This window comes from Corvus moneduloides, chromosome 5, assembly GCF_009650955.1.
Source record: "Corvus moneduloides isolate bCorMon1 chromosome 5, bCorMon1.pri, whole genome shotgun sequence".
Taxonomy (NCBI): Eukaryota; Metazoa; Chordata; class Aves; order Passeriformes; family Corvidae; genus Corvus; species Corvus moneduloides.
This window is the reverse complement of record NC_045480.1, coordinates 41063035-41204786: the sequence shown is the minus strand read 5'-3', so window position 1 is coordinate 41204786 and position 141752 is coordinate 41063035. Positions and strand designations below refer to the sequence as shown.

Here is a 141752-nt window from a genome sequence, read left to right as displayed (position 1 = left end):
GACTGTGTTCTTCTGGTACCTCTGTTCTCATTTAGGGATGTGTACAGTTCACAGCCAGTGCTGTCCTGTTTCTTTTTATGTTCTGTAAAACTGATGACAAGGCTGAGTTTGAAAGTTACTGAGCAGGTCTGATAGCAGCTGCAATTCAGCAGGCTGAGCTGACGGACAGGGTATGTGCTCAGTGCCTATTTACAGCAGGAGGTAAAGATCCTGCTGGGATAAAGTGTCACAGCTCTCACTCCGCTCTGCAGAAGAGAAAAGGGAGTGTGACCTTCAACCTTCCTCCTTTCTCACAGCCCCTCTGCCCATGCCCCACCTGCCAAGCATTGCTCGGGCTGCAGAGGGGAAAGTGGGGTCTTGGCCTAATGCCACAAGCAACAGGAGGGTGAAGGACCAGGGAGAGGAGGCAGGAGCAGCCAGGGCTCGAGCCTCACTACTCCCTGACCAGAACAGCAGGCTGAGTACAAGGGGACATATAAGCAGCATTGCAGGAAAGAAGAGGGTGAGATGGATGTACTTGAATCCCCTTCTCAGAGAAACGGGGATGCTGAGAGCTACAAACAGACATGGGTGCTCCTGCGGTGGGACATTGCTTCGGTGCTCTCTCAGGGCAGTCTATAAAACCCAGGCATGTGTTGAGACACACCTGCTCTCTGACCCTTCTCTTCTGATTTTTGGAGACAATTTTCCAGTGGGGGAAAAACATGTAAGACTGTAGCTCTTTTGGCATCAAGCTCATTAACTTGGGACCATTGAAACTGCAGGGGATGTGGAAGTAAATAAGCAACCAAAGAACTGGGAAAAGCAGTCCTGGGAAAATACTTGATAAGGGTTTAAAGTGATTAACACTGCTCCTCACAGACTCGGTATAACATCCCTTATGACAAATTGTATCTCCTTTTCTGCCTTCAGATCTTCAGGACAAAATCCTGCCCTCACTGAAGTCAATAGCACAAATCCCACATAGCAATTGCGCACATATCCATACGTGTACTATAGATTTGTGGACAATCTGCTCTTTACTTCCCCACTGTGTGGTGTTCTCAACACACAATAGGCTTGGGCTAGAAGGGCCCCTTGTACGGGTAAATTACAGTCTGTTCTAAACTACTGTATTTCACACAGACTGATAGGACACAATGGCTTATTAAAAACCTGAGAGAATAGTGAAGTGGTAAATTCTTCAAGTTTGTTACAAAAGATTTGTGTCATGTTTCCTCCAGGACTGAATTTTAAAAGACAGGGTCTTACTTTTCCACGGACTAACTCAAGCACTATGGGCCTCTGTAAAGCTTCCAGATACTCTTTCCCGATGATCTTCTCTGTGCTTTTTCCTTTGAAGATGCTTTTAGCAGCTGGACGTTCATTCACATTTTCAACCTGAACATCTTTTATCTAGCAAAGTAAAAGCAGAGAAAATTAATGTAGAGAGCAGTGTAGAATTGGCCTGGAGTAGGCTAGATAGACTAAATCACATGATAAATGTTCTTTATTTCTTAATTTCTGGTTGTGATTATTAACCTTCTATGATTACTACGTCTACGTTTACAAAATAAGCCAGCACTCTCCACTGGGGAAATAAGTGTCAGAAAACCTCACCATAAAGCTAACTACCAAACCCATGGTACAAGCAAACGTCATGATTTGTACGTAGAACTGAAGGCTTCAGACAACATATATTGCCCCTTGGGTAAGGGCTTGCACATCAGTTGTTTGAAGCTACAGGTGCTGCATGATGCAATTTCAAAATATAGGAGATATTCTGAAGTTCTGGCTTATGATGTTAGATACATACTTGTGAAATCCCACTGAACAGGAATCAGATCATCAAAGCAGCTGGGTTTAGTTGATGATACTAGAGAATAAGAAGTTTAGCTCGTGTTCTGAAAGTGAGTTCTCTGAGATTAGATTAGCAGCTAGATAAGTGCAGAAAAGATTGTGTATGTTTTAAGTTGTGTGATGGCATTCATTACCGTAATTTTGATCAGCTGGTCATCATCATTGTCAGGATTTCTCCATAAGAGGTTGACATCCACACCAGAAGAAATCCGATATCCTGCACTTTTCTGCAGTGATGCTTTCACCCCATCAACATAGACTTCAGCTGAGTAAGCAAACTTATATAGCTTGTCATTATTTAGGCTTGGTCCAGTAGTGTGCCCTGTTTGGAGAGCAAAAACAAACAGCATTTTAGATTTACTAACTCACATATTCTACCATTTTTTAAGAAACACCTTTAGAAAAATTAAAAATTGAATTAAAAACAAGAGATCTATGGGACTGACCCTGATACTTTGATTTCAGAGGCTGTTCCACTGAAGCAGCTCGGGTTTTTTTGTGATTAAGTTGACACTGATCTTACATATCTTACATATTTAACATAAGAATGGTCACAAAATCCTTTCTTCTAGCTCTTCACTTAAAGACTGTCAGATTCTTTTCTTCAGCTATGTTAGCATATTTGTTGGCAATATGTTACAAATTAATCCAAAATTATTTGCAACTCAATTTTCTGTAATTAATCATGCAATTCCTGTGCTTAGCAATGTGAAATGCACTGATGTAATTTGTTGGAGCCAACAGAAATCGTTCTCTGCATCTCTTGCACGTTTATTGGGAATCTTTCCATTAAGAGTCTTGTCCAAGGGAGACATGAAGGTAATGAAAACATTAAGAATGTCTTTTTTAGATTAAATAATTAAGCTCTTGTTCTTTAAGCTCAGTAATTGTCCCTGTAGCTGTGTCTCTGCTGTTAATTGCTATATTTTAAGGAATGTAAAAGGGAAGGAAGGAAAAAGAAGTTGGCTGTGCACAAAGTGCTCTTAATGTTCTCAAAGCAAATCCACATACAGTGACCTTAGGTGCTATCTGTAAGCAGCACAGCACTAGCTTCACACACCCAAATGCTGCACCACTGAATCCACTGGGAATTTCTTCATGGAGATCAGGAGGTACAGCGCAGAAACAACAAGTTCACAACAGAGTTAATCTAAGAAACACAAAGTGCTGTCCTCAGGGACATCTCAGTCTTGTGACAAGTGCAGGGAAAGGTGGGGAAAAGAAGAAAAATCTATCACAACATCTTACACAAATTCTTAAACATGCTGTAATGCAATCAGTGTCTTCAAAGTCCCCTGCAGAGATTCATCAGGCTATCTCGATTTATGTTATATCCCCCTGTTTTATATGACTCACTCAAATAAATTTCAAATCACTGCATTGATAAAAAGGAAAACCAGTCTTATTTCACTTTCATATTTAAAACCCAGTTAGGTGGGTGCACAGGGTAGTTCCATCATGGGTGGGTGGATATATTTTGCATTCTCAAAGAGTCCAAAAGCCCTGTTTCATTAAGATTTTGCTCACTTCCTTCCCCTGTTCACTCAGATACCATGGCAGTGGATTAAGATTAGCTTCAAAGAACCTTTCCCTGAGCAAAACAGACACTCCACCAAGTCTGGTCTGCAAGATGTGTAAACTGACAAAGCTACAGAACTAAATGCATTTATACTTTATCCCAGCTGGGGATGTGGTGCAGCAAGTTTGGTGATCCCAGCAGGCACAGCCTGTTCACATGTGAGAGGCCAAAGCTGTAACTTGATTTTTCTTCCAGGGAGGCTGAAGGATTCATTCAATGGGGCTCCTCTGGTTTTGCATTTCTTGTGTGTCTGCTTCAAAACAAAGTCACCAAGGGACACACAACTCTTCCTGCAGGTTTACTGTGAATTTCCTAGCCACTTCCCCAATTCCCCCCACTCCTACCAGCTTTGAAGCTACTTTGCCCTTGAGAGTAGAGGATGCTCAGTGCCTGCTCAGAGGTGGCTACGCCTTTCAGGGACACCCCTGGTTCCTTGCAGTCCCTTGGAGCCAGTTGTTTCCTTTCCTGGTTCAAAATGCCCTTCATTTGCAGCAGAAACCGCAGTGCAAGGGACTTAGTATCATCTGAGATTTTAGGAATACCACCCACTAGGTGCATTCTAAACGCAGTCCCATCTAAAGAAAAAGAAGTGGGGGAAAGCACATCCAAGAGAAATTATCTGGATGCTCAGCGAAAAGTGTCTTATTAGTTAAGGTGGTGGACGTTGTGGTTTTGCTCCCTCCCTATTTTCAGTTAAAAGCACCTTTCACCTACCCTCTTCCTTTCCCCACAGCTGAACACACACATGGGTTTTTTTTTCTTTTGTAAGAGCTCCTTCCCTCTTCCTCCCTTTTAGCATTTGCTTGTCCCCACATACAAAAGACCTGTTCCATCCTAAAGGAAACAGATGAGCAAATGATGCAGCAGCTTCTTGCAAGTGTCATTGAAGAAACGATTAACTGCAAAGTATTCCTGGGAGCTAGAAGAACATTAGGTTTTGAAAGCTTTCACCATTTCACACATAGAAAACACTGCAGGAGCCAGGCAGAAGACACCTTTAGTTGCCAGACTGGGAAAGGGTACGCCAACAGTGTATCATGATAAGAGAAGCAGCAGGGATGAGGCAGTATTGAAAGCAGTCTCAAAGAGTTAGCATTTATCCTGGTGGAAATGAGGAAGCTGAGAGAGACAACTGAATAGTGCGGTCAGGCTGAGAGGCGAGGGGGATCTTGACAGATGAGAGAGAGATACAGGGTCACTGACCAGAACCAGTATTCAAAACAGCACAACTAAATTCTCATGCCAACTTCCATGAAGAAAACACCAGTACTATTTTAAAAGGAATATTCCAACACCTTTCTGACAGAAACTTTACTTAATAAAAAGCCTAAATTTTAGAAGCTCCTTCCTTTGTATTCAGCACAGCACTGGAATCCTTGCTGCCTGTGCAGCCATTGACATTTCAGCTGACATCAAGCGTCCCACCGCCTGAGAAGGGAGGAGAGACGGACACACAGACTGCCATCAGCCCAGCCATGCTCTCTTGGGGTCAGAAGTGCTGCTTCCAAGGTGGAGTGCATAACACATAGTTTGACTAGTAATGTTAACTGTCCGTCATTAAGGGTAACATGCCAAGTCTATAATTAAATCATGATACTGTATAATACAGAAGGTTACACTGCATGAGTAGAGACAGCTGTCAAGTCCTGTGCCTTTTATTAATATATATGGCATGCACAGCATGTGTGTCTCTAACTACTTGCTAGCTCTACCTTCATAAATCATATTTGCCAGTGTCTCTGATACCAGATAGCTTTAAAAAGCAAACCCCATCCGCTTATTTGAAAACATTTTTCAAGTCGAACTGCAGTAGGAGAGTTTCATGTGTGCTGACCTACCTGAACTGAATAGAATAATGTTTCAATATTTCCAAAAGGCAGCATAGCCTGATGAAAAGCTAAAACACTAATTCTAATCCCAGCTCTTACACTGAGACCCTAAGTGGCCTTTGGGCCAGTAATTTAGCTCTCAATCTCTGCACAAGAGAGAGATGAAATCTGGCAGAGCTGAAGGGACGACTAATTAAAGAGAAAATGCTTGCTCAGTATCCTGGGGATGTGACAAGCAAGTATTTCTTCACATTGAGAAGCTTTGCTTAATTAAGGGGAAGCTGGGAAGACCAGACATCAGAAATGTGGCACACTGGTACCTAGCCATAAACTGAACTTGGCAGTCTCACAAAATGAGCTCACAGGTAAAGGCACTGCCTACAAACTTCTCTCCTTTGTAACTCCTGTCATGAGGAGTACAGAGGCAGGGAGGAAGGAAGGTTGCTGCTCTGTGCATACACAGTGTTCTGGATTCCCTGCAAGAAACAGGAGGTGGCATCCATGAGAGCACCTCTACAGCCTTTTTAACAGCTTAACCCAGGACGGCGTGTCCCCCCTGCTTCTCATCATGATGAAGACATCCTCATTAAACTGAAAACTCAGCTCATGTTATAAGGTTGCTGTTCCTCTAAATTTAATGTGAGGTTGTACATGAAGAGGCACTACTAAAGACATGTTTCCTTGCTTCATACACTGGCACTGCTGAAGCAGACAGCCTCCTAGATTTCATACCCTTGACTTTGTCAGGACACCTGAGTAAAGCTCTACTCACAGGGCTTCTGCAGACACCCAGATTTTCAAGACTTACTACAGAGCAAGGTTCTCATGAAATTAATGGGATGCTTCTTACTGACTTGAGTGGTAGCTGAGTCAACTGCTCAGAAGCTGAAACCTGGAGAACCCTAAGCACTTCCTGGCTCTGCTCCACCAGAGCACTCTGTGTGTTTAACTTTTGAGGGTGTGAAAAGTCCCTTTCAAGTCGGTGCCCCCCACAGTATGTCCTGATTAAGCAAGGTCAAGATCCCTGATCTCCTGGTCACACCACTGGCACTGTGCACTTGAAAACTGTCTCCTCCATCACCTCTGCTGAGAAGAATGCCACAAGCACTTAAACCTAACTACTAAATGCATCTTGTATTACTCAAGCATGTCTGAGTAAAGCTGATAATTTTTGAGGCAAAACAGATCTGCATACACACACTGGTTATGCCTCTGGTTAGGCAGAAGCTGAACCAAGCCCAGTACAGACCTACCTTTAACAGAGGCTGAATAGGTGGAAATGATGCAAAGGAACAGCACGGTAAGAAGAATCATGCTGGACTCTGCTGAGCTCCTGACTGCAGCATGAAGTGTGAGAACCTCCAAGAAGTGAGCTGAGAGTGGAGCTTGCAGAGAGAGCCACAGGCTCGGCCTCACTGTTTATCTAGATGTAGTAAAGGTCAGATTCCAAATTCCACACTCAGGTACTAAGTTCATGAAAGGACTTCCAGTTAATTATTAAGAACTAAGGTAACTGGCAGTTTCTACCCCATTTTATCCATCACCTCGGCTTTCATCTTTGAATACTGAGCCCACACAGACCCATTTCTGAGCAGCAGAGCCCACCTCCAGTGCTGGGAGAATCAGGAGATCCTGCCACCACTCCTCACTCTGAACCAAAGGGTGATGGGGTCTGTTGCTGCCAGGAGCTGGATCCTGACCACTGTCTCCACTGTCTTGCATCATCTGTCATCATCGCTGTGAGTAACTGCAGAAGTAGATGTTTTTTAAGGGTCTTCCTGGAAGCAGAGGTACATGAGATTTATCAGTGACATCCCAAAATCTGATTCTACTTCATTACAGACTCATATGTGATGTCAGTACCTGCTACATTGTACCATACTAAATCAATGTTCTTTCTTTCAGCAGCTCCAGCCCCCATCTTACATCATTGCAGTGGCAGAGGTTAGAGACTGAAAGATGAGATAAAACAAGACATTTTGTCCCATCTCAGTGAAGGGTACCTGCTTGGCAGGGTCTGGGAGTAGGGCAAACCAAGCCCTTTCCCCTTTTCTTGTGCTTCACCACCTCCCTTGAAAAGGCCCTGTCTGACTAACCCACGTGCTTTCCTGTTTCCTCTGACTGCAAATGCCAGGCCCGCTCACACTAAGCTCAGGGCCACAGGGCTCGTTAAAGGATGTCCTTCGGCTGTCCCTCAGGTGTCAGTGGGGCAGCAGGCCAACCTCCTGTGTTTCTTGGCACACCCTGGCACACAGCCTGCAAGGCTGCATGGCTCTCCCCCAGCACACAAAGCCTTCCCAGCTCTGTGAGGAGGGAGGATCTGCTCCTGCTTGCAAAGGAAACACACAAGTGAGCCATCACCACGGCCTTCCACTCCACTTCCACAGGTTGCTTTCACATGACTGCACCCCAAACCAGCAAGTGCCACCCCAGGCTGCATTTAGATGCTCCAGACGGCCACTTCTGCCACCACATCCTCTGTAAGGGATGGTTAAGTGAGAACAGCCTTCACCTTGAGTGGTATAAATGCCTCCTCTGTTTTCTTGTGGTAAAAGAGAAGTCGAAAACTGTGGATGTCAATCATTGCCCAGCAGTGGGAAACAACAGGCCCATGCCACTGCTTTGCCCCCATGCTCATCTGCACCTTGCGGAAGTTCCCCCTGGCCCTCTTCCTGTATTTTGTTTGTGTGTGTGCACACGTGGGAGAGAGGAGATTAGGAAACCCCAGGGGTCTGCTATTGCTTCTTTCCCTTTTGTGGTTGGTTATGCCGCCTTCCCAGCACAGGTTGTGACATGCTCCCAACTTCAAGGGACTGAGGCAGAGGACTCCTCTTGCTGCATTTAGTAAACAAGGAGCTTGCCAGACTTTCTGTGCTGTTTTGCAAAAAAAATAATGACACTATCTTGGTGCAACACCAACTCTGTCTAGAGAAAGGCCAGAGATATGGATCCCACTTTGGAAAAGCAGCATTAACACTTTACTCAGAAAGGGGAGTTGATCTTCGTCTGAAACATGGATAAGAGCAATTGTCCTCTTTATACGCTCTTGGGACACAAGAAATTTATTTCTTCCTTCAAATAAAGTACGATTTTTAAAAGGCCTCTCTTAGAATATCCCTGGCCAGATCCCCTGCTGATGTAAATCCACATCTCTCTTTGGACACCACTGTAGCAGTGCCAATTACAGAACTAAGAATGTAATTCCCATGTAAAGAAATTTTGTACATACATTTCTGCATGCACACACATTGATACACCCATAGGCATACCTATAACACACACTTGCTGTGCTCTTCAGACATCCTAGAAACAGGAGGCCTGAGCCTCACCTCAGTTATGGCCAGAGTTAATCAACAGGGACTTCCTTTCAGTCAGATTACACCAGTGAAACCAGCACTGTGCCCACCAAAGTCCACACCACGCAGAGGCTGCAGGATCAGCCCCTCATGGGTGCTTCATGCCATGCTGGCATATGGACTAGGGTCAAAGTATTCCTGCTGCTGCACATTTTCCAGAGTCCAAACTATATGGCTCATATCTTTATACAGCCTAATAAAACTAATGAGATTTCCTCCCATGTTTTGAGGTCAACAAAATGTTTCTCTCTGCCTTCTCTCCTCAAGCAACAGCATGAAGATCTTGCTGTTCAACTCAAACCTTCAGGTGTGAGCACCAAAGTACTCAAGTACATCTTCGACCTTCAGCTGGTGCCTGTGCGCCCCCAGCTCTCAGTGCTTGGGTGAATAAGATGCCCCTGTTTCTGCCACAGGGGCAGAGGGGTTAGAGATACCCATCCAAGCCACTGGCCAAAGCAGTTTTCCACCCTAAGCCCTCCTCAAGAGTGCTGCAGCCAGACCCAGCCCACAAGGAGTAATGTCATTGTCCACACCTGAGCCTCCCCTGAATATCTTTTTTCTTCTCCATACTCTGCCTTTTGAGCCACAGCTTTAAGCTGTGGAGTATTTAGTTCTTTCTGTTGCTGGTGGGGGGTGACTTACCATTTGGATCAGCATCTTGAAAGAGTCATGTTACGGCTCTACCGAAATAATTGAGACAGCTCGTTCTCAATATTTGCAACTGCTCAGGTCTTCATTTCGCTTTGTCACTGCTTGGCACTTGGCAGATTTCAGAAAATATTGCATTACCCCGTGTCGGTATCTGAGGACACAGAGGCCTGGATGAACAATACTGACGCTTTGCAGAGTGCACTGTGAGAAAAACAAACTGCGTAAGCAGTTTATTCATTCTAGGAAAAAGCACATCTGAATATTATGTGACTTCGTCAGATGTCTTTTGCTTTTTTAAAAAAATGGGCTTCTATCAGTAACTTGCCTGCTGCCTTTCAAAGACCAAAAAACGCCAAAGGATTCTCCACAGAGAGACTGGAGCATTTGGACTTGTGTGATGCTGGCGTGTCAATCTAGATATGAATAGTAACGTGAGTGAGGTTTTAAATAGACCTCAGCAAATGCAAATCTAGCTATTTTTAAAGTAATGCACTGAATCGGAATCACAAATTAGATCAAATACTACAGCAAATATTAAATTCCAACAGCAGTTGAAAGGTCAGTGTCTCACTATAGTGACACCGTACAATTTTGTGAGTGCAACACAGCTGTAGTGAACCTGAAACCAGCACTAAAAGTGGACGAGTGTGTATATCTGGCACCAATGAAACCTGAGAGAAACACTGATGCACATGAAAAGAGGATTATGGCAGCGCACGCTCGTGTGTTTGCTAACTTTGTGTGCCTCGTTAACCAGGGGCAAACAGACATCTACATACTCAGGCTGCCCAAAATACATTGTTCCCATAGAATATAATCCCAGTCTCCAGAATCGACTCCTGTAATAGGGCAGCATTCTTTCATGAAGTTATCTGGCGGCGAAAGAACACGGCCCTTCGCTGGGTATTGACACTGGAGTTTAAAAAGCTAATTGTCGGTGGCCTTTAAAAATAGGAAGCACGAAGGCGCGTACCTCTCTTGAGGGGCGGAGGGAGCACAGCACTGCCGGGGGACCTCTGCAGCTACAAATCTGCCCTGAGGAATGCCACCAGTTAAAAATACTTCGCTGGCCCCTGCGTGAACTCAGCGGTGCCATCAGAACCATTAGATAAAAATAAGGTTTTCTTCCTTTTCGCTGTCCTTTATCCCCACGGAGCGCCCAAAGCCGCGGCTGGGGCGGGGCGGGGCGTGCCGTGCCCTGACACTAGCCGCCGCTGGGGGGCGCCCTGCCCGGCGGCTTCACGAGGCCGCCGCCCGGCTCCCCGCGCGCCTGCGCGTGGCGCGGCTCCGCCCCTCTCCCGCCGGCCGTGCGCGCGGGGCGGCTCGCGGGTACGTTGCGGCGCCGCGGGGGCGGGGGGAACATGGCGGCGCTCAGGGGCCCGCGCAGCCCGGCCCGCACCGCACCTGGCCGCCGCCTGCGGGGCGGGACCTGGCCCTCCGGGTGCCTGCGGCTGGTCCTGTGCAGTCATGAGGGGCTTATGGCGTGTCCCTGCATAGATACACGTGGGCGTGCGTCCGTGCGTATGTGTATGTGTCTGTGAGCCTGTATACACGCACGCAGGTGTGCGCGCAGGGCTCGGTGTGTGAACGCCATCAGACAGGGAAATCGGGATGTGCCAGCAAAACGTCCGCTGGTTTTCTGGTGTCCTGTGTGTTTCTTGTCTCTCCTGTCACTGCAGAAGGCCAAGGGGTTGCTGTTTCGTGCCTGTTGTAGATGCAGTGTTCTCCGGTGAAGTTGTCTTTGGGGAATTGTGTGGGTGTCGAGCACAGAGGAGCTGCTAGTGTGGAAAAATTGCGCTTGCCATTAGAAAGAAGAGGTTATAATTGTAATTGATTTGAATTGAGAGTGTTTTGCTGAGTAACAGTTTAATGTGTTCATTCTTTTACTTGCCCTGTTTGTCCACTGACAATGGCCGCTGTCACTGCCCAGTGTCTTCTGTTTTCAGAAGAAATAAAAACTAATTTTGAAGGAGTACAGCTCGTTCACACTTCTTTTATTTTTTCCCGAAATGGCTTTACTGACTTTAAAATTACATTTCTCTAACAGGCTGCCATAGTTATATGACAGGATATCTCTTTGATTTTTTATGTTTGTGTACATACACTGCTAATGCTTTTTTTTTCCCTGTTACATTTGATTCAGTGTGATTCCCTACTTTTATGCTGCTGTTCTTTCATGAAGTTTTTAATTAGAAACTATTCAATATCTGCAGATCTAGCAGGCAGGGTTTTAGACTATCAGAATATAGGTTATACTTTCTCTACTATTTTCTTTTTTACTGTTTGCAGAGGCTTTAAACAAAAAAGGCCTCTTAATTTTATTCTTTATTCAGGCTTATAGTAGGCGTTGAGTGTTGTTTTAGTTGAGTTTCTTCTTAATGACACTCATATCACTTTGTTTCCTAGAGAATTGGTGAGCAGAAAACTTGTTTTTAAGGAAATATCTGGCATGTGCTGAGAAACAAGTCAGAAAACCTGGCCAAAAGCTAATGTCGTCCGAAACGCCCACAGACAGGCCAGAGGTGCCAGTGGAAAGTACCCTGCTCCCTGAAGTTCCTGATGTGGAAGGAAAGGCGAAGGCAAGTGACGATCCAGTAGACAGACTGGAGGCAGGCTCGGGCAAGGAAGAATGCCTTGAGTCCTTGTCCAAGAGGCAAAGGAAGAAGCTGCTGAAGCAGAAGCAGTGGGAAGAACAGAAAGATCTACGGAGGTATGGTTTGCAAAGCAGCTTCCCATGGTTCACATGTAATGTTTAGTGTAAAAATAACGATGTGTCAGCAGAATTTGTTTGTGAATTGCTTCAGCAAATCAAGGCAGTTGAACCAGTTTTCTCCCACACCAGGTTTAAAGCAGTAGCCCCAGGCTACTTCATCAGCACTTGAAGAGGCTGTAAAGGTAAGCATCCCTTCCTCATACTAGAATTGTTCCTCAGCTTGAAGAGGATGTCAGGAGGGATTCAAACATGCATGTTTTTGATTTGTCGGAAGGGAGAGAAAACGCGTGGCCTTGTTCCTTTCTGAATGGGCTGCGCCCCTTTCCCTGGTGGCATCAGACTTGAGAATCTTAAAAAGACACTGAATAAAAGCAGCTACCTTTGACACATGAAGTGCTGTGCTACAGGTTACATTGATTTATAATCTGTTGGAATAGTTTGGAAAGACGATGAGCTTCTGTTTTGTTGTGTTAAGAGAAAGTGTATCTGCAAATGCGTTGATGGTGATTTATTCCTATCCTGCTGACTGCCAGGTGCTCCTTCCCGAGACAGTGGTTGTTGCTGTCTCTGAAATTTGGTCTCCCAACTGCCTGCTCCTGACAGGAGGATGGAACAATTTCTTCAGAAGCCTTTTGAAAAACTGTTCAGTGAAACAGGATGTAAATTGCCTTCCTCATTCTGATTCTGATACTGTTATTTTGTCAGTCTTTTTGCTTAGTTCCGTTACAAGACGTGACTCAGAGCACCCTTAAATCTGTGAGACTCCCAGTATTGATTTAATTGAATTTGTGTCAGATATCTGTCTTTGTAGGTATTTACAGAACTTCACAAAGATGGGGGTGTGTTTTGTGCTGGTCTCAGTGTAGCACAAATGCAGCCAACAGGCTGAGTTTAAACTACCACAGCCACAGGACAACCACTTCGGCCCTAGAAGTCTGCATTTGTGTGCATAACATGGTACCTCAGCAGACTTGGCAGCACTTTTGAGGATTGATTTGTTTGTTTACTTAGGCAGAAACGAAAAGAAAAACGCCAGAAGAGAAAACTAGAACGTCAGTCAAAATTGGATTCCAGTAGTGAGGGGAATGACAGAAAGTGCATGCGCAGGGAAGCTGTTCCCAGTACGCTTCGCCTCATTGTGGACTGCAGCTTTGATGACCTGATGGTGTTAAAGGTAAAAGGAACTTCAGATTAACTAGGCATATTTAATTTTCTTAAATATAAGCTATATTTTCAGGAATTTCCCATGGGTTAAGGACTGAGTACTTTCACAGTGATAAACCTGCTTGATTCCTCAGATTAATTCTGTATGTTAATTAAATCCCTGTGATTTTTTTTTTCCTAGAATAATACAAATCAAGCACATGCACAGAGGTGTCTAAGTAGACTTGTGTGGAAGATGTGTGTGTCTCCAGCATAATCCCTTCACAGTGGGTGTTTTTTCTCTCAGGATCTGATGCCCACACTCTCTGAGTAGTCACTTTTGCCAGTTAAAAGCTTCCTTTTTCTCTCTTTAGCTTCTGACTGGCTCATTAAAAAGTATTTCATGATGGTCTGTAATGAAGGACTAAGTAAAACCAAATTGTGTTGTGTACAGGATGTTAAGAAGCTCCACAAGCAGATTCAGAGATGTTATGCAGAAAACCGCAAGGCATTTCATCCTGTGCAGGTATGTTTGAACAAACTGAACGCTGACTGTTGCCAAGTACCAAACATGAGAACTCTAGTAGGAAAAAAAAATTTAAGCTGCCTCTTCCATAAGAAAATTACTTCTATTGTAACACCCACATTATAAATACACCCCTGTATATGGAACAATATGTGCATGCAGATGAAAAGTGCCCCATCCAGGTGTGCCACTAAGATACTGTTGATACTCTCAGTTTTATCTGTGGCAGATCTTAAAAAAAAGTCACTCTAAGTGCAAATTTGTCTTTTAAATGTATCACTAACCATATGAATATGGTCCTAGTACCGCTTCCATCTAAAAAATAATTAAGAGTTTTAGCTGACAGTTCAGGGTAGCAAGAGAGGAAACAGATTGTGGAAAGTTAACATTTCTGTATTTTGTACCTCTTGTTTGTTCTGTTTGAAGTTTTACTTGACTAGCCATGGGGGACAGTTGAAGACCAACATGAACGAAAATGACAAAGGATGGGTGAATTGGAAGGTGAATAATTGAGTATTTCTGTAAAAGCTTAAAGTTGGATTGTAGTTGTTAACTATATTGTTAGTTGTGAAGAACATAATTTTTTTACACCTGTGTTTTTCTAATACATGAGAGCAATAGCTATTTGACAAAGTGTGGCTTTTTGTCCTTTTAATTTATTTAACTTGAATAAACCAAAGACTGCTTCTCTTGAATCTAGATTTGATTTTTGTTTGAAAAACTACACACAGATCTATTTTCACTTGTCTTTATTGAACAAATTCCATGCTTGATAAACAAAGCAGGACTCCTTGATTTAGGCAGTTCCAGCAGTTGTCTGTCTTGACAGTGCTCTTTTTTTCTTGTCCAGAATAAGACTTTCAAGTCACGATGTGATTCTCTCATGTGCACCTTCACTTCCATCACGTTGCCTCAGCACTGAAATGTTCTTCAGAGAAGTAGCTTCTCTTATGGACAAACTCATGTTGGTTTTCCTTGTGACTCCCTGTTAAGCCACTATTCCAACAACTTCAAAGGAAGAGCATTTAGAATAAATAAAACCAGTCCAGTTTTCAGCAGTTCTCATGCAATAGTTGCTTCATGAGAGCATAGCATAAACCTCTCTTACTGAACAATTAATGTTAACTAAGCATTTGCTTCTGGGTTCACTTTTTTTAGTGGACTTGAAAATTATTTGGATCTGTAGGAGAAATATGGTAACGTTTGAAGGGAATCACAAGAACTTAAGGATTTTTAAAGTTCTTTCAGGGTTTCAGAAAATTTCCTGTTGATTTTTACAAGTCAGTGCTATAGGGATGGGATTGTTTATGCAGAAAATTAATCTGCACTGTGCTGTGTATTTGAACATGAAGGAGGAATGTGGAATGACCACATACTATTGGATTTATTTTTGCCAGTCCCATCTTGGGTCTGTAAAGCTTGGTCAGCAATTGAATGTAACTTCTTTTAACTACCTTTTTTTGAGGATATCCAAATTAGAACAGAGCACTATAGTGAGCTAATAAAGAAAGAAGACCTAGTATATCTTACCTCAGATTCCCCAGATGTTCTCAGAGAGCTTGATGAGAAGAAAGCCTATGTGATTGGAGGACTGGTGGATCACAATCACCACAAGGTAAACTGTGGGTCTGTTTCTTTGCAGCTCTTTTTTTTTTGGCACCTTATTTGATATTATTGCTGTTCATGTGTAAGCTAACATAAATAATAATGAGAAAACGTCTTCAAAAAAGAATTCCAAAAAATGTTGAAGAAATGTGAAAAAAGCTTTTGGTGGTAGCAGTGGCTAGTGTTCCAGAGTTTTTTTATCCTTTACTCTTCCTCTGAAAAAATACCATGTGACTACAACCTGAATAACTTTGTACTTTAACATAAGCTCACGTTTAAAAGCAGGCTATGGCTGGTGGTTCTAGAGCTGAGCTGTGTCAACAGGTTTCATTTACAGTCCTTTTGACCACAGGTCACAGTGTGACATATATAGAAAGTAGTGAGTTTGCCCGCGGTTGTAGCCGTTGAGGTACTGTCGAACCAGGGTAAGTTTCTTTTTGTAACCAACTTCTGAAGCAACATCATGGCAGCACAGGTGACCCTCCTGCCAGAAAATCATACTCATAGTAAATCTGTATGGGCTGATCTGAAACGGTGATTCTCAATCCACTTGTTTTGGTGTCTTTTCCCCAGGGAATTACTTACAAAAAAGCTGTAGAGCAGGGAATTGGTCATGCACAGCTCCCACTTGGAAACTTTGTCAAAATGAACAGTCGGAAAGTGTTAGCTGTCAATCATGGTGAGTTCTAAATCATAAAATAATTACATCATTTTAGAATATACCTGTGATAGTCACAGTTCAAACCCTCAGCACTGCAGATACCTAAACCTTGATCTATTATGTTGATATTTCTTGAATTTAGTTGCCTTCAGAATACACAAACTGCCCTGACCTTTAAATATTATAGATATGGTTAAATATAAATGATGGTGTCCTAGCCATTTAGAAGTGCACATTGTTTCCTGTTGGCTTGTCTGAGGATTACTTGTGGCTTTCTTACCATCCTGGTCTTGTTTCCAGGCTTACTATATAAGTGAGTGAAATGTGGTAAACTATCCAACATTGTATTTTATTGTACTTTATGCCAAGGGAGGATGGATGTTTGTGATGTTTTCACCTCTCTGGACAGCTTTGTTCAGCAGTAACTGCCTCAGTACATGTAGACTTTCCTCAGTTGGTATCAGCAGTGCTCCAAGTGCTGAGCTTTCATAACTGTATTTTTACCTGGTTTTCTGGTTGTGACTGAAGTATTCAACTGCTTAACCAAATGTTGAATCCACTCCTTTTAAACTTTCAGCTTTATCATTAGATTGTCTTTCAGTGTCATTAAACAAAAATATATGCAAAATGGAGCCTACTCAGACCTTCATGGAAATTTTTGACATGGTGTTGAAGTCTTTATTCCCTATAACGTGCCCCACTGCACATTCTTTAGTTTATCTTACCTTGCTTTATTTCAAGTTTATTTTTTTATGTAACACATTGCTTAATGATAACTTCATTTTCTTAAAGTGCTGTTGATTGATGAGGTTGGCATTTTCATTATAGTAATGATTATTTAAGCATGGAAGAGAATATAGTATGTCATAGGACTTAAAAATTATCAAACCCTATGTATTTGTAAGATTTACATGTTTCTAAAATTGGATCTTTAATTGTTGCTTTATACAGAAAGAAAGAGCTAATTATAGCTAATTATAGGAGGGGTAAAAATCTTTGTTAAAGTGAATCCACAGCAGGATTCTCCTGTCAAACGTGGAAGCATTGTTGCCTGTACAAAAGGCACTGGTGAGACTGCAGTATTGCAGGGACCTTTCTCCCTGAGAGAAATAGTGTCATGCAGCTGGAGACTCAGTGTGCTTGGCTTCAGGCTGCAGCAGTAGCAGAATTGCCTTGTCTGTTCCTGCCTGCACTTCATCAGCTCTGCTCTGAAGGTGCCACAAGAGAATGCACATAAACCTCTGTAAAGATGGGTTTGGGGGTGTGTTGCTATCGGCCATTCACTTACCTCCCTGTAACAGAGCTGATGGGCTTTTTTGATGTTGCAGTGTTTGAGATCATCCTTGCATATCTGGAGAAGAGAGACTGGAAGGAGGCCTTTTTCAGTGTCCTGCCACAGAGGAAAGGGGCTGTTCCTTTGGGAGTAGCCAGTGATTCGTCCAAACATGCACAGTCTGGAAAAGAAGATGAAGACAATGACTCGGACAGCAACTAGGCTTCAGAATCAGATGATGGGAAAGATGAGACTTGCAGTTCATGGGATAAAACTGGGACATGAAGTAGTTACACTTCAAAGACCATCTACTGCCCATATAATTCTGAACTGTCTCAGTGCTCAGTCGTCCCAGAGCTGTTTCTGTGCATGAAGGGTAAACTTAAATACAGCTTTTTACCTTGAAACTTCAATATAATAGCTGTAAAAAAAAAAAAAGAAATTAATGGCAAATGCAGCATTTATTTTTTTTCCCAGGGAAGCTGTTTAATTTAATTTTTTAGTATTATTTTTTTATACATACCAAGTTGGGTGTGAATGCCAAGAGCATCAGTAGTTACTATTTTAATGTATACATTGTCTCAATTTCTGCTCAAAGTTCTCTTAAAAGCAATGAATGACAAGTGTTCCTTTGACTCCAAAACCTGTACCACTAGTGCCTGCTGCAAAGTGTGCATGAACACTCTAAAGAAAAATTCTGATTTTCCTGAGCATCTCAACAGACAATCACAAGCAACTGAACTGCCTGATTTTATATGTCATGTTTAGTTAGCTGAGATCAGTAGGTGAAGTGTGAATGTGAGGTTAAGCCAGTTCTTTATACTTGAGCTTGAGTGGGATGGGTGTCAGCACAGGATCAAATCATGTGCCTTGGCTGGCATGTGGTGCATTATCGCTGTCTCTGGCTCTGTCGTTTCTGTGCCGGAGCACGAGGTGTAGCGATCTCTGAAAGGCGTCTCTAAAGCGAAGCCGCTCGGCAGGATCAGCCACACACACTCACACACGTGTGCACACACAAACGCACGGGTAGCTTCAGTAATATGGCTCAGCGGCAAAGAGGCAGGAAGGATCTTGCATAGATTTCCACAGGAGCAGTTTATTGCTTCTACACTGTGAAGGGTTCTAGAGGCAAAGACCCAGAACAACGGAGAACTCAGGCTTAAGTACAGGAGTGGGGCTAGCACCACGAACCAATGGTGTAAGGGCACAGGAGCAGTACAAAGGTGGGGAATGGGGACCAGTGGGGGAGCTCTGGGGGAGTGGCGAGGGGCAGAGGCCAATGGGGGGAACCTGGAGTGGAGAACTTTCTATGGCATGGAACATAAAAGGTAGCAAGGGGGCGGAGCGGCCAACAGCCAGCCAGGAATGCAGAACTGGGGTAGATTGCCGTAGCAGAACAAAGCAGTCTGGGAGAGGCTTCTTTTCTCACCGTGACCTCGACAGAACCCTCTGGACTAGGGACTAGGGACTGTCTTGCCCAGAACTCTCTCTGTCCCTTGTACCAGAGGCTAACCAGCCACCACAGTGCATCCTGAGATGACACAATCACTTTAGATTACTTCTTAATTTTCTTAGCAAAATTTCTCACACAGCCTCAGAACAACACCAGGAGACAGGAACTCTTCCTTAAAGGTCACTCACATTCAGTACTCCTGTGTAATCACATGATCCTATATGTGTTGTATTGTCTGTCAAATATTTTTCCTTTAAGAAAACAAGTCATAATCTTAGTCTTGGCTGGATGTTCTGATTCATCTTATTCCTAACTGACTTATGTGCTTTGGCAAAGTAGTGAAGTGGACACCCTGGAAGTGAGGCTTCACTGTGAACCTGCCCCATCCCTTTTTCTCCAGGGAGTAGCCAGGTAGCTGCAGTGCCTGAAGAAGTGCAGCTCTCCCACGGGTTGGCTGAAGAGCATGAGGACACAGCATCCACAGCATCATGAGGACACACATTCCTCTCTGCTGAGCTGCAATCAGAGGGCCGATTCAAGTATGGCTTGCCTTGTGCCCATTTTTCTTCCTCCCTTTGTTGTTACTGCTTTCAAGTGGAGACTACAAGTGGGATCCCTACGGGTCCCTATGGTCTGTAAAGGGTTGGCAACTGACTGGTTATGGTTACACGCTTAGTGCACTTCTCTCTACTCCTTTTAAATGGCCAATAGAAAAGTTTCTTCTCTTAAAAGGATGGATTGTGGTTTGTTGCTGAAGTTCCATGGGGGCATTTTTTAGGCTTTACAAAACTGTAACTGCTTTGTTGCAGAAACTAGATCAGCCTTTTCATAAAAGCATTGCTGGTTGTATTTCTGTAACAAAAAAGGCAGCATAAGTATATCCAGCATGTATTACACTGATTCTCTAACGGAAATGTGTAAAATTGCAAGGAATTACACCTTTACAGCTGAGGTTCTGCATGTTAATGCATGTAGCACCTATTAAACCTGATCTAAGACTCCTCAGTCTGTCCAAGGTTTCCTTAAGACCATACATATGCCTCATTTACTCAGGCTTGAGAGTGCAGGAGCAGGTGGCTTAGACAAACCGGGGACTTTTAAGAGACATGCTGAAAGGGTTCCCAAAGCATCTTATAGAATTGTTGTGCAACTTAAAACACAGCCTGTCTTACAACTTCACCAGTGAAATTAGATACACACATCCACACACATACAGGTGTTTTTAAATTCAGCTGTTTAAATCTGAAGCTTACCTGTCTATGGAGAAATAGAAGAAAAACATAGTCTGGTATGTTGCTCCTTGAAGGCTGCTCATGCCAACTGCACAGTGTCACAAGGTCTTGGTGGCTGCTGCCTATGCATATATGTTGCTTGTCTCACCCACCTGCTCTTGTCCCCCATCACAAGAAGCATGGCCAGCAGCTCGAGGGAGGTGATCCTCCCACTCTGCTCTGGTGAGATCCCATCTGCAGTGCTGCATCCAGAGCTGGGGCTCATGATATACGAAGCCCATGGACTTGCTTGAGCAAGTCCAGAGGAGGCCATGAAGATGCTCAGAGTGCTGGGGCACCTCTCCTGCAAACAGGCTGAGAGAGCTGGAGCTGTTCAGCCCAGGAGAAGAGAAAGCCCTGGGGAGACCTTAAAGCACCTTCCAGTACTTGAAGGGGGCCTACAGAAAAGCTGGAGAGGGACTTTTTACAAGGACAGGTAGTGATAAGACAAGGGGGAGTGGTTTTTAACTGACAGAGGGTGGGTTTAGATTAGATATTAGGAAGAAATTCTTCATTGTGAGGATGAGGACTTTTAGTCTTTTTTCATTTTGGATTTACATACTGTATACAAGTTATAGCATTGTTTGGCACTCTGGTGTTCTAGCTTGTGGCATGCTACTTAAGAAAGCACATTTATTCTTAATTTTCAATCTACAGACCTGGCTGTTCTCAGTATTTTCAAGATGGTCACTTGCATATTTCAGGCATGGCCCACTAATGCATTACACTTGAAGCAGAGATAAATCACTGTACTGTTTTATAATAAAAAAAGACAAGGAATTTGTTTCTGATAACAGAAATATGTACATGCAGTGCTCTAGGGCACTTCTTAAAGCAAGATCCTTCTTTGAACCAGCTTTAGCCATACAAAATTAATGAAACTGTAGAAAAACACATAGGGAGGTTCTCTGCTTCATGCTGCTGTACTCAGGGAAGATCAGGTCTGACATGCTTGTCTAGCCAGGACTTACATCCTGGGCCACCATGATGCTGAGAACAGAACATAAAAAGAGAAGCTGCGCAGAAGATCTAGAAGAACAGGATCACTGTGTTTCACCACCACCAAGCGTCATTGCTGTGCTTAGGAAAGCTGACTTTCATCACTAAGCTTTGTGAAGTTTCAGGTACTGCCCAAACTATTGCTCAGCAATGCTGGGCAGCAGAATACACCCAGAGATCTTTAAACATGTGTAGTGAAGCATTAAAAAGGCAATAAAGAAGGTATGGCTCAAGGAACCTGAAAAGAAAGAAACAGAAAATAGGAAGGGGATATGGCAGAAAGTAAAACCTTCTGGCTGAAATGGGCAAACTTTCTTTTAGTTGCATGCAGCGGGAAGGTCACAGCAAGATGCCATAAGTAATCCTGTTGGTTTTTTCCCTTCCCACTGAGCCTCAATCCGGTTTTTTCCCTTCCCACTGAGCCTCAATCCCCTTGGTTCAGATTTCTGAAGTCAGGGACCCCAGCAGTGTTCATCTGCATCCATGTTGTGACAACTTCCTAAACACTGTACTGCTGCAGGTTAGTGTACTTTCCCCCTTCTTGTCCATTTCCTGGATTCAGGTTAATTTGCCTTTGATTTGGTTTCCACATGTCCCATAATATATGCTCACTGACCCTATGTTTGCTTATGGAGCAGTAGTGTTTGATTCTAGGCATGACTGCAAGAAGGGCATCTGAATGATTTGAGTGGAAAAGAGCCTTTCTGAATAGCCCCATCTCAGAGGCTTTTGGTCATGAAGTTGACAATGGTGGTGAGTTTTGCAGTGCAAGCCGGCGTGCTGCACAGGGGTGTAACTGTCCAAGGGGATCCACACTGATGGTTATTCCAAAAACCTGTGCGCATGACAAGGCACATGAGCTCAGGGCAGTCTTGGGGCTATGTGGCTGCCAGCTGCAGGAGTGCAGGATGTGGCATTCTTAAAATCCTTAGAACTTGAGGATAAGGTCAGGGAAGTTTGAAGAGTTCCAGTGTTTTTTTGATTTAAACAGAACTTTTTATTGCTCAGGCTGTGCTGCAGATCACGTTGAAGATCACAGGTTTACTGCACCATTATTGGTGTTGGTTCATATTATTGTAAAGTATCCATTTATTCTGCAGGAGGGTTTTTAAATAAGCTATGAGTAAGCACACATTCTTCTTGTCATAAGTAATTCTGAAAAGCAGAGACGGACTTCAGAGTGACTTCCAAATCTAAAGCTGAATAAACTTTGGCCCATGTTTGAAATGTATCCCTTCACTGTCCCTTTTCCAAGAAGGTGTCTGTGTTAGCTGGAACAACAGCATCTACTACTGACAATACTAAAGCCAAAATAAAGTGTTTGATTCATATTCATTCCCTTTTGCTGCATTTTTACTTCAAGTAGTATAAGATGTGCTTTTTTTCTTCTTGTTTGCCTTGTTTGGCTGACAGGAGCCAGAGAGCGACGAAAGCTGATAGTTGTGCAGACCTTCTAGCCTTGGTGCCATGAAAGCCATGGGACAGATAAAAACTCAAGGCAAGAACAAGGAGCAGAGACGAAACAAAGCAAGGCAAGAACAAGAGGCAAACATGGAACAAACAGGATGCTATGACCTGAGCCTCTGGTGCAAAGGATGATTAGCCAGGACAACGCTATCACAAGAGGGAATCTGCAAGGATTTGATAGTGTTGCTATGGGAATGGGGCAGGGGGGTTTGAGCCTATGGATTTGCCCAGAAGTAGTAAACTATAAAACACTGGTAACTTGTACTGGCTTTGCTTGCTTTGCTCGTTACATCCAGCAGAGTCCGTGCCTCTTCAATCCCTGCATTTGGCTGTGATATTTTCAGAGGAAGAAAAGGCATTATTTATTATTATTTATTTTCTAAAAGGAAGAAAAGGCATTATTTTAAAAAGGGGTGTTCATACTTAATCAAGTACTCTCCTTGGATATTATTTTCCCCTTCAAATTCTTCTAATACTTCCTCTAAACCCACAAACTTTTAAAACTACTGTTTTGCTAATTTGCACCTTCCACCTTTGGCTTTTCTTCAGCTTACTAAAATGAGTAAGGCATTAACCCATGAGCAGTTGATTTATTTCCTGTGTGTTTTGGAAAGGTGTTTATTTCTGGATGTCTTTGTTCATGTTCATGTTCATGTTCATGTTCAAAGTGGATGTCATCCCATATGTGCTTAATTCAGCTCCATTGCCTTGTCACACACAGCTGTATAATCTTCAGATATGATCCCTAAGCTTTTTGAAGGGCATAACCTGTTCTGCCAGCTAGTTCTGAATCTTACCTGCTGCTCAATCTCTGTGCTTCAATACTAATGAGTACTTGCAGGGTTTTGTGTATTGTGTACCTAATCTTTTGGACATCCTTAAATGTGCAGGTGGAAAAATACAAAGGGTTTGGACAGTCACAGCTTCTATACTGTGCAGGGTGGGACTTCAGAAATGTTGCCTTTTTTTTCCTATCTTCTACTAACATGTGTGTCCCAGAACTTTTGGGTTATCAAGTTCTTCAGAAGTGAATCATAAAAGAGTAAGTTGGAAACTGCTATCACACAGTAGGAAGAAATGCTGGAATTTCAATTTAAACACCCTCCAGAAGGCTTATTTATCTTAACAGCTAAGTCACTGTCTGAAAGAAAGAAATGTACCTTGCTAAGCTTAAAATCAACACGGTAGATAAAGAAAAAGTAACCTATTTTAAAAAATGCTAAAGTTTTAGCTAAAACTAGTATGCATTTTATTATTTGTAGGGCAGAATGTGTAGTTGTCAGTAAAATCTGTGATGCATAACTGCCCTTAAAAGTTTTTTTTTTCTCTAAATTAGAGTTAGGTCACTCAAGCTGTGATTAAAATAGTCTCCTGTTAAATAGAGCCAGGTCCAGTGCAGAACTTATTTTCCATTAAAAGAAAGCTGGTTTAGAAAGCACTAGCTCTCTTCACCTGGAGCTAGTATCATGCATTGCTTCAGGAAAGCAAGCAATGCAAGGCTGCTCAGCCCTGGCAGGAGTAAGGAATGGGAAGCAGGCTATGCTGCCTGTGAAGTGGCAGTAAAGAACCACTTCCCACTACAAGTGCCCTGTAGTCAGAAACTGTAGCTGTAGCTACAATCTGCTGAGCATAGCCAACGATTCATAACATAATAAGTTACAGTCCCCAAGTGAAGATAACCTAGAGTTGCAAGAACAGGCCTTTGCCCACTGTTTCTAACTTGTCTTGTGTGCAACCTTGTAGGGTATGCCCAGCCACTGCCCTGGAGGGATGCCTGCTGAGATAAGGAGATGGAGCAATCTCCCAGCAGGACCCCCCCTGGGAAGGCAGCTACTCTTCAGTTACGGCGAGAAAAAGACACACCCAGAATCTTCTGGGAGACCCTGTGCAGATCCTTTGTAACCCATTGGCCTTTACCCTCTGAGACCCATCCCCTGTATCCCTATAAAAGCTAGCCCTCTGCCCCTGTGGGGGAGAGCCCTCATCCCTGGCCTCCCCTTCGCTGGAGTATGGACCAACAATAAAGCTACCTTTCGTGCAGAACCAGCCACGTGAGCCTCTCGTCTCTCTCTGGTCTGGCCTGGAGGCTGCTCTGCAGAGCTGAGCTGAAATCACGAGCTGATAATCACTAAAGAGCTGACAGCCTCTGCACGGGCCCTCCTAGCCAGCAGCTGAGGGAAGACACCGGGCCTCAGGAAGGTGATTCCTTTTGGGACCATCTCTCCGGTCCGGTCACAGCTTCCTCGGTCAGAGCTACTGACCCCTCACCAGCTGCCATACAAGCTCACCAGCCATGAACACCTCCAACATGTTCTTTGTCTTCAGCCTCTGACACACATTTCACTGGAATCTGCTGAGGTTAATAAGTCACTGGAGAGTGGATGTTAATGTATCATGTTCAGCTGGATAAAGTGAGATTAAAAAGATGGTAAAGGAATTATGTATCATATTTCCATAGAATTACAGGCTATCCTGAGTTGGAAGGGACCTGCATCAAAGTCCAACTCCTGGCCCTGTACAGGGCAGCCCCAAGAGTTACATCCTGCACCTGAGAGCATTGTCCAAACCCTTCTTGATCTCTCCCAGGCTGGTGCTGTGACCACTGCCCTGGGGAGTCTGTGCCAGTGCTCAACACCCTTTGGGTGAAAAACGTTCTCCTAATACCCAACCTAAACCTCCCCTGACACACCTTCATGCCATCCCTTTGGGTTATGTCACTGGTCACTAGAAAGAAGATATTTTAATTGTATAAAAAGGAGTAAAATATGTAGATAAACATAAAGAAAAATTCTTTTCATAGTGAACAGCCCTAAAAGTGGAGAGGTCTAGGGATCAGCGAAGTATTTTCTGGCAAAGGGTTGAGCCAGGAGGCCTGTGCAAGCAAGTTGTAAAGGGGCGGCACTGTGGTTTCCCTGCATGCCAGGGCCCGTGTATCCTCTGAGCTGGAGTCTCACCCTCACTTATCTTTAGGAATCTGGCAGAGCAAAGCAAATAAAGCAGCTTCTGCAACATGGTTATGCAAGTCCACTTGTGCCTCACTGAAACCATGTGCATTCTCTTTTGTTGTCACCTTCTGCCTAAAGACCATGATGCCTATCCCTGCACAGGCTGCAGACAGGATCCACTGTCTCATCCAGTGTTCTCAGTTGGAGGCACTTACTCAGGCCGAAGGACATGGTTTCCAGATAGCCTCAGCTCCATTTTCTGGAAAAAAAAAAAAAAAAAGGAAAAAATCATGGCCTTGATATGCATATAGCTAAAGATATGCAGAAAGTTTTGAGGGGAAAGGAAACATAAAGGGATATGAGAAATAAACCACTAAGGAAAGGGTTGGGAACTTCAGAAGAATCATAGAATCATTAAGGTTGAAAAAGACCTCTAAAATCACCAAGTACAAAAGAAGGGAAGAAAGGAAAAAATAAATATCAAGGAATAGAGTGGACTAGAAATACTTCATTCTGATACAAGTTATTCTAGGAAGTGCAAATCACTAGGTGATTTACCTCCTGAGAGGAATAGAGAGCTTTGGCTGGAACACAGGAGAAAAAGGAGAGTTTATGGCCTTTGGAAGAAAGGGCTGGGAGCTCAGGAGGATTACAAGGATATTTTGAGTTTTTGCAGGGAGAAAATTAGAAGGGCCAAAGCCCAGCTAGAACTTAATCTGGTTACTGCCATTAAAAAATAAAAAATGTTTCTATAAATACATTAACAGGAGCAGGGCCCCATCATGTGTAATGGTGACTTGGGAAGACAAATGCCATCATTCCAAATGTCCACGCCTTCCTCCTTCTTCCCCCACTTTATATGCTGAGCATGATATCACATGGTTTGGGATAGCACTTTGGTCAGTTTGGGTCACCTGTCCAGGCTGTGTCTTCTCCCAGCCTCCCAGGCACACCCAATTTCCTCACCAGTGTGGCCATATGAAATGCAGAAAAGGTGTTTGCTCTGTAAACCACGCTCAGCAATAACAAAAACATCCCTACATTATCAGTCCTGTGTTCAGCACAAATCTAAAACCCAGTCTCAAACCAGCAACTGTGAAGAAAGCTAACTCTGCCCCAGCCAAAACCAGCACAGAAGTTCAACAAGGCCAGGTGCCAAGTCCTGCCCTTGGTAAAAACAACCCCAGGCAGTACTACGGGAAAAGCTGCCTGGAGGAAAAGGACCTGGGGGTGCTGGTTGACAGTGGCTGGACATGAGCCAGCGCATGCTCAGGTTGCCAAGAGGGCAAATGGCATCCTGGCCTGGATCAGAAATAGTGCAGTCAGCATGACTAGGGAAGAGAAGAATTTTTTCTGGAATTAATTATAGTCATACAGGTAAACATGAAAAAGTGCTATACTTAGTAATTACTAGTCAGATTACATGCAGCATTTTATCTCTTTTTCACTTGTTTCTGAAGGAAAAATCTTGATTTCAGGTTGCTGGATGTAATATAAAAATAGATGAGGCTTGAAGTCCCCAGGAAAGGCAGTGCTGACCTATTGAAGAATGATTAGAGCATCAGGGGCATGGGTCATTGATAGAATTATGGGATCAATAAAAGAACTGTACAAGCAAAAGGCCTGCAAGCAAAGGCTAGTGTGAGAAACTGCCTGCATGAGAAAGCACCTGTGTGAGAAACAACCCTGGGAACAAGAAGGGAGTTTTTAGGATGTGCGGCTGTGCAGATAAGATGTACTGACCAGGAGAAGGGAGGGTGAACTCCGAATTCTTTAATCATAACGTAACTAGTAGAAGCTTGCCAATGTAGTCTAATTATGTAGAAGCAGAAATGTGCTTTGATAGGTTTATGCCACTTAAGAGTTAACAAGCTGAGATACTATTTAAGTGCCTCTGGATTGCTAATAAACGGAGCTTGCTTTTATCAACCATATTGGCTGTTCTGCAATTTCTCCCCCCGCCGCAGTCACCGGACTTTTCCAACATTTGGCGCCCGAACTTGGACTGGCACTTCGTTTCTTTTGACTCGGCGGGAAGCCAACTGAAGCGCCAGAGCAGCGCCGGCAGGCGTAAGGATCAGCAGCTGCGGGCTGGCGCCTGATTCCAGCCTGGACCGACCGAAAAGCGGGGTCCGCCGTTTGGCTGACAAGGGCTAAACCTGAAAGGCTGCACAACCCTGACAGCAGGGACTGCGCGGTAAGACGCGGAATTGCGGTTAGACACAGAGATTGCGGTTGGACACAGATTGCGGTTAGACACAGAGATTGCGGTTGGACACAGATTGCAGTTAGACACAGAGATTGCGGTTGGACGCAGATTGCGGTTAGACACAGAGATTGCGGTTGGACGCAGATTGCGGTTAGACACAGAGATTGCGGTTGGATGCAGATTGCGGTTAGACACAGAGATTGCGGTTGGACGCAGATTGCAGTTAGACGCAGAGATTGCGGTTGGACACAGATTGCAGTTAGACACAGAGATTGCGGTTGGACACAGATTGCGGTTAGACACAGAGATTGCGGTTGGACGCAGATTGCGGTTAGACGCAGAGATTGCGGTTAGACGCGGAATTGCGGTTAGACACAGAGATTGCGGTTGGACACAGATTGCAGTTAGACACAGAGATTGCGGTTGGACGCAGATTGCAGTTAGACACAGAGATTGCGGTTAGACGCGGAATTGCGGTTAGACACAGAGATTGCGGTTGGACGCGGAATTGCGGTTAGACACAGAGATTGCGGTTGGACACAGATTGCGGTTAGACACGGAGATTGCGGTTGGACGCAGATTGCGGTTAGACGCAGAGATTGCGGTTGGACACAGATTGCGGTTAGACGCAGAGATTGCGGTTGGACACAGATTGCAGTTAGACACAGAGATTGCGGTTGGACACAGATTGCGGTTAGACGCAGAGATTGCGGTTGGACACAGATTGCGGTTAGACACAGAGATTGCGGTTAGACGCGGAATTGCGGTTAGACACAGAGATTGCGGTTGGACACAGATTGCAGTTAGACACAGAGATTGCGGTTGGACGCGGAATTGCGGTTAGACACAGAGATTGCGGTTGGACACAGATTGCAGTTAGACACAGAGATTGCGGTTAGACGCGGAATTGCGGTTAGACACAGAGATTGCGGTTAGACGCGGAATTGCGGTTAGACACAGAGATTGCGGTTGGACACAGATTGCAGTTAGACACAGAGATTGCGGTTGGACGCAGATTGCAGTTAGACACAGAGATTGCGGTTAGACGCGGAATTGCGGTTAGACACAGAGATTGCGGTTAGACGCGGAATTGCGGTTAGACATAGAGATTGCGGTTGGACACAGATTGCAGTTAGACACAGAGATTGCGGTTAGACACGGAATTGCGGTTAGACACAGAGATTGCGGTTGGATGCAGATTGCAGTTAGACACAGAGATTGCGGTTAGACACGGAATTGCGGTTAGACACAGAGATTGCGGTTGGATGCAGATTGCAGTTAGACACAGAGATTGCGGTTGGACACAGATTGCAGTTAGACACAGAGATTGCGGTTGGACGCAGATTGCAGTTAGACACAGAGATTGCGGTTGGATGCAGATTGCAGTTAGACACAGAGATTGCGGTTGGATGCAGATTGCAGTTAGACACAGAGATTGCGGTTAGACACGGAATTGCGGTTAGACGCGGAATTGCGGTTAGACGCAGATTGCGGTGAGACGCAGATATTGCGGTGGGACGCAGATATTGTGGTGAGACGCAGACTTGCGGTAGGACGCAGATACGGAAACAGAGGTGGCCCTTGATTTATTTTTACGCTTTTTTGAAAAGCGGGGACTTAAGGAAGTAAACCTTTATAAGGAACTAGCTGATCCAAGATCGTTTAAAAAGAAAGCTAAAGAAGCAAAAGCTCTCAAAGTAGCCTGGAGAGCAGTAACTAGCACTCTCACAGAGATAAAAACAGAAAAGACAGTGGCCGCAGCCGCCATAGAGACTTTAGAGAGTGGCAACGCTGGCTGTAGCGGCTCCGGGAAAGGAACAGACGGGGTCTTACGGAGCGGCGGGCAGAGACCGGAGCGGAGCTGCTAAACTCGGCAGAGCAGGATGTTACCCCTCCGACATCTGAGGGAGAAATGGTCGCGAACGCGGAAGCAGAGCCACCAGACCCAGGGAGTGGGGCGCAGGCGGGCCAAGGAGACACAGGCAGTCCGGGTGCCCTGCTGAAAGCGGCAGAGCAACGGAGCGGTCCTAAAGCCCAGACAAAAGCGGCAGAGAGCAACGCCCCCCGCCGAACAGCAGAACATCCGGCAGCAGAGCGGCTTCTGCGGTTTCATCGCCTGCAAAGCCAAGGCCAGCCAGGGCTGCCGGAGCTCAGCCCCAAAAGAGGGAGAAACACCAAGAAATGATGCAAGAAGTAATCAGAAAGCTTGCTGACTTATCTACACGAAGCATTTTGCAGTCTATCTTTACAGCAGATGTCCTGTGTTCAAATTACTACATCAGCATCGTACAGTTGTTGTTAACCCCTTCACAGTTCCTGCTCTGGGAACGAACGTGGACTGCAATGCTGCAGAATGTCCTGCAACAACAGGGACAAGTCATCCCTGCATCACTAACCAGAGAGGTGCCCAGCAAGTGGTGCCGTGCTACAGGACCCCGAAGCAAGAAGGCAAAGTCAGCATCAGCTCCTGAGGAAAGTGACGCCACTACCATAACAGCTGGAACTCTGAGACCTCTGTCCCGAGGAGCCTTGGGAGAGGCTGCAGACGTGACTGAGTGAAGGAGCTGAGGACTTGCCAGATCCACCACTCTCCATAGCAGGAGAAATAGCGAGACTCTGGGGCGAATGTAACAGCTGCCCTAGGTGGTTGCTAGTGACTTGTGGTGGGTGTCGGAGAACTTTCTCCAAAGACAAAACTAAAAAGGAGAGTTGCATAAATTTTTGGGTATGACACCAAACACAGAAGTAAAGTGAAAAATTGTTTTTTGACTGTCTTGAAACAAGAGCATTAGCAGACATTTTCAATCAGCTGTCTGCCCATTTAGATCAAGTGAAAACAGTCAGTTTGGCTAGCATTTATGTTTTTACCTGGTACTTTAGCAGCCAGGGCTTATGCTATTTTGCATAAACTTGCTTGCTAGGAGAGGGGTAAGTTAAACATAACTTTGCAAATGCTTGATGAGTTAAGTGTAAATGTTACTAGTGTTAGACATACAATATTATAAAATTAAGTAGCAATTGATTTTCTACTATTAGCTCACAGCCACAGCTGTGAAAAGTTCTAAGGTATGTGCTATATAAATCTTTCTAACCACTCTGTCCTAATTCATAAGCAGATAAGTAAGTTACATCAATTAACCACCCAATTACAGAAAGAAGATGGTCTCGGCTTAAAAAGATGGTTAAAGTTACTAGGTTTAAAATCATGGCTAGTTTTATTTGTGTAGCATTTGATTACTGTAGGACTAGTAATATTGTTAATAATAGTGTGCTTACCTTGCCTATGCCAATGCTTGCAGAAGATGATATACAAAGTCACTACATCTATGACCAATCAAGTATTGCTTGTACAAAAAGAAAAAGGGGGAATTACTGAAGAATAGTTAGAGGATCAGGGGCATGAGTCATTGATAGAATTATGGGAACTGTACAAGCAAAAGGCCTGCAAGCAAAGGCTAGTGTGAGAAACTGCCTGCATGAGAAAGCACCTGTGTGAGAAACAAGCCTGGGAACAAGAAGGGAGTTTTTAGGATGTGCGGCTGTGCAGATAAGATGTACTGACCAGGAGAAGGGAGGGTGAACTCTGAATTCTTTAATCATAACGTAACTAGTAGAAGCTTGCCAATGTAGTCTAATTATGTAGAAGCAGAAACGCACTTTGATAGGTTTATGCCACTTAAGAGTTAACAAGCTGAGATACTATTTAAGTGCCTCTGGATTGCTAATAAACGGAGCTTGCTTTTATCAACCATATTGGCTGTTCTGCAATTTCTCCCCCTGCCGCAGCCGCCGGACTTTTCCAACGCTGACCTCCACTCAATCCCTTGCACCAGCACTTAGTGCCAGGAGAGGGCAAATGTGTGGGCATGTGAGCAGTGATGGGGGCTGTGCTCACAGGTATTGATGGGTCAGACACTCACAGATCAAGCAGGGTGTTGCACGTGGTAAGAAACACATTCTGTGGCAGCACTTCTGACTTACTGACTTTAGTTTTCCCATCAGCATGATTGGCACATTGTCCTTGGACACAGTGAAGTGACAGCCATTCCAACAGATTAATGAGTAGCTGGACGGTAAAACTAAGAACTCAGGAGCAGGCACCGCTGCAGCTGCACAGTCAGTGTATGTTTCTGAAGCAGCTTGCACAATCCCATGTTTTAATACATGAGCTGGGCTGTTGTGTGACCAGAGTTCATCAGCAAAGCTTTCATGTTCTCGCTGTGTCCCTGCTGCTGTGAGTTTAAGAACCACTCTCCCCTTTCCTCTTTGCACCTACAGTGCCCCTGAGAGCAGTGGGTTTGGCGAGCAGCTCTCAGGGAGGTGGAAGAAGGGAAATAGCTTCCAGCCAGGGCTGTTGCATTTGTCCCATGACATTGAGGGCAACCACAGGTGGGCTGCAAAAAAGGGTAGGAAAGACCATGACAGAGGAATCAAGAAGACAGAAGCACTGAAAGAGTGAGGTTTCATCAGATGAGTGGTTTACTCTGATCCTAGCACTTTTTCTGATTAAGGGGTGGGACTCGTGAGCTGGGAGGCTCGGCTAAAAGATCAGAGCAGTCCACTTGCAGGAGCGCTTCACACAACCAGCTTCCAGTGTGCTGGAGAGGACTTGCAGTACCAGCAACCCAGCTGCTCTGGGGCTGACTGAGCTCTTGGTGCAAGAAACCAGCAGTGGCAAGAGTCGAAACAGGCACACCAGTCAACATGAGCACAGCAGGCAAAGTAAGCAACAGCTTGTATTAGGAAAGTTTCTTTGCTGCAGCTGAGTAATGCATTTTTGAATGTGAATTCTTTGTGGGGACACCATAAATCCTGGTGGTATAGCACAGATTAGAGTTTAGGATGAAGCTGGTACAGAAGAGCTGCTTTTATTTGCAGGTTGCTGTACTTTCCTAGGAAATAGTTATTAACTCTTCAAGGCAATAGTTTATTTGAAGCAAGACAAGATAACAGCACCAGAATAAGAATAACATCCCCTCTGGGATAGCAAACTATTTTTAATCTCTGATTTGATAGTTTAAAATATGATAGAATGTACTAAGGGTTTAGATCCATGTATTTATCTGCTCTACCAGTTTCCCTTCTGAGATCCTACAGTAATTTAAACTATTTTTAGTTTATTTATAATTCATATCAGCTCATTTTTCCAGAAAAAAGACATAGTTAATATTGTGTTAAATTTTGGGATGAATTGTGCTGACGTTAGGACAGTCATTAAATTTGAATATGTGTATAACAAGTCCCAAACTTTAGTTAACAAAGACCAGAAGTCAATTCCGCGTGCAACGCGATACTGAGCTGGAATTGAAGTGAGTAGTTATATCTTTGCTAGAAATTAGATTACAAGAGAGATGGAGGTTAATACCAATACATGTTCTTTCTTGCACTACTGGCAAGATGCTAATGTACACCCAGGGACCTGCAAGAAGGGTTAAGAGACAAGAAACTAGAAATGGAAAACAACTGAAAACATGTATCTTGCCGGAATGTGCCTTAAGAAAGTACCGGGATCATTTGCTGTTACTGCCAGCTGTCTTCACTATTGCAAAACCAAACAGAACGACAGACAGGGAAAAAAATGCTCTCTTTAACTCTGAGTTACTGCAAGTGCAAAATTAATTGTAGCTCACTTGTAGGTAAATTCACCAAGTTCAGTCCTCTACTCAGCATTGAACGGAGTGGTGTGATGTAACTTAACTGCCTCGATTTCACTGTGTTTGTCTTGGAATAACACGGGTGTTACAGTGCAATTTATGTAACCAAGCAGCATAGTTCTTGTGTCCTGTACAAGGGTGTGTTTCTACACCTGCCCTCCTCTGCCACAGTAACTTATATGGCTGGTAGAACACGTGAGCAGGGTAAAAAACTGTTAAGCCTGTGCTTGTCTTAGCAGATGAAGTGGGTGATAGGGCGCTGTTGCTGCATATGGGGGATCCTGTTCCAATCTGTAAAAGCTCACAGGGACTAAACAATACAAAGTCAACTAATGTTGAATTTCAGGAGAGATTTGTTTGTTCTTGGCAATCCACCTCTGGCCACCTTTGTTCTTAGAAACTCTACATGTGCTTTGCATGTGCAAGTCATGAAATCACCACTGTGCTATGTGGAATACAATATAAATACATAAACTGCCTTTTTTTTTTTAAAAGTAAGTGTCCTGGAAAATGGTGCCCTTTGAAATGTGACCTTTGACCACACTTGTGATTTTTTCACAAATCACACTTGCATCTAAACATTAAATGTAAATTTAGTGCAAATATCTCTTGAGGCAGTTTTTTTCAAAGCTGTCCCAGTTTGAGACAAATTTGGAGGAAAATGTCCGAAATGAACGTATCCTCTAATAGAAGGCAGATTTCAGCAGCCCCTCCCTCACCAGGTTCGGGAAAAAAAAAATTCCTCAGAGGAAAGTGAAAAAAAACCCATTATTTAACAAGCAGGGTGCACGAAGGCACAGAAAAGAGTGAATAATGTTAAATAATAAAACCTCTCGCTGTGGAGAAGAAACCTGGGTAGATTTCAGAGTCCTTTCTGTGGATGTGGCTCTGCCCTCTCTGGAGCTGGGGTTCGGCATGGCCCCCTCTGGGCCACAGTGTGGGGCCTCCCGGTGATGTTGTTCCAGACCGGAGCAGAACAGTCCCAAGAAAAGTTCTTGACTCAGCTAGCAGGCTAGCTACAAAGCAAAGAGTTTTAACTCTCTGTCTCTCTCCTGAGAAAAGGAGCCCAGAGCTGGGAAAAAGCAGGAAGGTGCTTCCTCAGCTCTGTAGCAGCAGGAACGCAGGGGAGTGTGTGTGTCCTTGAGCACAAACTGCTCCAAAAAATTTGCCTGGCTTCTCTCCCCCCTCTCCTAAGAAACAGCTTAAAGACACAGGAAGGCACAGGACTCATGTCTGGCCCAGGGCAGACGATACAGAATGCAGTATCACACAGTCACCCCAGGACAAAAGCATTGTGCCCATCCTACTCCGTGTCTAGATGCTGAAAGTCCGCTATTTTATTTCATATGTTTAGCGTTTCCTAGTAATTATTTCCTTTGTTACCAGTTTTCAGTTTGTGGATAATCAGACATTATTTCTACTACTTCAAAAGCCTTTGATACTAAAAATTTGGTTTGTTTGTTGTTTTCCCCTGCGAATTTTGCAGCACACCGATGTTAAGTTGTCCCAGTCACACAGGATAAACGTGCATGTGCTAAATTTCTTGCATCATGGGCTTGATTCCTCTCCATTTCTTTCTCAAGATAATGCCACCTGAAAACTTGCAGTCAACAGACTTAACAGAGTGACTGAGGCCTTAATAATACGTCACCCAGGAAAATCATATTTCAGGGCCTGGAGCTGTTTAAAGAACTAGGATGAGATCTTTAAACACCTCCACAGAAGATCAGCAATTATGGGGACAGAGAAGTCCCACTGGTTTTGAATACACTAGGATTGAGCTTGCAGGGAGGAAACCTGTTTGAGAGCCTAGGATGAGGTGTGGACAATGCTCTTCTCTTTTCTGAGGGCATTTTTCTCTCAGTGGCAGATGGCCAGAGGAGCCCTAAAGCCTGTCAGTACCAGGACAAAGCCTGAAGAGTTAATGGACAGACTTCAGTCTAACAGAAGAAAAAAAAAGCTGTCTTGGATAGTTGGGTAGTAACCCCACCTGAGTTAAACATCCCTTCTGAGAAGGAGGGTACTGTAGCATGGATAATATACACTAAAGGGACTGTTTCAGATTACCTCTGTGGAGTGGTACGTCAGTTTGCAGAGGTGCCCTTTCAGCCATCACCTCGTGGCTGACCTCGGGCTCTACTAGAATGTTCATAAATCTGTACAAGGCTCTGAATTCCATTTTTAGCAATTTCAGTTCCCAACACAGGCAGTTCTAGGCAATACAGACTTTATCACAGCCTGAGAAGTGACATCATTTAGTGTGCCATCTTTAAGAAGATACAAATATAGACAAGTAATTCAACGCCGCAAAAGAAATCCACCAAGGAAGTTAGCAAAGGAGCAATGAGAATGGGTAAGGTATCCTGTTATCCTAGGAGACTATTACACATGCAGCTGAAAACTTGATGTGACAGAAATATGAGCAAAGTCAGACATGATCTTCAAGGGTGAAAAAAATAGGCTTACACTGACCTTTGGTGTTGACTTTTTGGTTGTTTTGTTTGGGATTTTTTCCCTGTACTTTTCCCTCTCTTCTCCACAAATATGAGCAGGAGCTTCACATGCAGAAACGGAAGAATCTGTCTGCGTGATGACTTGAAAATGCAAGTGCCATTCCCGTTTGCTTTGTTTGCAGGTTATTAAATGCAAGGCAGCAGTGCTGTGGGAAGCCAATAAACCGTTCAGTATTGAGGAAGTGGAAGTTGCCCCACCAAAAGAACATGAAGTTCGCATAAAGGTACTAAAACTAAAATTTAAAACAACTCCTATGACTTGCATTCTGTCCTGCTTTTAATCAGAATTAGTCCTATAAATTTTTAAGACCCAGTCAGAAAACATTCTACTAGTAAGTAGTTACTAGTCAGTGAGCTCCTATGTAACATGTTCAAAGTCCTAAATTTGATAACGAAGTTCTTTTTTTTTTTTTTTAAAGAGAAGGTTTTCAGTGTTGGATTTTATATTAACTGACATCTGTTTTTCTAACACGCTGAAAAAATTACAGTACAAGGCAAAAATCAGAATTTCCTATAGAGTGGAGCAAGAAAATTTTTTCACTTGATTGAACTTGTGCTAGGAAATAGCTCAATAGGGCAGGGAGCTTCGTCTTTTACCTGGATATTGGCCTCAGTGGAATTCAGCAGCTGCCTTCATTTACGAGTAGTTTCAAGTGTTACACACATGAGGAAAACCCTCTCATGGGGTTGACAAATCCATTTGTCAGAATAAAAGTTGTAAATACACACCTGAATGTTTCAAAAGAAATACTGCTGTTCTAGCTGCAAGAAAAGACAAAATATCATCTAAAATACTACGTGTAGCCTAATTCTTTTAATGAAACATATGCAAATATTTAAAATATATACACAATACAATAATAGAATTATGTAATTATTTAGAATAAAAAATCATTGTATAATACATAATTTATATACAATATCTATGATATATTGGCATATAATCTAAATATAATAAATATAAAATATACACAATATTTCTATGTTTATAAATACTATGTGAAGGTTAATTTGTATTTACATAATTTTACATTTACATAATATTACACACTTTTCTTTTTATCTATTTATCTATAAATAGTAGGAATAATTTATTCTGTTCCCCCTATACAATTGTATTGCTAGAACGTTCAACAGAAAATCCATCCGACTCCCTATAGAGCTCAGTACTGCATAGCAAACATTCACAAAGGAGCTTTGCCATGTAGATTAAAGACTAATACATACCACAAAAGTCTTAAATCACACAACCAAATCTGTTTTACCTGTAGATTTATTGTGTGCATGTTGAGTTTTAGAGGGGAGCAAGTGGCTTCTCCAAATGTAAAATACAATTTCGCTTCTGCATATGACATGACATAGTTAAACGCAGAAATATTCTTGTCTTTCCTGTAAATCAGATTATGGCCACTGGGATCTGTCGCTCTGATGACCATGTGATAACTGGTGTACTGGTTATGCCTTTTCCAATAATTCTTGGGCATGAAGCAGCTGGTGTTGTGGAGAGTGTTGGGCAAGGAGTGACTTTGATCAAACCAGGTATGAAACAGCACTGGAAACAAACCCTGTGCTGAGTTTCCAGACTCCTCCTGAAGTCAAAGATTATTACATTCATGAATATTTTTATTGCACAGGAAAATATTCCAATTTCAATTTCATAAAGGGTACCTCAAAGGATATAAACCTGCTGTTTACACCTTTCTGTGTTCCCAATATTGATTTACTTTCAGATTTTCTACTCAATTTCTTTTGGTTTTGGCAAAAACATCTGCAGCTTGCTTTCCACATACGTAGTGCTTTTTCGGTCATGTGACTAAGAATGAAGAGTCTTTGCTGTTGTTATGAAATCAGGCATTAGCTGCAGGTTCTTTGAACACCATTTATACAGCTCACCTTTCTCAAGAATAAGGCAAAGCGCTACGCAATAAAGCACCTTCTTTTAATTGTCCTAACACCTAAATAATCCACTGACTTCAGTAGATCAGAACTTAGGTCTTTTAAAAGCATCAGGGCAAAACAGGGGTGCCCACCCTGCTGCAGGCTTTGCAGGTGAGCAGCACCAGTGCAGGTGAGGCAGCACTGCTTCCTGAGGGCTGAGTTGCTCTGAGGATGCTCATCTGGACCAGCTGCTCCTCTCCCTACATTCTCTTTGAACTACAGCGCGTAGATAGTCAGTGAAAGATGACAATTTTCAGCCAACTGCTGCAAGATGAGCTGTGATTCCTGTACATTTTATAGGACTGAAAAAATTCTAACAAGGGCTAAATTTTAAGAGAAAATATGCAGTGAAAAAATCTACACAGAATCTCTCAATTTTCAGGCAGTTTGCTATGATACCTGAGTAGTTCACTTTTAACATCTCTGTACTTCCAGTGTCTTTGTCCATACTGACAAGTATAAAGTTTGTCCAAAGCAGATTGGTATGTATAAGAAAAATTCTTATTACAGATTTCTGCTTTAACTCCAAATAAAATGCATATTGCAAATTTTAGTGATAGCTCTAGCTGGTTTTTCTCTTATGTCTCGGTTCATAAATCTCTCTGTTGTCTAGTTCTAGCTGCCCCGTGTTTCCAGGTGAGCTGAAATAGCAGGCCTGAAGACATACATGCACAGAATCACATTTCTCAGATGTTGCTTAATTTACACCTCCATGTTCTGAAAAAAGGCTTCAACTTGTGCAATATTTCTTTAGCAAAGTGATTACTAAGCCCATGTCACAGTTCTAAGTTAACTCAGGGTTGAGGTAGTGGGGGCATTTAATGTTCTGTAGGCATTTTTCATTTTTTAGTGGAAATCAAAAATTTCCCTTGACTTTCAATGTGTCAAGGATTAGCTACATTTTAAAATTGGCAAATCATAAACTAATCTGTATTAGGAAATACCTGTTTAGAGATTATTAGATATTTACCATATATCATTGCTGTGGAAATTGCACAGGGGTAAAAAATTGCACTGGGAAGCTATGTGCTACTTTGTTAATCACATAATTGTGCTAGAGAATTAGAGATGTTGGTTTAGCTTGTGTGTGCCACTGCTTCTCAGACAAGTATTTTACCTGTTTTTACTCAGAGCAACAGTAAGAGGACTGCTATATAGCAAAGATGCTCAAAATAATGCAAATTAATGCTTAATTCCCCATTCTTTGTATGCACAGTTTACAGCCCTGTTATCCTGGCACTCCAATCTGCTGTTTTAGTGGATGTCAATTTTTAGCTCAATTTCCTTACTAAAAGAAGGTGTATGACTACCTTCTTTTTACACAGGAGATGCAATAAACTGCTGAGCAAGTACTTCAGAAGTGTCAGTAGATAACATGATTTTATGACATAGGTCTGACTCAGTTCTGTGGAAAGACACCGGGAATTTTGCATATCAAAATTACTTGTCATAAATTTGCCCTAATTATGTCCTCTATATAAAATACAGAGACGGTTCATTACAGAAGAAGGAAATAAAACCATCACTGCACTCCTAGTGCACATTTACCTGGGGATTAAATACACTCACTTCATGTTCTTACCTGCATGCTTCTTGTTTGGCTTTTTTTAATCCTCTGTCATTACTGTTTTATTCCTAGGAGACAAGGTTATTCCACTCTTTGTTCCACAGTGTGGGGAGTGCAAGAGTTGTTTAAACACCAAGGGTAACCTGTGCAGTAAAACTGAGTGAGTTTTCCTGGATTACTTACAACCCTAATTAGATTTTACTTTACACAAAACTGATTACACACAACAAATCTCACTTGCCGTTATTTCTGGTCATCTTTCAAACAGCCTTGGTACAAGTGCTGGATTAATGCCTGATGGTACCACTAGATTCACCTGTAAAGGAAAAGCAATTCACCATTTTCTTGGTACAAGTACCTTCACTGAATACACAGTAGTGCATGAATCTGCTGTGGCCAAAATCGATTCTGCTGCTCCTCTGGACAAAGTTTGTCTAATTGGCTGTGGATTTTCAACAGGTTATGGGGCTGCTCTGCAGACTGCCAAGGTAAATATGGTGGTGGGTGTTTCTGGTATTTTATGGGGTCTGTTCAAGATTGTGTGGCCTGCAAGTGGATCATCAGCATGGCAGCCAGGAAGTATTGACTCTGTTTAGTTCAGTGTGGAAAGAAGATACTACTTCTTTACCTACTTCAGATTCTGTCTCTAGGGTACTCAGAAGTCTTCAATTCAAAATCCAGTAAAATTACCTATTACCATCTATAAAGTTTTCCCTCATAGCTTTATCACCCCTAGAAAAATGTTACAACAGAGCTCATTGTAACTGAAGTCTAGGAATACATAGAAGCCTATATATGCAACACTCAATTTGTAGCAATTCATGAATGTGACTTTTAGAGCTGGCCCTGTCTACAGTGGAGTGACATTACAGATCTTAACACAACTGGAATATAAAGCATCATTAAAAAAAAGGTGTGTCTAAGCCGAAGATGAGACATATAATGAAAACAGAATTCTGGTCTCAGAAATGTATTTTAGGGACAATTTCTCTTAGTCATGTGTAGATTATAACAGTATAGTTGGCTACTGCACTAGCAGTTATGCATGTGCAAATTCCTTCTCAGCGGGTAATCTCTAAATTGCAAGAAGTGGCTTAAGTGAAATCATGTTGATAATGAGGAAATGCATGGTATTTTCCCTAGCCTGTAACAATGTGCCATGTTTACGTGGTTGTTATTATTATAGGTGGAATCAGGCTCCACCTGTGCCGTCTTCGGCCTCGGAGGAGTTGGCCTCTCTGTTGTCATGGGCTGCAAGGTGGCTGGAGCTTCCCGCATCATTGCTGTGGACATCAACAAGGACAAGTTTGCCAAGGCCAAGGAGCTGGGAGCCACCGACTGCATCAACCCTAAAGATTTCAATAAGCCCATCCACGAGGTGTTGATGGAAATGACAGGGCAGGGTGTGGACTATTCCTTTGAGGTCATCGGCCGTGAGGATACCATGGTATGCAACCAAAAGATGGGCTGACACAAGGCATTAGCTCATTAGCACTCTCTTCACCAAGCCACCAAACACCGAGGAGGAGGAGCTGGGAGCCACTGGCAAAGTACTGAGCTAACTTCAAACCTGTTAAGTCCAGCTATTGGCCACTGAGATGCAGGGATAGACGCATGCTCAGAAATTTAGGAAAGGGAACGCCATTGTAGTGCCCTGGCCTAACCAGGGTGGCTACATTTCACATAGCTCATTATCTGCTCTCCAACTGTGGCTTATCACTAATGGCTTAGACAAAATGGGGGAGGAGAGCAAAGCCAGGACATACCTAACCAATGAGAGCAGATACAATGGTGGGAGCAGATACAATGGACATTTTTTGATGGGGTTTCAAAAAATGAATTTTGTGGTTACAAAAAGTGAATTGCAAGCAGAGTCCTGAGAGGAGGAAATGGAGTTCAAACTTCTGCGCCCTAAAGACAAATCTTGCCTGATTCTGGGCGTCCCTCTGTTTCTAATGCAGACTGCAGCCTTGGCCTGTTGCCAGCGTAACTATGGAGTCAGTGTGATTGTAGGTGTGCCCCCTGCAAAACAAAAGGTCACTTTTGATCCCATGCTCCTCTTCACTGGTCGCAGCTGGAAAGGCTCTGTCTTTGGAGGTAAGGACTTGGAAAGATGTGATTTAACTGGCTTGGGAAATTTGTAAGTTGTCTTGAATGAAATAGGATATATCAAATTCATTGCTTACACTGTCTTATTGGAAGTAATATTGATGGCTATTTTGCTGACGAAGTTCAAAGGGAATTAATTATGGGAACTGTTAGTTAACGGCAAGAGAAGGAAGGAAAAAAACAGAAAGGGAGATGGGGGAAGAAAGGGAAGAGAAGAAGAGATAAAGAGAAAGGAAGACATAAAAAGACAGAAAATAGAGAAAAATAGGGAGGAAAGAAGAGGAGGAAATGAGAAAAAAGGGAGAGAGGAAAAAGAAGAGAAAAAGAAAAGGAGGGGGAGGGGAGGGGAAGGAGGAAAGATAAAAATAAAGAGGAGGAAAAAAGGTAAGGAGAAAGATAAGAGGGGATAAAGGATAGAAGATAAAGGAAGAAAAAAGAAAAAATCATGAAGAGGGAGAGAGGACAGAGGGAGGGGAGAAAAAGAGCAAGTGCAAAACGGAGAATGTAATGAATAGAAAGAGGGAGAGACAGCAGGAGAGATGGAGAGTCAGGACTGTAAAGGACATCAGGGGTTATACCCAGCTGATTTCCACATAGGTCACACCCCAGCTTAGCCCCTGGCCAGCTGACGACAGTCCATTCCCATTCCTTCTCTTTCTGGAGCTGCCCCAGCAGTCCCACACTCAACAAGTCCTAGCTCACTCAACACAAAGCTGATGGCCACAGAAAACTTGTTTCCAACAGCAGGTTTTCTCACTCGTAACCAGGTCCTCCCATGTATTCAAAAGACACCTGAATAAAATAGCAGAAACAAATCAGGTTTCTCTGGAAGGGTATGCTACTATTTATGACGCCTTTATCTAGTGGTGCTTGTAGGAAGAGAGCCATATCCACCACCCACTCTCCAATTTTGAGCAGACAATCAAGTTTCCACTTACCAACATGGATGTCAGCACTCTGGCTTTTCTATGAAACGTGATTAAGTTGAAACCATGTTTAATGTGGGGGAAAGTATGGATTCTGTAAAGACTGAGATTTGTACTGCTCTTCTGCTGCGTTTGTGATACGTGGAACAGCTGTGCTTTGTCCCATGTGTTTCCTGCTGGCACCCTGTGTTACAAAGGTAAAGCCAGGCTGCAACATTTCATCCCGTTACTCTGCTATAGAAAGTTTATCTAAAAACTTAAGCTGCCCTGGGTTTTATGCATTTTCAGAAGCATTTAATATCACTATGCATTGTCTGTGGGGTTTTTTTCAGGCTGGAAGAGTAAAGATGCAGTTCCTAAACTGGTTGCTGACTACATGAAGAAAAAGTTTGTTCTGGATCCATTAATAACTCACACACTTCCTTGGACAAAGATCAATGAAGGATTTGATCTTCTAAGGACAGGAAAGAGGTAAACATTGTTTCATTGTAAAGGTTCTGTACAAATAACCTAAAGGAGATGTATGGTAAGACAAAGTCTGCCTTCTGGTAGAGAATGGGTAAGGCAGGCCACCATGCCCCTTAATCCCTCCCAGTGTGTTCCCATGGGTTGCAGCTGGAGTAATAAAGACAGCAGACCTTCAGCTTTTGAAATGCAGTGGGCGCTTGCAGAGGAACTTTCAGACTCTAGTTGGAGCAAAGACACTGGCTGGCAAAGAGAGAAAAGACTACACAATTGAGGAAGTCTCTTCCCAATACCCATTGGAAAAAAAGCACACAACCAAGGCAGCATGGGGGTGCCAAGCTGTAGAGTGCCAGGGGTTAGCTACATCATAATCCAAGAAACATTTCAGGATGAGGAGCAGGAACACAGAAATAGCCTGTTCCTCTTGTGAGTTAGGGAACAGAGTCCCAGTCCAATTGGTCCTTAAGTCACTGGGTACTTTCTTGAACTTCAGAGCTTTTAAAAAGGGAAAGTGCTTGGTATACATATACATTGCAAACTCAGAATTTAGGTCTTGTGCTTTCCTCAAATATTGTGAAAGTTCAGGTCAGACTCTGCTTTCACAGGGTATTGAAACTGGGAATATTTTTTGATAGAGAAATTTGATGAGATTCCCCATGGTGATGCCTTTTCCTGGTCTTAAAATCAAGAGTCATACACAGTTAGAAGGGGAAAAGGGATTTTACCTTGGTATTTATTTTAAGGATCCTTAGGTGTACTACATCCAGGTCGAATACACTGAAATGCACACTGCAATGCACACCCCCAAAAGAATTGGTATAACATTATAGGTCTTACTAATTAGCATATCTATCAAAAATTCCCCAATGAGAGGCTTGAATGAGCCCCCCCTTCCCCTGGATGGTTCTATCTTAGTTTACAGAATGTGTTCTGGAGAGGACCTTGGGGTCTGGGGCACACTAACCCCTACCTACGAAGCTTCTAAAATGTTGTCTCCTAGCTGAACAAACAAGTCCAAGAATGTAGGCAAAAAGCACTAAGAATACAGAAGCTGTAAAAAGGTATAACAGGGGTATAAAAGAAAAGGCAAAAAATCTTCATGGCATCAATGGGAATTGAAAGTTGTCCTTGGCAGAAGTAGGAAATGCATTTGTATATCTCAGTATGTGTGGGGACCCTTTTTGAAAGTTCTAGATGTTTATAACTTACAGAGGCTGGAGAATTTTTCTTTTAATGTTTTCTTTTAATTGTCATTTGCTAGCAGTTATTTTAGGTGTTACTTGCTCTGAATATAAAAAGCAAGTAACAGAAGAATTTCAGGCCCTGAGGTTTGTTTTCAGGTTCTAACGACGCAGCACACACTTCACTTTTTGACTGTCCTTATTTTACATAGACTATAAATGTTAGTTTTAGTTCTTAGTATAACAAATGGGAAAGTGGTGAGGACAGAGATGCCATCAGCTTTGCTAGGTTGTCAGCCTGAAGATGGAGGCATGTTGCAGCTGATCATTTTTATGGAGTACAATACTTCAGTGTTGCAGTGCAGAATAAGCTATACCAGTTACCCTGTAATTGGAAAGATGAGTCTAAGCCCCTCTCTGAGCAACTTCTCAGGCTGTAGCTGGTAATTAATTACCAGGAGGCCTGGGCTTTATCAGTGAAAGCTTTGCAGTCTTCTGTGAATTTTGTTCTCTACATCTGCAGCAAAGTTTGCACATCTTCTCTGTCATTTGCTGCAAGCTGGGGTAGGGGGCAGGCAGGGAGGGAGTACCCTGTTTGGCAGCAATAGCCCAGATTATCAGAGAAAACAGAAGTGTTCTGCTGATGTTAGCCATGGGGATTTTCTAGTCACTAACTTGTCATTTTATATTGCAGTATCCGCACTGTCCTGATGTTTTAGGATTCCCAGATGTTAAGCAGCAGATGGCTCACCATCAGTATGAACTTCACCATCCTCCAATACAACTTATACGAAATGCAAACCAAGACTTTCCTGAAAGATCTACCACTACCCTTGAATAAAAGGATCAAGCTCAAACCCCACATTTCAAGCACAGCATTTATAAATGAAGCAATCTTTTTCCTTCTGTCTCCTCATTCTTGTTTTAAATCCTTCATATTGTGCTGCAATTTTTAAATAGCCAGTTATGAATCACAGGTGCTACAAAAAGTTTGGAATTTTTAAAATTACTTATAATATGCAATCTTTCAATAAAATAAAAATGAAGGAAACTCTTTCTCTGGGCTTCCATAAAAGTGCAAGCTTAAGAAATTTGTACATGCAGTTCAGCACAGTAAAACTCTAAGTTATAACTGTGTATCTGTCCTGAATGACTGTATCATTCCAGTGCCTAATAGGCAAGGAATGATACAGCAGAAATTAAAATTTATGGTAACCATGTGTTTGAATTAATAATTTCAGTAAATTATATTTAAGCAAATCACAGATTTAGGTACTGGAAAATGTCTCACCACTCGGTATTTTACTAGATTACACTCCCAAACATTTTATGTAAAACTGATATGTCATTGTTCTGTGTTGTGGTTTATATTTGGTGTTTTGGGGTTTTTTTACCTTTATGCATCTTTTTTCGGATTGTTTTAGTTGTTGATCAGTATGGTTTTAGGCCTTTGGCCAATTTATACAAGTGTCTCTGATGTTTGGGAAGCAATGTGAAGAAATATGAACATGCATCAAGTATTGGGTTTTGTTTCCATTATACAAAGGGGAAGCTTCTTAATTTCTTAAGTATGAATAATTGGGAAGAAACAGTTTAGTGCTAACAGCTTGCAACACCTCAAACATAAAGCACCTTACTGTTTTCTGAATTTGCAATGTGGAAACAGGAACAGAGGCTACTTCTATCTTGGGAAATATGGTCAACATTGACATATCTTCAGTATGGACTAATAAGAGCTCACAGGCACTCGCATGGCAGCTGGGTAGAAGAGCCTGTGAAACAAGGGGACTGTGTGCTGCTGCTGACTTACCTTTGTGTTAGCAGAAAGAGTCTGAGTGGCCCAGCTAGTTTAATGATTTGAGGACAAGAGATCACAGTTCAGTGATTTCACAGAATCACAGAATCACCATGTTGGAAGAGACCTCTAAGATCATTGAGTCCAATCCACGCCCTAACACCTCAACTAAACCATGGCACTGAGTGCCACATCCAATCTTCTTTGAAGCACATCCAGGGATGGTGATTCCACCACCTCACCAGGCAGACAATTCCAGTACTTCGCCACTCTTTCCGTGAAAAACTTTTTCCTAATATCCAACCTATATTTCCCTTGGTGCAGCCTGAGACTGTGCCCTCTCGTTCTATCAGTTGCTGCCTGGAGAAAGAGACCAACTCCCACCTGAGTACTACCACCCTTCAGGAAGTTGTAGAAAGTGATGAGGTCACCTCTGAGTCTCCTTTTCTCCAGGCTAAACAACCCCAGATCCCTCAGTCGTTCCTCACAGGGCTTGTGTTCCAAGCCCCTCACCAGCCTTGTTGCTCTCCTCTGGATGTGTTCAAGCACCTCAACGTCCTTCCTGAACTGAGGGGCCCAGAACTGGACACAGCACTAGAGGTGCGGCCTCACCAGTGCCGAGTACAAGGGAAGAATGCTGGCCACACTATTCCTGATACAGGCCAGGATGCCATTGGCCTTCTTGGCCACCTGGGCACACTGCTGGTTCATGTTCAGTCGGCTGTCGACCAGCACCCCCAGGTCCCTTTCTGCCTGGGCACTGTCCAGCCACACTGCCCCCAGCCTATAACATTGCAGGGGGTTATTGTGGCCAAAATGCAGGACTCTGAACTTGGACTTGTTAAACTTCATCTTGTTGGACTCTGCCCATCCATCCAACTGTTCCAGGTCTCTCTGCAGAGCCCTCCTACCTTCCAACAGATTGACACACGCTCCCAGCTTAGTGTCATCTGCAAATTTAGTAATGAAAGACTCAATACCCTCATCAATATCATCAATAAAAATATTGAACAGAACTGGCCCCAGCACAGATCCCTGAGGGACACCACTGGTGACTGCCCAGCAACTGGATGCAGCACCGTTCACCACCACTCTCTGGGCCCGGCCATCCAGCCAGTTCTTAACCCAGCAAAGAGTGCACCTGTCCAAGCTGTGGGCTGCCAGCTTTTCCAAGAGTATGCTATGGGAGACAGTGTCAAAGGCCTTGCTGAAGTCCAAGTAGACAGCATCCACAGCCCTTCCTGCATCCACCAGGTGGGTCACCTGGTCATAGGAGGAGATCAGATTGGTCAAACACGACCTACCCCTCCTAAACCCATGCTGGCTGGGTCTGATCCCCTGGCCATCCTGTAAGTGCTGAATGATGGCACTCAATATAAACTGCTCTATTACCTTGCCAGGTATCGAGGTCAGACTGACTGGCCTATAATTACTAAGATCCTCCTTCCTACCCTTCTTGTGAATGGGCATCACATTGGCCAGCTTCCAGTCACCTGAAACCTCACCAGTGAGCCAGGACTGTTGGTAAATGATGGAGAGTGGCTTCGCAAGCTCATCTGCCAGCTCCCTCATCACCCTGGGATGGACCCCATCTGATCCCATAGATTTTTAAACATCCAAGCAGTTCAGCAGTTCTCTGACTGCCTCCTCCTGGATAACAGGGGGACCATTCTGCTCCCTAACACCATCTGCCAACCCAGGAGTTGTCCTAAGGAGAAGCTGTCTTCCCACTAAAAACTGAGGCAAAGAAGGTGTTAAACACTTCCGCCTTCTCCCCATCTGTAGTTACTAAGTTCCCTCCCACATCCAGTGGAGAACAGAGGTTGTTCTTACCCCTCCTTTTACCATTAATATATTTGTAAAAACATTTTTTATTATCCTTCACAAGAGTTGCCAAGTTAAGCTTTAGCTGAGCTTTGGCCTCTCTAATTTTTTTCCCACTGCCCTAGCAACCCCCTTAAATACTTCCTGAGAGACCTGACCCTCCTTCCAAAGATGATACATCCTCTTTTTATTCCTAAGTTCCTTCAAAAGCTCCTTGCCCATCTAGGCTGGACACTTGCCTCATCGACTTATCTTTCGGCACACAGGGATAGTTCGTTCCTGTGCCCTCAAGAGCTCTCTTTTAAAGCGAGCCCACCTTTCCTGGACTCCCTTGTTTTAAGGGCTGCTTCCCAAGGAACTCTCTGAATAAGTCTCCTAAGTAGGCCAAAGTCTGCCCCCCAGAAGTCCAATGTAAAAGTTTTATTGATGTTCCTCCTCATTTCACCAAATATCGAGAACTCTGTAATTTCATGGTCACTATGCCCCAAGCGGCCTTCAACCACCGCATCTCCCACCAGCCCATCTCTATTTGCCAACAACAGGTCCAGCATAGTCCCTTCCCTGGTGGGCTCACTCACCAGCTGTGACAAAAAGTTGTCCTCCACACACTCTAAGAACTTCCTGGACTGCCTCCTTTCTGCTGCATTAAGTTCCCAGCAGATGTCTGGTAGGTTGAAGTTGCCTACAAGAACAAGGGCTGGTGATCCTGAAACATTCTCCAGCTGCTTGTAGAATAACTCACTCACCTCTTCTTCCTGGCTGGGTGGTCGATAACAGACTCCCAGCAGGACGTCAGCCTTGTTGGCCTTCCCCTTAATTCTCACCCATAGGCATTCAGCTTCATCATCATTGATTTCAATACCCATGGAATCAAAAGCCTCCCTAAAATAAAGGGCCACCCCTCCACCTCTTCTCCCTTTCCTGTCTCTTCTAAACAGCTTCTAGCCATCCAGTGCAGTGCTCCAGCTATGTGAGTTGTCCCACCATGTTTCCGTGATGGCAACTATGTCATAGCTTTGCTGTTGTACCATGGCTTCCAGCTCTTCTTACTTGTTACCCAAGCTGTGTGCATTGGTATACATGCACTTCAGCTGGGCTGCTGATTTCACCCCTAACTCTGGCTTGCCCCCCTTGGGCCTGCTTCGGGAGAGCCCAGCTGTATCCCCTTCCCCCATCAAACCTAGTTTAAAGCCCTCACATTGAATTCTGCCATTTCATGGGCCAAAAACCTTTTGCCTTTAACAGAGAGATGGAGCCCATTTGGTTCCAGCAGGCCAGGTGCCATAAAAGTTGCTCCGTGGTCAGAGAACCCAAAATTCTGCTGATGACACCAACCCTTGAGCCACTTGTTGATAACGTGGGCTCCCCTATTCCTTTTGTCATTCGTCCCTGCCACCAAGGGGACTGAGCAGAGCACTATCTGTGCTCCTCCCCTATCAACAACTTGACCCAGAGCCCTAAAGTCCCTTTTAATTTCCCTAACACCTCTCTTTTCAGTCTCATCACTGCCAACCTGGAGTATCAACAGTGGGTAATAATCAGTGGGCTGAATCAGCCCAGGGAGCCTCTCAGTAATATCCCGTACCTGAACCCCAGGGAGGCAGCAGACCTCTCAGTTGACATATGGAGCCCTCTGTTCCCCTCAGAAGGGAGTCACCTACAGCTACCCTTCTTTTTAATGTTAGAGGTGGTGATCTGTCTGACAGATGAAGCATAATTGGGAGGCCCACTGGTCAGATCATCTGGCTGATCCTCTAGATCCAGGGCCTCCTACCTATTCTGAAGTGGCACCTGGGTAGATGATGGGGGTTGGGAGGAATTTTTATTACCTCCCTGAGTAGGAACCCATTTCCAATCCCCTTCATCCACCAGGTGCCCTCCTATTGCCTGACAGTGGGAGGCATGGGAGTCCTCAGACTTCTGGCACACTTCCTTCAAGGATGGAAGGGCAGAACTCCACCAATCTATTGCCCTCTCACTTTCCCTAATTTTCCTAATTTGAGGATCAAGAGATTATAGTTTAATAGAAAAAGATCCTTAAACACGCATATAAACTAAACTTACACAACAATTGAGAGCTGAACTTCAGTCGTCAGTGTAAAAGGGGGAAAAATAGAGCTAAAGTACAGCAAACCTCCCTTCTATCCTCTTCAGGATGATGCAAAGCCCATTTTTGTGGTTTTAATCTGCCAAGCATGGCATGCTGTTAGTATCTTTATTAGGATAGTTGCTGGGATCCAAAATAATAAACCCATTAAATCAATTCTTATTAGGGATATTTTATAAGGCAGCCATCTAGATCTGTCTTCTCATGGAGGAATGAAGTGTATTCTGACTGGGAAACAGTGAAAAGTTCCTACTTCCCCAGATCATTTTGCCCCGCAGAACCTCATCAACATTCAGCTGAAGATGAATTTGTGTGATTGTAAAGCATGGACAGAAGGTTTCTGACAGACCTTCCTAATGGCTCTCTGGCTTTGAGGTACCCCAGGTAGGTGCAGGGCAACATGCACGGCTCTGTGTAAGCCTCCATTTAGCAGCTTTCCTGGGAGAGAGTAGAGACCACATTCCTCATCAGAGCACCAGCTGTCCACTAGCACATGATGACACTATGAAAAATCCACAAAAGGACATGAAAACCCCAGTAATTTCCCAAGAAACAAACTAACTACCAGACAAAGCACAAATGGTGTTTCATCAGACCTCAAACTATGCCAGTGTTTAACTGAACATCGCTTGGCTTTGCATACAACTGAGCACTCCCGTGTTTCTGCTCTCCCACCACATCCCACCCACCCAAACACTCCCCCAGGAAATGGCACATGCTCCAGTGTGCAGCTCTATTTTTACATGCTTTTAAGATCATGCTCCCTGACAGTGCATCACAGCCAAATTATCATTCCCACACAGCTTAATCCCCTCCAATGCTTCCAGGTTATCAGACAGAGAGCACAGATCCCAGTAATAAAAACGACTGTGCTACACAGATACCTGGGAGACAACAAGCCCATGTTTTGTTCAGGGGTTGTCACATCTTTGAACAAGTGAAAAAAATTGCTCTGGACAAGTAAAAAAAAATTTCTCTTACAAGATACATAAATCATACTAGAAGTGATGATAGATTTATTTCTTTTTTAATGCAACAGGTAGAACAGGCTGAATATTGAAAATCTTTAAAGCTTCATTCTAGAACTCCTTATTCCTGGGAAATTATATATCATCATCGCTCATGGTCTGATTGAGGCTACCAGAGGTGTGCAAAGAAACGTATGAAAAAGTAGGAATTTCTTGGGAAAAACTGCTAAACATCCCTGTTTAACTGAAATACAGACAAAAATGATCCACAAGTGGATGTCTGCTCTAGAGCCAGCTGCTCACCTCCAAGACAGGAGCATGTAATCACCTAGAGGTTGGGTTGACCAGCAGGGCTGGGGAACTGGATGCCAAGCAGCACTTCCATGTGGCTGGGACCACGGTCACACCACAGGGCTGCCATGCTCTGTGCAAGAGCTCAGACAGCTGCTGGGGCAGGGTAGTGCAGCTGGGCTGCATCCCTGGAGATGGAGATGGGTGCAGGGAACTTGAGAGCTGGAGGCTCAGCCTGCCAGCTTGTCATGGTTTAGCATAATTTGGGTTTTTAGTTAAAGAGGGCTCCATCAGCCACAGAAGTGATTCTTTTGCAAAGAGGTGCTTACAGCTTCCTCTAGAACCGACAGAACCAATTGGCTGGCTAGTTTGAATATTGGCAACTTTTTAAAGCCGCTTAAGAAGCTTGACATGCCTCTGTGATCCACAGTTCAGAACGAACAAACCCTGGAAAAGCTCTCTTGCTGCCGGCTTTCGGACAGGTAACTGGGGGCCTGTGGTGCGCCCCAGGGGGCTGGGCCAGGCCCTGCTCGGCGCGGCCCGGCCGGGTTGGCCGCGGCGCAGCTTGGCTGAGATCTCAGCCGCTTCTGCTCGCTGGACACCCGGCACAGCCCCTCAGTGCGGCCAGGAGACAGCCGCCCCAGAGTCTCGTGGCCCTGTTCCATCCGTGGCCCTGCTCTGTGCAGGCAGCCCCGCGGCTCGGCCAGCCCCTCCCAGTGCAGCTGCTGAAATAAAACGCTACACCGAAATGAGCTCCGGCCGCCACCCGGCAGAAATTACGTGACCAACAGCAATAAGAGAATTCCAGCTGCGGGGCCCGGGTGAGATTAACCCTTTTAGTGTTGTAAGTTTCCTCCAGAACAGATGAAGCCTGCAGACATCAATCCTCTCCCAAGTGAAAAGAAATGGACGGGTGAGGGCACGTGAAGAAAACACCATAAAGACACCAAATCAGTGAAGAAGCGTAGTGGTTTGGTCCAAAATACTCATTACTGTTTATCTTCTGCGAGATGAGAATTTGGAGAAATGCAAAGCAGGCACCAAACTTCAAAGAATATAAAGAAGTTTATTAACAGACCTAAAAGAAGAAGAAAAAAAAAAATTATACCACCTTCAGAACTCTCCTCCTCCGCCCACCTTCCTCCCTTCTTCCACTGGCAATGGAAAAAGACAACCCTTAAGATGTTCAGTCTGTTTACCACTTCCATAATAACCTTGTTCAGTCCATTTAGAAAGAGAAGTCTCTTCCTGCTCGTGCTATGAAAACATTATCACAACGAGACAGCCGCCCACTTCCAAATATTGTTCAGTCCATTTAGGAAGAGGAGTCTCTCTGCCTGCGTGTGAGTCCCTTCCCCCGACTTGCAGCTTTTCCCGCAACTGCTTTTGAGGGTCCACTCTTGAAGTTTTTTGGGGTACAATTTTAAGGTCGAGCCGTTCAGGAACAAAAACAGAGGCCCTTCTCCTTCCCTGGGAGCAAAGGGTCCTCCTCATCTTCATTGTTAGGACTATCTCTGGGAGCATCTCTAGGAACTGAGGTTTTCTCCTTTCCCATTTGGAGCAAAAGTCCTTATCTGGTCCATCTCTCTCTGTCCAAACTTCTCATGAAATTACAGCTGCGTCAGCATCTGCCTATCTCAGCACAGGTGCTTTTGCTTACAAGCTGAACACTCCACCCCCCATATCTTCATGAAATTACAACAGGATACTCGGACATATCATAGCTTCACAACAGAATTTCAGCTTTAAGCATCTCCTCTCTCTCTTCCCTCAGGTTTTCAGCTCTTCACAGCAATAAAAGGGTTAATCTCACCTCGGCCTTGCAGCTTTGCAGCTGGAATGTTGAATTTTTCTTATCGCAGTGGAGAGGGGGGAGAGCCGAGCCGCTCCGGCTGCCCACGGCAAAGCAGTGGGGGGGGGTTCCACGGATGGAACAGGTCCATCGACCCAGGATGGCCGTGGCCCGGCCTGGCCTGGTCAGAGCAGGGCCTGGCCGGGCCCGCTGGCCCCCACTCGGGCCCCGCAGCCACCTGTCCCAGCGCCGGAAACGAGAGAGAGCTTGGGGGGAAGTTTGTCTATTCTTAAATGTGGATCACAGAGGCGGTCACAAATTTAAGTGGCTTAAAGAATTGTCCATATTCAAACTGGCCAGCTGATAGGTTCTGTCAGGTCCCAGAGGAAACTGTAAGCACCCCTTAGCAAGGACATCCCTTCTGGGATGATGCTTGCTAACCTATGACAAGAAGGAAGAGCTGAAACCCCACAAGAGGAGAAAGAGGAGATGCTTCAAACCTAGAAGCTGAAACTCTATTGTCAAGCTATGGTGATGGACTACGATACACCAGAGTACCCATTGTAATTTCATAAAAGCATGGGGGGTGGAATGTTCAAACTGCAATTGTGAGCAAAAGTATCTGTGCTGAAACAAGCAAATGTTGAAGTAACTGTGATTTGATGAGAAGCTTGAACATGCAGAGATGAAAGTGATGAGGACCCTTGCTCCCAGGGAAGAAGATGACCTCTGTTCCTAGAGATGAAGATGCTCCCACAGATAAGTGAAGAGAACCTTTGTTTCTGAACAGCTCAACCTTAAAATGGTACCCCATTAGCTCAAGATTGGACTCTCGAAATCAGTTGTGGGAAAAGCTGTAAGTCGAGGGAAGGGACTCTCACATGCCAGCAGAGAACCAACCCGGGCGGCTGTCTCACTGTGACATTGAAGCCATGAGAGAACTGTTTCTTGTGGAGATGTCTCCATAGCATGAGCAAGAGAGACTCCTCTCCCTAAGTGAACTGAAAAAGATTATTATAGAGGTGGTAAACTGACTGAAAAAATCTCAAGGGTTGTCTTTTTACATTGTCAGTGGGAGAAGGGAGAAAGGTGGGGGGAAGAGAAGTGTTCTAAAGGTTTAGTCTGACTCTTACTTTTTTTCTTTCTTTTAGTTCTGTTAATAAACTTCTTTATATTCTTTTAAGTTTTGTGCCTGCTTTGCTTTCTCCTAATTCTTATCTCACAGAAGGAAAATAAGTAAGTAATGGATATTTTGAACCAAACCATTACACTTGGTGTTTCTGCCCAGTTAACGAACTGAACCCACTACACAACTCCAAGTCCTGCAGCTGCTACCGACCTTCCCCCTCAGCCCATGAAACAGGGTTGGGACACTCGGTAGTGAGCACCAACAGAAATCTCTGTGGGCAGTCCCTGAACACATAAACATGGAGCATCTTCCCAAACACAGAAGCAGTTCCCAAACACACAGTGCTCATCTTAGCCTGGTCCTCCAACAAGCTCTTGCTCATCCTGTCTCCCCTACACATCACCTTGTTCAATGCCTCAGCAGAACACAGCTCTGAGGGAACCTGAAGAGCCCAGAGAGAATGAAGCCACTCACAAATCTGGTTACACAGGAGTGAAGCAAATGTGTCCTTGGAAAAAAAATCTCCTTCTGACACATTCTGCCCTTGCTGCTCTGGTGAAAATAACTGCAATACCATAGACAGTAAAGCTGAAACCCAGGAGGACATGTGGGTTTGTCCACCACACCACGTCTTCACTGCCTTTGGTTCTGTTATTTTTTTTTTTAATTTTTAATCCCTTTGCAAATATTGTGGTGTGAATGGCCACCAGGTCAAGTGCTCCAATACGGCAAAAAGGGGACTCTGAGGAAACCCCAGTAGTGACGCAAGTCTCCTCCCTCCACATCTGCCAGAAGCAATTGGAGGGAAAAAAAGTCTTTCTGAGCTCTCTGAGCTTTTCAGGCAGGGAGGGCAGAGAACAGCCCAAGGGCAGGGTCACTGATAAAAGCCTCCCTGGAGGACTTCAGCCCCCATCCATCTCCCTGTCGATATCCAGCTCCTCCCCTCAGCACCCCCTGAGCTCCTGAGAATCCAGCATCCGACACACATTAACCAGTGCAACACAGGGCAGTGGCAGCTTCCCTCCAGCCTGCCACAGCGACGGACACAGCTCTGCTAAGACCACATGGCCACTGCGGGAAAAGTAAGGACATCGCATTTCCCATCTCCCTTTCCCTCCTGGGTGCCCTGCTCTTGGCAAAATCCTCTGCAAAAGGCTCAGCCTGCACGCCACTCTGTATGCCCTCTTTCCTCCAGCCTTACTCCCCCAGCTCTTCCAAATCCCCGTGAGTTTCACCAGCTTCTGCTTTCAGACAACTGCACGTGGCCATACCTGCAGTAGGTAGTGCGTTCCCCCTCTGTCCTGCCCAGCTGCTCAGGAGACAAAATATGGAATTGTGTTGCTCTGAAAAACACCCTCCTGCTCAATCCCACTCTCTGCTCCTGCTCTGGCAGCAAACATGGCTCTTCAGTGGTGCCCTCTTCAGCCACTCACCTCCTCCACTCAGCCTTGGCCACGGCAATACCCTTTTCAAGTTGCAAGCTACATTTTGCTGATGTCAAACTGCTTTCAGTTAAACAGGGAAGGGTTTGAGCGATGTCACACGCAAATCAAGCCTTGGTAAAGGGAAAAGAATTATCGAGTTGCCAATCAGATGGGGACAATTCCATAACCACTCTCACTCACCTTCAGACCAGTGTCTTACAAGGCTGACATCAAAGCTCTCCATAGACATTTCCACTAGGTAGGGTCCACAGTCCCGATGAGAGCACAATCTGGCCAGTAACATATGGCGATGTTATGAAAAATCCACAAAAGCTATCACAACCCAATAATTTTCCAAGGCTATACCTGATACTCTTTGGGTGATAAACCACAAATGGGGTTTCCTCAGACCTTAAACTAGGCCAGTGTTTATTCAACATCACTTGCTTTCAGGTGCAGCTGAGGATCACCAAGTTTGAACACCTGGGGTTCAGGTGATTGCAGGATGACTTCCCCCAATTGTGTGCTAAAGGCAAATGTTCCCATGCAATGTAATCCTCTCGGTTGCTTCCAGGTTATCAGGTGCAGAGCTGCTGTTGCCTGGGCTCCGGGAAAACCACTCTCTGTTGAGGAGGTGGAAGTTGCACCCCCAAAGGCAGGGGAAGTCCGGATCAAGGTAAAAACACATTTCAATAATTTTTTCTCCCTTGTGGGAGTTGCACTTCTTGCGGCTGTACCTTGAATACAACTCAGAGATCTGTGTCCACCCATGGGCCTTAACCGTCCAGAGTAGTTCTGTGGAAAATCCTTCCACAAACTGAGATAAACAGAGGCTGTACTATTTTTAAAAACCACCATTTACTCTTTCTTCTCCAAACAGATTGTGGCCACAGGCATCTGTCACACAGATGAACACATTTTGACAGGTTCCTTTCCTAATGTGGAATTCCCAGTTATCCCAGGCCACGAAGGAGCTGGGATTGTGGAAAGCATTGGAGAAGGAGTGACCTCTGTGAAACCAGGTAACCAACACACACTCAAACGCACACCCAGGATTCAGGACTCAAAGCTCTGCCAGGCGCTCAGAAACTTCTCCCTGCTCCTGAGTCAGTGGTTCAAAACCTGACTGCACACTCATTGCACTGGACTCTCATGTCCACTTTCCCAATCTGTTCCTCATGTACACGAGTGGGGCCTAGAGCATTTCATCCTCACGGGGAAAGCAGAGGGTTCATGGTAGGTGTTCCAGTTTGGACAAATTTAGAAATATATCCTCTGAGAGAAGGCACAACCACCCCTCCCCCACCAGGTTCGGGAAAAAAAAAAATTTTCCTCGAAGGAAAGTGAAGGAAATAAAACTATTTATTTAACAAACACACAGGAAAGGAAAATAATGCTAAATAAAAAAATCTGTCGCTGTGGAAAAAAAACCTGGGAAAGTGTTAGAGTCCTCCCTTTGGTCTACTCAGAGCTGGGGCTTGGCCCAGGGCCAGGCCCTCTGTGCCCAGTGGAAAGTCCTCCCAATGTGCTCTGATGTTAAAGCAATCAAGCAGTCCAGTAGAAAAGGGGAAAAATCCAAAATTCCAGGGAAGGAAAAATTCAACTCTCAGTCTCTCTCCGGAGAAAAAGCAGCTGAACCACTGGCCAAAAAGCTGTTCGGGGAGCAGCAAGCCGGGTGCTTCCTCCCTCCCCTGCCGAAGCTGGGAAAACCAATTGCTATCTGTGTGTGACCTTGAACAAGCTGCAAAATGCTTTGAAAAAGTTTTGCTCAGTTTTTTCCTTCCCCCTCTCAGGCTCAGTTTAGAGGCATAGAAAGGCACAAAAACTAATTTCGGGGCATAGGCAGCGATATGGGATACACACCATAAGGTCACCCCAAGACAGTAAGTTGCTGCCATCAGAAAGCTCAGGAGGGGTGGGTGATTCAACAGGCAATGCCCTTAGGGCCTGCTGAGCAAAAGGCACCTAAGAGAGATCCAATTTCTTGCAGGAGACAAAGTCATCCCACTCTGCGTGCCTCAGTGTGGGAAATGCAGCTTCTGCCTAAATCCCGAATCCAACTTCTGCCAGAAGTGCCAGTGAGTTTGCTTTCCCTTTCCCTACACCTACATGGGATTGACTTCATGAAAAGTCTGAAACCCCCATCAGTGCTTTACACAAAGAAATGTGAATACTTGCATCTCCCCGCAGTATCTCTGAACCACAAAACCTGCTGCCTGACAAGACCAGCCGCTTCTCTTGCAAAGGGAAGCAGATCCACCACTTCATGTGGGTCAGCACCTTTGCAGAATACACCGTGGTCCCAGAGTACTCCGTTGCCAAGATAGATGCTGCAGCACCTCTGGACAAAGTCTGCTTGTTTGGCTGTGGATTTTCCACAGGCTACGGGGCCGCCATCAACACAGCCAAGGTTGGTATTCAGGCGTGTTTAGCACCCCATGGCCACCCTTGCAACCCTATCAATCCTGTGCAAAAGAAACCTTCCCCTCCTCCTCTTGCTCCTCTTCCCACTGGAGACTCACAGGGCCCCATGCTGTGCAGGTAAAACCAGGCTCCACCTGTGCCGTCTTCGGCCTCGGAGGAGTTGGCCTCTCTGTTGTCATGGGCTGCAAGGAGGCTGGAGCTTCCCGCATCATTGCCGTGGACATCAACAAGGACAAGTTTGCCAAGGCCAAGGAGCTGGGAGCCACCGACTGCATCAACCCTCGAGACTTCAAGAAGCCCATCCAGGAGGTGCTCACTGAGATGACCGGGCATGGCGTGGACTATTCCTTTGAGGTCACCGGGCATGCGGACACCATGGTAGGTGACACTTTCAGCACCTGTCCTCCCTCCCACATCATCACAGGCTCCTCTTGGGACACCATGGGAAGTTCCTTGCCTGCTGCCAGCACTGCTGGGCACATCGTTGTGAGACAAAACAGTGTACAAGTCTTAAAAGAGGCGCCAGGCTCTCCAGGTCTGCTCCACAAGGGGGGATGTGTTTTCAGATTACCAGGGAGGGGCAGAAGACTGCACAAAAAGAACACTTTCCTAACCAACTCATCAGGGCTCTCTCTAATTCACCTCTCTGTCCCATCAGATTGCTGCCTTGGCTTCCTGCAATATGAGCACTGGTGTCTGTGTGATGGTTGGGGTACTGAATTCTGGTTCAGAGATTTCCATTGATCCCATGCTTCTGCTGACTGGGCGTACTTGGAAGGGGACTGTGCTGGGAGGTATAAGACTTATGAAAACATTTCAAATATTTCAGCTTTTCTTTTCATGGTGGTTGACAAATCATAGTAAAGAGGGTTTTCAAGTAAAAGACAACTTAAGAGGAGCACTGCATTTCCACCAGATTAAACATTAGCATTACACATGAAAATAAACCTCTGCTTCTTTCACACGGGACCTCACTCATCCAAAAGAGCAGAAGGTCTCTCACAAGGGACTGGCACCAGTCCTGACCCTCACTGTAACACTACCTTACCAAAACAGCCTTTCTCCCATTATTCATGCAGCCGTTTCTCCTGTTTCTAGGCTGGAAGATGAGAGAATGCCTCCCCAAATTAGTTTCCAGCTATTTGGAGAAGAAATTCAATTCAGACTTGCTGATCACACACACGCTGCCATTCGCTAGAGTGAACGAGGGATTTGAGTTGTTACGTGCAGGCAAAAGGTGAGACCCTGGCCAGCAGGAGCCAGGTTCAGCAAACCTGAACACCTCCTCCTAAAATTCCAACAGGCAGAGCATGCAACACTGGCTTCCCAAAGAGCACCTGAGCCTTTGAGGAAGCAGGGCCTCACAGCTGAGCGTTGGCAAGATCTGCCATAGCCCAGAGGGAAGAGGCCACATTCAGCACAGGGAACCCTCCTGCTCATGGTTCAGCTCGGCACAGATCCAGTGGCCTTATCCCCTGAGGGGTTCCCCTCAGCAAGGATCTGAAGGCTGCCCCGCTGCTGCACATCTCGTGCAGCTCCGTTAGGAAGAGGCTGGATGACAAAGAAGGTGGCCAGGGGGCCCCAGGCACACCTGCCTGCCCCACTGAGCCTGCTCCTGAGCTGCAGCAAACCCTCCCTTCCCTTCCACTTTTCAGCATCCGCAGTGTCCTGCTCTTCTGAAGGACACAGTTGTGGGAAGCTGAGCAGAGGGATTGGTGCAGCAGATGCTCTCCTGGCCCAGGCCCTTCTCAACCAGCACCTCACCTTGTGGGGCACAAGGAGACAAGAATGAGGAACTCACCTGTGCTGGTGCTGCTGCTGATCCTCCTGTGCCTGGACAAGACCCAGAAGGATGTCTCTCCCAAGAAAACACTTTCACTAATAAAGGTTTTCCATCAAACTCATCCCATGCAGTGCACTCAATCAACAGAGACTCCAGGGCCTTGGGACGATTGGTTGATGGATCAGGAACACAGGAAGTGATTTCCTTGATCCTATCAGTAACAAGCAATTATACTGGGAGGAATAGGCAGATCCATCAGGTCAATGCATGGCTCCGAGGCTGGTGTAAGCAAAAAAATGTTGGGTTTTTTGAATGTGGAATGATCTATTCAATACCTGGTCTACTGACACCTGACGGGATGAGCCTTTCTCAGAAGGGAAAAGGAGTTCTAGCACAGGAGCTAGCAGGGCTCTTTGACAGAACTTTAGTCTGGAAAGGGGAAAGGGAAAATACAAGGCTGGCCAGTGATGAACAGTGGGATTGTGCACCAAAACTTGAGGCAAGGAGCACTAATGGGATCACTCAATCTGCTGCACAAGTCTTGGCTACAAAGTACCACACGTGGAAACATTTCTGTAACAATGAAGGCAGCTTGAGGAACAAACAATGATGACCTGGAAGCTTTTGCCCAGTCCCAGAGACTTGATATCATTGGCATAAGTGAAACCTGGTGGGTGGGACAAGTCCTGTCACTGAAGTTGGATGGTTACAGGCTCTCCAGGAGGCAAAGGCAGGGCTGAAGAGGCAGGGGGGTGCCACTATATGTAATAGAATAGGTTGGAATGTATGGAGCTCTCAGTTGGCAAAGGCACAGTTAAAAGCCTCTGGGTGAGAGTCAAGGGGCAAACAAATATTATGTGGATGTCACTGTGGCTGTCACTGCAGACCTATGGACAGGACGATGATGCCAATCAATTATTCTTTGAGTAACTAAGGGACGCATCCAAGTCGACTGCCCTTGTCCTTATGGGGGACTTCAATTTGCCAGACACTAACTGGGAGCATCACACAGATGGTACAACCCAGGTCAAAAGACTCCTAAGAAACATGGATGACAGCTCTAGGGAACCAACTCAGAAAGATGCTGTCCTTCCTTGACCTGCTGCGTGTCAACAGAGAGGATCTCGTGCGCACAGTGGCTGGTGGCCGTCTTGGCCCCATCTCAGCTGGGTGAATGCTGCAGCCCCACCCAAAGCCCAGAAGGGAACCCACCCCTGCTGCTGCTCTCTGGTCTTGCTCTCAGGACCACAATGTGTTTTGCTACAATGAAATTATCCCAATGCAAAACCTGTCACTCCAACATCTTTCATTTAAGCAGGAGGATTTCTTATCACTTTGCTTTGCATCATTTTCTCCTAATTTTTCCTGCTTTGATTCACGTTTGTCCTCTTTAGATCCTGATCTTAGACTGGTGGCTTTTCTCATGGTCTAGTTTTGATCTTGGAACAACCTCAGAGAAATTTACAGACTGGAACTGGGAAGAGACATTACATGTGCATTTATGTCCCACCACACAAATGTGGGTGCTAGAGGTGCTATACCTAGGCTGTCAGAAACTACAAAGCAAAATTCCTCCTTACATTGCAGAGTGAAATTCTGTAGGAGATACTACGATCACAGCTGGTCTGGCAATGAAATTCGTTCTGAGCACAAGTTGAGATATTCCATCATTCTGTGATAGCAGGCACTGAAAATCAGCCTTTTTTTTTAGAGTCCTGTTCTCTATTTTAACATTTTTTTCCCTCAGCCATTCTCCTTCATTAGGGTGAACAGAATCAATTGTTCATTTTAACAGACCTTTATCAGTATTTTTGTTATATCTCTGCTATGTGCAATATATCAAGGTGGATCTAACTCTCACTTTCCTTACCTCATTTGCCTCATTCTGCTATCCTTTTCTAGGAGCTACACAATATTTCTGTCCTAATGGAAATCCAAGCAACAGGGCATCTTGTAGAATAGCAAATTATTAGTCCTGCTAACAAATGCAAAGCCACACCTGCTAGGATATGATCTAGTTTGTTCTTCACAGTGGAATGCCAAAATCTTCTCTGAAACAGGTGCCAGTTACACTCTGGACAACTATTTAATGCTGAGCCATTAATAAAGTCATTAAAGCCTGCCTTTGTCTTTTAATTAAAAATTATTGAAGCCTTGGAACTGCTGCAGGCAGGGGAAAAGATAAGATTTGTGCTTAGCCCTCATAAGTGAATTTCAGAGTCTATTCCACAGAGATTTCTGTCAAATATTCTTCCATTTTTCCACCTCTTTGATATAGACAGCAAACAACCCAAACATAAACAGAGGGACAGAAAACTGACTACCAAGATGCAGACAGACACCTTGAGGTCTGTGCCTGTCTGTACAAACATCTGAACATCTGACTTCACAGATCAGCTCTTGAAACTCGTAAAATACATGAATACATACAGCAAGTCAGGATAGAATACATGAATACGTACAGCAAGCCATATTCTAGAAAGTAGATAGACAGGATCTGCCATTAAAAAGTTAATCATTAAATCCATGCCTGCTGACATACAAGTTTGATCTTATTTTCTCTCTACTACATGGATAAGAAAAAAAAACAACCACCACCTCATGTCTGAAATATACACAAAGCTGCACAGTGACAGGATGTCACTATCAACTCCCTGCAACAGGTACATACATTTTGAATGTTTTGCAGAGGTGCCAGCCTTCCGTGGCACTTCACAACTGCAAGCAGGGCAGACAGCAATTCTGAAATCTATGTTGTCTTCACATCAACGGTGGCTGTGCAAGTTTGATGGACTAGAGCATCACATACATGTCTTGAGGAGAAATAGTAGTACACATTGGAAAGATGTTTCTACAACTGTTGTACGGGTTATACACTCAACAGCGGATACTAGACATGTCCTAAGCACCATGAGATACCAGTACATGTAGCACATTTATGTCCTTCTGTGTGAGATGAAATCATAAGCCATAGGAATGGAATGCTGTCTAGGAAGCAGGTTACAAGAATGAGGCACTCACCTGTGCTGTTGTCTCTGCTGGTCCGTCTGTGCCTGGACAAGGCATAGAAGGATGTCTCTCCCAAGAAAACACTTTTACTAACAAAGAGTTTCTGTCAACCTCATCCCATACAGGGCATTCAATCAGCAGAGGTCCCACAGGACAGGAGGTGCTCCCCCTCCCCCTACAGGCCCTGCCACCACACCCTTGGTCTCAGCGGTGACCAACAGCCTTTGCCCGTCCACTGCTGCTGCCTCCCACGTTCACCCTCCTCAGTGAGCTGGGCCCTCTCCTCTCTGGCCCCATCTCAGCTGGATGAGTGCTGCAGCCTCAAGCACAGCCCAGCAGGGAAACCACCCCTGCTGCTCTGAAGTCTGTTATATAAAGCAGTAGATAACTTTCTTATTATGATGTAACACTTTACAGCATACATGGATGTGGTTTCATTTTGGCAAACGCTCTTGTACTTTTAATATATTTTCAGCACCAAGTCCCACAGAGTATTACAGTACAACTCTGAAAAATCTTCCCCCAAAGAACAGGATTGTCACTCAAAGATGGTCATTCTGCTAAACAGATCCTTCTTTCAGTGCTGAACTATGATGCCTTTTGACCTCTTTTGAGTGACTTTTATCCCAGCCCACAGCCCTTTGAACCTCTGGATACCCCTCAGCACAATCAGCAATTACACAGAATATCATGAGCACACAAATGAGTTATCAAAGGTAAACAAATCCCATCCTGTCTGCCAATTTTTAGTAACTTCTGCACATATCACTCTGCCATGACATAAAAGTAGTTAGCTATAATTCTCTTAACTACTTTTTAAACATAAGACAATAAAAGTGCCGGTAATGAGTTAACACCAAAATAATTTAATAAATGTTAATTAATTGAGTTCCAGCACTTCCTTGCTAAGAAAACTCTGAGAAGTTCCTTCCAATAAACAATGTTTCCCTAATACTGCATATACATCTGCACAGTCTTAATTTTATACAAGTGACAAGTCTCAAAAAAAGTAATCAATTTGCCAAATATCTGTCTAATAAATATAAACACATAAATGAATCTGTGTGGGATTGGAACAAAAAATAATATTCCTTTTTGGAAAAAATCTAAACCTAGATGAAAAAAAAAATGATGACAATAAAAAAGCTCTGCCTACAGTAAATGATAATTTGCACTTTACCAATTATTTTGAACTGTTGCTACGTGGAAAACTGTGTAAGCCCTTCTGAGCACTGAGGAGCTCTCCACTATAACAGGGCCACCTGGTGGTCACCTGTCCCTGCTCTCCAGGCAGGCTGCCTGGGATCTCGGAGATCCTCCTGCCCCTTTGACAACATTTACTAACTGGGCAGGACTTCAAATTCAGCAGATAATTAGAGAGCTCCTCAAACTCTGCTTAATTCCTAAAATATCACTTGTTTCGCAGCTGGTCAAATAATTACATTTGAAAGCAAAGACATTTCTACAAACCAGAAGAAAATGCTGCCAAAGTGCAAAGAAGGAGGTGCCAGCATAAACCTTTCTCCACTTTCGTCTTTCAGATTTCCCTTGCATAGGTAGTTCAATACTAACATATTAAAATCAGCACATATTAGATCAGCTTTTTGTGTTTTATTTGGTTTTCAATGAATGCAGATACCTTAGAATTTAATCACAAAACTCCCCAAATTACTTATTTCCATATCTAAAATACTAAAAATCTTTCAGTATCCCAGCTTCATGTGTCTCTACTACAAAACTGTCATGGTCACTTTCACACTTATTTTGATTACATCAAATTTGTTTTGAAAAGTTATTTTACTCTAGTATACTTTAGAATTATACTAGGATTAATTAGTGAAATTATTCCTAAAGTTTTTCCTGTGGAACTAACCATTTCTTGAATTACTGGAAAATATTTAAATTTATATTTATGTTTACAAAACCAGAATATTTTAATTACCTAAGAATTATCCAAAGAAATACAAACAAGCTTTGAGCATTTTTGGACATAATCTCAAGCTGCTTCAGGTCAGGTTTTGGTTGGACATTAGGAGGAATTTCTTCACAGAAGGAGTGATTAAACATTGGAATGGATTGCCCAGGGAAGTGGTGGAGCTACCATCTCTGGAGGTGTTTATGGAAAGACTGGAAGTGGCACTCAGTGCCATGATCTGGTTACACATGGTGGTGTTCGGTCAAAGCTTGGACTCAATGATCTGGGAGGTCTTTTCCAACCTAATTGATTCTGTGATTCTGAATTAAAACAATTTTGATTTTTTAAATGTTTCCATTTTTAACCAGCTATATTTATACTTTATAAAAATTAATTGATGCTAACTTGAAGAATGACGAGATTTTCTAGCATTTTTTTATGCTAAGCAAGTATTATCCTCCAGTACTTCACAGGAAAATGTGGGAAACTTAAATCAGAATTCAAAAGGATGGTTTTGAGAGCAATGCCCCACAAAAAGAGGGTTATACTCAAGCATCCACTGCTGTAACTAGTGCATAGGTTATCCCAGCTTTAACAGGGTTGCTCTAATGAAATATTTCTATCAAAACTACTGCTTTTATTTGGAAAAGTTATAGTATTAATAGGAGGAAAATTACCTGTGAGTCAATCTAGGATCATATTTGCTTGGAGAAAACAAACCAGGAAACATTTGTATGAATGCATTTCAGTTTTGCCTCTGGGTAGACTCGTCAGTCTGCTCCAGCATCCCTGTGCCTTGCCAATCTGTTCACCAGCGTGTGAGGTTGCAGCCAGCAGTTCCAGTGCCAAACCACCAGCTCCTCATTCTGATGGAGGCATACAGCCAGCTTCTGTCACTGGCACTCAGGCTGCTTCAGGATGGGCACCCTGGCAGATCACTCGCATCTTCATTCAGCATACACTGCCTGCCAAGCTTGCAAGTGATTTCTTGCCCCACACTTGTGCTTCGAAGTTAAACTAAGGTACAGAAAAATGCTCACTAAAAAACTAATGCCTCCAGGGTAGGCACAATAGTACAATTAAAAAAAAAAAAAAAAAAAGGTAATACAGATCCCTAGTTGTTTTGGACTTTGTCTCCCCTCACATGCTCACAGTGCTTCCAAGCTCTCCTCTTTTCCCAACCTAAATTGATGTTCCCAATTAACACGTAACACCTGCTAGAACAACACCAAAACCAACCCAATGTAAAATCCAGAGCAGCAATGGAAGTCCTCACCTACAGAACTTATGTACATAAACCTGAAACATGTGACAAAGACTAGATAGTTCAGTCAAGAGCGCGGAGTGGTAACTTGATTTACTTGCATGGTGCTCAGAACAGAAAGAAAGTTGCAAAACCACTTACCATGTCCAGAGGCTTCCAGAAGTACACAGCAACACTGGAGGCAGCATCAGAAAACTTCAAGGGAAGGGAAGATGAAAAAATAAACAATCCCTTTAGTCTCTGAAATTGGAAAACGAGTGTTAAAGAGGTCTGGTTTATGTGTCTGTCCCTTTGTCTACCAGAATCAGTGCCTGCAATGGCCAGGATGTCAAATACTGAAGAAGTGGAGCATCTGTGGAGTTTAGCTAAACATAAACTGTTTGGAGACTTTTTGGAAGCACTGACAATCCAGGGGCGGCCAAGAGCATGAAATTCACAGGAGATGTTGGCAGAGCTGAATTTAACCAAGGAAATGGACAAGGCCTGCTTTGATTTCAGCAATAAGGTGTGAAACCTATATAGCACCCTCACTGGCCAAATTACCTTCCAGCTCTGTGTCAGCTTTCCTGACCCTACAGATTTAGTTTGTCATTTTAGTTTTGTTATTAAATGTTATGTTACTTTTATGTTATTTACTAAATGCCATAGTTGCTTATGTCATGTTATTAATTTTCCACGTGCTGGTGCTGTTGTCCATCTGTGGTATTTGCTAAGCTTTTGTTAGAGTATCACTGGAAAATAAAAGTTCCCTTTCTTACTGAGGGGGACTTAGTTATACCCTGCAGTTCCTCAGGCACCAGCACCTCTCATGGAAAATCTCAATGGCTCATGGCAGCACTGTTCCCCTCAACTTACACAATCATGTCTGCAGACCTCACAAGAAGCCCTTCCTACCCTGCCTGGAGAAAAAAGGTTTTTCAGAAAATGAAACATCACAAGCAGGTTAATGATCCCATCGAAAGGAATGAGATAGATTTGTCTTTACAAACAAACTGTGGGTTTGCTGATAGGTAAAGATAGACACTGAGAGATGAAAGAAGCAATAGGAAGAACCATAAATTTCATAGGAAAAGAAAAAGGGGGCTATACATTAGAAGGGTGTCTGTATTAGGCGATTTGGGGAGTCTGTACCTCTCAAGTACCTCAGCCAATGGGGAAAGACAGAGGGAAATGCAGCCGAGAAATTAGGATAAAAAGGAAGCTGCGTCCTCTAACAATTTGAGAGACCCCAGGGGAATACCCCATGGCCTCTCCCTTTATTCGAATAAAGTAACAGGACTCCTCTGTCTCCGTTTTGGATGCAAACCTCTAGTGTTTGTGCATTAATTTTCCTGACACCATCTTGTAGCAATGGCCCCTTTGCTTCAAAGGCCGCCAGATGGAATGTCAAGAGGGCCAGTCAAAACTTCCATCCTGCTGCAGATCCCTTCACCTACCCTGGCAGGGAGCTGACTTCACCCAGTCTGAAGCACTCTGTCGCCCAGTAAAACCTCCACCACTGCAGTTTAGCCAGCGAAGAACAGATTCAGGCACCAAGGACATGCTCTGAAGACACGGTCAGCTTTCCCCTGTGTCCAGGTGAGACACAGGCGGTACCAAGCACCTCCAGAACGGGAAGCAGGGCGGGATTCCCCCGCATGGGGAAGGCCGGCCCATGCAGGCGCTGCCGCAGCCCTCAGCGAGCGGCGCAGAGGAGGCCGTGGCATCCCGCTAGTTGGGAAGGAATCTGGGCAACCTGGTGCCGGTAGGAACAGGCCCATCAGCCTGGACAGCGGGCCTGCTCCCTCGGAGGTACAGTAAAGTCCATCTCCCTGCCGGACTAAAGGGGCCGGGATGGAAGACGCTGGTGCAGCCCTCAGCAGCCACTAACCCAGCCGCACCGCAAGGCAACACTGCGGGCGCCCTCAGGAAACACAGAGACCTTGGCCCGCACCGCAGTCTGCGGGAAGAAAAGCGCTATAAAACGCTCGTGACCGACCCAGCGCGCCCCCACCCTGCGAGGGCGAGAGGGAAGAAAGAGGCAGCGCCTTCACCCGCCCCTGAGAGAGAGGCGGTGGAGAAGGAGGCGGGCTCCCCGTCCGCTTCCGGAGGCAGCCGCGGCCGTGCGCGATGGCGAGCGGGGTGAGCGTTTGCGTCGCGCGGTGGGAATGTCGCCGGGCGCGCGCGGCGGGAAGATCGCTCGGGGGCGGGCGGAGCGTCCCGCACCGGGCAGATGAGGCGGGCGAGCCCTCCTTGCCCTGCTGTGCCCTCCCTGCCGGGTTCCGGGGGCTGCCTGGCGCCGGGGCCGCGGGCCGGGGCCGCCGTGGCCGCTCCCGTCCCAGCGCTGGCGAGAGCCGGGGTGCGAGGGTTGTCCGGGCGTCTCCGCGCTCGTGCCCCACGACTGTGAGGCGTGCGGCGGAGTCGGTGCCGCTTCTTAGGCGTGGGAGGCTCCCGCTGTGAGTATTTGCGGGACTGGGAAAGAAAACACACGCGTTTGCTCCCCGCCGTGTGTTGTACTCGACCCCCATGCGCGTTCTGTGGGCTGCGTTCCGGCCACTCCTGGGTCGCGGCCGTGGAGGAACAAGCAGAAGACCTGGAGCTTGCGTGGCTTCCTGTGGGCTTCGGCCAGGTGCGACCGAATCGGCGTGAAGGAAGGGGTGAAAAAGGGGCCTTCCTGCCTGCTCAGAAAGCCATTGCCTGGCACGTTTGCTGCATTACTTTAAGAACAGCGCTATAGTCCAGACCTTCTGCCAATATTGCTCTGAATTCTGCACAGGCGGTCAGTGCCCGGGGCCCCAGAGAGCTCGGTGGGCGCTTGGCCGGACGCTGAAGGCTGCTCCAGGCTGGCACTGGGTTTGGAACAGCTTCTCTCACTGCCCAGAGCTCGGTTTCATCCCGACTGAGATAGCTGATCATGTACATAGCCACAAGGAACCCAAGAGATGTGCTCCTGTGCTAGTATCGTAACAGAGGAAATGAAGAACTGCTGGAAGTTGGTGTTTTGGGTTTTTTTCCAGTTGTTGGCTTCAAGGTTTTCAGCAATGCAACAGCACAAAGCTTTGAATAATTAGAAGGCAGAAGAAGATGGGGCTTTCCTTATGCCCACTCTGAATAGTCCAGGAGCCTTTGTGGCTGTGTGAACTGAATCAGAAATTACTATTTCAAAATGTGCTTTCAGATGTGTACTGTTAGTTTTAGATAATCAGAATTTATCCTGTAAGGAGATATTTTTTCTCCTCTCTGTCTTTAAATTTGTGTTTAACTAAGCTTGTGGAAATCACATTTCAGGAATGCGCAATCTCCTGTGCAAGAACAAGTGATGACCTGATGAGGGGACAGATTGAAAACCAGTAAATTATTTACTGAGTGATGGCTCCTCTTGCACTTTGTGCTTTGAATTTAGATTTTCTGGCAAAATCTTTGGTAGATTTAGAGATTACGACCAATGGCTCACACGGTGATTCCACAGTTAGTTACTATGGCACATTCCATGCATTTTTGTAATATTTACCCTGGTATTAAAAAGCAGGGCAAGGAGATTTCATAGTTCTAGTTTGGGGCGTTTCTGTCTAATTTAGATCCCTGCTGGCTGTTGGAACAGGTACCTGTTTTCTGTTACAAAGCTTTTAGGGTCTGTAGTATTTATTTTCCCGAGTTTAAGCCAAGGTAAGCATCTGAAGATCTGCTATTACAGGTACCATGAAGATTTTAACTGGCTCTGGCAAAGTCTGATACTGTTTACAACAGAAATACTACAGAAAGGCATAAATTAGCCATTCTTTTCTCCTGATCACAGGTGATGAATCAGACTTGGCAAGCTCAACAGGTGGTCTTGGCACTGCTTTTTCTTCCAGAAAGTGAAATTTCTAAAAGGCTGGGTGACTGTACGTCTGGTCTTGGAAATTTGCATTAATCCTCTTTCAAGCATTCCATGGGAACACCACAGCTATTTTGAACACACAAAATGTCATTTTCTTCTATTGGTTTATATTTCTGATAGCAATGGCTTAGACCTTGTCATCTTCGTAAAGCCAACCTCTAAGGGTAATCCAGATGCTTATCCTTTCAGTAGCTGAAGCTGCTCTAGGTTGTATGGCTATAATGCCTGCTGATTTTTTAAGTCAGTTGTGCATATGTACCTGTTAATAGGGTTTACAGATCCAGAAATCCTCCTCTTTCATCCAGGCTCTGCACTGTTCAGATTGAAAAGCTTCCTGGGATGTTTAGGTGTGGATGCAGAGCAGGATGTGTCATGGTGTTGAGAGCAGTGAATGAAGACTTGTTAACAGTGATCCCTGAGGCCACTGCAGAGGTGTCAGTGCTTAGGAACTCGCTGCCAGGAGCCTTAAAGCAAAGTTCCTCTTGTCCCTCTGCAGCATTGGAGGGCTCTGCATGTGAGCTGCACACATGCATTTCCTTGCCAGAATCCTACTCGGAAACCATCCTGATAAGGAACAGGAAATTCACTCTTGATGTGGGTCTCCACAGTTTCCTTTCTGAACTTGCCAACTTGAAACACTATGCTTAATGAACATATCTGAAATGAATGGCAATCTCTGGTTTTAAACTCCCATTTTTATTATGCAACCTTTCCATTCATGTTGCTCACTTCACTGCATCGTGTCTCCTAAGCACTCCCAGGCTTATTATATTTTTTGCTCAGTAAGAGAATGACATCCAAATTTGAGATCTTGGCTTACTCATTATTGTTTAGCTTCCTGAAAGCAAATGTGGGGCAATTAAACCTTTGTGTTGAAATTATGAATTTTAGATCTGGGATTCTTTCCAAAAGCCAGTAGTGCTTCTTTTATTTTCTCACTTGGCTGAACAAGAATTATTGAGTGAACCATACAACAGATGTCCTCTTTTTGTTGTTGTTGGTTTTGTCTTTTAGGTTATTAAATGCAAGGCTGCTGTTGCCTGGGAGGCAGGTAAACCTCTCTCTATTGAGGAAGTGGAGGTTGCTCCACCAAAAGCTCATGAAGTTCGTATCAAGGTAATTACATAAATTCTTATCTATATGTTTTCTATTTTGGGAGACTGAATATTAAAGATGAACGGTTTGTTTGCCAACAGAAGAAATGTTGAATAGATATCATTAGTTCATTAGTATCTCAGCTGGCTTTACAGAAAATAAAATTACAGTATTTAGATCTTCTGTTTATGAAAAACACTTAGTTTCTACTAGTCTCACTTCATAGTCTGGTCTGAGGATAATGGCTAAACTTGGGGATTAATTCCAGTTGTTACAGACCAAGTTCCCACAAAATGTCTGAACTGAGAACATGTTTATCATGTTTGAAGGAAAGCAATTTGTCATTTGTGGCAGCTGTGTAACATGCTGGATTTTACATCAGTCAGGTCATAAGTTACTGCTTGCTGAGCTGGGATTGGTCTTGGATTCCCTATATCCAAGTTTCTGATTTCATCAGGACTTCAGTAGCCTGTATCTGCCAAAAAGCATACATTGATGTGAAACATTTTTCTGTAGAAAGGATTTCTGCATGGTGCTGAAGACCTAAATTGGATTTATGCAGTACTGACAGTTCTGCATGGTCTCTCTGGTAATTTTACCTCTGCGTCTTAACTTACTTCAAATCTGACATGCTAACCTACTTTGAGATGACTTGGAGCACCAATTTCTAGCTATAGGAAACAACATGTCATCTTTTACCCCTTTCAGTGTCACATTTTGGTTGACAGAAATTATAAAATGTACTATCATGACTTTGCTTTTTCAAAGTACAAGTGCCTTGCCAGGAGTTGAAAGTATATTGCCCATATCCCAAATGCTGCCAGAACTTTGACCTGGCAATTGTTCTGAATTTCTGACCAAAGGGAATTATTTACATCTGTGCTACTATTCTGTTCTTCAGGGTGTCTCAGATTATGTATTTCTTCACAGATAGTTGCCACTGCTGTCTGTCACACTGATGCCTATACTCTGAGTGGTGCTGATCCTGAAGGATGTTTCCCTGTGATCTTGGGACACGAAGGAGCAGGAATTGTAGAGAGTGTTGGGGAAGGAGTAACAAAAGTAAAGAAGGGTAAGAAAATACCTTACAAGTTTTCTGCCTTCCTTGACAGTGTTACTTTATTTGAAGACCCGCTGTCAAATTGGGCCACTCAAATGCAATATTGTACGAGTTAATACAATGTTTTATTTTGGGGTGTATGCCTGTGTAGATTTCTATGGCCTGTGAGACACAACACTGATCTATTCAATGAGCTCTTGATTTAAAACTTGAAAGAGCCCAGAATACCAATTTTTTTACTTTAAATTGGATCAATGTGTAGTTAGAAGAGGGTTGGGGGATTATATTTTTTTTCAAATTATAGTTTTTGTCTGTTAGTTTAATTAAAAGGCTTAAAGTGTTTAATCATGTTGTTCACTGTTGATTTGGGGTGGTTTTGTTCTATAGTAACATTGCTACTTGTTCTGGAACGATGAATTTTGGATGGGCTGTCTGCTCAGCCAGGATTAAAGTGGTTTATCTAGCACTCTATAATACCACTGTGTACCATACAGAGCTTTTACTACGCAAAGGTTTTAAGTGAACACAAGCTCACATAAAAACAATGACAATCAAGTAACTTCATTTTTTTTTTTCAGAATGCCTTGCTTGACTCAATGACTAGACACAGAATGTTTTTTTTTCTTAGGGGACACTGTTATCCCTCTATACATCCCCCAGTGTGGAGAGTGCAAGTTCTGTAAGAATCCTAAAACAAACCTGTGCCAGAAGATAAGGTCTGTTGGACTTTTTTTTTTTTTTTGACACACTACAGCATTTGTTCAATGTATACCTGCTGTAGTTATCAAAAGTAATTGACAGAAGTTTTATTTGAAGAATAAATCTGTTGATGCATCATTTAATGACTTGGAAAGTATGTGTTTCAGGAGTCAGTTATGCAATTTTTTTTCCATTCTTCCTTAAAATTTCTTTCCTTCCCTTAAATAAAACTGTTTCTCTCTTTTCATATATGTTAAGGTGCAGACTGCTACCTTGTGTCCACAGGTTTGAAAACATAAATGCTCTGACTCTGTATTTAATCCATACTTAAGAGAAGCACTTCAGAGAATTTAGCTCTTGGGAGCAAACACCAAAGCTTTCAAGTGGTACAGACGGCTCCTTTCTTCCTTAATACCTGCTTCCCACATAAATTTGCAGCTCTTATTCTGGAAAAAAGTCTCCCAAACTCAAAAAAAAAAAAAGCCCCAGTGATATAACTGACAGGTGCTATTCAAGGGGAAGGCACTGAAGGAGGCCAAGACAGTGGTGGTGTACTGTGGCACAAGCACTTAGCATTGGTAGCTAACAAAGTCAACATGTTAATATTAACTCCATTTCTTTCAGTGCTTCCATGAAGTAATTAACAGCATGAAGTTTTAGGAGTTTAGCATCTCATTTATGTGAACTCCTGCGTTTATTGAAATGGTCCAAATATAAAGGTGCAATTATGCAACTGCCTCTCTGTGCTGCTTAGTGAATTCTGTCTAGTGAGACTATTTGCTGCTTAAGACTCTGACTGCACTTTCCTGTCTTTGCCTCAAGAATTACTCAAGGGAAAGGAGTCATGCCTGATGGTACCAGCAGATTCACCTGCAAGGGAAAGCAGATTTACCACTTCATGGGGACCAGCACCTTCTCTGAGTACACTGTGGTGGCTGATATCTCCGTAGCCAAGATAGACGCTGCAGCGCCTCTGGACAAAGTGTGCCTGCTGGGCTGTGGCATCTCCACGGGCTATGGGGCTGCTGTCAACACTGCTAAGGTAAAGGCTGTGCTTGTGGTACACACAGCTTAGGGACCACAGCAGGACTGTAAACGTGATGTACCAAATCTGTATTTCTTCTTCCTCTGCAACTGATGAAGTTTAGCTAAGAATTTCTTAACTTCCCCATAAGAAGCAGATCAGGTCACAAGAACCTGTTTCCCTCTGGAAGAAATTCAGGTGGACTATTCTGCATCCCTTTTGATACCAGCTATATATAAATTACTTTCCCAGTTCATTTGCTGCAAGTCATTCTGATAATCTGAAGCTCAGGGTGACACAGGTGGTAGGTGAGTGGGCATGAGTCTTCAGGCAAAAGAAAAAGCTTAGTACCTAAAGAGCTTTTTGGATTAAATTTATATATAGTTTCCTTTATCTATAAAATCTTATAGCCATATATATTTGCTTCCATTTTTTCCTTTATTACAGACTCCTTAACCTACATTTCCTCCTCATGTGGAAAAGGATGAATTTTTGTCTGCTGCTCATGACTCCATTCTTACTCCTAGGTGGAGCCTGGCTCGACGTGTGCTGTGTTTGGTTTGGGAGGAGTTGGGCTGGCAGTTATCATGGGCTGCAAAATAGCAGGAGCATCCCGGATCATTGGCATTGACATTAACAAGGATAAGTATGCCAAAGCCAAAGAATTTGGAGCTACTGAGTGCATCAGCCCTCAAGACTCCAAGAAGTCCATCCAGGAGGTGCTGGTTGAGATGACTGATGGTGGTGTGGACTACTCTTTTGAGTGCATTGGGAATGTGGGAGTCATGGTGAGTGCTTGACCAACAGGAGCATATACAGGGAGGACCAGCTCAGCTAAATAGCAAGAGCAGCTGCTTTCTTAACACAGAACATGCTAGACTCATTAATTTTTTTTCATAGTAATGATAACTGCTATGACTAAAAAAGACAATTTACACTCAATCCTAATTATGTAATGAAAGCAGCTGCTACTTCTTGGGTTGAAAATGGCACTTTAAAATGTTTTTTCCTTAACTGGACTTTTTTGAGATCCTGAGTTTCTTTATGGTGACAGTTAAAAAATTAACAAAACTCACATAAAATATATTGTGCAGTGAACAGTAAACTCTCAGGGATCAGTCAGTATTTCCCTAATTTCTCACGGTGAATTTCACCTTTGGAAATGCAGACGTATTGCTGAATGTAAGGCTAGGTTTTCAGGAATTACAGTAGCATTCCTAACTGTCAGTAGTATGGTATGTGATTACAGTTTATCCCAACTCTCAGTGGGAGTTCAGAGTGACTTCTTTGAAAGCCAGATAGGATATAAAAAGTGCAGAGTGAACCTTTAACGCATAAAGAATCTGAACCAATGGAAAATATAATGTAATTTTCAGTGTATTTACTGTTCCTTAAATGCTGATGTGGTGACTCATTAATTGGGGAAAGGAAGTGCTACCTGTCCAGGCAGCATAAACCTTAGCAATAACCACTCTGCTTTGTCCTGTCTGTCCATGAAGAGGGCTGCCTTGGAAGCCTGCCACAAAGGCTGGGGAGTCAGTGTGATAGTTGGAGTAGCTGCTGCTGGCCAGGAGATCTCCACACGGCCATTCCAGCTGGTAACTGGGCGGACATGGAAAGGAACTGCGTTTGGAGGTAACTCTCTCTTGGTATGGGGATAAAAATAATTTACTGTGGGCTAAAGCTGGGAAGAACACACCACCTCAGTTTTGCTTGTGCAAGAGATGTACTATTGACAGACGATTCATAAATGCTGTGTTGACTTTTAAGATACAGACTTTTAAAATCTGTTATTCCTACGGACAGGGTACAGATTAACACATAGGTACGATATCTAACGTATTTTGAAGAGAGAATATATCTGTATGCTATTCAGTACTAAAGGGAGACTGCTTTATCACCAAGTGAAGGTTTGGTTCAGTTTGATCCAGTGAAAGGACCTATTCTTTGGGGAGATTCGAACTCACATCAGTGTGTTTGTGTTGCTTAACCACTCAAGCAAATTGTGGGGCCAACATGATAACGTGCTGTAAAGACCTTTAAAATAAAAAGGTAACAAGTGCTTGATACACGTTTTCTGCTGTCAACTCAAAAACACATTGAGTTCTTTTTCTGGGGAATTCAGTAATTGCTGAAGTTGATGGAAGTATTCAGACTTTCGAGTTATTACACTGCTCTTTGTCCAAGCAAGACAAAACTTATGGGGTTGGGTTATAAAGATACATAGGGGGCCTGATAGAGATGTCTTGTGTATACTTTCCTAGGTGAGGGCTGCTACTATGTTGAATGCTGGAACAGCTAGTGAAAGATTTGTGCTTTGGATAATGTGTGCTTTTGCCAGACCTCCGTGGGAGGGACAAACGTGTCACTTGCTTCTGTTCCTTTTCATATTGATCATACAAGTGCCTGTGTAAGGGTTCTATTTTTAATTTTCTGAGATGGGTGGAAAAGGGAAAAAACAAGGCATATTTTCTTTCTTTCAGGCTGGAAGAGTGTAGACAATGTACCCAAACTGGTGACTGAATACATGTCCAAAAAGATCAAGGTTGATGAATTTGTGACTCACACGCTGCCTTTTGACAAAATTAATGAGGCTTTTGAGCTGATGCATTCAGGAAAAAGGTAATGTTCACAATATTGAAAGGTAAAGAAGACATTTCTTGATCAGACACTGTCAAAGTACAGGTTCCCTGCCCACTGTCATGTTTTAAACAGGGAAGCTAAAGGGTGACGTATACCACATGCATTGATTCTGATACAAACACACTTCTCTGAGCTTCCAGGCATGTGCCAAAACACAGGCACACAGTAAAAAGCAAGCAACAGTGTACAAGACAAATACACACAGATGTAAAGCTGATAAAGGGGACAGGACAGTCTCAGGCATTCACCATTGCTAGAACATTCTTCCTTATAAAAAGGAATGTAAAGAGACTGAAGATTACATATTCGGTAATATTTAGGTTCCTCTGCAGATATACAATTAGTTATGAGCATTATCTCCAGAAACCACCATGGGCTTTGTATTTGATCTCAGTCTACATCTATCTCTTGTATATAACTTTGGAGGAAGTACTAACTTTATCTGCTTTAGCTCATATGTATTCTGTTTTGGATTAATCAGTTGGCTGTCACTGCATTTGTTACAATTGGAAACACTGCATTTATGCAAATTTCATCCAGCAGTTATCCCCTGTCCCAATTAGAAACTTGGGTATCGTTTCAGTGCTTTATTCATACATGAGCATGTCCTAGGAAACTAATACTGAAAGCTACCTAACATTTTCCAAACAGACAAAAGGGGAAATGCCTGTTAATATTACTGCTCCTGATCAATCTTGGCTAGCTACTGAAAACTGACACCTAATTCAAAAAAGTGTCCATTTGGAGTTTATTTTACTGGAGGAGAGATGAAAAAACCCCAAAGATAACAAGCATTCTCCTGGACTTTTAGTAAATATTATAGGCATAAGCATGATGTCACTCTTACAAAAGAAAGAAGTTAAAATATGTCTCAGCAATGAAAGGGAGGGGAGAGAGAGTGAGAAAATTGACTTCTTGGTAATTTTTATTTTCTTCTCTATTTTAAGCATTCGAACTGTCCTAAAATTTTAGAGCCAAGTGTGGACCTTCTAACTGGCCAGCAACATGGTAACTGCCTTTTTGTAATGGAATTTTTGATAGAAGATAGAATCAAGCAACTGAAAACTCACTGGGACTAGGAAGACCGTGTATTTTAGGGTGAGCATTCTGGGTATTAAATAATAAAAAACTGTTTACCACTAAATAGCATAACAGAATTAGTCCTGATTATGGAACTTGTTTCTATAATCATTCTTCAAATTCAATAGTGGCAAACTCAATCTGGTTAATAAAAGCTTATTTCTAAACCCATTCTTGGAATTACTGAGCATTAAGAGTGATTGCTATCTTACTTGTTCTGCTCTAGTGATTTTACAGTGTGTATGTGACAGAGTGTTCAGCAGAGTCTACAGCAAATGATGTGGGATTCACTGCAGAAGGCACAGCTAAGCACAGGGCTGAGAAGCAGCATCCATTTGCTGCAACTGTGCTGAGAAAGTAGCCAGAACTTGTCAAGTTTCTGAGGCTATTCTAGGACTACAGTGGATTGCAGCATCCAGCTCAACACTGAAGCCAACTATAGAGCAGATACTTCAGTGTTCAGATGGATCCATGTTCGGGGTGGTCCGTGTTCTGCCTTATTTCCCATTTGTCTCATTGACAAGGCCTCTTGTAAAGATCATGGCATAGACTCCTCTTGTCACTTGCTCTAGTAGAGTCTTCCAAGGCTTCAGTAGGACAGCTTTCCCATTTCCTTAAACTTACTGGCAAATGAAGCAAGACTTTGCCGCCAACACTGCAAAAACAAACAGCGTGGGATTGTTACCTCTACATGATCATGCCATTGAAGCAGGCACTATTACTGTTACAGCAAGTCTGCTCTTGAGGGGTGTAGGGGAACAGGAAAGAGCATTGTCTGATGATGGCTTCAGGATTTTCTGAGATTTTTTTTGTTGGAGGGGGAGGGGTTGTGTCTCAATTTTGGAGTTGCAGGTTTTCTTAACTCTAGGTGAAGTGATCTGACTGGAAAAAATTCTTTTTGTATTGAAACCTGTAACCAGTGCCTCACATCCAGAAAAACACAGAGAAAGAGCAGAAATCAGACTGCAACGCAGAGGCAGAAAGACTAGCCAGTTAAAAGAAAAGTTAGATACATAAAAACTCAGTGTTTTTCAGTCAACCAAGGACACTGATGAAGTGAGAAGTTTCATGTTTTAAAGAATCCTGGTCAAAACAACTGTTACGGAGAACACAGAATGCAAACAGTAATCTTATTAGAAGAAATTCCCTCTCACCACTAAAAATTACCCCAAGCCACTGCTATACAACTGGGACAATTGCATCTTTTCCATCTGTCATTAAAAAGATGCCTAGGGCATTCTGAAAATAGTTGGGGTACTGCATTTTTAACTTTGTTTCAGACAGTAAAGAACAAATATGAATGTTATAAGAATTCAATTTTGAGCATCAGGAGGAACTAAAAACTGAATTTGTACAAAGAAAGTGAGCCCTTTAGCCCAGCAGTGAAGTGATTCTCAGTAGCTTGTAGCTCGAGGAAGGCTGGCTGAACATCAGAAAATTCAGTAGAAAACTTGCTGCTAAGCTGTTCCACTGAGAGTACGCCATAATTACAAAATGGTATCAATACAATACTAACTAACCTGGCAAACCACCCCCCAGCTGGATGTAACAGATTTAAAATACACTGGAACAGCTGCTCCTCTATGCTGCACAGACTGGCTGAAGACCACACAATCATGTCTGCATTACATGATTAATTCAGAGAATCTGAATCTCAGAGTGTGTGTGGGAAGCCAGTCTGTAATGCCAACAAGAAAGACACGTACTGATACCGGAGCACTTGGGTCAAAGACTTGCAGCTTCTTCCTAGCCTGAAGAGCTGATGTCCCAGCCACTACTTTGTCCTGCAAAGCATTTGATTGAATGGAGCATGTTTGAAATAGGGTTTTTTGGAAGTTGTTCAGCAAACAAAGGGACTCAAGAACAAGAGCTTCTACCTCATTTTTGGTGGTCAAGGTAGTGTACTGAACTGCACCATCCTGACAATGGTAACTTCAACAGACAAAAACTTCCCACCAAATGACTGTGCATGAAATGTGCATGTACTCTGCTGGCTGTCATGTAAAACATGCAGGTTGGCCTCTCTCCTCCTGCTGTTACTCCTACTCAACACCATCTACCAAATTTTCTCTCCTTAAGTATTCAAGTCAAGTTGCAGAAACAGCATGAAAAATTTCCACACTGCCTTACACGACAGTACAGGGAAAATACATTAAGAGATTGTTTCTGAACTAATTGCAGGATTGTGTTTTTGGTAAAAGTGTATACAATTGCTAAAAATGTTATTAAAAAGTAGATTTAAGTTGAGATTTTTTATTTAAGTGGATAGCAACTTATGTAAGAATAAAAAATAGTTAATTTCCACAATCTAGTCAGCACAAATCTAGTACGTCATGTTCAAGCAAAGACACAGCTAGGTAGGTGAAAAAATAGCTTTTCTCATTATTTTTATCTAATAAGTTTTGTTCTCAAGCCTGATGTGCCCTCTCATGTTGGAAGAACTGGTGTAGATGCTGACTAAGCTTTCCACTCATTTAAAACTACTGCAGTAGTACGAACTCACTATAAGCAGTTTTCCTGCTGTGATTTCCATTTATAGTCAGAAATGCATAGCATCATAGACTACCTGTATTAAAAATGTGCTAAATTTGGTTTGTGTCAATACAACAGCAAAGAGGTATCCAAGTGGCACATGTGTGGGTTTAAGGGTGAGTTCTAACTGCATGCATGTACCGGTGGAGCTTGCACTTGTGCAAGCAAACCTGGATATAACTGAAAATTCTACGTCTGGGTTTGGATTACAAGGAAAAAAAAGTTATTTCTGTTAAAAGCAGCTGCAACTTTTATTTTATAGACCAAAAATGAAGCCCCCCCACCCCCAGCATCATACACACACACACATAGAAAAGGCAAGACCATTGTAACCATTCAAGTGAAGGATATGGTGGGCAGACCTCCAGGACAGGCATCTCCTCAACACATCTCACTCAGCGCAGTGAATCCCACTCAAGTACTACAGTCTGTTTGTTAAAAATCTCTACACACACATGCATACGCACGCACACACGCTCTCTGTGCATCGTGTCAGGTCACTTTACTGCATAATTAAAAATAAGAATAAAGGTAATGAAAACATCGCAGTGATACTCTTACAGCAACAGAGGTCTGAGGCACTCAGGGCAGAGAAGACGTTTTCTGGTAAATTTGGGAGTAGACGAGTCCAGTGCTATGAAGCACTAACCCCTTTCCCCCACCTAAATTCTGCAGGCCAAGGAGAGCCAAGGGTATGCAGCACTTCACGTTCTTGGTCTGTGGCAACAAATTCACCAGACATCTTGTAAGAAGTGTATTTTATGCCCATGATTGTATGATTTAATGTCTGTGTTGGTTTAAGTTTTTCTTGTGTTACAGTGGTGTAAGACGAAGTCTACAATGGGGTCTGAAAATTTTTTCATTACAATTCAGAAGAAAAAATAAATTCCCTCAGCAGAGACACCAAAGATGATGGAAGGGAAATGGGCATGGAAAAAGAAAGGATAGAAAGAAGGGAGGCTTAATCAATCCACACTCCTTATCATAACAGTTTCCAGCTCACCATGACCCATTAACAGAATATAAAGGGGTATATATACCAACATTGCCCACTCTATACCCTGTCTGAGGAAAAAAATACCAGTTTTCATAGCTGCCCCGCTAAGACTTTCCAAAAGCCTGAAACTCACACAACTGAGGGGGAAAAACAATTACCCGTTTAAAAATTACCAAAAGAAAATGAATACAGCACTGCACGTGTTTCATTTTCACATACTCAGACCTGTTTTGAGATACTTCACTGTAAGTCTTGCAAATCCAATCCCCCACAGCTACTGTGGATGTACTTTTCAAAAATGCCCCACAGTTAACACACGTAGGGATCCCATGAATCACGGGATCTTTTTGGTTCTTGTTTAATTCCTTTACCTAGGCAAGTCTGATACATCAGCTTCACCATGCTTTTGGAGCAGGAGGCTGCCTGCAAGTACTGCTTCACCAAGAAGCAGCTTATTCCAGGGAGCTGCATAGAACACAGACTTTGTTAATTTCCCATACGATCAAATCTCCAGTAAGAGAAAAGTCCTGCCATTAACACAGTGTGCCACCCACAGTGGCAATCACCACAGAAGCCACCAGCAGAGAGATGGGGGCAGAATGAAAGGTAGCCTGCTCTTGTACGTGCGTGTCTTTCTCCCTTCTGCCCCCTTCTCAACTGATAAACAAACAAGGCCCAGAACAGTATCTGCAGAGGCAGGAGCAAGTCTTTGGAATAAGAAATGCTTAAAATCTCAGGTGCCACTCACAAACCAAGAGTGACAGGGCACACTGAAATGGTGAAAAAAACCTGGATCCCAAAATATCAAGTCCCAGTGGGAAAGCTTACCCACGCTTTTCTAGCTAATATCATGGCAGCAACAAAAGCAACTGTGGGTCTAACTGGAAGAAAGGTGCTAAAGAGATAATTGAAGAAAAAAAGGAAAGTACAGCGTGAGTGTTGTAGGTAGGAGGAAAGAAGGAAATTCTTTAAATTCTTCTCTGCATTTGCAGACATTGGGTCAGGTTCTTTGAGATATTCCTCTTATCTACAATCACTGAGAACAAAGTAAACGGTGAAATCTTTCTATTCTGTACTCTTAAAAAAATGCATAGTACAGGGGCAAAAAAAAAAATATTTATCGTTCTGATGCACCTCTCAGTGTGGACTAAGACTGGGTCATGAAGTGGGGGCGAATGCTGTCCAGGCGCCGGGTGAGGATCTCGCAGCCCGTGTCCGTGACCAGCAGCGTGTGTTCAAACTGCGCCGAGCGCTTCCCGTCCCTCGTCACCGCAGTCCAACCATCGGGCCAGGTCTCGTCCTGCCAACCACCTGAAAACAGAAAGCATCACTTCTTGCCAGTTTTTAAGTAACAGATATCACTCCCCCGAAGAGAAATGAAAAAATCTATCAGCTCTACAGGAGAGAACGAGCATCCTGTTCCATCACTACTTAAGAGCAAACAAGAGTAACCATTTTAGTCTACTGCTAAATTGCTCACCTTCACAGATCATTGGTTCAATAGTAAATACATGACCTGGCTTCATGACTCCAACTGCCTTGTTTTCTGCAATAAAATAAACATTCAGCTTAGAAAAAAAGAATACCATCTTAGTAAATGAATGAATCGTTGTCCTAGCAGAATACAACAGAAACATAGTAAAGTCAGAAAAGCCCTTCTAAAATGATGTGTTCACTTGTCCATCTGTAGTTCTACATTGAGACTTCCCTTAGTTCTTTCCTTCTCCCCATCCTCCAACACTGTAATACTTACTCAAGCAGCTTAAAATTAATTGCTTGCTTTCTCTCCAACAACTGGAATTTCAACTCTGGTTCTATAAAAACACTGAACAAATATAATACAGAAATTTCTGCATACTTCTATAATGAAAAATATCATTAAAAAAACAACACAAGTAAGAAGCACTTAAGATATTCAGACAAGGCTTGAAACCTCATTTGTTTGCACTGAGCCATTAGCTCCAATAAACTGTCAAAATGTGACAGTGGTTAAGTAATCCCATGATTCCATTTATGAAAGACACACTGCCCCCTTATTACCCTGAGTATTGGGGTCATAGTAGTGTCAGACTGATAATGCTGTGTTCATTAGCTAACATAAAACAGCAGAGCATTTCAAGGCATCCAAGACAATAACACAGGAACTTTCTGATTTTAAGTGCACCAGAAATGTTTACGTGGGGGCACATGAACTGATGGACACCAAGACTCCAGGAGTGCAGTTTGACTGGAGAAAGGTTTCGGCCCATTTCTGCTGCCCTGTTTCACCTGGAAGGACAGCGCAGCTCAGATGTGACTGAGCCTGAGAGCTGGAACAAACTCCAGGACTGCACAGGAACCATTAGCTCCCAGCTATTTTGCTGCTACAGACAATTCGCATTCATTTTTACACTCCCCCATCTAAATCTAATTGTGCAAATTCCTCACACTGGCTAAACAACCTAGAGGCTTCAAAAATCTCAGACATCAAGCTGCCGCAACAGCAAAAGAACATTTTTCTTAGAAAATGAGCTTTTTGCTTTTTAAACTCCTTTCATAGTAAGCTAGAAATAAGCAACAGCATTCTTTTTTTCTCCGATAGGCTTTAAGTCCCTCAGATCTTTCCACTTTGCTTTTGCTGGGAGTCTGTATTTAAAAATACCAGAAAAAACACCCAGCATCTTTCTTTCTGGCAACAGACATATTTGCTCAATGAAAAAAAAAGTTGAAACTTCCAAACAGCCAGGAGAGATAAAAGTTTCCTTTGTCTAGGATTGGATTTTAATTGGTACAAAATGCTCTTCACCTCCAAAGAATCCATATTTTCTTCCTTTTACACAAAAAGTACATATCAGGAGTTGATATCCTTCTACCCTGCAATTAACAGATTTTCTCTGTTGTCAGAAAAAAATAACTTAGGGAAATGATGACATGGAAAGTCAGGAATCACTAGATTATAATATATAACCCCAACATGTGTTAAGGCCCATTAGGAGATGGGAAGATGGAGGCAGATGGTCAGGTCTGAGGAAATAAGGGTCCTATCAGGGAAGCTTTACAGCTGAAGTGGTTGTGAACTGTTCATCACTGCTTCATGATATTTACTCTGCCCTTTATTGTCCACTGGCACTTAACCTTCCGTCCTTTGCCTCTGTGGATGCTGTTTCTGAGTCTTGATGGAAAAACTGGTACGGGGCCATGGACATTTCCAAAAGCTACCACTCCTGGGGGAATGCTCATTCCTCCTCTGCCACACACTAGGATGAAGTTTCCAGAAATACCAAATCACAACACTCAAATGAAAATAAGGGAAAGAAACAGGATCCAGATTCAAGCACAACACCCATCTATACCATTCAGAGAGCTTTTTATTTACATCTGTAAATGGCAGTAAAGTTTTGCTTGGAACTTCTAAGAAGAGAAACATTTGCCCGTTCATGTCAGACAAGAATGTCTAAGGAAATTCAGGCACGAACTTTGAGCACTTACCCAGTACTGATGAGGGCTAACACTAACCATTAGTGGAGGCAGAGATAGCACAGGCACAGGTTCATAAAGTATGCTACAGGTCCAGAGTTAAAAAAAACATTATTTCCCAAGTGCCAAAATGCTAACTTGATGGCTTCAAGTAAATTGGGTGCATTCACTGCAAACCACTTCTTGTCTACAGGACAGCACAAAGGGAACGAATACTCACTGGCATAATGTGGCACGTTAGGAGCCGTATGGAAAAGTTTATGGATTCCATGCCCACAGTAGCTCCGAACCACTGAAAATCCATTTGCTTGAGCGTGTTTCTGAATTATGTTCCCCAGTTCTCTGTACCGAACACCAGGTTTTACTGCAAAATTAAAGAGATAGAAATGGAAATTTAGAGAGCTTTCTCTCAACACAACTAACCATCAAACATCATCTCTGTAGCACTCATGGCTTGTGTGTCCATCTGTTCCAGTATGCCACCTCCTATGATCACTTAATCCACTAAGTATGTGAGTGAGTGCAATAACATGAGAGAGGGAGGAAACTGTCTCATATTAAAAAAAAAACCAAGAGAGACAGAAGAAAACTCCTTTTCCACAAGAATACTACTTTCTTCCTTTCATGGATCTAAGTGTTCACATTAGAAGGATGTCGAAGTTTGAAATTAAAAATTAAGGACTTTCAAAGTACTTGGTAAGCTCTCACACCCTGAGCTGCAGTGTTTCTTGCAATGAATGTATGAACTGTATTTTAATATGTACTTACCCCTCTACTGTGTGGCAAATGCACACAAAGGACCAATATTAAAAAAAAAATAAGTAAAGGGAAAATGGGTATCTCTACTCTTAGACAAGATTCTCACTGACAACGCTACAGCAAATTAGAATGTTCATAATTCAGGTTTAACTTTTTTGACAATCCCTTTAGGAAGCCTTACATGTCAAAGTGTTTGAAACACATGAAAATGGTGTGAGAAATTCACTTTGAGCACTTGGACAAGGGAGTAATAATGCCATAAAAGCAACAATGTTTCATCATTCAGCTAATGAAGCTTCATACCAAAAACAACCTTGAGCCACTTAAAACAAAAAATCAAGCTTTTCCAAGACCATTTCCAACTCCCTGAATATATGCTGTTCCTTCAGGAGCCAGATGTGTGGTTGTGTGGAGCCATCTTAAGCAGAGTTCACATAAAGCTAAAACTTTATGTGAATAAACCGTTTAGTTCAATTCTCTGCTAATGTAAGTGACTACAACTGAAACCCCTAAGTTGAATTTACAGAAAATAACAAGAAATTTATATTACTGGAATCTACATGCTTTTCCAAAAAAAAAAAAAAAAACCAAAACAAAATAAAACCAAACAAACAAACAAAAAAACCCCACAAAACCCCAAAAAACCCCCAAAGGACATGGTGGGGAAGAGATTAATCTGAGCTAAACAGCTGTGAAGTATAGGCCTGACAGCATATGTGACTCATTTCAATGGAGCAAGGAGCCCTCTGCTTATCTCTCGTACAGCTCCCCTAGCTAGAGCTCTGCTGGTCCAACACCAAGACACTAAGATAAACTAAAGAGGGGAGAGGTGACCCCCTTTTTAACAGCTGAGACACTTGCTGCCACAATTCCTACCCACATGCAAAGTCTGAAACCCTTCAAAACACACTACAGCATCTAAGAAATTGGTACAAAAAGACTTACAGTGAGAATTTTAATCTCATTGTAACGAACACAAAGGGAAATTTCTGTCACAGTTTATACATCCAAGCCAGGATACCAAGGGTAAGAGACAACACATGTAACATTTGCAATAAAAAAGTACAGGACCAAAGATACACACTGTTCTGATTTAGCTCTGAAAAACAAAGTGGTCATTTCAGAACAGTAATCCCACATAAACAGGTAACCTATATTCTTCACAGTTCAATCTGGCAGGATTTTCTTGATCACACAGTGGATACACAAGACATAATTCCTATGGATTTTTGTCTTTTCAGTTTGACTAGCTATCTCCAAATTATTAACCAAAGTTATGTTCACTTTAATTTCTTTTATTTACATTTACTTTTGATTAAATTCAAGTTTAAAGCCTTACATATACACCTTAAACTTCCATCTTTAGAGGCCATGAAGTGATTGCATTATAATGGGGATTTTAAGAAGCTGCAGGGTATAAAAGATACAGACGATACAAGTATTTCCAGGGACTTGGGAAATTCTTGTTTTGTTTTCTGAAGTTGAACAGAACACTCTCCAGCTACCTTTCTATCTCATTGTATGTCTCGATGCAGCTGCTCCGAGTGATAACTAAGCAACATAATTAAAGTTCTGTAGGTTGTGGAGGATATGAATCTGTCTTCTCTGGCACACTTCCACAGCAGAAAATCAAGAGCTCGTAACTAGCTTTATGAAATAACAATCAGGTCTGGCTGGGCTAAAGAGAAATACATTTAGGTGTTCATACAATGTTTTACCTTACCAGTTTTCTGTGTAACACCATACAAATTATAAAAGTAGGGTTTTCCAGAACATACTTTACTTGTTACATTCTCTTTATTACTCAGATCAAGTACGTCTTACTCATCAATGGTCAAAAAAAGGCTGTTTCCATGTCAATATCATCTGAGGATCGGCTCAGCATCAAATACATTTTCCTCATCAACCCACATTTAAAAAGAAGTTGCAGCCACCGCTCACAGAACTGAGCCATTTGAAGGATCACTGCATTACACAACACCCATCATCTGCTGGTGACAACATACCAGTGCCTCTGTGTGCTGCAACAGAAGCCACTCTGAGCAGTGGCCAATCTGAGCAAACATGTTTGAGAAGCAAAACCTTCGTGCTTCAGGCATGTTTTACCTGCATCGATGGCTTGCATTAGGCACTCATAAGTTGTTTGGACAAGCCTCCTGGCACCCTCATCCACTTCTCCGACATAAAATGTCTCATTCAGATCTCCGTGGTAGCCATTGCGATACACAGTGATATCCACTGCAAACAACATCAGATATGGAAAATTAGCATTCTGTTCATCACTTCTTGCCTCTGATTTGCGAAAGAACAAACACGTAAAAATGGGGTATTCTAATTGTGAAGTGATTACTTCACAAGAATTCCATATGAAAATTCTTCCATCAGAACCAATTCTTTCATGCTTATCCTGTAGGTTCCATAAAATTAATTAATAAGGTAGTGTTTCACTGGTCAACAGTTTGATTTAATGAAATGAAAGGGGGAGGGGGAGAAAAAAAATCTCCCAGCAATGCAACACACACAGCAAGCCAGCATTGGTTTTCTAGGTATATATAAAAACTGGAAAGAGAAGCTCTTTGCTCCATGGTGATTTACCTGATTAAAGTACTTTCTCAGAATTAATTCCAGCACTAATAGGGGGAAATTAAATTTAAAAAGGTATGTAATCATGGTTTTGCATATCAAGTTGTTTTGCTGTGGTAGCATGGGTACTTTTGTTTCTAAGTCTTTGTCAGTCATCTGGTAGGTCTAATAGCTGCTAGATCACCAAACCCACAAGAATAGTAATTGCACTGCTATTCATGAAGAAACACATACCCAAATCCACTCACAGGTAAACAGCCATGAAGGAAACTGTAATGAACAATAATACTTTAGGAGTATCGTACATGAGCTGCTGAGACCGACCAATACAATCTTGATAGGAAAATGTGGGAAAACACACTTTGGTGTCAACAACTAGACATCACTTGCTAGTACCTTCTTGATGACATGTTTCTGTGATTCAAAAAACCTGTTTTGGACTTTGGCACGGCTTCCAGCAGGCTAAAAAGTTTTAAATAAAGAAAAATATGGACACTTCCTTTTAATTGTTCATTGGGTACATTCCCTCCAAGGTACCTTTTCTATCCCTTCTGGTAACCTGTTTTGGTCCTCCTTTTCAAGAGTCTTTTGAGCCACTACCTTATGAAAAGGAAGCCTAGCTCTTTCTCATCAAAACAAAGCAGAAGGCTCCCAGACTGATCAAGTGCCGGAATGTGGACAAAGGCATGACTAAACCCTCCTATAGATAGTGTTCTCTAGGGCTGAGGTACAGCCTTGGCATGCAAATAGCAGAGAGGTAAGGCACCATGTAGATGAAGTCACCCATTTTGATTAGAAGGCTGGAGCACCTCTTCAGTGAGAAAAGGCTGAGAGAATTCAGATTGTTCAGAAAAGGCTTCAGGGTGACTTAATTGTGGCTTTCCAGTACTTGAAGGAAGCCAATAAGAAAGGTGGAGAGAAACTTTTTACAAGAGCATGTAGGGACACGACAAGGACGAATGGATTCAAACTGAAAGAGAGTAGGCTTAGATTAGATACTAGACAAAAATTCTTTACAGTGACAGTAGTGAGGCACTGGAACAAATTGCCCAGAGAAATTGTGGATGCCCCATCCCTGGAAATGTTCAAGGCCAGGCTGGATGGGGCTTTGAGCAACCTGGTCTATACTGAAAGTGTCCCCGCACACAGCCCAAGAGCTGAAGCCAAACAATCTTTAAGGTGCCTTTCAACACCAACCATCTATGGTTTTATGACTCTTTGAGCTGGGCTTCTTAGTTTGGACTCCAGCAATGCCAGAAAAGTAGGCAATAATACAGAGCTGTGTGAAAGCATCATCTTTGAAAATAAAAAAAGATAAAGGAGCTTTGGCATACGTGTACCCTGCAAGCTCCGAGCTATTAGCCAGACCACAGCTCACCTAGACTGGGGCAGCAACCATGACACACGCGGAGGCGTAGACTTCGTAGCTATTATTACATGCTAATATGTATCAAATATCTGATAATCTAAAAAGATTACAAGCTGCTTCTAGAGGCAGGTCAAATCTTAGGATACGCTATTTACTTATAGATAAGAGAAAAGCAAACCAATGCAGTAAACAAAGGTGCAAACATTGGTACAAAAAAAAGCATCATTAATTTTTACTGCCAAACCAAGAAGAAATGAAAGTGAAAACAAAAAATGGTCATTTATAATTTATAAAATTTATATAATAAATATAAAATCTATAAAAGTATCCCTCACCACCCAAGAAGATCTAAGTACCTTGAGTACCAAGAACAAAAAGCAGCTGGTGTTGTTAGGCTGCGAGATGCTCAAAAAAAAGGTAACAGGCACCTAACACAATGCCTCCCCATCAGGACCCTTTACAGTCATCATAATCATCATGAGCACAGCAAAAGTGTAAGGATCTAGAGCCATCTAATCAAGAATTCACACAGAACTAATCCAGTTGAATAATTCAATATACATTTTATTCACTATATACACAGTCTAGCCCACAAGTGGAATACCCAGGGACTATACTAATGCACAGATCAGGGTAGAAGAATTATAAAGCTCTTAAAGTGCACTGACCTTTTGAAATTATTTTATTAAATAAACTCATGAATTTAAGTATGTAAACAGCAGAGGTAAATGAGAACAAACTAACTGGCAAATGAGAACAAAAGCCCCTCTTAAGAAGCTATTCCAGTCATGTTGCCTGCTTGTGAAACCTTACCTTACTGCATGGTTTAAGTGCACAGAAGGTAGAAATGTTGAAGGTTAATTTTCACAGCACCTACCATTAACAATATCTCCCTCCTGCAATGGCCTCCTGTCAGGAATTCCATGACAGATCACTTCATTCACTGACGTACAGCACGACTTGGGGAAATTATAATAATTCAAAGGGGAAGGATAGCAATTCCTTGCAATACAAGCCTAAATAGAGAAGATCATTAAGTTTTGTACAAAGAAAAAACACCACAAAAAACATGTGCAACAGCTTTACAGTAAGAATGATAGGCTGAAAAGCAGTGACTCTTGAGAATAAGATTCTTCAAGCATTTCTTGGCAGTTTTTGTTATGCCTTGCATTTCTTACCAGGAAGAAATTAAAGCTACTTCAATTTTGTTTCTACTCATTTTTATGTTTGACTGCAAATGCTGAGATATTCAGGTTTGAAACAATGGCAATATTTATTCGGTTTTAAAAAGTAATTTTCAGTAACTGCTTTTATGCACCCAGTCTAAGATTTTTGCAAGACACAGAAGCTAAACAAAATAATATTTAGCACCACTCTTCCCCCCAGCTTTAAAACCTTAAGCTGCTTCCCTTGCACTGTAATAACTTTAGTATTTTTGCAAAACTGACACATTTTATATATATTTATACATACATACATACACACACTTTGTGACATACTGAGCAAAGTACAGAGATTGCAAAAATATTGGGTCAACTTTTTTTTTTCCTTAAATAATACTGTTTTTAAAACTGCAAAATACCAATTAGGGATATCAGTTAGTAGAAACAACCTGCCAAGCCAAAGTTTCCATGAACTGCTCAGGAGGGGTAACTCCATTTTACCTACTAGTTGTTCATATTAGACAATATGCCTAAGAAAGTAGTTTTGTGTTTAATGCAGTTCAGCAGAAGTCTCCAGCCTAAAGAAAGCAGACAATCGGCTCAACAGCTGTAGATAAAGATGAGAAGAACCAGAAAGCTCTCTAACAAACTTAACTATACCAAAATTGTTGCATTTCCCACAATGCACATAAGTAGCCTCAATTACCAGCTTACATGATTCATAGAGAAGACAGCCAATTAAAAAATTACACAATTCAAATAACTATGAAAAGTTAAACCAGGAAAATTCTTGAACATGTTTTTCCAAACACTTCATTGTACTGTGACTTTATTTTGCCAGGCTGCATCAAACATCTTGTTTCAGTTCTCATCTCCCAGTCATAAATAATTTAGCTTTCTCCTCTGTATGTCTTAACTACCAACAGGGAGTACAAGAAGTCCATGGCCTACATATGGTGTTCTTTATATAATGGTATCCGTGGAGCAAAAAGGGTTTAGAAGAAAGAAAATAACATGATGTTAACTGAGAAAGCAAGTGAAGAAACTCAGAAGAAATCTGAAGCCAGAAATATGGAAGCAGCTGATACAGAGAGAGGCCCAGGAATTCCTAACTCACTTTGACCCTACCATTGCACATTTCTGCCATCTGCACTACTCACCAGCCTCAAACTGGGAGACAGTTCAAAATAAAGAAATTAAATTCATGCAACAAAGTAAACCACACAGTAATAGTTTGAAAACAAAGAGATAGAAGAAAACACTTATAAACACCAGAATGATAATAAAATAATCTTACTAAATGGACAGCATGATCAATTTCTTCAGTAGTTACTCCTGGTTTCACCATCATGGCAGCAACATCCAATACTTCTCTAGCAAGCTGCAAATGAAACAATTTAAAATTTAAAACAGATTTAAAATTGATCTATTGACCTAATTTAAGTTGATTTAAAATAGGCAAGGACTACCCTGTGCAAGATTAGTAGCCCATTTTTGACATCTACACTGAGATCCCCAGAAAAGCTGTGTGGAGTTGGGCTCTAGAAAGACTTCGAGATGTCTCCAGGTCATGTACTAAGCCACCTCTGTGAGAGCTGAAAACACCCCAGTTAAAGTTTGGACCACATCTTCCTTGAATGCCATAATCTTAAATCAGACTACCTAAATACATTTCGAAGTTTGACTTTATGCACAAGGAAGTGATTACAACTGAACAGCTCTTTTTCAAAAATTGTTAGTAATGGGGCTTTGTTTTGCTTTTTTTTTTTCGTTTTTACCTAGCACCAGCCCCAGGAGAGGAAAAAGTTCTGCTCTCATTTATGCACTATAAAACATATTCTTCACAGTAACAACATCTCAGGCACAGATTGTCTTACAAGTAATAACAAAGCCAGGAAACAGATAAAAGTCATCTTTCTGCTTACAAAATACTTTACTGGGAATTGGGAGACACAAGAAGGGAAAAAACTAGAAAATATCCAGCCTCCCAAACTATTTTTCAGTGCACTGAAGTGGTTTGAAAGTTTGTACTCTCAAATGTGCTGTGACAAAGTGGTAAAATCATTATAGATTTTTTTAAAGAATATAAAGGCACTTTGTAAGAAAAATCAAAACCCCCTTACCCTACACACTACTCGCATCCCTTCTATATCCTCAGATGACAGTATTTTTATCTGAGAGGTTCCTTTTAAAGCTTGTTCTGATTCAGACATTCCTGAAAAGAAAAAAGAGAGAGGATTGAAAAAAAAAAAAGGAAAAGAAGAAACCCCATGTTATATAGGGGGATGATTCCTATACATATCCAGTCCAGGAACTTACTTAGCTTACCAAGGGCAATAGAAGCACAGACTTTCTCACCATAGCCTAAACTTAAGAAACCCACCAAGCCATAGTATTATCATCATTATCCAGACTACCTGGAATCCAGAAGCCTTCCACAATACCATAATGCCCCCATGTGCTCAGGAAGCCCACTCATTTACAACATAAAACCATCATGTCCAGTTACTCAAAACACAGCCTTAAATATCAGGTCTACAAGGAAGTTATTTTATTCATAGAAAAGCATTTTTCAGCTGCTCTAAGAAAATAATTAGTAAAAATTACATTCTATAACACTCATAAAGGGTTACATGAGCTTGGGAATGTATCTGGTTATACTACGGCAATAATCACCTGATAAAATCATCCAAGTTCTTCCTACCAAATTCTGTGCAAGCTCAGCTTTATAGATTAGCAACCCCTTAAAATACAGTATTTGGTGTTGTTTAAATACTTACACTCTTTAAAAAATAACTATGGAATGGCTTAAGATTAAAAAATAATGCTAACAGACTTCATAGCAGCCTTTTGGGGAAATGCAAAGCACCAATACTGGTATAAAAAGGGGAAAATAACAAAACAATCCAGTAAGCAGGTAATTTTGAATGCATTCTCTCTCTGTCCAAAACCAGCTGCAACTCATATATCAGTTTTCTTTTGGGGGTTGCATACTGCAAGGTTTTCTTGGTTTTGTTATAAAATAACACATTTTCAACAGATACACTGATGCCACAGAGAATGGCTTAGCAGAATTCATCTGTGATAGCTGTTTATTATCAAATTAAAAACAGAACTAGGACTTGTATGTTTGGGATTAAAAAAAACCAAAACCAAATTAAGTAACTCTTAATTTCCTGTACACCTTTGAAAGACAACCCATTACAAATTTTGGGCTTCCAAAAAATACTTGCAACCATGATTTTTTAAAAATCAGTAAGTTACTGTGGGGAAGAAGTAAAGTGAGAACAGATAAAAGAGCTTCCCTTCTCCAGTATCTCCTTGATGCTTTAAAGGCTTTTTCAATTAAAAGGAAAATTGAGAGCAAACATAACACTCATAACTGTGATTTGTTTCAAGTTACCTAGTGGGTGATCAGCATAATCTGGTCTCTGAATATAACTTGGCACAGGTCTTGTTGGCGTCTAAATAAATCAGAGGCAAAGCTGGTTAGGTTGCAAGAACACTTATAACAGTCACAAAACCAGTCACACAACAAAATTAAATACAGTACGAAATATTTTGTGTGAAATACAGCTAAGTCCACTTAGAAAAGGTTGCAAAGTCTGTAAACACTCCAAAACAGTTCCAAGTTTCATTCTGAAACATTCTGCAGTTACTCTCTATAGCTATCATATTATACAACTTTTAATAGCCAATTGCACAGCTTTGTAAAAATCACATTTTTATTGTCAAGTGAATCAAACTGGTTTTATAATGTATTATGCCTTACTGTAATGTTTTTTCTGTTGCTTTCCAGACTGCAAGTGCACTGGTTCTTCTCTTTAGCAAGACTGCTACTTCAAAGCATCACCTTAGTCAAAATCTCTACTTTCGTTTGCATCAATCTCACAGCAGTCACAAGACAAAAAAGCCAATGTTCAGAGATAACACTGCTGAATTACTTGGCCAGTGTAATATCCCAAACACCTTTTTCTCCAACAACACTAACACACATGGGCTCAGGCTCTCTTAATCAGCCTCTTAATGAGCCTGTAATAGACGGAGAAGACCACAGAGAGGATGCCACTGGGGCAGCTTTTCTAGCACAGGCCAAGTAGAAAAGACAAATGTAGAGAAAATGCCATAATTGCTGTAAAAAAGCTTCAGCTTACTCCATGTACAAACTTGTACCAATTTAAAAATACATCTGTGTGTGTGTGTGTGTGTGTGTATATATATATATATATATACACACACAGCTATATGTCATGATCTTCTAAACCCACCTTTCACAACCAAAGTTCTTACTGACCTCTGTTGTTCTTCACCATTCCAGTGCTGGAGATTACCGTAACCTCTTGTTCTTTCAGCTGTTCACCAGTTAACTCACCAGCTTATTCTAAACCACTTACATAATATAATATAAAACCATTTATTTAAATTCCAAATTAATTCACCTGAGCTTTTCAGAAACAGTCTGCTCCATAATTGGTGAGGACAGTAAACAGCTAGGAGACAACATCTGAACTAGCAGTAGCTTTTTTGCAGAATAAATGTCAAAATGTACATCCAAAAGGTATGAACTTAAGCCTGTTACTGATGCTCAAAGGCACTCCCTTAATTATAAATATACCAACAGATAGAACAAGTTAAATCAAAATGAACCACAAGGACAGCCATTGCACATCCTTTCCATCAGGTTCAGATTAAGCAACTCTCCTCTCTTAGCTAAAATGTGGGAGGTCATCAGGTCAGGAGTGGTCCATTAGTTGCTACAGAACATAGCTGTGCTGGAGTAGAGTAGCACCTCTTGCTTACCAGTGGATAGTGTGGCCTGAGTTTCCCAGTGTATCGATAACCAGACCAGGGATTCGTATTAACATCACCTTCTAGGCTCCAGGAGGAAACCTCACGCTTAGCTTTTTCATCTTCTGAAAAGACAAGAAAAAGGGGGGAAAAAAGTGGCAGCAGCAAAATCTGTCCTACTAAGAATGAGAACTGTGGGGTCTAGAAAGTGACTTAGAAGTGCCTAAGTCTAGACCTGACTCTTTCTGGCATTTTAGATACTGATATATGAAAGTGTAAGTAGCAGTTATCATTTTGTGTTGTCCATTCCAAATTCACATTCTTCCTACCCTATTCAATAGCCAACTGGGGAATGTCAGGACTGAATGCACAAAGGAAGTGTAGTAATTAAGTTGTTCTTCACTTGTAGTTTTATAACATAGTGCTTGTTTTCATTCCTGGGAAAAAGCTTATTTCTACAAAGGCACTCACTATCCCTTCAATTAACACCCTTGCACTGCAGATCAACGTTCCTTTCTTGTGACATCCCTTAGCAGCCAGTGACCGAAATGACCTGAGGTGGGAAGAAGGCCATCCAAAGGAGGAAGGGAGGCCATCCAACTGCCAGGCTCAATACATGGAGCCTGCTACCCCTCCAGAGCTGATGAAGAGCGTGCAGGTCCTGCCACTTCTGCAGTTCAGGACAAGCAGTGCTCACACCTTACAAGATGGTGTCAAACTGCTGGAGCATCCCAGCTCTCTGAATCTTGTGAAATTCAAGTCTGATGTGGTCCAATGACTGACTTCATTCACAAATAACACATTCCTATGAGGGCAGATTGAAGGTGTTTATACATAAAGGATTGAAACAAGCAGATCCTGAGCAATACCAAAAGGAGAAGTACTTACTCAGAAAGAGAAGACAAGGGTTAAGAAAGAGCATGGTAACATTAATCTTTAACTCATAACAGGATAACTTGTTTGTTTTCTCTTTTTATATCTCAGAAGGATGAAGAGGTACGTCTGCCATTGCAAGCCCAAATGTGAAATCTTCAGAGCCTCTGTGGCTGACATCTGAGCCATCTGCTCAAATGACATTCAGTTCAGATGAAACAACAACTTAAAAGTCCAAAGCTTTTCATATTCACACAAATTAATAGGATACAGAATGCAAGTGTGAACTATAAGATCCCTACACTGGAAAGGCAGAAAGAAGGAAAACATTTGTAATTGTCTGTACTGCTCCAACCTATTTGCCACTCAGCATTTATCATGGAAAAAGAAGCTTTACTGAGTTTTAGGAAAGGAGGCAAATTATTTGAGGATGTGAATTTCTGCCATATCACTTTTTAATCCTACCTCTTTTTTCAGCAGGGCTTAAAGAAGATAGGCAGGGTGATGGCAGGGGGGAGGCAAGGGGGCAGAACTGAGGTCTGCCCTCTCTTTGGTTTTAAACCCATGGGTTATGTTCACTACTCAGATAAGGCAGAATCTACCAATCTCTTAGTATTTCTGTGCCAGAGCTACCAGCTGTCCCTAAGGCACACAGATACTCTTACTACCATGAACTGAACTCAGCAAAATCATAGCTGTGATACATCCTCTGTCAATGGCTGCACCATGCACACAAGCATTCTCCCTTTTTCTCCAAAAATGTACACAACAGCTGCACTCTGACTCACTTGTGTTCCAGCAAGTGTCTAATCACAAAGACTTTGCAAGAACCTTTCCCACTGTATTGCCTTTTACTGTATTAGACATCAGAATGTTATAAAGGAACATTGCCTTACAATAATGATTTATTATTTTTCTTGCCTTTTATTTCAGCACCCCTTTTTCTGTGTTCATATACCTGAACACAGAACAGGTGTATATTCTATACATGTAGAACATGTATAGAACATATAACTGTAGCTCAAGCAGTAATTCATGCAAATAGAAAAAAGAACAGAGACTTCTGTGTACCTCTGCCTCTGAAATTTTACGCATCACTTTAGATTGTAGGGAACTGGACAAAATTTCAGACATGCATCATTCAGTGTCAAGTATCTTGGAAAAAAACCCAATACCATTCTTAGGCAGAGAAGCACAGAGCAGTTGAAGTTGGAAAGGACCTCTGGAGGTCATCTGGTCCAATCCCCAGCTCAAGCAGGGCCACCTAGAGCTCACTGCACAGCACAACACCAAAGCAATATTAAAATGCATTTAAAAAAAAAATGTACTTACTTGCTTTCTTGTGTAATAACTTGTGAGTGGCCCAGCTTCCCTTAAAGCACTCCTAGAATTGCAAACAAAATGTATAAATATGTTTTAAGCAGCATTTACATGGACAGATACACCAACTTGACAAAATAGAGAAGGAAATGTATTTCAAAAGAAAACTAGAAGACTGCTTTTATTAACCCTTGTAGCAATACGCAGTAAATGCTACTGTAACTGCTAGTCTTAGCAGTAGAAAATACTACATTCAAAAGTTTTGAACCAGAATAGGCAGAAAGCACAGCCAAACAGACAACACCCATGACAGTGAAATACATTGATATAATCCTACATATTAAATATTGACCCCTTATCATTTTAATGGGTAACTAAACACCATGGTGGCTGCAGGTTGGCTGAAACACTGAGTCTATCTCAGTACCTGATCTCACAGTGCTGCAGTGAGCAGCAAGGTTCTCCCTTGACTCCTACAAGAAGCCATCTCCACCTGCTAATTGCATCCCTTCTGCCTCCTGCTCCAGCACAGGAAAGCAACAGAGGCCAATTAGCACAACCACAAGGGAACTAATGAAGTAGACTAAAGGGGGGAAATGAGGGCTACTGCATGAAAATAGGAAATGGAAAAAAAATATCGAGAAAGTTGAAATGTAAATCAGGAAAAAAATGGCTGTGGAGGAGTTTGGTCTTTTCTTCCCAAGCACAAATAGAGCAGTTCATGCAAGGAACAAAGAATCAGCAAAGGGGCAGATGGAAATGGCTAGCAGCTGGAGAATAAAGAAATACTAAGATGAAGAAAACACATGAAAGAAAAGAGATTTAAGTAGAAAGGCTGCAGAAGGCAGCATTAAAGGTGATCCCTTAAGGTGCTAATGAGCAAATTACTTGGTTTTGTAGCAGAAATTCTAAATCAATGGCTGTGTGCACTCAAAACAACCATTAAGAAACTGCTAATTCCAATCACTGACAATTACAGCTGAATTTCTGAAGAGGAAGGAAGCAAACTGTTTTTCTTTTTAAGGAAAAACAATACTAATGCTGAATCATCATTGTAAAACTACCATCCAGAGCCAACAACTGATTCAAGCTGAAGTATACAACACTCGACCAGTCCAAGACAACAGATCTGCAAACTAAGCCCAGCTTGTAACATTCTCCCCTTGCTTCAGGGTCACTCTTGAGCGCTCTGAGATGTCTGCTCCTGTTGAGCCACTTTCTCCCTCTGCCCTCATTAGTCTTGCAAGCAGTAGTTACCAAAATGCACCCACAAACACACAGTGCAGTGGTAGACAAGTACACCTATGTTCAAAAAGACCCTGCTGTGCGCTGTTCCCCTCGTGATCAGAACCAGTTGTTTGTTGTGTTCTGCTACCCTACACACCAGGAGTGACTGAAACCAACCATTGCCAGGAGCTCTGAAACCAACACTTCCCATGACCCGAGAAAATATCACTTCCAGTGAGCAGCCCAAGGTTCTGCTGTCACACCTATATAACCCACTGCATACACAGACCTTTGCACCGCACTTTTCTCTGTTGGGGAGCTAGGAGAAAAGGAACAAGTTTTAACTCAGGCCTGCTATAGGGAAAAAAAATTAAGAAAAAAAAAATCTAAACCCACTATTTCAAGCACACTAGAAGCACCAGTATGGTTTTAATCCCCTTTCAAACACGAGGTCCTTGTTCTGAAGCAGAAGAAGGATTACACAACCCAGGACTTAGAGCAGCTACCAAGTCTACAAACCTAGAATCCACTTATTTGAATATAAAGGAGCATCTGGGGAAGATGTACATCAGCTGTGGTAATTACTGACTGTAGTTCCTTCTCTGCTTTTTTGAGGGACATTCTCTAATGCCCTTACTTTGTCCTACACCAATAGCCTTTCCTCTTTGCTGGCCCATAACCAGAAAAACTGGACAAACACAGCACCAGGGATAATACCATAACCTGATTGGCTCTATTGTGGCTTTTATTTCCTGCAGCTATGGACAATCTAAGATGATCCTGCATAAGGCTGCCATATGCGTGAGTTTTCCCAAACATGTTTCCCAGATTTTACTTGCCCTCTATCTCCAGAGGAGCAGCAGCTCTGTGAGAACTCCTGGGGCACAGCTCCAAAGCTGCTGTACACCAAGGCAACCCAGACACGGGCCCCATGTGCACATCCATCAAGTGCAACAGGCACACACAGCAAGTTTGAAGCATTTTTGTGAGCAGGGGCTGTTACAAGTGCAATGTACAATCAATGAATCTCTCTGCCTTGGTCTGACACTTTTGGAAGGCACTCAAAGGATATGCTGCACATCCACCTACAGCCCATCTATTTTGTGTAGGATCAGTCATATGCTTCCTGCAAGCACTGGACTTACCGGGTACATACAAATTATTTATATTCAACGACCTACTGCACAAGCCCCACACTGCACATGACTGCAGAGCTCTGCCTTGGCAATTCCCCATAAAAATATGGCAGCTGTCATCTCACAGGTTGAAGAATCACAGCTCTGGCAACAAAGCTCTACCAAAGTACCACTGCACATTGCAAACACCCTCACCTTCTATACCACAGACTTCCTGACAAGCTATGGAAGAAACCAGCTCCTTCTCTCCATGTGGGCCACTTTCTGGAAAATTTTCTGGACAAAATTATGCTTTTCACTGAGCCTTCTCCTGAGACATTTACTTCAATCTTGCTATTACGATTAACGATTCTTCTGTGTTCCTATGCCCTACCCAGGTCAGGATAGCAAATTTTCAATAACTAAATAAACAAAATCCAGGGAAAAAATATCCAGGGTGATTTTTAATATTAAAATGAAGAAAATAAAGACCTTTTTTTCTGATACAGTGAAAAAAGGAACATGTAACACTACATGGCTGTATTTCAAAATATTAAATAACTTCAGGGGGAAAGTACACAGGAACAAAATTAATTTAGCTTCAAGTTTCTTGGAAGACTTCCTGGATTTCATTTCAAACACTATATTATCCATTAGCATGCCTGATATTAATACCCCCACCCTTCCCACATAAAGCATTTTTCTTTTTATTGCATGTGCCTTTTACACAGCAATCAAGACAGACATGGAAACACTGAAGAGGACTGTACAAGAAGAGAGGTCAAACGTATGACAAAAAAGAAGGCAGAGGGGTAATCCTGGACTTGTTTAGCGCAACCCTGGGTACAACTATTCTATCACGAAGAAAACTATAAATGTGTTTGACAGAGGCTGTCAACATATTTAAACCTTTAACAACACTTCTGGCTTCAAGGCATTCTTAAGCCAATCCCACTGGTTTTGTATTTGGAGAGAAGTTCAATCCAGTGTTCACCAGAATATACCGAAAGGTAACCAAAGGCACAGCCAGCATTATCATTTGGAAAGATTCCCATTGGATCCCCTTGTGGAAGCTGTGTTATTTCTGAAAATGATTTTTACCTTAAGGACTCACCCAACAGCTATTTACTGGTTGAAATATTGACAGAATCATGCAGCATAGCAGCATTTGTTTTATAGTATGGTGCATTTTCACTGTGAACACACTGATCACTACCAAATACCTTGAGCTTTTTTTTTAAATCAACCACTGAAAGAACAAAACCCTTTAAAACAGTTATTGAAGTAATTAGGGGGTAAAAATTATGCTATGTTTATTGTCATCTTTACAGTAGTAACAGGGAGCTTCTTATTTGTTCGGTTCATGTATGCATATAACCTGATTAAGAGGTGGAAAAGTACAGCCAACTGCAAATTCCAGAGGAGAAAAGGATGCTCAATCAAGATTTGGGTATCATTACACTGCAAACCTCTGTACAGCACAGACATAACAAACTAGATTTAAATCAGCTACCCAGAGATGAGGATGCCCCATCCCTGGATGTGTTCACAGCCAGGTTGGATGGGGCTCTGAACAACCTGGTCTAGTGGAAGGTGTCCCTGCCCATGGCAGGGGGTTGGAACCAGATGATCTCTAAGGTCCCTTCCAAGCCAGGCCATTCTATGATATCCAAACCCAGGAAGCTATGCAGCCACCACACCACAGATTTCAAGGCATGCTCATAGACCGTGTTTCTGAACTGCCTTTGCATGGGAGCAGCTCATTTCAAGTTAGCTCTGGCAACATTTGTCAGCACTCCAACTTGTGTCCAACTTCCACAGAATTACCCCTTCCATCCTCTATGCTCATCATTTACAGCCACTGTGATCAACTTCCAAAAATACCTACTTTACAGAAAAAAAAAAAAAAAAGATATTTGGAATTAAGACTGTGAGGACAGACTGTCTCTTTGCATGTCATTATACCCTGAATTGTGATGGACAAACATCTAGGAAACAGTGCCAAGCAGCACACTGTATTTAAAAATATTCTGAGCAATCTTTTTAACAGAATTTACAAATGTCCTTTAGAATGTAAAACTGTCTGGGGCTTAACCTGAGATCATGTAGTTTTGCATAATGAGAACTCATTTTAACCAAATACCTTGAAGGTATGCAAAACAGAAGCAAAAAAAAAAAAAAAAAACCCTGAAGACAGCATTTAGCTTAATACCAGGCTATCAGTGATATATATATACTAAATACAGTACAGATTAACTCACATTTTATCCATAAGTACAAGTATGTTGACATGTTAATACATTTGATGCTAAATGAAACAGTTGACTCTTTTCAGCACGCTGAAATCCTTCTAGGGCAGTACAAGCCCACAGAGACAGCCTCCGGCCTGAAAAACTCTCTACAGAATTCCCAAACTAGCCTAAGCAGCATACATGAATAGTCAGGTTTTCAGAAGAATCAAATATGTGTTTTCAGATTCAACTCCAAGAGAAGTACCTACATGCAGTACCTACATCAACAAGTACCTACATCAACTTTCTCCTTCATCTAAGACCTGATCGGTCCCACATGACCGACTGAGCCCTTCCTTTGAGGAAGGGACTGCATTCTGCAGCTCTTCAGATTTACAGAAATATACAACTGATTTCTGAGAGTAGTGAAGGAACAGACCAGAGGAAATCCAACTGGACTATCCTTTCAGTACATGGAACAATAGTTCAGCAAGTCTGCCTATAGGAGTCTGAAGTTTTACTTTCAGAAAGTCATGAGGGCTCAGCTTTTATACCTCACCAACAATCAGGCACTTACCTCAGACACAGGTATTCATGGTGATTTACAGGCAATTGAAAATGTCATGTTCCTGATGAAAGAAATCTGATTTTCTAGAAGATAGTATCAGCTGAGTGCCATTTATGCCTGAGGAAACCCCTGCGTGCTACTGTTGGATCCAAGCAGCAGGTTTTAGCCTATTTCAGGCGCAGCAAAGAATAGTGAACCAAGGACAAAACATGGCACTGATGTCCTACAGTCTGATGTGAGAGAAGACAAAGAATAGTTTTATCCAGGTCCATTGCTCCCTGCTCCCCACCCCCAACACATTGACGGTGAAAGGAAACAGCAAAACAGGAGACGGGATGACAATCTTCTTCAGGTCCACAGTTTTTCACAAATTACTGTGACCTTGAGCATCCACAGCTGTCAAGGGCCCAGGGCTGAGTGTCAGTGAAAATGTGCCTCTCGGAAAGGAGTAAATGGTATATAAACTCCCTGAGAGAACAAAACAGCATTTCTTTCCCGTCACTGGAATTTAACGAGTCATACTCCACCTCAAATGTCAAGAGGTATGAAGAGATATTGGGGGGTACCCACCAGTCCAAGAGAGACACTGCCGCCAACTGTACAGTTCAGAGAAACTGCTACCCCTTCAAACACCTAAAACACACGTGGCAGAGTCACCACGCCACCCCAATCCTCGCCTCTGACTCCACAGCCAGACCACTTCATACACTTGGGGCTGACAACACAAGGCCACACAAAGCAGGAAGGGGCGACAGTTCTCCTTGAGTAAGTTATGACTACTGTTACGATAAAAACCCACAGCCTCCAGCTCTCAGAGAAACAAAAATGGCACAGGCCACTGACTCCAGAGTAAGAGAATGTTTTCAGAAAGTGTCTACAAGTAGGTATTTCTGAATTTGGCTGGAGAAATGGCCCTGCAACAGCATCTAGTCCACACTACAGAAAACCTACTCTCTTTTGTCCAAGACACTTTTATATAAGTAGTATGAAAGAGGAAGTTGTCATGAAAGCAACACAAAATCACTAATAAGAGATCCACTCACAATTAGAAGGCTCACATAAAAATGGTAACTGGAGACCTCAAGAACAATCATTACTCTCCTCTTCTTTATCCTTCAGCCACTTGTAGAAGACATAAAAGAAATGCAAATTGTCTATTTAAACACACACTCTTTATGTACACTACACACAATGCACACACAAGTGACTGTATCTATGAGGCAGATTTCACAACAGCAAATTCATCTTAGCAAGAGGAACACTGCAGTTGAGATGTGATGCTGGACATCTGTGTTATTTCTGCATTCAGAAGACAGACTGCATTACTGTAGCTCACCGTAAGATGATAAACACATGCAACACTGCAGTAAGTCTCTACAGAAAAGAAAACAAGACAGTGAAAAAAAGTAGCTGGTAGTGACAGTACTTCATTTACTAGCCTAAAGTATTACTAAGGGTTAACAGCAGACAGAATCCCTCAGCAGAACAGTTCCTCTTGTTACACCTTGAAGTGACAGGAAAAGAAAACCACCCAGGGTTCAACACACCACCTCAAGAGCTCCTCTGCTGCTAAAAGCCATTTTCACCTTGTCTCCACTACCAGTTCAAAACCTCCCTGCTCGGCCAGAACCCGGCCACGTGGCCTCCTTTCCATCCACGACCCACAAGAACAACTATTACTCAGCAGCTGTACCCAGTTTCCAAGGTGCCCAACAGCCAGAGAGGAAACAGTGTTGGCTCAAAGAAATCTCAGAGAATGTCAAATTACTTTGGCATATGCATTTTCAGGGCATGTTGTTGAGGCATACATTTTGATGCAGAGAGGGAGAAAAAAATAAGTGACCAGAAGAACACCCTTCCTCCAGCAAAGGAGAGACACAAATGATAAATCCACCAGGGAAATCATTGTCTTGATGCGATCTACTTGAAAAGTTCACTTCAATTCTCTATGTACAGTCATGAAAAATAATTTGTAATCAATCTCCACACTACACCGAGATTCTCAGTCCTATACCTCCCGCACTATTTTTCCTTAGCAAATGATATGTTAGTAACTTATAATCCAAACACATTGCTTCATATGGTTGCCTTCCTACAGCAGTTCACAATTATTTTATTCTTTATTCTTAGCAGTAGAAAAAATCAATTACTACAAATTTGGGGTTAGCTCTGATTGGTGTTTTGGCTGTATGAAAAAGTCATTGCAGGCTTCCAGGCAGATTAATTAACGTGGTGTCCATGTCCATACAGATGCTTTTACCTGTCAAGGAGATGCCAGATAGCTTGTGGCTCCCAATCCACCCTCAGCTCAAAGTAAGTGCCCACACACCTGGCTAACACCACTGCATTCCATAAGGACAGGCTGACTTTATGGCTGGGCCAAACTGGGCCACACTGGGCAAGCCTGCTCTTCAGCAGCACACTCCTGAAGTGTTTCATGACCCTGCAGTGCACAGCTAGCTAAACAAGCAAAAGAAACCCAATTAATGCAACTGCTTTTCCTCCATTAAAAGAAAACCCTGAAGAACTCAGAAGTGGCTCACCAAGGAATCAGGGACAGCTTAAGAGAAAGGTGCATCCTTGGAGGAAGGGAATAGCACCAAGCTAGCTACAACACAGGCTGTGCTGTGAGGTGGAACAACATCCTAGGTCCACTCACTAGCTTATCTAGGAGTTATTTATGCATGTAAGACCAGAATGGAAAGAAAACCACCAGAGAACTCCAGAAAAGTTTCACAGATGCTAACCAGATGAAACTTGCTGGAAGTTCAGAGAAAATAACAGTCCTTCACCTGCACGTGCTTATTGGAAGAGGCAGCCAGGTTGTCAGCAGCACCTCACCCACCCTTCTGATGGTGCTTGCCAGACACCAGGGCAGGACTGTGGCGAGTCTCTTCCACGGCACACACCAGGTGATGAGGAGAGCTGCAGCCTCGGGACAGTTCAATGCTGGGCCCCACAAAGGCTACTACTGGGGGTTAAGGGTCTGAACACAGGGATTCTTCTCTCAGTGCATGACACTTCTTTCATGTCTTTAAAACAGGCTGTCATTAATGTCCTTCTCTGTAACGTGTTGCCCCAAAACTTCCGAAGCACCTTCAATGTGCTTACCTACATTCCTGACTGGGACAGTGAGGCACAACACGCCCCAGGTCACTCAGAAGTGAGATGACTGGGATTCCCAGTTCAATATTTCATTTTCTAGGCAGGACAGTTTTACAAGTGTGTAGTCAGTTATCCAGCAGCCTATTTTAACAAGCTAGGAAGTATTTCCAGTAATTCCCCTTTTACCTAACAACAGCAGCAGGTATTTCAAAAGAATTAAACTTAATATATAGATAATAAGAATCTCTGCACCCTATGTAGAATTAGCTGAGTTAGGGATGGGAAGGAGAGGAGTGAAGATGTAACTAGAACTCTTCACGTTGACCTGTTTGTTCTCTTAACAAATGGTTTCGTTGTCACCATCTAATATTTGTATATAACCAACGATGCATTTATGATGAGTTTTACATCAGACATGTCAAAACATGCAGTGAAACGCAGAGCAAATCCTAGAAGTTAACCACAAGCACCACGTGGGAACCAGAGATACAGAACTGTCAGAACAATTCTGAGTTGCAGTTGCTCTAATTTGGCATCGACTCCCAGCATAGGGCACAGAGACTTCAGGGGAAAGTACCAGAAACTGTGCAGTGGGTGTGTCACAAGCACGTGGGAAGTTTTCCCCTAGTCCTATGCAAACCATAACTATCAGCTTATATCCCGGCTCAGAAAAGAATTCTTTCCAATTAATAAGTTAATCTACCTGATGTGACTGAATTATTTTCATATGTTTATCTACAAATGTTCAATGACTTTACTCTGAATTATAACTGTGACAAGGAAAGTCAGTGTTAACCTCTGAACTATACACATACGTCCTCACTGATTTTGACAGAAATTACACATACAAAAAGTTCAAAGGATTAGGCTATATATTTTACCTCACATTTTAAAGTTAATAAAAAAACCCCCAAACAAAACAGAACAAAACCAAAACAAACCCCACAAACAAAAAACCCACTCAACACAGCTCTTTCTACTGAAGGACCACACTCTATTACCACTGTGGTAACAGGTGAGGATGGCCGAGGCCTACAGAACATGTTCAATTCTCTGATTTATACGTGAGGGCTGACTGCTCTATGACATGTGGCCTAACCTAAGCCTTCCTGTTTGGCACCCTCAGAGTAGAACATCAGAAGACACAGTGGGGGGAAAAAAAAGTTGGGAATAATTAAAAAAAAAAGGAAGAGTATAAAATAATTTTCACAGAAACTCCTAACTTAAAGAAAATCTGTTTTCAGAGCAACAAGTCTCCCGGTGTCTATCAAAGCCGAGCAACTCCAGAGCTGACGCCGACAGAGAAACGCTCCCGCTGGAATTTGATGAGCACATCTCACTTTGTCCCACTAAGCCTTTATTCTTAAGGGGAGCACACGGACCACCCACACCTTCAGGCAAAGGAACATCCGTGCACCCTCTCACGAGCGCTCCGGCTGCGCTTTCGTGCCGCTGAGGTCCCGCATCGCCCGCGGCCACGAGGAGCAATGGGGCTCCCGCTCCGCCCGGGGCCGCCAGCCCGGTTCCCCCAGCTCCAACACCCAAGGAACCGAGGGGGAACTTCGCGCGGGGCCCCTGCCCGGGGGCTGCTGCCGCGGGCTGGCCGGGAGCGGGCGGGCAGAGAGGCAGAGCCGGGCACGCCGGGCCGGGCCCGGGCGGCCGGGAGCGGGCGCGGGGAGCTGGATCCTGCGCCCGCCGCACGCCCGGAGCGCGAAGCGAGGAGCTGGGCCGCGGGGAACCTCACCTGGGAGCAGAAGTAGGAGCCCTGGATGCCCAGCTTGAGGCAGGTGGGGCACTGCAGCTTGGCCTCGCTGCTGCAGCCGGCGGTCTCGCAGACTCTGCGGGTCTCCACCGCCGCCGCCATGCTGCCGGGCGGCCACGGGGGAGGAGCCGCCGCCCGGAGCTGCCGCCGGCTGGGGCGGGCGGGGAGAGCAGGACAGGGGGAGGGACGGACGGAGGGGGAGAGGGAGGAGGCTCCGGCGGCACAGAGCCTCAGCCAGCCCGGCCTTGAACGCTCCCGACGGTGGGCCGTCCACAGCTTCCCTGGGCTACGTATGCCGCCCTCACAGCAGAGAGGGTGTGTAGCCTATATAGCCCAGAGAACAGACGACTGAGAGGGGATCTCATAAATGTCTCAAAGGTGGGTGTGAAGAAGATGGTGCCAGACTCTTTTCAGTGGTGCTCAGTGACGGGATGAGGAGCAACGGCCATAAACTCAAGAAGTTTCACCTCATCGTGAGGAAGAACTTACTTACATTGAGGGTGGCAGAGCACTGGAACAGGCTGCCCAGGGGCTCTCTGGAGACATTCCAAACCCACCTGGACACATTCATCTGCCACCTGCTCTGGGCGACCCTGCCTTGGCAAGGGGGTTGGCCTGGATGATCTCCAGAGGTTCCCTCCAACCCTAATGATTCTGTGAAGACCTTCCCATAGTTTTCATCTGCAAGGCCGTGCAAGAAATCTTTCAAGCATATCTTCTTTATTATGGAGTGTGGGCTGTGGTATGTAGGTCTGTCTGTGTGGTTTATAGCAATTCTTTCACTCTATTTTTAGCCCAGGTAAAACCATCACAAATTCAATATTCAGTAAGGCAGTAACTAAAATTAGAAAAATAGGCTGCAGAATCAAGGTGGCATTGTCACATGAAGAATGCTGATTTTCTTCCTGGAAAGAGAAAGATTAGAAACCAATGATCTGTCATAAAAATAAATGTAATTAATGCACATATTATATTTCTCCTATTTGCATGGGTTAGAGAGTGAAAAAAGATACTACCTGTGCCTGTAAAGCTGACTGTGCTTATGGTCTCTGAGTGTTGTTGTCAAACCTAGAGTCAACATAGAACCATGGAGTTGTTAAGGTTGGAAAAGACCTTTAAGATCATCAAGTCCAACTGTCAGCTTTGCACGACCACCGTGTTCACCACCAAACCACATCCTCAAGTGCTATATCCATGTTTTTTAAACACTTCCAGGGATGGTGACTCCACCACCTCCCTGGGCAGCCTGTTCTAATGCTTTACAATCCTTTCCATGAAAAAGTTTTTCTAATACCCAATCTAAATCTCCCCTGGCACAACCTAAGGCCATTTCCTCTTGTCCTTTCACTTGTTATCTGGGAGAAGAGGCCAACCCCCACCTGGCTACAGCCTCTTTTCAGGCAGTTGTAGAGAGCAATAAGAACCTCCCTCAGCCTCCTTTTCACCAGGTTAAAACACCCCCGAGCTCCCTCAGCTGCTCCTCACCAGAGTTGTGCTCCAGACCCTTCCCCAGCTCCATGGTGCTTCCCTGGACATGCTGCAGCACCTCAATGTCCTTCTTGTAGTGAGGGGCCCAAAACTGAACACAAGATTTGAGGTGCAGCCTCAACAGTATCACAGAGGAATGGTCACTATCCTGTGTACTAAAATACCTCTGACTTAATATCACTGCAAGATGCTTTGTACTGGTTCATGTCAATAAGCAGTTGCTTTCAGAAAGAGCACAGGGAGATGCCTGTTAAGTGGCAGAATAGCTGCAAAACACTTCAGAGCACATATCTGCAAGATCCAGCCATTAGTGCTGGGATCCCACTCCTTGTGTAAATTTCAGCTGTCTTCCCACTAGCTGGCAAGTACAGACTATGATTCCAGTAAAACTTTGTGGGAGGAAATTCTGTCTGTCTTTCTACTTCAGTGCCATTAACTTCAATTAAACTACACCAATCCTTATTCTGATCTTAGTACACAAAATATTCTTTTGATTTCCTGGCATCCAGATGACTCCCCAGAAAGTGTGATTCAAAATCCAACTTATAATCTCAGTGTTTTCTGCAATTGTCTTATTCCCTGTGGCCTTCTGTTCCCATCACTAATAAAGAATAATAATAATTTTTAAATTCTTTATCTCCTAGGCTTAGAGGTTAAGTTAAAATTTCTGCTTTTCCAGAACAGAAAAGCATACATTCTATCTTTCCAGAATAAGTGTATTCATATAAATATACTTGATGCCTTATGATAGCATTCATTGGCAAAAAGTGGCTAAGTAGCCCAGCTGACTATAGGACAAAGGCAACAGATAACAAAGTGTATGATCCAGGTTTGCTGTGTGATAAGCACTTTCACATAACATGGCAAATTAACTGAAGGAATTTGATGCCATGCTATTACTGAAGTGTAGTTGCAGGTGGCGACCTGTGTTTCTAACAGTTCTCACCTTCATTTCTCTAGTACTGATAATACTTGTATCAGCCTATCATTTGTAGAAAGCGTGAATTCACTGTCAGAGCAAATTAGAAATGTTTCTAGGATCCCTGCAAAATGCAAAGATTACAATCATTATTTTCTTAAACGAGTGAAAATAGCTGTGTACTGATTAATGCAGCTCATGCTGTGACAGTATTTATGTCCGAATTCTGAAGACAGGCAACCAACTGCCAACCAACATCATGAAATATCTTTAAAGGACACATCATTAAGTGCTTATTTTAACCTTCTTAAAGCAAAATGTTACTGAACGGGCAGAATCACTCCTTAATTACCCATGTTGCTGGCAGGTATTGTACTGTGAAAAATCAGTGCTGCTTTTCCAAGTAACCAACAAACCAAGCTATCAAGCAAAGCAGGACAGGTACCTTCAAATACTTTAGTTGCCTCTTTGTTCCAATTTAAGAACCCTAAGGAGTTGTAGACATGGTTTACCTGGTTAAGCAGGGTTTTCAAGTACCTGTTGTCATTGACATGGTATAAAAAAACCTGAAGGATACTGGTTGATCTAGTTCAGTGTCTCCTGCTCAAATGTCCTCATCTGCTTCTTGAGGAGATTTCAGTACTATCATTATTAATAATTTTGGATACTTTATTAAATTTTATGAGCATCTAATTCACATTTAAATTTGTATCTGAGTAAAAATTCACAATTTATTCCTATTTTTGTCTTTCATCCTTACTGGGACAATGCCAGTATATGCTTGTGCTTATTTTGTAATGGTCAACAAGGAGGCATGTAAGGAAAAAAGAGAAGTTCTGCTCTAACTAGTAGACAGGGTTCCTTCTGTTATTCAGTTTCATTTATTTGCTGTACTTCTGAAGTGCAAATTAAAGGCATGCTGTTTCCCTGCTTCCTTAGAGAAGCCAAGGATGCATATATTAATTAAACAATTTAAATATATGTGTAATTTAAAGAACAGCAAGCCCCCTAATTGAGGAATTAGTGAACTTGCGTGCTTGTCCTCTGCAGTCTTTGGAAAGAACACAGACTGCAACAGCGTATCAGCCTAGAATAACAAACTCTGAAAGATTTGGCCTAGGATTTGATGTTGAAATGGTTTTTAAACAGCCCTGTATCATCATCCCTGTAGTAAAAATTGTGTGGTTTCTGTGGTATTTCAATGCTTTTGTTTTCCAATTGGCCTTGATTTTCTGATTTACTGAGTAAACCGACTCCTGCCTCCTGGAGGTCCATCCACTCCCATTTCCCATTATCTGGTGGCACACTCATTCTCACCGGGGAAGTTCACTGACCTTTGCTATGACCTTCCCTGAGCAGAGGTGTTTTTTCTCTGTCAGGCTTTTCATGTCCCTTTCTGGCTGCCTGTCCCCCTGTGTTACAGACCAACACACACAGAGGCGCATGAGTCACGAATTTTATAGCCCATTCATGATCCTTGATTTATGTCCACGCTGTATTCCTGCTGTCCTCCCAAATTCTCCCAAGTGATGCGAGGCTGGGAGTACAGGAGGGAAGCAAACAAGGGCAAAAGGGGAGGTCAGCGATGTGTCATGGGTCAGAGAGCAGCCGCAAAAACGTGAGAGCAGCTGGCAGCTGAGACAGCTGCTGCTTAGGGAAAAAATGGCCACTGAATTTGACATTACTTAATTAAGAGAGCACCTTAGCTCGGGTCCCCCCTCCTCACTTTGCTTCTCTACGCTGCAGTAGTGGGGGCTGGGCAGTCCCCCTTTCGCAGTGAAGCTCTTGGGTATTGTAGCTGTCTCCTGCACAGGCTCATTGAAGACGCAATTAAATGCCTCTTTGTCTAGGGATAGCTGAAACAATGCAAAAATACCACCCAGGAGCCAGACCACATGCAAATGTGCACTGTTGTGGCTTGGCCAGATGGTACAGGCACTTACTGAGATTCTCATACCAAATGCAACAGTTACGTAGGTTGTGTGTGTCTGTACGTGCATGTGAAAAAGAGAAATTGCAAACCCATCACAAACTCAAACACAAACATCTCAAAGATGGCCACAAAAGCACGATCTTTAAAAAAATGAATGGAAAGCAGCTCTGTAGGAAACATTACCCAGAGGAAAAGAAAAACCTGTGTTCAAAGCAAAATAGTGTTACTATGAGCACAGGGAAAAAATCATTGTAAACATCCTTTCTAAATGAAAAAAGAAATACCTGTCTCCATTTTTCCTCTTTAAGAAAAAATTATGTGGGATTTCAAGTTCTGTCCAATTCTCTAAGTCAAAAGAGGTTGCAATATATTTTAAGCCCCTGCATCACCCTTTTTCCTTCCATTGGTGCAGGTGCAAACTAAACTACAGAAAGGCCGACTCCACCTATAATCCAGGCTGGAGCAGCCTTACTCAAAGCTAATTCCAAGCAAGCTTTAGCTGTGGTGAAAAGGAAGATCCTGTACATTGTTTTGTTTTGTTTTGATTGTTCAAGCTGCACTGCCTCTTGCAGAATCTCTGTTAATATAGGGCATCAAATTTCCACTATGATGTAAGAATGGTTCTCTCTGCATTCAAGAACACTCTTCTGGTATCCAAGAATTTTAGCATTTTCCAGTATATTCATATGAAACTAGTTGTTTTATCATGGGACAACATCAAAGGAGAAGAAGCTGCATCTTTGTAAACAAAATGGTGCTTTTATAAAAAGCATTCCTATTTAACCAATAAGTTACAAGCTTTAAAGAGAGAAACTCCACTGCTGGTTATATTTGAAAGAATCCATGAATATATCTTGAGATGAGAAAAAGTTTATTCTTTACTGTGGAAACACAGTAGAAGTCATGGAGTGCAGTTCTGGCCCAATTAATTCAATAGGAATGTTACTGATATCCAAAGGGATTTCACTTATTTTGTGTCATCAGTCAGGGCCATAGAAAATAGACTTAATAGCAGTAAAATAAAATCAGCATTTTATTTCTACTTTAGATGCCATGGACAATACTGTGTGACATTAAAAATTCTTTTTATTTTCAGGTTTCAAAATCAAACGAAGATGATCAGATTTTTAATCATGTACAACACGGGGATTTTAAAAGTGTTATTTCACTCACATCAGTGAGATACAGGCATGGAGATCACTTGGAGCTTATACCTGCACACCTCTGACTTGGGTGCCACACTTTGCAGAATGAAGCAGATGTTCCCAACGACTACCTAAATTCACATTGGAAACTGATAAATCTCTGAAGCGTGCGAGGATTACTGAGGACGAGATACTCAGCATTTCTTTAGTTCAGCCCCTTCTTTTCTCCACTATAACTTCAAAAGGTGGGATTTTCTGGCTGTATCTATGATACCTCTTTGCCTTCTATCTTAAATTTCCTTTTAGTTTGAAGATTCTATCACTTGCAAGGCAGCCACATCACTTCCGAGCATCTTGTCTATTATGTGTGTTAGTGACTTGAAAAGATTACAGTAGCTCATAATCCTCTCATTGCTATTGTAAATTATTGGATAACTTCTGATGTCATCTTTAGAGGCTTTGTGCCTCCGTAACTCAACGAATCAAAGAAAAACATATCCCAAGCCACAATATGTGCTTGCTTCCTATTTGTGTGGCAATAAGTCAGGCCATGTTCTGAACTCAGCTGTGCTATATTCATCTATCTAATTAAACATTCTTAATAAGCATAGCTGTCTTATAGAGGACTTCATGCTGTTCTCCCTGTGTTGCATAAGAAAAATGTAATAGCCAAATGCTATATGACATTCAATACAATTTGGTGGTTAACACTCACTTATAGTTCTTCTCAGTAAAATGACGTTCAGAGCTGTAAAAGGTAGATCTGTACACTTGGTTCATTGAGAATAAAAATACAAAGTTAAACACAGAAGAAGATGAAGAAAAAATAATCAGGGAGGAAGACGATTCTGGGTGGATTATCTTTATTTATGTTAAGAGACTTAAAGGCAGGATTAAAACAGGCAGTCAAAGGTTGTGCTTGGCTGCCAAACAAGTAAAATGGAATGTAAGATCCATATGGCAGCATATTAGGCAAATAAATAGGAAGATTTATTAATTACTGTATTTGCATCAAACAGTCTATAAAGAATTACCAGAAACCAAATTTTATAAAATAGGTAAAATGAACAGTATGTCACTGAACAACAAGAAAAAAAAAGCTTCTTCTTGTATTGATGTATTTCTGAATGTACAAATTTCAGGGATTATGTTCTTATTTTGCCATCATAATATGATTTAAAATTATGCAGCATAGGGAGAAATATTTTCTTTTTCAGTTTGTTTTGTCACTGGGATAAAGATATGTCCCAGTTCTTTTACTTTGAAAACTGTTATAGTATTTGTTTTATAAAGCAGTATTACAAAAGGTTAAGAACTTAAATATATTTTTGTTCTGTTTTTCTTTAGAGATGTGCGATGGCAGATAAAACATTACTTTATTGAACCCTTTGCCTTTGTTAAATAGTAATCAAATTATAACACTAAAATGAATCCCATGGCTGGGTTTACCTGATTTAACAGGGTGTCCAGGGGAGTGGTGGAATCACCATTCCTGGAAGTGTTGAGAAAAATGTGTGCATGTGATGCTTATGTACATGGTTTAGAGCTGGGCTTAGAAGTGCTGGGTTAACAGGTACACTAAATGTTCTTAAAGGTGTTCTCCATCCTAAATAATTCTCTGATTCTCTTCCGGGGACGGAGGGCCACGGAGCGGTGTGCTCGGGGGACGGAAGGCCACGGAGCGGTCTGCTCGGGGGACGGAAGGCCAGAGCGGTGTGCTCAGGGGCCGCTCCGTGCCCTCAGCGCGGGCGGGCGGTGCCGCTCCCCCAGCCACCGCCAGAGAGCGCTCCCGCGGCCGCCCGCCTCTTCCTGCCCGGGCGGGAGTGGGAGGGGTTCCCGGCGGCCCCCGCGATTGGCGACTACATCTCCCGGTTGGCACCGCGCCCCAAACGGCCGCCGGGCGCACGTGACCACCGGGCAGCCACTCGCGTGCGGGCCGGGGCCTTTACCCGCCCCCGCCCCGCCCCGCGGTGCGTCCGCGATCCGAGCGCTCTAAGATGGCGGCGGTGGAGCCGGTGAGTGCCGCGTTCCCTTCTCTCGCCCGCCTTTCCCTTGCCTTCTTCCCGCCGCATCCTTATCCTCTTCCTCCTCGTTGAGACGCCGCTCCGCCCGCCGCGACGGGCGAGGGCGCGGCGGGCGCCCGGACGGGCGGGCGGGAGGCGGCTGGCCGGGGAGGCCGGCGAGGAGCGCACGCTCGCAGGGGCCGGGGCGGGGGAGGGGGCGGCGGGCGCCGTGGCCGTGCCGGTACCGCCGCCCGGGCATGCGGGGCACGGCCGCGGCTCCCGTAGGGCCCGGCGGGAGCGGGACCCGTGGTCCGGCGGCGCCCATTGTGTGGCGCCCCGCCCGCGGTGCCGGCGGCCGCCCGGCCTGCCCGGCGCATGTGGCGCGGTGGGGGTGGCCATGTTGGTTCCCGCCGCCGCGGCGAGCCGGGCAGCGAGGGGCGGCTCCTGCGGCAGCGGGGAAGGGCCGCGTTCCCCGCACGCAGTGCCGGAGAGGCACCGCGGTGAGGGAGCGCGGGGTCGGTAAGTCACGGGTGCGGTGCTGGGGTAACCGCGACAACAGCGTGGCTGGGGAGACTCGGCAAACGAAATCGTTTTTTCAGGTTGTGTCATCTTCTCTTCGAAGGTTGTTTTTTTTTTTTAGACCTTTCATGGTAACTAAGTGCTTCTTTTTTTTTTCCAGGTCGTAAGTTATGTTCATGGTATTGTGTTCGGTCTTACAAACGTAGCCCCAGCCTGCACTTCCATAATGAGCTGGAGCAGCTGGAAGTGATCCAAGTACAGTTGTTATTCTAATCCCACATGATTGTGTATCATGAGGAGAGGACAGCAGAAGACTCTGTTAGGATTTCAAGCAAACAGAGTTAAGGAGGGCTGGTCTCTTGCTGCAGCTTTTACCAGCTGTGAATAAATAGCCAGTGTGCTTTTTGGGGAGACTTTGTAACATTTAGACAAAGTGAAAAAAGTTTGAAAATCAGTGGTCTTAAATAAAGATTAATTTTGCTGTTTTGCGTAAGGGACACTGATTTTTCTCATAATGGCTTTCCTCTATGAACCAAACCCTGTATTTTTACCTATGAGGAAGATATTGAAGTGGGTCAGCATTTGTAAATTGCTTGGCAGCAGTTCTGTACAAGGAAGGTGTTAGTTATTAAGAGTGCAAGACAGATCACCAGCAGCACCCTTCCCATGTTCTTCAGCCAGAGTGTTAAAACACTTGCTTTCACATCCAAAAGCCAACCTTCAAGTTGTTGCCCACATATCTGAAGATGAGGGCTTTCTGTCAGCGCAGTGCTTTGTGGTGACTGTGGAGCTTAGTAGGAATTGTGATAAATAATTTGTAATACAGCCTATAGAAATTGAGATTACTGTGAAGGACTGGGCCTTGTGGCTTTCTTTGCTGTGCTGCTGGCACAAAAACTATCTTTGCACCATTTTCTCCATTGTTCATCGGTGTTAAGCTGCACATTGAGGTAGATCCGGGCCTAATGGAGCTGAAAGTGAACAATTGTTTTTGCCATGCTGTGTCCCAGCAGGATTGGTTTTCCAGATCCAGTTTCCCATGAGCTGTTGTGCTGAGCCAGTGAAGGTGGAAGATGGGGCAGCACTCTCAACAGTTTAAGTAATTAATGCAGTTGTTGAATGTTCTGCTGTAGCTACAGTATACTTGCATTCAGGAGTCAGCTACCACCTATGCTTGTTTATTTCAAATTGAAGTAAATAATAAAGTCTTTGTTTACTGTCCTTGTAGGTGACTCACTTCTACCTAAGCCTAAAGTTAGACTTGTGTAGTGAGTGAGGTCAGAGGTGCACAGTGTTGCAGGAATACTATGTGCTTTGCAGCTGAACAATTTAATTGCATGTGTGGTTAGGGATTACCTCTTGATCACAGGGAGGCCTTTCTGTTGCTCACCTGCACAGTCTGGACCTGGTTTTGTAGACATGTCATCTGTCATGCTTTCCTGGTGGGAGAATGTATCATGGGAAGTGAAAACAGAGTATGGGTTGATTTTGTTTTTTTTAATACAGGCTTCTACTAAAATCAGTGATGTTTCTAGTACTATCATGGTTTCAAAAGTAGCATTTAAAGTCTTGTTAAGAGGCTTGAAAAATATTTCAGACTGTTCACAAATACGGAAACTTGAGTTCAGAGTTTTGTACAGAGTCCCATGGAAGTTGCTAAGAAAAGCAAGATTATTCTAAGTAAGTACATACCAATTGCACAGTGGTTCCCTTCTTCACTGTAGGGAAGACTTAAGCCTTTGCAACACTAACAGGTTAAAACTCCATTTTTCTTGTGATGTCTAGGTTTTTCTCTTAGAATTATTCTAGATTAATTTTTGAGAATATGCAGAAGTGTCACCTGTTAGCATGCTCATACAGCCTTTGAGGATTAAATGTGATCAGAAAACAACATGCAAAAGTCCACAAAGTCAACAACAAAACCAGTAGTAATGTTTTAGTAAACATAGTTTACCAAAGGTGACTTAAAAATGTAGCTGCACAAAGCCTGTAACTTCTAGGTGCACATGAATCTGATCCCTCATTTTGCAAATTGGAAGTAGGCATCATGGTTTTTATATTTTTGCTTAATTGCAGTTATTGTTATAAATACAATTCTAGTAAATTTAACTCTGGTTTTTTTAGGATACAGCAGTGACATTTCATTTATCTGTACTTGAAAAGTGCTTAAGAGGGTAATCATACATAGGTAGGAATCAAAACTTGATTTAAATGAAACTGTTATCTCAAGGGGTTACTAACATAGTGGTGTAGGGCCTTAAAATTCTGGAAAGTTCATAATAGCTCCTTAAATTCAAGGTAGGCTGAAGTGTATTTCTTTTGTATTATTTGCAGAAAGTTAGCATGTAGTTTAGACTTGCTTTTGTTGCTGGGTACATTTTGTTGCTGTTGTAATAGTCAGTGATTTGCTCTGTTTGAAGTCAATACAGCATTGAAGTGCAGTATTGTGACCACAGTTGCTTGCTCATTGCATTTTTCTGAAATGATACAGGAAAGATGTATTTTTCATGCTGTTTAATGATTGAGAATATATATCATGAGCTTTTGAATTGTAAATTACATTTCCAAGTGAGTATGGAGCTCCCTCTAAGAGGAGTATATTGGACATCTTGTAAATTTTTTGAGATAAACACTTCTCTGAAAGCAATTTTGAATAGTTACATTTCACACAGCATATAAAATACCAAGCTTATTTCAAAGAAATGCATAAAAATAGCATATGAAATCAAGCTGTGTTTCATTTACTGATACTATCTGCAGGTGTGGAGGTACATGGGAAACTTCTTGATGAGAAAATATGCCCCTTTTGGCAGCTTTGTAAAGATCAGTCTGAATTTTGAGGGGATAGAGTAGAGAATTAAATAAGGGATGTTGGTAGAGTGCCTGCATTGTGAAAGAGAAATGTGGACTTTAAATGTGAGTTAATGTGATTTCTTCATCAAATAAGTTTCTTTCACTTCTGAAATATTCTATAGTCAAGGTTAAACTCGAGTTTAGAAGCTGTTTATTAGCTTGCAGTTGTCCTCATTTTTTGATGTTTTAAACCTGTTCCTCTAGAAGACATTCATGTTAGGAAAGTGTGTGTGATGTACAGATGTTAGTGAGCTGTACAATACGAGTGTGTTGTTAGCTGCCTGTAAGTGCCAGTTTTCCTGGATTCTGTATAGTGGATTTAAAGCAGAAAAGTTTTAGCTGTTTAAAAGTCCTTTTTTTTTCCCTTGAATGTTCAGAGCAGTTGTTTGAGTGATCTTTTATAGAGGTCTGTTTTTCTTGTACTTTGTGCTGCTCATCAAATAACTTGTATGTATGACATTCTTTGCAATCACTGGGCATACCACTAGTATTTGTTTGAAGAGTGATCTCTTGTCCATTCATACATTCTAAAATTTTGTTTTAAATTCTTTTCTGAAGATTGAATGTGTCTTGTTTTCAGCTAATATAAAATTGTATGCTTTGTTGAACCAGGGGCTCAGTATACTTGCAAAATGTGGAGGTCTTTTATGTCAGAGTGTTTGGGGAGACTAGAGGCTTTTTGTTCTTTGAATCATCTAAACTGTTCTCCCCAGCAGTTTTGGGAAGTTTTCTTGTCCAAGTGCTTTAGAACTGACAGAATGTTAGATGTGAAAACTCATGCCATGGGTAGATTTTGTGTTCTGGTAGAATGGCAGCAGCAGAGTGCAGACTGGCATGAGAGGTGTTAGCACAAGGGCAACTTGCCTAGGCAGCTACAAAACCCACAAAGATACTGTAGTAATTTGTTATTTCTTATGAACTATTTGCTAATGCTGGTTAGAAGTTTGTGAGTTAAATGGTGAAAATCTGATGGGTATTTTCAAGTGTATATAATCCATTTTTCAGGAGTCAGGGGGGCTATAAATAGTCTTCATACGTTAATCTGAGATGATATTTCCTAGAAAACCTTTGACCGTGGAGGAAGTGTATGACTTTTTTACTTAGACTTTTGTTCCTGTCCTCCTTTACATGTGTTGCACTTCTGTTGTAATTTGAGGAGATGTCACTCAGTTAAAATCAGGTTCCATGTTTGTGTTCAAATAGTGGTTCCCTTTCTAAAAATCTGTGGTGTTCTAAATAATGTTGAATGCAGTTAGGATAGTTACTCTATTAGGCCTTGCTGTCTCACAAGTAGAAATATTTTCTTTGTCCTGGTGTCTGGAAATCTACTTCACACTGTTAAGTTGGTGACAGGTGACCTTTAGTACCTCTCTTACAGTTGCTATTACGTGTACTACATATGATTTTTACCACTGTACATTCATTCCTCAGAGTTGTGTCAAATCATCACTTGGTTTGTTTTCTTACAGGATATAATCCATGCTTGTGGGTGGCCTTTAATTTGTTGTTGTTCAGAATGTTTTGAAATAAATAGCGCCTGAATTTTGTGCCTTGGAAGTTATCCTAGCTGTACTGTAGTCGCAGTTACCCACAAGAAGTGTAAGGACCAGCAGATAGTTGAAATTGGTTTTTCCTAAGACATCAGGTAACTGGGGCATGCAGTTTTCTTCTGTTGGAAGCCCTAAACAAGAAGGTGTAAAAACTCTGGAATGTAACTTACTTTGGTTTAATGCAAGAAGACTTGGAAAGCCTCTTCCAGTAATTAATTCTCTTAGCCTTCACCAAGAGTGCATAATAGTGCTAGGTTATGTCCTTTAGGACAATAATTGTTGCACTCCAGCTGGACTTGCTAAACAACTTCTATAGACTACTAATGACGTGAATGTGGTCTGGGCAGCATCTGAAAACAGTTGGTAAAACCTAGTCAAGCTGCTGGTTCTCCTCAACAGACAAACCTGATGAAGCAGTTGTTACTGTAAACGCTCTTTGTTTCCTGTCCCAGTGACATGCACACCTTCCTTTGATATGTTGGTCATTATGTGCTGTGGAGAAAGAGTAAATAACACCAATTAAATCTGCAAGTGTCAGAATTCAAGTAATTGCAGATTAACAGTCATTAAATGCTGAGAAGGCAAATGTTTCCTGGACTTCTGCAAGCTGATTCCTCCATCAAAAACCATGTGGGTAGTGAATAAAGGTCACTTAATTATGTGCTGTCTTGTCTGTGAGAAGTGGGATTGGCCATATGCAGCTTTCCAGTTTATCTAGTAATACTACCCTATTTTATTACTTACATTTTAAAAGCAGCAAACTCAATGGTTACTTAGTGTAAAGTCAATTTTAGGTTAAACAATACATTAGTTATGAGCAATAGTAAAGTATTATGAAGGATTTTGAATAAATCAGTCCAGAAACTACTAGTGGAGTCAGTCTGACTTTGGTTAATAGTGTTGCAATTACAGGATTTCAAGCTGTGAATTGCTAAAATGTGGACAGTAACATTAATTCATGTGGTATTTATAGAATAGAATTCTATGCAATTTCTTGTAGAATTTCTTGGATACTAGGACTTTAAATGGGCTTTAAATACCAATTAATGAACTTACATACTTTCTATTTGACTAATAGTGAAAAGTGCTTTGGTATACAAACATTTCATTTTGGTTGTCAGAATAGTGAGATAAATGTAAGATGAAAGGAAATTTGAGCTTATAATGATTAACCAGCCAAAAATTAAAATGGTTCTTTTTCTGTTTTCCTTGATGGCTGTGGGAAATAGCAGGAAGTGAAAATAAGCTGCTTTTGGGCTTCTTTCTGAGACCAGCCAGAAAACTGGTTTTTAATAGTAAGCTCTGCTTCCAGCTTCATACCTAGTTTGTAGACCTGTAGCTATCCTTGATGGAGCAGCCTGGTGCTGGAAAAAAAGAAGTCTATTCTGGCTGGTGTAGTTTTTGGGGGGAGTGGCACAGTCTTGGGTCAAGGTCGTAGTTAGCTGGGCCTTGGAGTTGAGCTGTCATGTTCTATTTTGGACAGGAGCTTGAAATAATGGTTAGTCTGAGTTTTGTGAATGCCATGTAGCTTTCAGAATATCTAAAGGGACCTGATATTGTGGTGGCTTAAGTACTATGGTTGTGTTAAGTCAGATGTCTTCTATTTGTCCAAAAATAGAATTTCATGTAGTTGTGTGAAGGATGACCATCAGTGTACTGGGCAGACATTCAGGCTCATGGCATTTTTCTGTCTGGATGTGCTACCTTAATCCTTTCTAATGTTGTCTTTCGTTAGAAGTTATGAAACAGTTTAGCCCTACATGTGCTCAGTGGCTTTGTATTGATTCTTCCATTTTATGTAGTTGTGATGCTTCTGGAAGAATGACCAGGGAGACTTTGGAATTAGCTCTTCGTGTGTTGAAAGCTAATTGCTGAGCAAACATGAGATTCTCAACTGAAATTATTTTTGGAAGATATCTGCATTCAGCAAGAGTGAGTCTGTTTGATGTCAAAATTCCTAGTGTAATAGCACTTGTAAATCAGTTGTGAATATTATATGTCACAACTGCAGAGTATTGTGGCTGAAAGCAAGCTTTATCACAAAACCTAGTGCTATTCCAGAATATCAGCAAAATTTTTGTTGTAGGGTTATTGTTTCTGCCCATGTAACTTCTCTGAATTTTCTAGTTAGAGACCCCTGAAGGGGCCACACTTAAATTTTAGCTGTCTGTACTTATTTCTTTGTAATATAATACAGATGATAATGTGAAGGAGGAAATATGTAAGTGCTTCCTTGGTGAATTCTAAAGCTTTTGTGCACTGTCTGTCTTGAATTGTTCAGTGGGATGGTTTTGTGTGATTAAGGATGAATGATACCAAAAATAAGTGGGGGTAACACTAGAAATTTTATTCTAGCTAGAATTTGAGGAATTAACTATGTTTTTTGAAGGCTGCTTAGCTTTTTATAGTATTACGCTGGAGGAGATGTGACAGGTTGTTCAACACTGTGCTTCTGTGGGTTTGTTAGTGATGATCCCTTTGGGGAATCCTCAGAAAGCATTTAGTTTTATTAAGAGGAAGGGAATCGTGCTGTTGCAAACCAAAGCACTGGCCAAGTGCTCCTGTTAGGTCTTGGCATTTCAGTCCCTTCGCTGTAAATGCTGGTGCATGTGAGTGTTCTGAAATATAAGGAGGTGTTTTCCTAGGTGGGCTGTTAAACTGAAGTGTACTTTATTTTCCACAATAAAGGAGTAACTTCCCTGATGTAAAACATTCTATCATGCTTAATAATGCTAAATAAATTGATAATTAAAAGAAAATTAAAGATCTGTCTGTTAAGACAGATCTTTGTGTTACCAGAAGAGTTTGCCAGCTGGGTCTGTGAAGCTTAAACAGTGTTATCACTTCAAATCCATTCCACTTTTCAGCAGCTTTGGTATGATGGTAAACTTACGTGGAAGCCTGGAGTAAACTATTCCATTAATTAAATTACTTAACATTTCTTAATTCACCCCTGTGTTAATTTGTTTTGTTTAGAACCGTAACATTTAAATTAATTTTTAAGTACTAATTTTATATTGCCACATTTGGAAATGTGTAGAGTCTTTGGGTCTGCTGTAGTTAGCTTTCGTTTATATTACTGAAGTGCCTTTTCTTCCATGGGGTCAGCTGTATAGGCATTTTTGTGTTAGCTGTAGGGAAGTTACAGACCTCATTCCATGTTTCTGTAATATTCTAGCACGGATTGCAGATTAGGGAGAGATGGTGGTAACTGGCAGGGACACTTGGCCTCACAATAAAGCTTTGTATTCTGTGGTTTGAAGGAATGGCATCAGAATTTCAAACCTGACACAGTGACTTCTCGAACTGAATGATAAGCCTGAGGGGGTTTGCATGCAAAGAGAATATATTTTACTACTTTGTGTTAAAGTCTATTTAGCATTTCTAGAGCTGTCTCTAGAAGGTTGAAAAAAATAACCCTTGAAATCAATCTAATACATACTGAATCAGTAAGTACATTTATTTCAGTTGGAAATTTGAGAACTGATGCATGTTCAAATTCTGCTGTTTGGTTCATGATTTTGCTGCAAATACAAAGATAACTATGCACTGGCTTGGCTTCTAGCTGCTTGCAGTAGCTGATTCTAGATCTGAGAATTGTAGTTTTATCTTCTACATGTATTAATGGATTTTTTTCCTAAATAACAGGGCCTGTACACCTGTTTCAAATGATGCTCTATGAGAAGCTGAATAAAAATAGTTTTCCTTCTGAAATTACTGCTCTGTGAATTTATTTTAGATGTGCATCTTCTAGATAATGTATATTTCTGAAATAGCATTCAAAACTATTACAAAATTAGACAAGTATGTATAGTAAACCATTTTGAAAACAAATTACATAGGAAGCAAATCACTGAACAGCAGAATGCAAATTCCTGCAGTTAGCGTTTGTTGTAGGACCTGTTCGTATGTTGAAGAATAAAGGGATACAAGTTGTGCTTCCATGATGTGATCTGGGCCTGCAATCAAGATAAATTATAGGAACTCTTAGCTTCACCCTTCCTAAAGCTACTTCAAAGAACTAAATTACTTCAATAAAAATTGAGAAGGAATGTATTAATAACTCCTTTCTTCAAACAGGAAACCACTCCCAACCCCCAACCTGCAGAAGAGGAGAAAACTGAGCCAGCACCTAGTCAGGAGGTTGCCAGCCCTGAACAGTATATTAAACATCCACTACAAAACAGGTAAATAGTACAGAAGTGTGATTGTAGTTTTGCCAGGGACAGAAAAATGCCTGTGGCTTTGCAGCTCTTGTTGACCTTACATTCTCTAGCAGTATTTTGAGAGTTCTCAGGTTTTCTTGAAGATTTTTGCAGTGAGGTTTCAGAGTAAGGAGAATCTGATCCAGATGTTAGTATTCAGAGTCTTTTCAGTGCAGTTACAGAAGCTGAAAATCTTTGCAAGTTTTAAAAATGCAGCCAGGTGCTTGGAAAGAGTATAGCTTTGCTTTTAGCTGGAGGCAAGTAGAACTTTTGTTGCTTTTATCTGGTGTATTTTAAGAAGCTGGCACTGAGGTGAAGCTGCTGCCCAGCAGAACTGGAGAACCTTGCATTCTGCCTTGTACTTGGGTAAATTAAGGTGCCAGTGGTAAAAACTTGTAGTTAAAATTATAGTTAAAAGTTAGTGAAAAAATACAAGCCCTCTTACAGCTTCAAAAAGACCAGCTAGGAAGTAATTTTCTCCAAGTGAACTGAAGAGTTACTGTGGAACACTCAGTAGTTAGTGTTGGCAGATACCTTTTACCAAGTGATACCTTACTCTTCTGCTAAGTTTTGAGCAAGTGTGGAAAACCATGCTTCCCTGGAGTGCTATGCTGCATGTATCCCATTTTTCTTGTTGTCTTTCAGCTTCCATCCTTCTCTTTCCTCTAAACACCTTGATTAAATTGGTGCTGACACTTCTTTACGAGTGGCAGTGAGGCTCTTACTGGAAAAGGAGTAAACTTAAAACTAGGTTTGAAATGTCAGGAAGGGTCTCAAAACAATAGATTGACATCTAGTGACTTAAAGTTCTCTGCTGTGAGAAGATAAATTTACTCTAGTGCTAACCTGAGTTATTTCAACACTACTGAAATAATCAGAGTGGAAAAAATCCCCAACTGTTTGATTAAATGCCTCATTAGGTATCCTCTTCCAGCATTTTAAATTGTTGCAATGATGCTTTTTAGATTCAGAAAGAGCATCTTTGTGTGAAAGGTTTAATTTGTGTTGATGTTTGTACTCAGCAGATATTTAGTCTCTTCTTTATATATGCCGATTTTAAAACTCAAAACAATAAATTTGTGGGGATTTGAGGTGGTTGCCATTAGTAAGTGTAATGCAGCTTCCCTTTTAAAATTTATGCTTTCCTAGTATGTGAGTGCTTGGGAAGCTTTCATGTCATACATAGCTTTGGAGTGATATAATTCGCTTATGTAACCTTTACAAGGAATTTACTGGCCAGGGAGCCCAGTTCGAACAGTTGGTGTTGTTTTAGATCATAATCAGTTGTTTGTGGTAGGGGATTGCAGTTTAGCAGTGACAGCAAGGAGAAACATCTGAGGTTTAGAGTCTTAAAAGAATTCCAAAGCTATTTAAAATATTTACCTAATGGATTGATAAAGTCTGCCACAATTCTTGTAATGGAAGCACAAATGTTGCTCTGTAAAAGAATTGATCATGTAGCTTATTGATGAAAACTGACCTCCATGCTGATAATATATTAAGGTTTCTAATTAGTTTGGATATGGTAATAGAAATAATTGCATTTTTAATATACTTTAATTTCTAGATGTTTTTATTTTGTTTTCCTTTAGATGGGCACTCTGGTTTTTTAAAAATGACAAGAGCAAAACTTGGCAAGCAAATCTTCGTCTTATCTCAAAGTTCGATACTGTTGAAGATTTTTGGGCGTAAGTAAAGACTTTTCAATCTGCACAATAATTCTGGGATTTGTTGGCAAAGCTTATATCCAAGTCAAGAAACCCTTAAAGTACTCCATTAACTGCAAATTTTTTGGTGTAATCTGAAATATTTGCAAAATTGAAGGTGAAGTCTGTTAAAGAAAATGTAAATGGAGAAGTTCTTCCTCCTTTAAATGCACATTGTCTTGCTGTAACACTGCAACACTGCTTATATTCATGTGTACACGACAAATATGTAGAACATTTAATTTGTGCAGTAGCTATCTCATAGTAACATGAATCTGTAAATTCTGGTGGCCAACTGATTGCCAGTTCCCTGGCCCTGCATTTTGCTTCTTGATTAAATTGCCTGCTGGCTCATGACACATGTTCAAGAGCGCCTGAATCTGGAGCATAGTACTTGAGATTCATGCAGATTAATGGCATCCTTGAAAAAAATTCATTAGAGGTTACAGAAGAAATGACCTTCATTCTAAGCTGAAGGTCTCTGAGAGTGGTTGGGCTCCAACGGCAATAAAAAGCCTTTGAAGGTGGGCCTGTGCTTTCCAAATGCTTGCTTCAATCAAGATTTTGCCTGCCATAATGCTGAAACATGGAGAAAATGCAAGTGCTGTGAAATTGAGAGTGGAAAAAGAGCATTATACACATGATCTTAGTTGTTTCATGCTACGTTGAGTGGTAGGGTTCTTGTTTTTGTGGCATACTTTTTTGGATGTGATCACCAAAGGGGAGAGATGGGGTCTGAGTGTAATAATAGGACCCATCAGTGACCCATTAGCACAGGGAGGAAAACTGCTTCAGCATTTACAGTAACTTTAGGGGTGCAGTTGTTACAGGAGAACAGGATTCTGGGCTTGTAACCAGCTTTCCCATTCCTACTGTGGGGGTGACTGCAAACTGTCGTTCATTCAGCTGACCGTGGTGGGGTATGTGATGAGCCGCTGAAGTGTTTGAAGCTCACTATTAAACTTGGTTAAGGGTGGGTTTTTGAGCTTCTATAACCAAGATAGTCTTGGTAATTAAAATAAATGCTTAATCTAGATGTCTGCAGTGAAGGTATAAAATCAGCCACCAGCAGTTAAGTTATGCCTCCTTTGTGCTTGGAGTGGGAGATAGGTGTGTTGTTCTGGGGAGAAAATGTCTATGTTAAGATAAACTTAAAAGAGGCAAACTGTTAAATTTGTAACTGGTGTTATAAATTCCTCTGCATGATTTCTCATAGAACATCACAGTAATCAGTTTTCTTTTTGGTGCTGAGCTATGCCTGCATATTAGTTGGTCTTGGGTTACAGGTTGCTGTAATATGTGCTGCTTCTTTCTGAAGTCTGACCCTAACAGCGCAGGGGTGAAAAAAGGCATCTATCTCCTTGCTTGAGGAGGAGACGCTATGTACTGCTTTGTTTTTCTAAATTGCATAGTTGTAAATTTAATTCTGAATAGATATTTTGTTGTCTATCATCTGTTCTTGCCTTTTGAGTCCATAATTTGAATTATCAGGCCTACAGCATTCATACCTAGAGAACTGTATTAAATAGCAAGGTTGAATGTTTCTCCTAAAAAACAGCAGTGAGAGTAGCCCTAGAAATATAAACAATTATCCTTATTCCATGAATATATAGAAAACACACAGACACAGGAGCTGTTGCCATGAAAGCTCAGTGAGTTATGTTCCTAATAACTTTGAACTTTAGTTCTAAACCTTAGAACTAGGCTTAAAAGAAGCATTGTAAATGAGTTTTTAATTAGTTGTGGGGTTCCTATACCATTCTGCTGCTTTAAGCCTAGAACATCTTAAAACTGATGCTTTTATAGTGTTGAAAAATACTTAAGAAATAGGATTGTTTCTGAAAGAACTTTGTTACTCCGTAATTTTTGGGCTTTGTTTGGTCATATGTCTTAAGTTCTTTAAGAATTTTGTACCTTAAAACAATGCTTAGTTTCTAATCCTGCTTTTTTCCCTCCCAATAGTTTGTACAACCATATCCAGCTGTCTAGTAATTTAATGCCTGGTTGTGACTACTCGCTCTTTAAGGTAGGCTTGCTAACATTTTTTCTGTAGTTATGGATGTTGATGGATGGTTTCCTGACTAAGAAAGACACTGTCCAAATATTTCACTTAAGACACTTAGGAGCATGGTTGGGAATGTCATAAAGGTGTTAATTTTTTTGAGGACATCCCAAACATGTGCTGTGTGAAAATCGGGTTGTCACTACTTCTGAAATTGCAAGTACTTGCTTTAACACATGACAGACAGTAGATTTTAATCCATGACTGTATTAGACTTCATTCTACATTGAGATGTTTGTGCAAACAATTAAGTGTAAATTTTTCTAATATGAAAGGTTTTCCAGCTGTCACATGATGTGAAATGAGTTCAAATGTCTGTGGGAGGCAGCAATGTTCCCCAGTATTTCTTACAGGTACTACTAGCCAGATGCACAATGCTCCTAATTCATTTTTACACTGCCAGTTAAATGCTGTGTTACTTAAACATGGAATAGAAAAGTGCACCCAACATGGACACTTGGAACATGCTGAGGAAGCGTCCAAACTAGTGAATAGGAAATGCTGATGGGAAAGTGTACATGAAATCATGCCTCAGCTAGGGCGGAGATCTGAACTGGAGCTGTGAGTTAAATCCTAACCTCTTGGTAGTGCTTCTATCATGCAGCTTCCTTTCTGGATTCTGATACCTAAATAGTCCCTGAAGTGCTGGTGCCTGGTTCCTCTGTGCTTGTAAAATGTAGCCACAGGCTGGGGCTCCTCAGCAGACTGTGTATACTGTTTGTAGGCCCAGCAGCTTTATATAATGGAGAGGTGATGCTGCTTGGGTTTGGGAAGGTAAAGGTGACTGAGAAACCTTAACTAGAATTTTAAGAAGCTGTAGGCCCTTCAGAGAGTAGTGTATCTATGGATAATTCTTGTATTTTTTGCATGAATCCTAAATAATGTTTTAAGTACGTGTATCTGTTCTGTGTTTGCTTGTCATCAAGCAGTAATAACTTAATTATATAACTTTATGGAACAGGTATAGAATTGCCAACTGTTTCAGGCTTCTGGGCAATCTCTTACTGCTGTCCTTCAGTTGTGACCTCTTAAGAGGGCCTCTTAAAGGTGATGAAGTAGTTTAAGATCTACAGCTGCCAGTGAGGGTGTTATATTTACAGTGAGATGACACCACTCCATCCTGCAGGTTGAACGCTTAGTTTTCAGCCACAAGTTCTGTAGTGCAGTTCTCTTAATGGACAGTTGTTAACAGAATTCCTCTATCTAGACAATTACTTTTTGAGTGACTTTCTGAAGTGCAGCATAGCTGGTTGATATCGGAGTAGCAGCTGGCTGCTTTGCTGTATCAGCACATGCAGAATCATTTAATTCAGTGCAGGGCCACTGATAAAATATGAATCTGATTCATCTTTGAAAGGGTATGTTGATTTTTTTCTTTTTTTTTTTCCCCCTCTCTTTTCCCCTGGCAATGAAAACCCTCTTATTTTCACCTTGTGTGAAGGAAGTTATTGAGAGAGACTGGCAAAGGTGTGTGTTTCAGTGAAATAATCTGTATGCATAAGTGAAGGACTTGGCTGATCTTGCACTCAGTGCAAGACGTAAAATAAGGACTCCAGATAAAATTAGCAGCTACATGCTGGTTTCGTGCAGGGCAAAGCAGGTGGTTGTCTTTGCCCGTTGCCTCAAGGTTTTTTTAATGTAATATGTAGCTAAGACTTTTGCCTGGGCTGTGATGTTTCTGTAGAACTAAAAATTGATTAGAGAGTGCACTTGTTTTTTTGGAAGTTTGATGTTGGTCTGAGACAGTATTTCTGGACATTCTGGTATGTATCTTAAACTATACATTTCTCTCTTAACTTGCCGTTTCAGTTATCACTGGCCTTTTGGTGGTTCTTTAGGGAAAATAGAGATGGAGTCTGATTTAACTTGTGGCCTTTCTTCGCAGGATGGGATTGAACCCATGTGGGAAGATGAAAAAAACAAGCGAGGAGGCCGATGGCTAATTACACTAAACAAGCAGCAGAGACGAAGTGACCTTGATCGCTTCTGGCTAGAGACAGTAAGCACTATGGGTTTACCAGCAGCTGCTGAAGAGTCTTGTGTTTGTGTGAAAAAATATTTAACTGGTTTGATCTTGGTGTGCTGCACTAGGCTTCTAACTTACTGGCAGCAGAGTGTCCTGTAGGGTTTTATTGACAGGCTGTATTTGAAACATGGTTTTTTCAATAGTGATCCTTCATGTGGGTGTATTCTGCCTAATACTTTATTGTAACAGGCAGCAACAGGGAGAGTTCTGCAGGACAGATTAGGCTTTTCCCTTGTGGTGTACAGAACAGCTGTCAAATTACTGTGAAAATAATATTGTCTTGAGTGCAGCTTGCTGATTCAACTGATAAAACAATTTGTTTTACAGATTCTTTTTAAAGAAAAATATTTTCAGGTTTTGGCTGTGTTGAACAAGGGAATTTCAGATTTTTTTTTCTTTCCGTATTTATCTTAATGCTGGGATAGGCAATAATAGCACATTCATCCTGTATATACACCATAAAAATACTTTTTTTTTCCATTGCATTATCTCTTTGGAATAGAACTGAATGGCAAATATATTTCTAGAGACTGTGGATTGCAGTAAATGTGTTGTAGAAAAATGTGTTGTCTAGAAACTGACTCAGAATAGCCTGAGACGGTCTAGGGTGATGTAGGATTTAGGGGCATGGCTTACAGACAGGACAGTGCACCGCAGTCTTGGCAAATCTCTTGTCTTTTGTCCTTGTTTTTGTGAGAGGCAAGGAGCATTGCACCCCTTTGAAATGGAGAAATGGCCTTAAGAATCAAAGCAGAGGTGTCCAAAATGTCAGAACGTTCAAGATCTTTGTAGTCACTGTAGTTGTGATTTGAAGAGAGCATTGTGAGCATCACAGTACTGGGCAGTGTGACTGCCTGTGAGCAAATTAACATCCTGCTGCCCGTACTTGGCCTAATGCATGTGTGAGTCCTGACTCCTAATAGCCATGACATATGGCTTGGAAACATGTAGATAGACTGTGTAAACTAAAGGCTAGAAGGCTCTGCTTTTTGCTTAGCAGTGAGCAATGGCACAGAGCCTAAATACCCAGGTGACTCTGATATGTGCCCTAAAACAACCCTGTCACTTCTAATTCCAGTAATTATATGCAACCAATTTCCTGCAATAGAAATCAAAGCCTTTATAACTCCCCTTTGGAACAAATTTTTATTATAATATAATTATCTTAACTGTAAACTCCTCACTTGAGGAGACTTTTTTCCCTGTTGTGCAACATTCATGAGAAATGTACTTGACTAGTGTTTATTGAGCATGGTATTCATCTTTGCTTGTATGTGATCTAAGGCAGTTGGTCAGTATTTTGCATGTTTGTGTGTGGTTTAATTTTAACCATATATGGTTTGAATTACTCAGTGTGTGCAGCCTGCAGTTGGGTGTAATATTGAAAGCCTGTCTAGTTATACCTGATTTATTCATTAGCACACTTTGTCCTTTTTGTGTTTCCTTGAGTAAGCCAGCCCTTGTGGGTCTAATGGGTACTGGAAGACCTGCTTTGTTTGACCTGCTTTTGCAAACATGTTGAATTTCCAAATGTTACAAGTGATAGCAGAAAACTGATATAATAGCAGTGTACTTAATGTACTGTGGAGGTGAAGTAAACAAGTGTCCATTTGCAGATTCAGTGTGCAGAAAGACATTTTTATTTTATTCAGCATAGTCTAGGCAAATCTGTCTCAACCACAAGAAACCATTAGTTTTGAGTATCTGGATTGCTTGTTTTACAAGTTGCAAGCTGAAGATTTTTAATAGCACTTTCACAGTTAGCACATGGCTGTGACCCAGCTGAGTAATGTTCCTGGCCCATTCCACGCTTTGCTGTTAGAAACCTGTGAGGAAGAACCTTGTGTTACTTGTGCATGTGCACTTGTATTAAAAACTGTTCAGGATCATTGATGCCCACTTTAGAGTTTATGGAAATGCTGAAGCTTCCTGTGTTGGTAGGAAGTGACATTTCATTGGATAGCACTTTTCATCTGGCTGTGGTAAGATTTAGCTCTGAATTGTTAGACTTCAGCACTGAAGTTAAACCTTATGTAGCTGATGATGTGCAAATAGTCCTTAAGAGTTTCTTCCTAAAGAATGGATGGAGACACCAAAATTTCAGATTGGTCTACCTGTGTTAAGTGTACTGTAGAAGGATACAGTGCTTTAATTCTTCTCTTGTTTTGGATGGGGTGGAAGGCAGCACTGTGTAAATGATCAGCTGTGTCACAACTTGCAGCTGGTGGGAGAGGAGGAGGAATGGAAAATTCAGAATAGGAGGAAGATGCCCTACTAGAGTTTACATTCACTTCAAGAAGACACTGCAGTAAATAGAAAATGATTGCTGTATGGCAAGTGGCTGTAGGCAGTAAAACGTATTCCTCAGTCCTTGTGTACACTGAGTGCTTGCCTACAGAACAGGATTCTGACACTGAACTGCTTTCTCTTTCACAGCTGCTGTGCCTTATTGGGGAGTCATTCGATGACTACAGTGATGATGTGTGTGGTGCTGTTGTTAACGTTAGAACTAAGGGTGATAAAATAGCAATATGGACAACTGAATGTGAAAACAGGGATGCTGTTACGCATATAGGGTAAGTAATGTGATCGGTGCCTTGACTGTAACCATGCACGTAAAGCGAATTAGCTTGATAAAGAAGGCATTTCAGGTAAGTGGAGCCTGTGCAGAGCTGTATCCCAGGGTTAAGTAACTGTGCCAAATTGTGTTAAATTCTTCATTTCTAAACTACATTGAAGGTAGTGCAGCAGTACAGAGTAGTTACTAACACATGCCCATACACAAATCTTGGCAAAAATTCTCATTTCATAATGAGGCATTGTAGTTAACAACTGTAGGTAATGTGCAGTCTGTTCCAGCCTGCCAGTTTGTAAAGCTGGGTACTCAGAGTAGAGCACTGATAAGATTTTTTTTTTCCGGGAAAAGTGATGCTTACAGATCAGAGGGGAAAGGTGCTGCCAGTCTTAAGCACACAAGGATGTACTTAAATTTGAAAAGAAAAAGCTGCACAATGATGTGCTGTGAAACTCTACAGGTGTTTCTTACCTTTTACCTCTGTTGAAGTACAGATAAAACAATGCTGAGATTCATGGGTTATTTGACCTGTGCAATAGTGTGCTGTAGTCTTTGTTTTAGTAAGCAACAGTAGTTATCTCATATTATCATGAGTGTGCTAAGGATAAGCATGTTGTGCTCTACTGCTTAGCAAGTGTTATTAATTACACAGTTACTATTTACACAATTACATAACTGCAATTACTAATTACACAAGTATTTATTGGATTCTGTAGTACTGATGCTTTGGAATAACTTGCTGTTAATTATCATTGTAGGCCACTTACCTTATGCAAACCAAAGAAAATATTTCTCTTCCTGGTGTAGTGCATCTGTCTTAAGCCAAACTTGAACTTTTTTCTCTACCTGATGGCTCTTTTGACACATGCCTTATTTGGGCCTTTAAGAATCTGTGTCTGCTTTCTACTAACAATTTTATTACACAATCACGTTTTCAGGCTTAAATGGTGTTTAATAATGAACAAGCAAAACTATGGTATTCATCTTCTGCTACCAGACGTTGCAGCAAACCTAGTAGGCATCACACAGCATTTTAGAATGGTATTAATCATTAACTAAGGAGTTGAGTCCTTTAGAGAGCTGTGAAAAAGTTAAGATTTTTGCAAACTGACAGAAGGACCAAGGTAAGCTGTGATGACCACTGACTCCCATATTACCCTAACTCCAGACAGGAGTAGCCATTAGTGACTTGCATCTGTGTGTGTGTGTGTTTGTGTCTAAGGCAGGTACTGCTGCTTCTCTCTCTTAAGACATAAAATCCAAGCTGGTTTTTCTAAAAGCTGCTGTTGGGTAAGGTGACTGTGACCAGGTCTGTGGGGGTCTGCTTTCTACCAGTAGTTAAAAGAAAGCAACTCTGTGCAACCGAGTGTGTGTGGTGATTAAAACTGACTGACTGTTTTGGGGAATTGCTGTTTTCTTTGGTTCAGGTGACTTTATCATCCTAGTAGCTCTGGAACTGTGAACTACGAGTTCTGTATAGCTGTTTTGTTTATGTGGAAATACAGCTTTCTGGTATTAATGATACTCACATGAACGCAGTATAGAGTCCCTATATTTTGCATTTATTTAGGCCTGTTAATTATTTTTTTGTCCTATTGTATGTGGTAAGTCATTTTACGAAACTGTAGGTGGGTTTTAGATGCAATACACTAGAAAAATCGTATTTCAAGTCCTTTATTTATAGCTGAGAAATTGTTTCTAAGTAGGCAACTCTTTGATGGTGTCCACAGATCTTAAAAGCAGGTGTCCTGATACTAATTCCTTCCTAAGGACTTTGCTTAAACTGCTGTTCTATTTCTTTTCCTTTCCAGGAGAGTATACAAGGAAAGATTAGGACTTCCTCCAAAGATAGTGATTGGTTATCAGTCCCATGCAGACACAGCTACTAAGAGCGGCTCCACCACTAAAAATAGGTTTGTTGTTTAAGACGACACCTTCTGAGTATTCTTTCATAGGAGACTGCGTCAAGCAATCGAGATTGGGAGCTGAACCAAAGCCTCTTCAAAAGCAGAGTGGACTACATTTAAATTTGATTTCCATCTAAATGTTGCTAAGATTTGTGAGAAGTCTCATTCGCCTTTGTCTTGTACTTCTGTGTTCAATTTTTCTATTTTGGCCGAAGTAACCGTTACCAATTGGAATTTTAGTACACTTCACCCCCCAAATCCATAAGTGTGTTTCTGGCCCACTCTGTAATAGCTTGGTAGAAACATTACTATTGGAAAAAAAAAAATTGTTTATCCACAAAAATTGTTTATCCACAGTATTCAGAAAAGAAGTTGCATTTCTGTACCTGCAGGAAATTACTCTGTTTTACATTTGCATTGTATGCAGTAAGATTTTGCTGGTTTGGAAAAGAGTATGGTGCATACAGTTTTCTAGCAATTTTTTTATACAGCATCATCTTTGCTGTAACCTATGCTGATGGCTGCTAGATTAATTTATTTGTTTTCCCTCTTTGATAACATTAGTGATATTTTGATTTCAGTTGTTTTTGCTCATGTAACATTTGGTGAAGAATCTGGGAATATGACAAAGGTGGAATAAACATTAATTTTGTGCATTCTTTGGTAATTTTTTGGTTTTTTGGTAACATCAAAGCTTTGCTACAGACTTATGCATTTCAGTCAAATCAGTGATCTTTTTGTGTGATTTCCTGAACATAAATGTGGAATTTTTTTTTTTAATGTAACACCATAATTTACATTCCTTACTAGAAATAGTATGTCTGTTTTTGTATCTTACGCTGTATTTTAACACTTTGTATTACTTAGGTTATTTTGCTTTGGTTAAAATGGCTCAAGTAGAAAAGCGGTCCCATTCATACTAAGACAGTGTACAAAACTGTAAATAAAATGTGTACAGTGAATTGTCTTTTAGACAACTAGATTTGTCCTTTTATTTCTCCATCTATACAGCAAGTATTTGTACCTCTTGTGACAAGGCAGTCTCTACTGTGGCTTCTATTGTAGTGTCTTCCAAGAAAGATAGATAAAGTCTGGAGCTATAGTCTGTTGAAACTTTTAATAAACCTATTAGATAGCACCCTAAATCAAAGTGAAATTATATTGATGTGGCTACTGTTCTTTCTTAGTTGTTGGTCTAATTGATCATGGTTTGTGTTGTTTCTCTTTTGACTTCTGTTTATGCCCAACCAAGAATTTCAAGGATACACAGAAAGCTGTTTAGTTTCAAGTAGGAGCTACACTTAAAAGTGCTTTAGTGAGTGATTCTGCTCTAAGGATGTAATGCCTATAATAAAGTACAAGTAGAGTGTACCAGAGACGTGGCTACAAAATAAAAGTACGAGTATCTAGATAGCCTGCTATTACATATGTCTTACTAACTGAAGTTTTGTTTCATTGTTTGAAAGTTACTCCAGGAAAGCTGTAAGTTTACTTGGAAGTTTACAGAATGGAGATTTTGAGGGGTCGAGTTCACTTACTTTGAGCAAAAGATGAGGGGCTTTTTCTCTCTACTCTTTTAAAACAGAGCATGCAGCAACATCAGTGCTTTATTGCTGATTTCTTACTTTTTTTAGTGTGATGTACTTAAAGATCTTGCCAGGCCTAAGGAGCTTTTCTTCAGTTAAGTGTTAAGGCAGGTGCTTACTGGGGTTTTGATCTTTGTGATAACTTACTAAAGCAAGTTTAGTCACTGGCAGTGAAGCTTCAGGTGAATCTGCCTGATGAAGGCACTGAAGTATCTGTGTGCTGAAATAGACTTGAATGCTTTTCTTGCACATTTGATCAGAAATGTGTCATAAGGAGCATATCAGACTATGCCAAAAATGTCTGGATCATTATTATGGCTGTTTAATAGAAATACTTGAAAGAAGACATCTCTAGATAGAGATCCTATGCCTTGAATATTGGTCATTAACCGGGATAGCTGGTGAATGTGGAGAGAGCTGTCAAGGCTGTTTGTGTGCTGGTTTCTGTGGATTCTCATGTAACTGGTTGCCTGTCTTGATTCAGCAGGTGTGCAGAGCAGGTCAGGTTTGTTTAATAGGTCCATCGATAGTAGAATGTAGTAGTCCATGCCTGTTTTTCAGCTTCAGCTAATCACCAGTAATGCTTGCATGCATGGGAATGTAAAGATGAATCAGCTTCCTGAGTGGTGACTGCCTGTATGTAGGTTGGGAGCACGGCGGCCAGGCTCGCTCAAAGGAGTGTCACTGGGAAACGTCGGTAGTGCTGCCCTTTTGTAAAGAGCACTGAGATTAACCTGAGTGCTGTTGTGAGAACTAAATAGTACTGGGTTTGTTTCATTTCACAAGACTGACTGGAGTGTTATTTAGGGTGGCAGCATTTTGTTCATCTAGAAAAGCAATTGATAGATTTTTTTGGTGTGGGCTCAGGTTTTTGAGCCTGAACCTATTTAAGCAGCCACCTAACTGGCACTGTAGTATGAAAAGTGCAGGCAGGTTGATTTGAGGCTCTTTGCTGCTCACATAACAACTGCAGCGTTTCTAGAAGACTTGAGAGGAAATTAGCTGGCATGGTTGCTTTATCAAACATACAGCCTATGCCTTTAATTCATTTTTAGAGGAAGCAAATGACCATGAACTTTGTTTTCTCCAGCTTGCAAATCACTTTGTGCTGCATACTCATGTTGTTCTGATTATAATGGTGTAGTTTGTATTTGTGAGCGAAGGGAGAAAGCTGAGAGCTCTCCATTCTGCACATTAGTGTAACAGCCACAGGCTCAGGAGAGGACAAAGCAGTAAATGTTGAAGTATCTCATATTGATGCAAAATATTCAGTGTCATTCACCTCCCAGCTAAAGGGGTGGCAGTTGTCAATGTGTGGTTTTAGTAAGCCTGGGAAGACTACAGAGTAAATGTCTAAAGCATCTATTCAGAAGTGGGGTTATATGGTACAAAACCAGCAGAGCAAGGAAAGACAGCAGAAATTGCTGTGTTAGTAGAGGTGTAAGAATGTGCCAAAATACAGCCTGTGAAGATGGGCAACATGAGGAGTATGTGTGAATTGGCAGCTTCTGGGTATACTGTAAGTCTTGGGCTGTGCAATGCTTTTCACTGTCACTTCTGTTTGTCCTGCTGTGCTGTCACTGTCTTGTGTATCAAGTTGTCTCTAGCTCAGGAAATTTAACTTTAATGTTACCCAAATTCTGGAAACTTGGAGTAGTGGCTTTTAGCCAAGCTTGGAGTGTGCTTAAAACTTCCATCCTCCCTAATGGAATCCTTTCGTACTAAATTGCTTGGAAAAAGTACTCTGGACTCCATTCTGGGACTCTTACTAAATGCAAAAAAACCCCTTAAAACATTGCGGTTTTGGATCTGAAAGTGACATGGATCTTCCCTTTGATATGTGACCTCCCATGTTTCCAAGAAGCTTTATTTTTAAGTCTAGGCCTGATGGTTTTAAAACTAGTTTTTAAGAACAACCTGCACTCAGTTGAGCATGATAGTTAAAACCAGCTTTCAGGCTGCCAGGCACTTAACATTTAGGTGACTTTGCCCTCTTAAAAACAGTCAGTGGTTTCTGCAAAATTTTTTTGTGACTAGGTTTTACTTAGGTCTTAAAATAATTTTTTTTAATGCAGAATTTGTGCCTTTTCCCATTGGGCAAAAAACAGGCAAATGGAAATGACATGACCAGTAAGGAAATAGGTGTAACTATTTCGCTTCGAGACATTTCATACCTGCCCATCTAAATTCTTTGGAGGGCAGAAGTGCAGAGTGCATTAGCAAGCAGTGTGGAACCAGTCCTATGGAATGCACCTGCTGGACCTCTCCATCATTGCTTCAGAGCTCCAGAAGCTGTTCAATCTCAATGCTTGCCATTTTTGATCTCTTTGTGGGATACCCATTTACTGCAGCTGCTTGAACAGGTTTTCTGTCTTTTAGCTCTTAAAACTTTTGTATTCTGCCAGGATTTGTTTTCAGGTGTCTAGCTCTGGCACTGCAGCAAAGCCTTTAATAAGCACTTAAATTCCTTCCCTGGTGATAAAAACCACGGTCACTCCTCCTCTTGCCTGGTGGCTGCCTGGCACTTTCCCAAAAGACTATGGATTCCCTCCTAGCCTTTCTATTTTGAAATACAGCAGGTTCTGATGTCCAGAGCTAAATGTGAATTATGGCTGTGCACATGATGATTGTTATGCTTCCCAGCATTAACTTGTTATTTTGTGTGATGCCTTAAATGAAGAAACATCCTAGCTGAAGTCTGCCTGTTGGTATCCGTTTGCCTGCTAACCAAACATAACTCAGATTTATTTTTTTTTATTCCCTGCTAGTACTGAGCGTGTGACAAGCTTAGCTGTGAATTTGTGGGGTTTATGACTGCGTGGGGTTTACAACTGCCTATGCTTTTCTTGTCTCCGTTTTTCTAAATCCTGATGCTTTTCAAGCCTTACTAAAACATGATTAATAAAGGGAAAAATTACACTGAGTCTAGTCACTGCTTTTTTAGTCACTGTGATGCCGTAGAGAATTCCAGGTGTTGCAAAACCCAGATAAAGACCGTGTGTGACTTCTTTGGCATAATAATCTGCTTATGGGATTTCATTTTTTTTATCTCTAGCCATGTAAGTATGATAATAGTGCAAATGATACTTGAAAGTGTGTGTGAATATATCGTATATAAAGCAAAAATGACTCATCTATTTTTTCAAAGTAGAAAACTGTTTTGTTATTTCTGAACGGTTTCTTTGACTTTCTGTAATGAATTACTGGATTTTGCTTACAATAGGTAGTTTAGATCAATCTTTTTTCCTATGTTGTGCCTATTAATGTTATCAAAGAGTTGGAGCCAACCTCATAGGTAAGGTTTGGCATTTTTTGAAGTAAAGCTAGTCTTTGAGCCTTATCTTCCTCCATATGTACAGGGTAGTTTATCCTAGTGCATCTTGCCCTGAGCCGTACAAATACGCAGAAAATACAATGGGAAATTGGAAGGTACTACTTTATTTCTGTAGTTTGAATGAAAATAAAGTTTCTGAGGAATTGATGTCTCAGCTTCTTGACTCTGTATGGGATGTACAGAAATGCAGCTCAAACATAAATGAGTATGGAACTACTCTGAAATGCGTGTTCGCTCTTCAGTTTAAAGCTTGTGTGTTGCTGGGACTTCCTGCAGCTCACCCACACATCAGCCTTGTTCTAAACAGAACTGGTGTAACATGATTGCAAAATCACTGCTGACTGCTCTTCCCTTGTTTACCAGAGTTTCTCCAGTAGGAAGCAGTAGTCTAAACGTGTTGGTGTAGTGGATCAGCCACCAGGAAAGTGCAGATGAACCCTTAGTGGGAGCTCTTGTTGTGCCACTGCAGTGACACTTAAAAGCTGGAGACAGCGCTGGGAAGTCACAGGAGGGCTTTGGTCTGTCTGCCTGTGCTGTCCGCTGGGGGCTTCAGCGCCAGAAGGAAACTCTGTAGGTGTTATCACTACACAGCTGTGCTCTTCAGTGCCAGAGAGGTTTTCTGATACAAGAGTAGATGCTTGAGTTGGTTGTAAATTGATTTCACTATGTGCCCTCAGCTCATACTGTGTGTTTGAAGTGGGAGTGCTCCTGCACAGTGAGGTGATGGTGACTACCAATGTCCAGAGGTGGAGATACTGCAGTTTCCCTGGATGTGGAAAATTCATCCTTGAGTACATTCCCTGAAAGTGAGGGAGAAATTTGCAGGCTGACATCTGGGGACACATGCATCCCAGTTTGTTTGGGTAAAAAAAGAAAAAAAATGGTCTCTTAAGTGTTCATTGCTTCATCAGTAGAGGTGTCTTCCATGTACCCACCAGCTTGGGGGGTGGGGGGGAGAGGTGGGCAGCAAGGGCAGAACTGAGGTTTGATTTTTTTTTTTTTTTTTTTTTTTCCCCCCCCCCCTCCCTCAGGCCATGAGGGTTTGTCAGAGGTCATTTGGAGAGAAATAAAAATTGACAGCTAGATTCTAGCACTGACAGTTTTACGGAATTTTAAGGTAAATTCCCCAATAAGAACCTGGTATTCCTTTAATTATTGCTAAAGTAGCAATAATAGTGTTATTTAAAGTTTGTGAGTGTGACAAGGCCCCATAAATGTTTCTTTTTGTCTTCATTAAACTGGTGATTTACCAGTGTTTTGTGGCGGTTGTAACCGCGGTGCAAAGTAGTCATAAGCTGTAACAGCAGTAACTGAGCAATGTGCTGCACAAAAATGTTTGGATATGGATGACTTCTTCAGCAATAGATGATTCTTTCACATTTGTGTGAAATGCAAAAATGATACAAAGGGAAGGATTAGATTTTGTAATGGATTTGCTGCTTTTCCTTGGCCATTGTTTCTCGGCAGAGGTGGTGCTGTCCAGCTGTGCCTGCACAGCTGTCTCATGGCAGCAGGAGCGATGGCACTGCTGAGGGGGACACCCGCACTGAGGCAGCTCTCAGCAGCTGGGAGCTGCTGCTCTTCTCTCAGCTTGTGCTGTGGGTGCTGTCGGTAAGCTCCAGGACTGAGAGATGAGGTGTTCACTTCTGCTCTCCGACATAATCTCCTCCAACTGCACTTCTACTGTGTACAAACATGCTCCTGGCTCTGTGCACTTGCTGCACTAACCCTGCCCCTTGTGTGGCTCTCAAGATCGGTATTCATATGAAATTCTAGGTGTTCTGCCACAATGGGATTAATTCTGGATTGAATACAACCCAACCAACCTTTCGTCTTCTATGCTCTTGACGCTGCAACTTAATTGCACTAGAAATTGTATGGTTTAGTTAAATTACCTTGAGGCAACTCAGTCCTACTCCTTGCCTTGAATTTTAGAGTTTTTCTAGGTTTGAACAAGAGAGACTCAGCTTTTTGGAAATGCTGGAGTGTAGATATGCCTTTGTTTTAATACAGATAAGCTTGAACTGTGGCTGAGGTCTGCCTTCCTGCCCCCTAAAGGAATTTACAGCCGAATTGGCATGTGTCAGCAAGGGAATAAAATGCCTTGGCATTGGGGGGTGTTTGCAGTGAGATTATTTGCTGGCTGTCCTGTTGCCAAGTGCTGTGCCTTGCAGTGCTGCGTCTAGAGTTCGTAAGGAGGTTTGTACAGGTCTTAACTACGTTTGAGAACACTTCTGCCTTAAAATGCTGGTTTCTTCCCTATGTTGTGTCAGTTTTCAGAGGCTTTATTTTTGCCATTTTGTAACAGTTTGTGAGGATTTCCCCAGCATTGCTGAGCTGTGCTCAGTGGTAACTATTATTGGCACGACTAGAGTGCTAACATTTTCCAGCACTTCTGGAGCACCACGTTGGTTAATGCACCTGCATGCTGGCTGCAGCTGGGCTTGGTTTGCTTGAAATAGAAGGGATTCCTAGCTGCCTGGTGCATTTATTTAGGGTTGGTTTGTGGGGTTTTTTTCCCTGCAGCTGAGCTGCAACCTTAAAATGGAGATTGCAGACAGTAAAGGCATCCTTTCAGTTGTGCCTATCAGTGTCTCCTTTGAGAGGGGGTGGCCAGCAGCAGATAGAGGAGCATCCTCACAGGAATGTGCCAGAGGACAGTGAAACTATTACTCAAAAGCAACTGAACTACTGGGGCACTGAAATAGCTTTTCCTGGATCTGAAGTGGTCAACCCAAAATGCTATTAAAATCTATAGGTTTTGTCCTAAACATTATACTTCCTCCTTTCCAGCTGCTCTGTGAGGTGACTGCTGGGCATGTATCAGTTTTATGGGTTGCTTATCTTAATGCAGTGCTTTTGGTCTTTCCCGTTCACCCCATGCTGCTCCCTTACGACAGTGGACAGAAATCAGAGTTTCTGAAATGGTTTTGTTGGACAGGGCAGTTCATATTTTCCAGTTTGTAGTCTGAGGTCTCCCTTGAGACAATTGACTGTAAAGGCCTTTTAACTGCAGAAGACGAAGTGGGGAAGAAA

At 42.3% G+C, this 141752-nt stretch overlaps 7 protein-coding genes and 2 long non-coding RNA genes across 15 annotated transcripts in view; 5 read left to right on the top strand and 4 right to left on the bottom strand.

Annotated features, from left to right (window-relative positions):
• MTTP (microsomal triglyceride transfer protein) overlaps window positions 1-6673 on the bottom strand; it is a 27098-nt gene extending 20425 nt beyond the window's left edge. The window contains exons 1-3 of the mRNA XM_032109452.1: window positions 6501-6673; window positions 1974-2161; window positions 1252-1395 (exon numbers count right to left, since the gene is read on the bottom strand). Coding sequence (XP_031965343.1) covers window positions 1252-1395; window positions 1974-2161; window positions 6501-6561 — 393 coding nt within the window. The 5' untranslated portion in view covers window positions 6562-6673. The remainder of the gene's footprint in view (window positions 1-1251; window positions 1396-1973; window positions 2162-6500) is intronic.
• Window positions 6674-10539: 3866 nt separating this feature from the next.
• On the top strand, window positions 10540-18905 carry TRMT10A (tRNA methyltransferase 10A). 5 transcript variants are annotated; one of them, XM_032109460.1, is made up of 8 exons: window positions 10540-10583; window positions 11661-11964; window positions 12979-13141; window positions 13565-13636; window positions 14063-14137; window positions 15102-15251; window positions 15815-15920; window positions 17231-18905. In XM_032109460.1, the coding sequence occupies exons 2-8, from the start codon at window positions 11744-11746 to the stop codon at window positions 17395-17397; spliced, it is 954 nt and encodes a 317-aa protein (XP_031965351.1). In that variant the 5' UTR covers window positions 10540-10583; window positions 11661-11743; the 3' UTR covers window positions 17398-18905. The 5 variants fall into 5 exon arrangements, with proteins under 5 accessions (XP_031965351.1, XP_031965354.1, XP_031965352.1 ...); XM_032109463.1 differs by lacking the exon at window positions 10540-10583 and adding an exon at window positions 10631-10757; XM_032109461.1 differs by lacking the exon at window positions 10540-10583 and adding an exon at window positions 10631-10775.
• LOC116444242 lies at window positions 14371-17279 on the bottom strand. Its single transcript, XR_004240249.1, has 2 exons — window positions 17191-17279; window positions 14371-15927 (listed from the first exon to the last, which is right to left on the bottom strand). It is a non-coding gene; the product is annotated as an uncharacterized LOC116444242 (long non-coding RNA).
• A 6232-nt stretch (window positions 18906-25137) lies between the features above and the next one.
• Window positions 25138-35829, bottom strand: LOC116444243. 2 transcript variants are annotated; one of them, XR_004240251.1, is made up of 2 exons: window positions 35646-35829; window positions 25138-25569 (listed from the first exon to the last, which is right to left on the bottom strand). It is a non-coding gene; the product is annotated as an uncharacterized LOC116444243 (long non-coding RNA). The 2 variants fall into 2 exon arrangements; XR_004240250.1 differs by lacking the exon at window positions 35646-35829 and adding an exon at window positions 29353-29425.
• Window positions 32075-44928, top strand: LOC116444238 (alcohol dehydrogenase 1). Its single transcript, XM_032109453.1, has 9 exons — window positions 32075-32241; window positions 35809-35910; window positions 37087-37225; window positions 39264-39351; window positions 39460-39679; window positions 40378-40638; window positions 41153-41288; window positions 42559-42697; window positions 44567-44928. Exons 1-9 carry the CDS (start codon window positions 32224-32226, stop codon window positions 44589-44591), a joined length of 1128 nt encoding a protein of 375 aa, XP_031965344.1. The 5' UTR covers window positions 32075-32223; the 3' UTR covers window positions 44592-44928.
• A 9752-nt stretch (window positions 44929-54680) lies between these two features.
• Window positions 54681-59530, top strand: LOC116444236 (alcohol dehydrogenase 1). Its single transcript, XM_032109450.1, has 9 exons — window positions 54681-54860; window positions 55777-55878; window positions 56083-56224; window positions 57193-57280; window positions 57393-57612; window positions 57744-58004; window positions 58285-58420; window positions 58725-58863; window positions 59282-59530. Exons 1-9 carry the CDS (start codon window positions 54843-54845, stop codon window positions 59304-59306), a joined length of 1131 nt encoding a protein of 376 aa, XP_031965341.1. The 5' UTR covers window positions 54681-54842; the 3' UTR covers window positions 59307-59530.
• An 8084-nt stretch (window positions 59531-67614) lies between these two features.
• Window positions 67615-77228, top strand: LOC116444601 (alcohol dehydrogenase class-3). Its single transcript, XM_032110153.1, has 9 exons — window positions 67615-67718; window positions 70471-70572; window positions 71482-71623; window positions 72240-72327; window positions 73133-73352; window positions 73862-74122; window positions 74834-74969; window positions 75818-75956; window positions 76925-77228. The coding sequence occupies exons 1-9, from the start codon at window positions 67707-67709 to the stop codon at window positions 76947-76949; spliced, it is 1125 nt and encodes a 374-aa protein (XP_031966044.1). The 5' UTR covers window positions 67615-67706; the 3' UTR covers window positions 76950-77228.
• METAP1 (methionyl aminopeptidase 1) lies at window positions 75972-107054 on the bottom strand. Of its 2 annotated transcripts, XM_032110152.1 has the most exons (12): window positions 106888-107054; window positions 96910-96961; window positions 94717-94829; window positions 93320-93380; window positions 92040-92131; window positions 91214-91297; window positions 89631-89769; window positions 86908-87039; window positions 84263-84406; window positions 82067-82132; window positions 81721-81897; window positions 75972-77712 (listed from the first exon to the last, which is right to left on the bottom strand). In XM_032110152.1, the coding sequence occupies exons 1-11, from the start codon at window positions 107005-107007 to the stop codon at window positions 81734-81736; spliced, it is 1167 nt and encodes a 388-aa protein (XP_031966043.1). In that variant the 5' UTR covers window positions 107008-107054; the 3' UTR covers window positions 75972-77712; window positions 81721-81733. The 2 variants fall into 2 exon arrangements, with proteins under 2 accessions (XP_031966043.1, XP_031966042.1); XM_032110151.1 differs by lacking the exon at window positions 75972-77712 and having other exon boundaries at window positions 79816-81897.
• A 7255-nt stretch (window positions 107055-114309) lies between these two features.
• EIF4E (eukaryotic translation initiation factor 4E) lies at window positions 114310-138861 on the top strand. Its single transcript, XM_032110156.1, has 7 exons — window positions 114310-114405; window positions 123396-123502; window positions 125113-125208; window positions 127189-127252; window positions 129174-129287; window positions 131751-131890; window positions 133701-138861. The coding sequence occupies exons 1-7, from the start codon at window positions 114388-114390 to the stop codon at window positions 133813-133815; spliced, it is 654 nt and encodes a 217-aa protein (XP_031966047.1). The 5' UTR covers window positions 114310-114387; the 3' UTR covers window positions 133816-138861.
• Window positions 138862-141752: the final 2891 nt, after the last annotated feature.

Bases quoted from the DNA above. Each gene is read 5' to 3' on its own strand.
- EIF4E (XM_032110156.1), top strand. The intron at 129,288-131,750 runs GTAAGCACTATG...TCTCTTTCACAG, and splicing joins ATCGCTTCTGGCTAGAGACA to CTGCTGTGCCTTATTGGGGA. The intron at 131,891-133,700 runs GTAAGTAATGTG...TTTCCTTTCCAG, and splicing joins GATGCTGTTACGCATATAGG to GAGAGTATACAAGGAAAGAT.
- LOC116444601 (XM_032110153.1), top strand. The intron at 73,353-73,861 runs GTAAAGGCTGTG...TCTTACTCCTAG, and splicing joins CTGCTGTCAACACTGCTAAG to GTGGAGCCTGGCTCGACGTG. The intron at 74,970-75,817 runs GTAACTCTCTCT...TCTTTCTTTCAG, and splicing joins GAAAGGAACTGCGTTTGGAG to GCTGGAAGAGTGTAGACAAT.
- LOC116444238 (XM_032109453.1), top strand. The intron at 41,289-42,558 runs GTAAGGACTTGG...GGTTTTTTTCAG, and splicing joins GAAAGGCTCTGTCTTTGGAG to GCTGGAAGAGTAAAGATGCA. The intron at 42,698-44,566 runs GTAAACATTGTT...TTTATATTGCAG, and splicing joins CTTCTAAGGACAGGAAAGAG to TATCCGCACTGTCCTGATGT.
- LOC116444236 (XM_032109450.1), top strand. The intron at 56,225-57,192 runs GTAACCAACACA...AATTTCTTGCAG, and splicing joins AGTGACCTCTGTGAAACCAG to GAGACAAAGTCATCCCACTC. The intron at 58,864-59,281 runs GTGAGACCCTGG...TCCACTTTTCAG, and splicing joins TTGTTACGTGCAGGCAAAAG to CATCCGCAGTGTCCTGCTCT.
- METAP1 (XM_032110152.1), bottom strand. From the start codon at position 107,007: ATGGCGGCGGCGGTGGAGACCCGCAGAGTCTGCGAGACCGCCGGCTGC. The intron at 92,132-93,319 runs GTAACTTGAAAC...TTTTCTTTTCAG, and splicing joins TTATGCTGATCACCCACTAG to GAATGTCTGAATCAGAACAA. The intron at 91,298-92,039 runs GTAAGGGGGTTT...TTTCATTTGCAG, and splicing joins GGATGCGAGTAGTGTGTAGG to CTTGCTAGAGAAGTATTGGA.
- TRMT10A (XM_032109460.1), top strand. From the start codon at position 11,744: ATGTCGTCCGAAACGCCCACAGACAGGCCAGAGGTGCCAGTGGAAAGT. The intron at 15,252-15,814 runs GTAAACTGTGGG...TCTTTTCCCCAG, and splicing joins TGGATCACAATCACCACAAG to GGAATTACTTACAAAAAAGC. The intron at 15,921-17,230 runs GTGAGTTCTAAA...TTGATGTTGCAG, and splicing joins AGTGTTAGCTGTCAATCATG to TGTTTGAGATCATCCTTGCA.